This window comes from Paramormyrops kingsleyae, chromosome 15 (assembly GCF_048594095.1).
Source record: "Paramormyrops kingsleyae isolate MSU_618 chromosome 15, PKINGS_0.4, whole genome shotgun sequence".
NCBI lineage: Eukaryota > Metazoa > Chordata > Actinopteri > Osteoglossiformes > Mormyridae > Paramormyrops > Paramormyrops kingsleyae.
In genome coordinates this window covers 15,206,020-15,322,030 of record NC_132811.1, presented here as the reverse complement: position 1 = coordinate 15,322,030, position 116,011 = coordinate 15,206,020, and the positions used below count along the sequence as shown (strand labels likewise).

Genomic DNA, 116,011 nt, shown 5'->3' with positions numbered 1-116,011 from the left:
GTTCCGTAAAAGCATGCCGCATCTCACACTGCATCTCACACTGCATCTCACGCTCTACCTGATTCCAGTGGCCAGGATGTGCCTCACTTACTTTCACAGAATAACTGTCCCATTAAAAAACACAGACATACGCTGCTCAGCTCTGCCTTCTTCCTGCCCACCTGTTAGGCAGGGTTGCCAGGTTTGCAGGCTTTACCCCAAACTGGGCCAGTTTAGAAACAGGGTTGCAGATGAAAAAAAAGGTTACGGATGGAAGCTTTTTGGGACTAGTTCAAAATAGACCACGTTTACATTAGAAGATTGTGCTTTTAACCAGAACAATAAAAACAAAATGTGGTAATTTTCCATCTACATTACATAAGACATGTAAATAGGCCTGTGACGATGACTACTTCTGTTGGGTGATATATTGTCTCAGAAATAATTGCGGTAAACAATATTATTGGCATTTTAGGATCATTTTATGCCACTGATATAATGATAATAGCATAAGAATGCAAATACACCCTTTCAAACATCAATGGTGTTTTAATAAAGTCATGTGTGCCCTTGCCTGTGAACCCTGTCCAATCCTCGCGTGTTATTATATAAATTACCCACCATGTGTGTACCTTACCGTCTGGCATCCAACCTCTTTGTGTTTCCCTGTTCTGGTTTGATTCTGCAGTTGCTTGGTGCCTGTGTTAGTTTTTAGAAGGGCTTAACAAAAGGATGTTATTTCTCCGTGAAAGAAGCCTCCTGGTCTCTTGCCACCACGGTGATGTATTGGTCTGGCTGACATGATACTGGTGTCATGAATCAGATTCCTTGATGTGGCCCCCTGCCATTACTGGAGCAGGTCCTAATGGACCTGACTCTGATAGCCCGCTCCAGCTTGGCAGACCTGTGAGTGGCTGTACAGTGGCAGAGGGAAAGAATCAGAAGTGGCCGTTTTACATTAGACTCTGAAATAGGAAAGCCCTTTGCTGATGCTGCAGGGAAAGGGGTTACTGACCATGGTTTTGTCCCAGCAAGAGAAAAGACTTTGCTGGCTTTGGGGAACAGAAGAAATGTTACTAGTTTTTATTGTTACCCTTAATTTGCATATGTTCTAATGTTAAATTGTGCTTTTTGTTCTGCGCAAATATGCACTTACTACCCAAACAAATAATAAATAAATATTTTTCTAATGACTGCCTAAGACTTTTGTACAGTACTGTACGTTTGACTGCCTCGTGGTTGTCTTAACTGAAGAAAGATGAAAAACCACAAAAATGCCTAAATGTACCTCAGAGACTTTATTATATAATTAAAATGTTAGATTATGTTAACTAATCTAAAGATAGTGAGAAAACAGTTAGGACATACTCTTGTGGCACTCCTTCCAAATAACTTCCTGGTACCCTGATTTGTCAAAATACTGGCACACTTCAGAAGGCATTTTACAGCCAGTGTGCATTAACACTCAACGCTTTCAATGTACTCGTGTCTAAAACCAGGACTTGCTTTGGGATAACAGGCTGCTGCACTGAGCTCTTATTGCTGTTCCTTAACGATTTTGATAAATCAATAAGTCGTTCCAGACTTGTTCATCAGTGGAAGAAATTGCTCAGAGCTTGTTAAAATGCTGTGACAAATTAGTTCTTGAAAATAAATATACAGTAGGCCTATTATTCCTATTACACCTTTTTTGGAAGGTGGTTAAGCTAAAAATTATCCAGTACAAATAATTAGCACAAAAAAGCCAGTAGATTATTATCTTTATGAATATTTCTGTGATAACCCCGAGGCATGGTATTCTCTACATTCTGTAACTGCTTAGTTGTCTCAGGTGAGAACCCTAGAAACAGAAATTATTTGTGTTTTATTCAAGAATATAGATGCTATTAGTCATTTTAAAATTCTATAAACCATCACTGCACCTCTGAAAGGGTTTTTAGTAACGATTTGAATTATTACATTGTTGGGAGTTTGAGATCAAATGGTGTTTAAACAATCTCATGTGTTCATCACTGCTGAAGCGGTTACCACAGATGGTGCATCTTGCAGAAGTTCACACCTTTCTGCTTTGTGTATGAGGTAAAGGCTGGTACTGATTTCATTTCAGAGAAAACTGCCTGAGTGTTTCTTAAACAGTTTGATTAGGTTATTACAAAATTACAATGTAGACATCGATGTCAGAAGTCACATAGCTTAAGAAAATTGCAAAATATGTATTTTGCACTAAATGTAAAATACATTGCCTTTGCATGATTTAATAATAATTTAACAATTATTAATAACATTAATAATACTTGACGATAAGTAGATTTCAGTTAAAAACAAAATTGTACAGGAAGATGATTAATGTTAGCTTGACATCTTTTGCAGGGATGATCGATAGACTATTGGTTATACACAATTCGAGACTGCTCTGCAGAGGACATTTGTTATCAATAAACTCACTTGAAAAACATATTTAAAAATATCAGAATGCTGAAGTAAAATGTTTTGATCAAAAACATAAAGTGTGACCCATGTTAGCAGTGAAGTTACTCTCTACAGCCCAGAATGCATTTCCTCCACAGTGCAGCTTTCCACTGCGGCCTTCTTCAGTTAGGCAGCTGAGCCTCACCTTGCAGAAAGCGTGCAGCTCGCAGGCTTCCCATTGAGAACAGAGCAAAACCACATCCTGGCACCATTTCATTCTTCAGAAACACACTTTCATAGACAGTCATCCATTTGCTAACTTATGTAGCATTGGCCAGTAGCAGATATGCATTGGGGGGGGGCTCCCTCTGCTATTTACAAAGAAAAAACAATCAAAAATATGGATTCACCACATTATTTTCCTAGCTGATCCTACAATCAAATCAACATTCCTTCCAGTACCCGTTATGAACCTCGGCTCATAAGACAGCATTTGGTGTGACACTTTTTCCCCAAACTCTCCTGACATCAGTAAACACAATCTCACTGGTTTACTACAATAAACCTTTCATTGCCAGATGGAAGTCAGGGGTTGGCTATGGTGAACATAACAAATAAAAATCCATACTAACCCATACTAACTGAAAACAATAGTTCACTATCCTCTGCAGGCCTCGTGGTCACTGCATTTGCAGAATGTTTGCTCTAGTGAGGGGAGAGGCATCCCCATAATGCTCTTCGCTGTGTTCACTATCCTCTGCAGGCCTCGTGGTCACTGCATTTGCAGAATGTTTGCTCTAGTGAGGGGAGAGGCATCCCCATAATGCTCTTCGCTGTGTTCACTATCCTCTGCAGGCCTCGTGGTCACTGCATTTGCAGAATGTTTGCTCTAGTGAGGGGAGAGGCATCCCCATAATGCTCTTCGCTGTGTTCACTATCCTCTGCAGGCCATGTGGTCACTGCATTTGCAGAATGTTTGCTCTAGTGAGGGGAGAGGCACCCCCATAATGCTCTTCGCTGTGTTCACTATCCTCTGCAGGCCTCGTGGTCACTGCTTTTGCAGAATGTTTGCTCTAGTGAGGGGAGAGGCACCCCCATAATGCTCTTCGCTGTGTTCACTATCCTCTGCAGGCCTCGTGGTCACTGCTTTTGCAGAATGCTTGTTCTAATGAGGAGACAGTGGCCTTTCTTCATTAGGGAGGTGGTGTTGTTGGTCGGCATAAGGTCCTTGGTTATGTGCACACCAAGGAACTTGGTGCTCTTTACAATCTCCGCATATTTCAATGAGAAGATTTACTGTAAAGATCAGAAGAGTAACTGAAAAGTTATTTGCTGTTAAGAGATTAGTTGTGTGATGATTAAGCAAAAAAATGGCACAGAAAGTTTGCATTTGTATTTGTAATTTGTTTATGTATATGTGTCTTTTTGGAGTATTCTTAGTGAGCCTCTAGTTACTGGTAGCCTTAGCTCTCTTAGATGTATTCTTTTGTTAATTTAAGAAACATGATTGGACAAGCGGGTATAGAAAATGAATGGATAGATTGTATGACCTACTGCTTCCTACACAATGACAACATGCTCCACTAGATGTCAGTATTATACAACTGATTTTACAGAACAACAAATACATTTGTAGAAGCTCAATTTGTCTAATTTACATATAAATGCAATATTAATATCAATGATCTTATGTTGTCAATGCATTAAGTATTTTCTGGTAGGTGAAACTGAATAACAGTCAATAGGTTGAGTCAAACATTGATTTAAAAAGTGCAGTGATATTGTAAGCTTTTTATTACCTCTGCTGCTTTAATACTATATATTTTAATTTATCACCCTTCAGTTCGCTGCCCAGAAGAGGGTTATTGGGAACCACCCCTAGAGCCAGGCCTGGGGGTGGTGTTCCCAGTCAAGCACCTGCTGGCTAAGCCACCCACGAAACCTGGATGTTGAGCGACCTTGTGGGCTCACTACACACAAGATGAAAGATGGATGTCAGATGCAGTGTCACTTAGGTGGTAAGCATGAGCAGGAGGAACTCAATGGCAATGGACACTGACTGACATTTCTATTGGTGAAGTGAAGGACAGTGAGAGTACCAGCTACATATACAGTGGAACCTTGGACCTCGAACGCCTCTTAACTTGACCAACTTGGACATTGAACGGGTCTGTTCAATTTTTTTGGAGTTGTACCCTGACAGAAATATTGGAAATCTTGCTAAAGATTGTATGGGTCGAGACGCACTCATCTCTACCAGGTCGGTCGAGAAAAATCTAACCACAACTCGACTGAAAACTGGGAACAGAACAAAACAAAACAGGCCTGGTAAAACGTGTATGGATCAAGATGCATGTCTGATGGGCTGAAACAAAGGCAAACGTACCTACAGGGATGCTAATGCCTATGGAATCACTCTCAGTCTCACAGTACTGAGAGTGATTCACATTGCTGTGTTCGGTGTGAATTTGCTTTATCTACAGTACATTTAGTGATGCAGTAATCATGGCGCTTAAGAAAGTGAACAGTAGCAGCAGCAAACCAAAGACAAAAGTGTCACGGTGGGGGAAGGATGGAGGCGAAGGCAGATGTCGGGGAAAAGCAAATGGGCTTCAAACGAAACCAAAACACAAAGGGCAAAAGGAAATGGACCGAAAGGGGTCAAAACTAGGCAAGGAGAGCAGGAGAGAGAGACAGGGTAAACGAAGAGGTACATGAAGTCAGCAGCAGAACATAACAACGTACCACAACAATGACGGGACTGGGGAGCTCAGGACGAGGAGGCACTATATACACCACAGACGAGGAGCAGACGAGAGGCACCTGGGATCATCCACACATGGGCTGAAATGAGAGGCACCTGGGATCATCCACACGAGGGCTGAAATGTAAGGCAGGGTTAAACGAGGAACAGGTGTGGCTCGTTAGCACCACACCATGGGGAACACGGGGGGAAAAGGAATACGGGGTGTGACAGAAAGTAACGAGAGTTACTGTAGAACTTAAAAAGGAAATTATAATGAGTTGTGTCACCTGACTAGTGTTGGATACTGAAGTGATGAGAGGGGAAAAGGTTGTCCAGTGCCTGGTCAAATCCTGAGGTGTGCACCAGCAAATCATCCAGATAGATTCCTGCCAGCACCTAATTCATGAAACGCCCAAAGGTGACTAGGGCCCATAGCCCAAAAGGCATCACAATGAAGTGCCACAGCCCAAAGCCTGGGGTGAATGCAGTCTTCTGCTTCATGTTGGCTGGAAAAGCTACCTGCCAGTACATGCTGTGAAGCTCCAAAGAGCTAAACCAATGGCAACCTGTCAGTGCATCAAGGGCATCATCGATCTGAGGCAAGAGGAAGGACTCTGCCCAGATTATAGCATTTAGGAGGCACTTATCTAAACAGAACCACCAGCCAGAACTAGTGATGAATCAGAATGTGCCCCACGTGCACCCTCAAGTGCTTCCATCCCAGCATCTGGACCTCCTCCCCCATCACAAAGTTAAGGTAGGCTGTAGTTGGCGTCCAATCGGCTGGGTGACCATAGTCAGTCCCTGGCAGCAACCAAGGCCTGACAAAGGAGATGGTGGAGCTGGTGCCCTGTAGTGTTGGTTCTCATTTTTGTAGGGCAGGGGTGAACTCCTTAGATATCTAAGCTGAGCAACTGAGTGGACCTCAGTGAGCTGAGGGATAGCAGGGTGGCTGGGCAGTGCTCCCCTCACTGCACCACCCTGTTGTAATTTCCTTTCAACTCTGGAATGGCCCTTTTTTTGACACCTCCAGCAGGTCATGTGTCGCCACTGTTATGGACTGACAATCTTCCAGACAACTATTTGCTCATTTTCATGGCCCACAGCATCAATATCTCAGCAACTTGGAGGTTGGTGGGAGTCTCAAAGAGTGCAAGGAACACTTGAAGAGCTCTTTTCCAAAACGGCATAAATCCATTGTGATAGTTATCAGGAAAATGACATTTTTTACCTAGACCCACACATTTCATTAATGTAATTTATCCTGTTAAAATGGTTTGTTGGCTCAGTCTGAATATGTTGAACAATGATTGTTAAATCAAACAACAGTATTGTTGATTATAAATTCAATTTATTATTTTTTTTTCAAAACACTATAAATCCATCCATTCTTTTCCAAAACGCTATAAATCCATCCATTTATTTCCTAAAGGTTGATTGTTTATGTGCGTTATGTGTGAACATGCAACATATGACCATCAGGGACTCATACAATAAATGAATATAAATCAAAATAAGTGCAAATTCATTAAATAAATAAAATAAATAGTAACATAAACTAAATACTAAAATAAAATATTGGCAATTTCACGTTTCAATATCGACCACATAAAACAAATAATTTTAAAATAACACATATAAAAACCACTAATTAAATAAAAATACAACAATGTAAACAATACATTCAAATCATTTAGCAACACATTTAGGCTGATAGTCATTCAGTGCCGAACCAGTAGTAATAATAACAATAATAGGCAGGTTATTTAGTAATACATTCAAAGTCAAAGTGTCGAACCCGTAAAAATTAGGACCACAGGAATGTTAAATTTGTATTTGCATAATTTCAAACTTATGCTGGACTTTTATTTTTAATTGATTGCTCTTTTTTCTCCCACAGTGGTGAAATTGCATCATTTGTATTTTATAATTTAATTTGTTTCGCTCAATTAGAAAAGGGAGTTGTATTTCAAATAAAGTTTGAATCTGAACCTGTGTAGTTTGAATGGGGGGGGGGGGGGGCTCAATAATGTTCCTATCTAGAAAAGAGGGGCCCTGCAGAGAAAGTTTGGGAACCACTGCACTCTCTCTCCCTCACACATGCATACTCTCTCTCTCTCTCTCTCACACACACACACACACACACACACACACACACACACAGAGCTTCCCCCTGTTCTATAGCAATGAAGACACCAGAAGGCTAGAATTATCAGTACCTTCCATGTCACGTTAGTATGCTTGTTTACAGCAAAATATCTTTGTTGCAAGGGAGAAACAAACACAAAGGTATTAAACTAGCAAATTCTGAAACAAAAATTGTACTCACCAAGCACTTTAACGAAGGTCTCCTTGCAAACGGGCACGTTCTCAGGGTGTCTGTTGCACAAGAGACTGTACTTGACATACACGTTCCTCTTTTCGCTTGTTTACGTCCTGGACTTTCGGACGCTGCCTTTTCACTTGTGTTATGTCCAAGAGATAACGTAAGGTCCAGTCCTGCTCAACCTTGTTTGGTCTTTTCATAAAACTTGTTAAAGCTCATCTTCAGGTCGTCCGGTGACAGCTTCTCGGCTTGACAGAAACCGGTCGCAGCAGCCTTGTGTTGGCATCCCACAGTAGGTATTAACGCACCACCTGAGTGACAAAACTTCTTCTTTTGTTGTTTTTTGTGGTTGTCTTTGTCCAGTCGGCCTTTTCTGCCTCCAGCTTAGGTCTCACTGGCTCATCGATGCCATCAAAAGGGTTTAAACACTCATTTTGAGGAGGACACTAAACAAGATCGCAACAAAACTCCATCGCCTCAGAGCGCCGCCAAGTTCGATTAAGTCGCACGCTCACCGAATTCTGATTGGTCGAGAGTACATATCACGTTCTGACAAAAAATAGGTACGGCACTTATTGCGGTTTGGATAGAAACAGCATCTTGCAGTACATCTTAAACAAGGAAATATAGTGATTTGGCATGAAATATTGATGGAGCAGTGAACAGGTTCAGTGCACAGCAAAATGGCATGACAAACTCATTTTTAAAAAATTTGGCGTTTATCGCGTTTTGGAAAAGAGCTCTTCACTTCCACTCGCTCTGCTTCCACCAGTGCCAGCTCCAGAATGGAAGGTGACATGTGGTGGCGATGGCGCTGTACAGCCTCCAGGGAGATGTAGTGCCAGGCCATCCTGTACCCATCCTGTACCCATCCTGTCTGGATATGCCTGCCAAACCTGGGTCAGTAGCCTGGGCCCCAATAAGCTCCCATGGCACTAATCTCATATCATTACAAATCATACGGATAATAGCACTTTGGTTAATTGTTGCATTCGCTTTGTGGAGCATGCTGTGTTTGCTATTACATGCTAGGTGTAGACCCGAATGGAGAGCAAATGCATTTTAAATAGATTTTCAGAGAAGTTGTACATGCACAGTGGAACGCAGAGCCCAACATAAGTATGGACCTGGCTGTACCACCTTAGCAGAACATGTCATCCATTTGGAGGATTACATCCCAATACGACAAAGGCCATACTGGGTACCTGACTTACTGGTGGAACCACTAAAAATGGAGTTTCAGACCATTTCGGGTCTGGGAGTCGTAGAACCATGAGCAAGCGAGTGGTGTGGCCCTATTGTGATTATCCGTAAACCATATGGCTCATTAAGGGAATGCATTGACTTTAGGAAAATCAACTCTATATCAAAGTTTGATGCTTACCCCATGCCTCGAGTAGATGACCTGCTGGAGAAGATGGGACGGGCTAAAGTTCATCACCACCTTTGTAAGGGTTTACTGGCAGATTCCATTACAAATGGAATCCAGTGAGTACACTGCTTTTAGCACACCACCTGGGCTATTACGCTTTATAGTTATGCCTTTTGGCTTACATGGAGCTCCAGGCAGATTCCAGTGCTTAACGGACCTCATCTTGAAAGGGTGTGAGGAGTATTGTTTGTCTTATCTGAATGACGTGGTGACGAGGTCCTTCCTAGGTTTAATGGCTCTGTTGAACTTCTACTCATGGGAAACATTAAATGTACAACTCTCTCCAAACTGTAAAGGCAGTAAACACATCACGATGTGTGGCTGTGCACAGAGCGTAGGAACTGGAGCTGGAGAACCATGATGTAAGGCGATAGCAACAAAAAAAACAATATCACTGTTCACTCTCCTATAACTAAAAGAGCAGCCTGACTGCACACTGTTACAGCGACAGGGCATGAAACAGGACACAAAGGGGTTTATTAAAGCAACAGAGCACACTGGAGAAAACTACAAAACAAAAGGACCACAAGGGGTCAGAGGTAAACAGGGGTAAACACCACAAACAGAACCATAAAAAACCTACAAAGGGAACCAGGCAACAAAGGGAACAGAACTTTGCAAACAGGCAAAGTAACATTAGAACAATAGCATGAACACACAAGCATAATGACCGACTACAGAGCAAACCAGGGCAGGTAGTAATGTCAAACTGGAACTTGAGACTTGACACTGACTTTTTCGTCGAACATTTTTGTGACCCGTGAACATCTCTCAGATAAGATTTTTAAGTTTTAAGTCTGCGCACATATTTAGATGTATGTAACTGTTGTATTGCTTTGTAAATAATCTGTACGATTTGCAAACTACCCAAACACTTCTGATGTAGCTAATTTTAGGTTTATAATGGAATAATATGGATTTGCTGTGAAATTTCTTGTGTGAGTGTGGGAGTGTGAAAGCATGAGTGTCACAGCAGATGCGTGAGAGTTGGCAACCCTGCAGCAACGTCTGTAAAACAGCATAATATCACCTCCATAATATCCCCAAAGTCTGGGATATGCTGTCAACTGAGGAAAAACTAATACAAGCCGTTGTTTCAAGTAGGACAGATTACTGTAATGCACTCCTGTCTGGTCTACCTAAGGAATCTATTTCTAATGTACAGCAGGTCCAGAATGCCACTGCCAGAATGTTAACACACACCAGTCACAGGGATGATATCAGGAACTGATGTTACTCTGTTATTTCATTTTATGCAGATGAGGAACAGCTTTTTCCCGAGAGCAGTGGCCTCCGTCACACACCTACCCTCAACAGAACATTGACCATTGTCACTTCCACACCTCTGTATTGCTGCTAATATGCACTTGGACACTTTAAATCACATTGACTGTAAATACCTATAATCTGTAAATAATTTAGGATTTTTTTCAACCAGCACACTGTAGACTGGACTAGAGAATAGAGAATTTTTTATATTGTATTTTACCAATAGTTATATTAGGTTTATTTATATATATATACCATGTCTATAAGACTGTATTTTATATTAATGTGGTACATTAATGTATACCTGCTGCTGTTTATATATATATACCATGTCTATAAGACTGTATTTTATATTAATGTGGTACATTAATGTATACCTGCTGCTGTTATATATATATATATATATATATATATATATATATATATATATATATACCATGTCTATAAGACTGTATTTTATATTAATGTGGTACATTAATGTATACCTGCTGCTGTTTATATATAGGCTATATATATATATATATATATATATACCATGTCTATAAGACTATTTTATATTAATCTGGTACATTAATGTATACCTGCTGCTGAGCAGTGAGCTACCAAACACATTTCGTTATATTTCTGATACAATGGCAAAAAAGTCTCTTATATCTTATATCATATTTACTCAGTTATTTTATTCATTTACTTTTGAGAATATTGCGGGTCATTCTTTCAGGTTAAAGTTCTGCGGTTCTGGTGATATTTTTTTTGTGTGCGTAGTTTAATTTCTCTCCTTTTCTTCTCATGTGTTTATTTATAAACAGGTGTGGTGCTGTAGCTCCAGCCAGATGAAGTGCATGCAATCCCAAAGTGTCATAGTGTGACCCTCACAGTTTGCAGTGAGTCCTGAGAGTGAACCTTTGATTTTTTGCTATTTTTAGGCATATTATTAATGCTAGTAAACCAGTCTGAAAAGTGTGTGGTGTACAGTATAGCATGTGTAGCAGACTTTGTGTGTCTACAATTTACTTGTACTTTGCTTAGGGTTGCCCTTGATTATGATGTACATACTGGGTTCCTTCTGATGAGTACATGGAGTAGTCATCCTATTATTTCGGTAGGTGGCGCTATGCCCACCAAAGGAAACCTATATACATAACTACGTAAGTCCAAAAATGTATACTGTAATTTCGTCTTCAAAAGGACACTGGGTGTGATATCTGCTTCTCTTGGTCATGGCTAGTTTTCCTGGATTTGTACTTGTGTTGGCTTTTGTCCTCTTTGGAAAATGTAAGTCATTTTAAGTATATTGTCAAGGTGTAATGTTGACCTGTAATGTAACATAGAACTGTGTGTGAAATTCAAGGAATCCTAGTAATTATGGTTTTTGTCGCAGTGTTAATACAACTACTTTAAATATTGATATATATTTTAAAGATATATAAACAATAAAAGTAACAGAATAATTATTGCATTCTCAAATGCTATGTCTTCATTTTAATAACTAAGAATTATGATTTTACATGGTAATAAAGCCTTTATTATTATGTATTAGCTACTTTTTATTTAACCAGTAGTGCCCGGTTAAGCTTTGCTGATGTCTTTTGGTAAAGTGCACAGTCTTTGTAAAAGGTATTTGTAAAGCTAAATACATAGATACAGTTTTAACAAAGTAAATTTTTTCTACACATTAGTGTTTTTGTCAAACAGCGATTCTTATACAGAAATATGCAGCCATTCTTCTAGAAGTGAGAATTATGTGTATCTGCTACAGATTGCATTTATGGGGCATTTATGGAGTACAACTGTCAGAAACTGTCATTCCATTGCGATTTTAATCACTATTATAGACTGACATGCCAATCGTTGGTATGTAACTAATATTTCATGTTACATTTTTTTATTGTCTGAGATAGGTCTATATTTTTGTTTTCTGCAAAACCTTCAGTGTTCATTGTAATCTGTAAGGTGAATTAACAGTGTAGTGTTCAGTTTTTATGTTAACTGGAATTACAGGCCATTTATTCAATTGACAGATTCAAATGAACACTGAAATTTCAATGAAAACAAAAATATAGACCTATCTGTATTTTATATTTTATTATATCCAGTCATCTTTGAAGAAAAATTAGTGACTGCCTTTGTAAACATTTTTATCGTAACAACTTTTAAGGAGACAGAAAATTGTTAATGTCACGTTGCGGGAAGGACGGAAGCGATGGCAGGCGTAGGGAAAATCAAAACAACAGGCAAGACAAAAGAAAAGGGACCACAGGGGTCAAAACAGAGTATGAAGGATCAGAGCAGAACACAGGGCAAACTGAGGAGCACACGCAGGCGGCAATACCAATAACTGGACTGGGGAGCTCAAGACAGGGAGGCACTCTATACACCACTGATGAGGGAGCAGACGAGAGGCACCTGGAGTGATCCACACAAGGGCTGTAACGAGAGGAGAGATTAAACAAGTAATAGGTATGGCCAGAACAAGGGGAAAGGAATGCAGGGCTTGACAGTTAAACACTACATTGATCATTTTTCACTTTCTCTGTTATTCTCTTCTGGCCAATCAGCATAAAGAATGACTACTGCAGCATCTCAAAATAATAAACTATGATAGTTCATTATAATACCTCCTGCTGTCTGTTAGAAGGTACTATCATGTGCAAGTAGGAATTGTCAGGCTGCTCATTATAATTTGGAGGCAGATTTGCATTGCTTCATATATAATAGGCAGGTATATTTAATAATTAAAATAAATGAGCCTAACTGCTGACGTCTGGCTCCTAAGAACGTTGCTAAAGTACCAGGCCGTACCAAACTGAAAGTAAACATACTGCTAGCGTGCATAAGTACATGTGGTTAAAGTGATAGTTTAGCACTTGCAGCCCTCATGCTGTGCTAATGATTTTGAAATAATGAAATAATGGTTCCTTATTACAGAAGAACATTTAGTTATAGACTGTGACCTATATCTATTGCCTTATTAGTTCAGCTGATACCTGAGATATCTTGTTAGTATATTTGGTTACAGTTTATCTAGCCATATTCATGAGTAATTAATCACGGTTAACTAACATAAGTTTCATGAAATAGCATGTAAACTTTATTTAAGATCATAAATGTACTAAATGGATAATGACATTCAGTCAAATTTGCGCACAGGCAATATTACATTCCATCCATCCATTTTCTGCACCTGCTTGTCCTCTGTAGGGTCACTGGGCTTCAGAGCCTATGAAGGAGGCTATAGTGCAGGGAATCACCCAGAATAGGGGGCTAACCCATCACAGGGCACATATCCCATTCACATACATACAAGTTAGCAACTCCAGTTCACCTTTTTGAACTATGGGGGGGAAACTGGGGTACCTGGCAGAAATCCCACAATGACACGGGGAGAACATCACACCCACGGAGCAGAGACAGGGACTCAAACGCTGCTCTGGAGAGGTAGGAGGTGACTGTGCTGACCACTGTGCCCCCCCGATCATTCGTACTTCATTATACTTATATATTACAATATTTATATATTACATTAAAATGTATATATTACATTAAAAATCAAATCCAGGTATTTAATATCTAAACCATATAAGTCTTTTATTCTTTGTTCATTATTTTATTAACTGAATTATGTATGTGTAGTGATACTGTCTTTTCAGACTTTTACACTCGAGTACTGATCTTCTCAGTAGCAGCAACCATGAAGTCGGCCCACTTCCTGATTCCATTGTAAGACAAATTTCTTCCTTTTCTCTCATCAGCAATATCTTACTAAAATGGTAAATGAAAAAAGAGGAAGCTTTACAGTTAAAAAAAGTGTGAAAGGGTGTTGAAAGTAAATGTGTAGAAAATGAATGTTCATGATTAGTAAAAACTTAAAAAAGAAAAACACCTTAACAGAAACATGTCTTAATATATTTCTTATAAAACATAAATAGGACTTTAGTTTATGCAAACAACTAGTGAAAAAAAAGAAAAGAGAGGGAGAAAAGTCTGTAAATAAGGAGCAGCATGTAGATATAACAAAACCATGAGTGAAGAAAGCAGATCATCTGACAGTAAAAGTCACAGAAGCAGATTGGTAATGGATGAGCTATTTTTTATCAGTTGATCCATTTTCCACGATTGCTTGACTTTTGGAGGAACGCAGGGGTCTGGAGCCTGTTACAGATGCCTGGCAGGGAATAACATAGGATGGGCCTCAACCCATAGGCTCCAGACCTTCACAGCCCTGCATAGGACAATGACTATGGAAAATGGATGGATGGATTTTATTAGCTGTATGAATATCAGTGTGACAATCCCAGGACACCATGAGTTCTCTGTACTGTATAACCGCTTTGAAGCTGAAGTTTGGTCCCAGGGACATCAAGGTGTGTGTTACAGGTAGCTAAAGCATGACTAGAGAATACTACAACTTGACTGAAATAGTTTGGTTGTGCTTCATTCATAGTATAGATGGTATTAGTTGTTACAACACAGATGGAAATGCTAATTTCTTTCACAACCCACTGGGATCCAAGCGATATTGAAGACCTTTTTACTCCAATACATTTAACAAATCCATAAATATTAATTACCAAGCTAACTGGACTTTTGGCAATAGTTTGAATCATTCCTGTTGTTGTAGCTTGAGCTCTCACGATGTTAAATGACATCATGCATTTTTCACCACATATCACACTTTAGTTGTCAAGCTTTACACCGTTTCACTTTACGTATGAGGCAAAGGCTGGTGCTGATTCCTCGCAGAGGAAATTCCCTCTGATTGCTTTTCAAATGGCTGCATTATTAGCAGCTCATCTACATGTGGTCACTGAACTGATAAGGGTAGCGGCCAAAGATATTCTTACCGTCTCCTTCTCACTAGCAATGACAGGCAAATTTTCAGTCTAACTTTTAGTTAATGAGGTTTGATTGGGTTGTTACAAAAACAGTTTAGATCAAGAAACTGCAGATCTTACAGCAATGTATTATATGCATGATTGGATGAAAATGTATAAAATGCATTGTCTTGATTTGTGCTTGTAAACTAACATTGTAAGTAATATCAGTAGATCAGTGAATAACAAAAATTTGTGCAAGATTATGATTGTCAGTTTGCCATAAAAAACTCAGAAATGGTACATACTGAACATACTAAATGGTACATACTAAACTCTTAAGCATGTAACATATAACGCGTGTTAGTGGTAACGTCATTCTTTACAACCCCAAATACATTTCCTCATTCCCTCCCCCGTGTGGCCTGCCACTGCGGCCTTCTTCAGCTATGCAGCTGAGCCTCGCCTTGCAGAAAGTGTGCAGCTTCCCATTGAGAACAGTGCAAAACCACATCCTGGTACCATTTTTTTGTTTTTCAGAAACACATAGACTGTCGTCCATTTGCTAATTTGCTTAGCAATAGCAATGTGCTTGCATAGGGGGCGCTGTCTCCTCTTTTTAAACAAATGATCCAAAAATCCAGTAGTTTATTATTATTATTATTTGGGGACCTACTAATGAGAATCTTGCTGAAAATATTGCATTCAGAACCTGATAATCATTTTCATTTTGATATTTTGCTCAAAATTTTGAAAATTTCCTATTTTACTGTTTTTTATTTGGTCAATGCCTTGTCCTCAGCTGTTCCCTGCCTTGCACCTGTAGCATCCGGGATAGGCTCTGGATCCCCCACGAGCCTGAATAGGACAAATGGATGGATGGATAATACAGAGCACTAGCTTATAATGGCAGTAATTACAACAGGGGTTTACTCTGTATAAATGTAACTTTGTAGGGATTATATGTAGCAAACCTGCCTTCTAGATTTAATACTCAGCAAAGTATGTGGTTATATCATTTTAAGCATGAATTCTAGGTGTTGTTTAAAATAAGAAGAAAACTATATACTTTATCATAAATAAGCCATTAATTATTTTATCCATGTATATATTTTTCCTTCATAATTCAAGTTCATTATTCATTATCTACAACTGTAGATAATTTACTTTTAAATTATGGTTGAAAGACATAAATTTGTATGTTGAACAGCATTAAGGCACCTGTTACATCTGAGCACAGGGAACGACAATCCATATGGAACCTTTAAGAACCTGAAGGGGGAACTTTATTACAGTACAAAACACACACTTAATCAGGAACAAAGGGAAGGAGTGACAATCCATATGCAACCTTTAAGAACCTGAAGGGGGAACTTTATTACAGTACAAAACACACACTTAATCAGAAACAAAGGGAAGGAGTGACAATCCATACGCAACCTTTAAGAACCTGAAGGGGGGACTTTATTACAGTACAAAACATACACTTAATCAGAAACAAAGGGAAGGAGTGACAATCCATACGCAACCTTTAAGAACCTGAAGGGGGGACTTTATTACAGTACAAAACACACACTTAATCAGGAACAAAGGGAAGGAGTGACAATCCATACGCAACCTTTAAGAACCTGAAGGGGGGACTTTATTACAGTACAAAACACACACTTAATCAGGAACAAAGGGAAGGAGTGACAATCCATATGCAACCTTTAAGAACCTGAAGGGGGGACTTTATTACAGTACAAAACACACACTTAATCAGAAACAAAGGGAAGGAGTGATAATCCATACGCAACCTTTAAGAACCTGAAGGGGGGACTTTATTACAGTACAAAACACACACTTAATCAGAAACAAAGGGAAGGAGTGACAATCCATACGCAACCTTTAAGAACCTGAAGGGGGGACTTTATTACAGTACAAAACACACACTTAATCAGAAACAAAGGGAAGGAGTGATAATCCATATGCAACCTTTAAGAACCTGAAGGGGGAACTTTATTACAGTACAAAACACACACTTAATCAGGAACAAAGGGAAGGAGTGACAATCCATATGCAACCTTTAAGAACCTGAAGGGGGGACTTTATTACAGTACAAAACACACACTTAATCAGAAACAAAGGAAAGGAGTGATAATCCATATGCAACCTTTAAGAACCTGAAGGGGGAACTTTATTACAGTACAAAACACACACTTAATCAGGAACAAAGGGAAGGAGTGACAATCCATATGCAACCTTTAAGAACCTGAAGGGGGGACTTTATTACAGTACAAAACACACACTTAATCAGAAACAAAGGGAAGGAGTGACAATCCATATGCAACCTTTAAGAACCTGAAGGGGGGACTTTATTATAGTACAAAACACACACTTAATCAGAAACAAAGGGAAGGAGTGACAATCCATATGCAACCTTTAAGAACCTGAAGGGGGGACTTTATTACAGTACAAAACACACACTTAATCAGAAACAAAGGGAAGGAGTGACAATCCATATGCAACCTTTAAGAACCTGAAGGGGGGACTTTATTACAGTACAAAACACACACTTAATCAGAAACAAAGGAAAGGAGTGATAATCCATATGCAACCTTTAAGAACCTGAAGGGGGAACTTTATTACAGTACAAAACACACACTTAATCAGGAACAAAGGGAAGGAGTGACAATCCATATGCAACCTTTAAGAACCTGAAGGGGGGACTTTATTACAGTACAAAACACACACTTAATCAGAAACAAAGGGAAGGAGTGATAATCCATACGCAACCTTTAAGAACCTGAAGGGGGAACTTTATTACAGTACAAAACACACACTTAATCAGGAACAAAGGGAAGGAGTGACAATCCATATGCAACCTTTAAGAACCTGAAGGGGGGACTTTATTACAGTACAAAACACACACTTAATCAGGAACAAAGGGAAGGAGTGATAATCCATATGCAACCTTTAAGAACCTGAAGGGGGGACTTTATTACAGTACAAAACATACACTTAATCAGAAACAAAGAGAAGGAGTGACAATCCATATGCAACCTTTAAGAACCTGAAGGGGGGACTTTATTACAGTACAAAACACACACTTAATCAGAAACAAAGGGAAGGAGTGACAATCCATACGCAACCTTTAAGAACCTGAAGGGGGGACTTTATTACAGTACAAAACACACACTTAATCAGAAACAAAGGGAAGGAGTGACAATACATACGCAACGTTTAAGAACCTGAAGGGGGGACTTTATTACAGTACGAAACACACACTTAATCAGAAACAAAGGGAAGGAGTGACAATCCATATGCAACCTTTAAGAACCTGAAGGGGGGACTTTATTACAGTACAAAACACACACTTAATCAGGAACAAAGTGAAGGAGTGACAATCCATATGCAACCTTTAAGAACCTGAAGGGGGGACTTTATTACAGTACAAAACACACACTTAATCAGAAACAAAGGGAAGGAGTGACAATCCATACGCAACCTTTAAGAACCTGAAGGGGGGACTTTATTACAGTACAAAACATACACTTAATCAGGAACAAAGGGAAGGAACGACAATCCATATGGAACTTTTAAGAACCTGAAGGGGGGACTTTATTACAGTACAAAACACACACTTAATCAGAAACAAAAGGGTAAAAACAAGAGGGAGGGAGGAACAACCAGGAGTGACAAAGGCCTAAACACAGGGAGAAGGTCAGGGAAAACAGGAGCAAAGAACATTATCACCAGTAAACCGTCTCCTGGGAACAAACATGCAGCACTAACATTGACCGTCGGGGTAACAGGGGACAGTAATGAACCATAAATGGGAGAAAGTGTCAGTAACCGAAACACAAGTTTGGGAATGATTAGGAACATATGGGATGGCCAGCGACATCTGCTGGACAAATGGAAACATTACAGGACTGGCAGAGATAGATCCTGACACCACTTAAAAGGAAATTGATTGATACTTTATTGATCCCTGTGGGGAAATTGTCTTTATGCCTCCCCCAACTTGCTCTCTCCGAAGGGCAGCCACCTGTTGGGACGCCCAGGGAGCTGGGGGTTAAGGGCCTTGCTAAAGATTAAAAAAATTCAAAAAAGATTGCTCAACAAAATTCAAGAAACATTTTGAGATTTTCTCCAAAAGTTTTGAGATTAAAGTCAAAATAAACTTTCAAGAAAAAACTTTTCACTGGAATATCATACATACATTTGGGTGATCATGAATTCTAGATTATCATGAATCCTTAGTTACATCTTTAAAAAGCTCTTTTGCTAGAATATTTATTCCCGGCCGTTATAACCTCTGCAACCATCAAAACCATAACAGGAAGTCTGTAGTTTATATTTCCCCGCTCCTCTTCAATGCTCCACTGCTCTTTCATTGAATCACTTTGATTAGTGAATAACTGCACAACAGCATCCTCATCTGCACCAGTTTGATCTAATGGAAATCATGACAGACTCTGACAGATTATCAGAATACAGGTTGAGATTAAATGATTATGCAGCTGAAAGTCATCCTTTACATCAGATTGCAAGAAATGAATCCATTAATATTACTGTCACTGTTAGACACAGATCAGACATCCTCACTTCCACACACCTCTCCCTCTCCAGCCTCCAGTACCTTTCTCACTGCAGGTAAGTGATACCTGTTAAAACAACATACTTGTTTAGCATATACTGTACTATAGGACTTAACGTAAAAACCTTGCATCAGATTTGATGTATCTTCTTAATTTCCAGGAGGGAAAACCTCTGTCAAACCTTCAAGCCCCTCAAGCATAGGCACCTCTGACTTTGCACACTGCACTTCCACACCTGCACTCACTGCAGAAAGCAGCACCCTTGTGGTCACTTCTCAGACTATAGGTTGGGGTTCTCTCTGCAGAGGATGCCTCTCTCTCTAAGGGGATCCTATAGGTTGGGGTTCTCTCTGTAGAGGATGCCTCTCTCTCTAAGGGAGTCCTATAGGTTGGGGTTCTCTCTGCAGAGGATGCCTCTCTCTCTAAGGGGGTCCTATAGGTTGGGGTTCTCTCTGTAGAGGATGCCTCTCTCTCTAAGGGGGTCCTATAGGTTGGGGTTATCTCTGCAGAGGATGCCTCTCTCTCTAAGGGGGTCCTATAGGTTGGGGTTCTCTCTGCAGAGGATGCCTCTCTCTCTAAGGGGGTCCTATAGGTTGGGGTTCTCTTTGCAGAGGATGCCTCTCTCTCTAAGGGGGTCCTATAGGTTGGGCTTCTCTCTGTAGAGGATGCCTCTCTCTCTAAGGGGGTCCTATAGGTTGGGGTTCTCTCTGCAGAGGATGCCTCTCTCTCTAAGGGGGTCCTATAGGTTGGGGTTCTCTCTGCAGAGGATGCCTCTCTCTCTAAGGGGGTCCTTCTGCATTTCTGTGTAAATTTATTATTCTTCATTTTTTTGTTCCCAAATGACTTCTGATTGTGCTCTTTTCTCCACCAGGCTCTACACAGGAATCCTGTGGTGAGTTTCAGATGATATGTGACCAATTCAACGTGGTTTCTGAATGATAAATATGTTGCTCCTATTAAATTTCAAAAGATCTTTTCAAATAAAAGGAGGAAAATATCTTTCAAAAAGTTTGGTATTCACCAACATTTATCCTGTTTCTACATGCTTGCTGCTTCATATATTAGATTTTAGATTGTTATACATCATTATTGCTTGCTTTGATTTCTTTTATGACCAGGTTTGTATTTCCATTTGACATGAGTCTCTCAAACTTTTGAATTTTATTTCTGTAATACAGGAAACTTCTCAGTTAGTGAGACCCAATATGGCATCTCAGTTAAGGTAGACAATGGTCAGTCAAGTAATGTAACATTTGAAGATGAGGATGGTGAAAAGTACAGACTGGAATTCCAAAACGAATTGAAGATTTCACTGAAGCCCTGTACAACCTACAGTAACATAAATGTAACTCAAGGATCCTGCATCTCAAAATCAAATTCATCAAGATCCATCAAAACCAAAGATATTGGTAAGCCCAAGATTCAGTTCTGTATGCTATAAACATGTTCAAAGTTTAAAAGAACTTCTATAATTAAAACTGCCCTTTTCTGTTCCAGTATTCATCAGATTCTATTTGTTTCTTATAGCTCTAATCATGGTTATGATATTAATGTAATTTGAGGTAATTTAGGCTATTTTTCCAGCTAAGGATGACATAGTAATTTGCACTATACCCTCACAGCTCTAGTGATATGCATGTTGTTTGCATGCTTTCCTGGGTTTGCTTGGGTCTGACTGGTTTCCAGGCTGGTTATAATGGGTGAGATATATGGAAGATGAATGTTTGACATTGTTTTGTGTTCTAATTCTCTTAGCCGCAGGTGACATCAGCTTCAATTTGACAAATGATTTGCTGTGTTACTCAATGAAATGGAAAATGAGTAATGTGACTCTTAGAATTACCCAATTTAAAGATACTTGTCTTAAAATGAAGAAGGAAGATTCTTGCCAAAATTATAACTTCAGTGTCACAGCAAAACGATGTAACATCAAAAAAGAATATCATGTAGGACCAGGTACATTTATTTTAATTCTGTTGGTTTGTTATTTGAAATATTTTTTGTAATGCAAACAAATCTGTGAAGGCTACAGCATGGCAATGATAATCATAATTGTTATGTAAGACATTTCTTTTCAATTTATAACATAACAGTATTTCATCATAAACCGACTGCTATGATTAAAATTTCATTTAGTATTAGTCAGATTCCCTCTTAAAATGACCTTCGTTCTCAGAAACAGTGGAGACTGTCTACTTGTGATTCACTGATGTTATGAATGAAAGCTGAAGTAATCCATCTAGTTTCTGACATACAGTATTTAACTTTTTACATCTTTGTTTCTAGTTATAGAAACCAACTCACTGAAGTATAATGGAATCTGGCCACCAAAAATAGAATGGGCAAATCAACCAGGGAGTTGCAGTAACGTCACGCTTCATTACAGCTGCAGCAATAAAAACCAAGGTAAATAAATACTGCAAGTGGTTTCAAATTAGAATAAAAAATTAAAATCAACCGCAAATATTTACAAACTCTATCAAACATTTACATTTAAAGCGAATATAATTTAAATTTCTAAAATTATCTGAAATTCCAACCTAATATGAAAAGTAAATAATGTTGTTTGATAAGACACTATATAGATGACACCAGAATTGTTTTTTTATTATTATTTATTAGAGAGTTTCAACCTTGGTCAACTGATGCCACAGCACAATTACACCTGCACTGCGAATGTAAATTACAGACATGACACCTTCATTGTTAAGGATATAGCAGTTAACATCAACTGTGGTAAGTACAAACGGAACATGTTTAATTCTTTTTTAAATTTAACATACTTTTATATTGCTTTTGTATTGTTCCTAAGGGAAATACGTAAACATATTGTCTGATTTTCTTCCATAAAGAACATATCTTTTACTTATTTCTTTTACTTAAATGTTTTGAATGCTTTGTATCAGACTTTCTCAGCACACGGAATTATTAAAAGAGCTTTTAATATAAATTATGTAAAATATTTAAAGTTTTAAAATTGAAAATTACAAAATATGCTGAACTGCAAAAAGCACAATAAAATGACAATGATGACTGTCTCATATTTTCTTCCTAGATATAAACATAGACCTGTACAATAAGACAGGAAATACTTCTGTCCAGCTCATGTTGAACAGTACAAGCACACAGTGTCCTCAGCTCGTGCATAATCTTACTTTTAAAAGTTGTGAAAAAGGAAAAGGTAAGTTATAGTACTGTAGTACTGTGATAACAAACTGAGTACCTCCTCTTAATCACAATTTAATTTGGTTAAGTGTAATTAATTTAATGAGATGAATTACCAATACCATTCCTATTTAGTAAAACAGAGCTGAGGTTGAGTGATAAGCAGCGTTCCCTTAATGGCCATTTATTCACCCTCTGATTTAGACAATATAACATTATGATGAATAATGAAATAATACATAAGCTGCTTTAATGGGCTGCCTAGTGGTTAATTAAGGATACCACTGTGGCTTCATACCTCCAGGGCTGTGGGCTCTATTCCTCCCAGCTCTCTTGTGCAGTTAGGATGTTCTTCCCATGTCTGTGCTGATTTCCTTCTTGAAATGCAGTACCTTCATGTCGTTAGGCAAACTGGTGTCTCTAAATTGCCCATAGATGTGTGTGCCCTGCAATGGACTGGCATCCCATCCAGGGTGACCTCTGCTTTGTACTCTGGGCACCCTGGGATATGTTCAGGCTTACTGTGAGCCTGTACTAGACTTTATAGAGAATAGATACTGAATAGAGATTAGATACTGAATAGAGAATAGATACTGAACAGAGAATACAGTAGATACTGAATTGAGAATAGATACTGTATAACTCCTCTTCAGTTACTTACCATGTTCTTTATTCTATTCTTTTCCTGTTCACACAGACATTATAAACAGCTTTTTCTCCAGACATCCAGACTGCCTCATTTAAATACTTCTCATTACCTTCTGAAATTATGTACTTTAGAAGGATTTTAAAATCATCTACCTTTTTATGTCACTCTAGTTAAAACTACAAATGCAACAAATTCTGTTATGTGTTATTCTATAACTGATAGATTTCTTCAATGAAACAAACAAACAAACAAATTTATTTTTGTATAGCACATTATCACAACATTACATTGTCTCAAAGCGCTTTACAGTATCCCCACCCAAAGCCCCCAGTGAGAAAGCCATAGGTGACAGTGGCAAGGAAAAACTCCCTAGAAGGAAGAAACCTTGGGAGGGACCAGACTCAAAGGGGGAGCCCATCCTCCAGGGGCTGGCAGGGAGAGTCAAATACAGTAAAATTTTAGACACAAACGGGGAGCAGGTGGGAGATGACAAGCCGGTGCCAACGCTCCCCCCAATCGCCAGGCAACCAGAAGGCAGGGAGCAGGTCATACATGGAGGATGACACAGGCAGAACGGCGAGCTGGATGCATGGACGTCATTGGTAGTGGCGACATCACATGGTGCAGGGTGTGCAGGGCATCTTGATAGATTGAGGTCTCCAGGCAGCTCCCCCCAGGAGGAGTAGGGGAAATAAAATATACAGTTAGTCAAAGTAGGGGAAACTGTAGGCAGTGCTAACAGTTAGGTGAGTGCAATATGAAGTGCAATGTGCAAGCTCCGGCAGATATGGCTATGGCAGCAAAAGTACAGTAGGAGGGAGAGGCAGGTGGGAATGCATGCATGGGGAGTCCCTGACAAGCGATTCTTCGAGCGATTGTGAAGCTAGAGTGACAGCACTGTCAATTCAGTTTATCCAAAGCCAATGGCACCAATCCCCACCCAGCTCTACACCTCACACTATATGTCTAACTGGGAGTAAGCAGTTAGCTAGAGCTAGAACTAGTGTCCCTATAAGCTAAACTAAACAGGTGTGTTTTTAGTCTAGACTTGAATATTGAGAGTGAGCCTGAATTCCGCACATCCGGTGGAAGATCATTCCACAGCTGAGGAGCTCTATAGGAGAAAGCTCTGCAGCCTGCCGTAGCTCTTTCTACCCTTGGTACTAACAGATACCCTGTGCTTTGAGAACGAAGCAAGCGTGGAGGGTTGTATGAGGTCAGCAGATCACTAAGGTATTCTGGTGCAAGGCCATTAAGTGCTTTATACTGTAGATTAATAGCAGTATTTTATAGTCAATCTGAGACTTACTGTAACTGGTAACCAATGAAGGGAGGATAAGACTAGTGTAATGTGATCAAATTTTTTAGTGTTTGTGAGAACTCTGGCTGCTGCATTCTGTACCAGCTGAAGTTTATGTAAGGAACCAGACGGGCAACCAGACAGGAGGGCATTACAGTAGTCCAGTCTGGAAGTTACAAAGGCATGTACAGTATTTATTTTTCTGCATCACGAAGTGAGAGCATCTTACGAAGCTTGGCTATGTTCCATAGATGATAAAATGCAGTTCTAGTAATACTTCTTATGTGAGCATCAAAACATAGATCTGAATCAACTATTATGGTCCACAGTATCGAATGCTGCAGTTAAATCTAGTAATACCAAAAGAGATATACAGCCATGGTGAGAAGGCATACCTGTAGGTAAATCATTCATTACTTTGACTAGAGCAGTTTCTGTGCTATGGTTTGGTCTATAGCCAGACTGATATAATTCATTAGTATTATTTATTTGTAGGAAAGAAGACAACTGACAAAGTACAACCTTTTCCATGATCTTTGAAATGAAAGGAAGATTTGAGATAGGTCTATAATTTCCTAAAACACTAAGTTCAAGATTTGGTTTCTTTAGGACAGGTCTAATAACAGCCATTTTAAAAGGCTTTGGAACATATCCAAGCTTAAGAGATGAGTTTAACACATTTAACAGGGTAGTGCTAATCTGCGGTGCAATTTCCTTGAAGAATTTTGTAGGAATTGGGTCTATGAGGCTAGTAGAGGATTTACAGGAGGAAACTAAGCTCAAAAGTTCTGAGAGTTTTATAGGAATGAAAGATTCAAAGGTCTCATTATTGGTAGGCATAAGACTAGCCGGAGTCTGGCAGTCATAGGTAGCTAAGGACGTGCACTGGATGGTCTGTCTAATCTTAGTTATTTTACCATTAAAAAATGTATTAAAGTCATCACACTTAAGAGCTTGCTGGACTTGCAAGTTTAATGAAGAATTCTGTGTTAATCTAGCCACGGATTCAAATAGGAATTTTGGATTGGTTTTGTTCACGTCTATTAATCTGGAGAGATACATAGACCTAGCAGTCACTTGTGCTTGTCTGTATTTAGAGAGGCAAATTCCAGGTGCTTCCAGGCAGATTTGAAAACTTCTAGTCTAGTTGAGCGCCATTTGCGCTCTAGCTTGCGTGATGCCTGTTTGAGTTCACGTGCATGATCAGAGTACCAGGGGGCAGGTTTCTTATCTCTATGCCTTATCTTCTTAAGTGGAGCTACAAGATCTAGTGTGTTACAAAGGGATTTTTCCATGTTTGCAGTTGCCTGTTTAAGTTCATTTTTTGAATTCAAGTTCTTTCTCCATATGAATGTTAAAATCACCCACAATAACAGCTTTGTCAGTACTGACCACCAGGTTTGATAAAAATTCAACAAACTCCTTTAGAAAATTACGGTACGGCCCAGGTGGTCTATACACAATAACAATGGTGATTTGGGCTGAAGAGCTAGAAAGAGATGAGCCAGCAAGACTAAGAACAAGAGTTTCAAATGTGCTAAAACTCAAACCACATTTCTCAGATACTCCTAGGCTGGACTGAAAAATTACAGCAACAAACCTCAGGTTCTTTTAGTTGAATGATGAGGCAGGTTCCTTACGCTTAAGCAGTTTATTAAGACAGAATAAAGATGTTACAGAAAGATGTTTCAAACGACCAGTTCAGTGTCTGTCTGTGTCTGTCTCTGCCCACCCTGAGGGAAACAGCCCCTTTATCTATGGTCTTGGTACAGACTCCTGGAGCCGGGGGGTCAGACGGCCTTGGTGAGAGTAAGTTGTATGAGAGGCGAAGAACATGATGAGCGAGTAGCAAGGACAGAAAGAAATATAAAAATAAGAAATATGAAAGCTATAAATTAATGAACTAAATGAACATAATTAAATAACTACAAAATAACTAGGGAAATCCCTCAATAAGAAAGAGTAATTGCTACAATAATATCACTTTTGTAATAAATGAGAAAAACTACTTTTACTCTGTTGCTTTTTCTTTTTACAGAGGAGTGCCAGGCAAACCACCATAATTTCACAGCCCTAACTCCATACACAGATTATACATTCTTCGCAAAGGCCTTATATAATGGAACACCTGTATCAACAAGCAAGGATAAAACTATCCAGACCCTTCCTGGCAGTGAGTTTTCTGCTTTCTGTGTTTTACTTTTACTTTTATTACAGATTACTCAGTTTAAGGGTTTGGTACAGTGACATCCCATCTTCAGGACTGGGAATGTGATTCTCATCCCAGCTCCTTTAAGTGGAGTTTGCATGCTCTCTTTGTGTTCCCTGGATTACTTCTGGCTAATCTGGTTTCCCACAACAGTCCAAAGACATGCATTTAGGAAACTGGTGCCTGTACATTTCCCATAGTGTGTGAGTGTGTGTGCAGTCTGATAGGCTGGCATCCTGTCCAGTCTGTATCTCTGCCTTATTCTGCTTGGAATAGGCTCAGGGCTTCTCAGCAACCCTGACATGGATGGATGGATGGATGAGTGTGAATCTATAGCAGTTGCCCACAGCTGGATGCATAGGCTAAGTTCTTTTGTCAAAAAGACATGAAAAATTTGAATTGGACAATTTAATGCAAATTATATAATTCTGAAATTTGCATCAAAGATATTAAATAAAAACTGTGCATTACTCACACAATAGCATAACTATGTAACTAAAGATGTAGGAACAATTCTAGTAAAACAAAAACAATTGAACGTGCAACAAGTCATGTTTACTGTCTTTTTCCATTTAAAATAAAAAAACGATAAAAATATATAAATCCATCCATCTTTCAACCACGTATCCTAGTCAGGGTTGCCAAGGGACCTGGAGCTTATTCTAGGTTACAAGACAGGGGTACATCCACCCGGGATGGGGCCATTCCCGAATGCATTCATCAATTCCAGTGCAAATCAGGAAATGGAACTGGAATTGGGACTGGAGAAAAACTATGGGGAGCAGAATTGGAACTGAAGTCGAATTTCAGGGAGATTTAAATTCCAACTTCAGTTCCAATTCCTGACTTGGATTGGAATTGACAAATGCATTCTGGAATGACCCCAACCCTGACATCCACTCCATTGCAGGGTACATACAGTACCAGTCAAACTTTTGGACACACCCACCCATATAAAGGTTTCTTTGTATTACTCTCTACATTTTAGAATAATTATAAAGACATAAGATAAATTATAAGATTTAATACACTGTCCAAATCGTTGGCACACACCTCAGGCCTCTTGCACATTGCGCTTAAATTGTACAGCAAAATACCTCTTACTTATCACTTATGTATAGATTATGTACAGCTGAACATTTCATATATTTTTTGTTACCATGCACAGCTGCTCGGAGTGACCAGGGTTACATTCCACTACATGTTGTATGTGTACAACTGTGTACGTGACGAATAAACCTCTTTAATGTTGAATCTCATACATCATAGGCAGCTTAGCATTTAGCTGAACTGCATGTCTTTGGACTGCAGGAGGAAACCTGCACAGCACAGGAAAAGCATGTAAACTCCACACACACAGAATCATTCAAAGGCTCAGAATAATGGTGTGAGGCAACAGTGTGTCAATGTATAATTAAAAATAACTTATTATGTCATATAATTTAAGTGGCTTTTAAATCTAATTTTTACATTAAAAGTGCTTTTCCCTTTTTTACAGAACCAAAGGGGAAAGTGGATATTACCATCATAGAGACAAGTCACAATTCCTATAATGTTTCTTGCACATTTGATGAAAAAGATGTATATGGTCCTCAAACGAAGTACAATGCAACAATACAAAGGATTGGTTATGATACAGAATATTCAGAAGAATTTAAAAAATGCTACTTTTCCTTTACAAATCTTTATTATTTATCATCATACAAAGTGAAGGTATTGTTTTCTATCATATTTTTATCAATTGTATCATATTTCACAAAGTGTAACTTTATGTTTAAATACTGACTTGCAAATCTTATATGGGTAATTATACAAAAACATGCCATTTCCCACTCTTAATATTTGATTTTCAGATTTTTGTTTTAAAATACTTTAAACACCCCTTTGGATTCAGATATTTACCTTAAAGTGCCAAACCATCTCAGGCCATCTTATTTTTAAATGTACTTTTACAAATAATCAACATCCATGTCTCTTTCATCAACCCTGTTACATATCAATAACTGTTTAAAAAGGTTTTAAATACATGTTTAGAACAAACTTGTTGTACCATGAATTCTCTTTGATGCTCTCATCTATAATGCAGTATAGATACCTTCATAATGCAGTACCAAGCATCCTTAAGTCTTATACTGACAATTATAATGCATTATGAAGGCATTTATAGTTAATAACACTAACCTAAATATTGTAATAACGTATAATAAAAAATAATCAATACATTGTAGCATCCTATTAGTTAGGGAGGTAAATATCGTGTAAATATTAATAGGAATATAGCTTTATAGGGTAACAGGGTTGACGATAAGAGGCTTTATGAAAAATTCACTTGTCTTTTCACACCTTCAAAAAGGCAAAAGATGCAACTTCCTGGAAGTTATGCAAATTTTGAAACCGTCCGTTATCTCTTAAGAGGCATTTTCCTGAAAAGTAACAAGGTTAACGACAACCTGGGGGGTATTCCACGAAGCAGGATTAAGGGAAAGTCTGCCTTTCTTTAGCTACTTTTATGGAATAACCCCCAGGTAAATGAAATGAGAAAATACTTGATTGTTTATTGAAATTTACAGAGCATTTTTTTTCCTGAGGGACACAAAATGGCAAGTTTTTGTATAGCCACCCATGTCTTACAGCAAATTACAACAAAGACAAAGTAATAATTGATTCTTCTCACTATATGGTTTACATATAATTTGAGATTTTTATACATATACTATTTGAGGTTCTTCATTGACAATGGTGGGAACATTTCAGTGCCCCTGGTCTTGTAGAATAGTGTAAATTACAGTGGTACCTCAGTCCTCAAACTTAATCCGTTCCGGACTCTGGATCGAATCCTAAAAAGTTCGAGTTCTGATCGAATTTTTCCCATAAGAAATAATGGAAAACAAATTAATTGGTTCCCGGCCCCCCAAAATTACACCTAAATATGTTTTTTTTTTTTTAGCATTTAAACACAAAATGAACAGGATAAAACAAGAAGAGAATTTTTTTCTCAATGGGTTCCAAAACGATAAAGATCTTATCCCAACATTATCCCTGTCCTGCCCCGATCGTCCACTCCATCCGTGTGCCACGCCCCCTCGTTAACCTCGTGTGGGATCCCCATGTGATCAGCTGTTTGTGGTTGTTGTCATTAGTCCTCTGTATTAAGTCCGCGTTTCAGTTTGTTTCCCCAGTCCGGTCATTGGGTGCGTTGGACTTGCTTACAGCGCTGGCTTAAAGCAACGCATTCTGATCCTGACGCAATGCATTACGGTTAGATACATTGCGACCTCTCACCCGGCTGCACAAACTGGAGCCGCCTCCGTGACGACACACCTTTGCCCTTATTGGCTGAAGAGTTTAGTTACACGCATGACGTTTGTATCCCAGGCAGTTCCGATGCGTAATCTGCTATTTTTCCCGAATATCACGTAAAGCAGTGAGAACTGGTTTTCAGTTAATTTACCTGGTAAAATAAAGTTTAAATAAATAACATAAATGCTCTAATATTACACGTAAGTTAGTGGTTTATTTATTGTTAGTTACTGTAATGTTGCGCTGCTTTATTTGGTTAATCGTCCAGTCTGTGAAGAAGGCATTCAAGTAAGAATTGCATTGTAGTATGACTCATTTCCTGGCGCGTACAATTTATATTAGGTCAGCGTTCACAGTTCGACTTCTGATATTCAGATCAAGTTTTAGGTCAAACTGGTTTGTTCGACTTTCAAGAAATTCGAGTTCTAGTGAGTTCCAGAACCGAGGTACCACTGTACTTTCAGATACTAACCCACGTGTAGTACTTGTCAGTGCTGAGATCACTTTTCACATCCACATACGTGTACCTGATCACTGAAAATACTAGCAGTGGTAGGTCCTACACATAAAACATGATCGCACTGGGTACACTAATTTCTCATATGATTGTAATGGAATGTTTTTGGTAGATTTTATTGGACAAAACAATATAGCTCAAGCTGCAATCATGTGGTGCGTCACGTACAGTAAATCGACACTGGTTAAATGTAACATTTGAAGCTATCAATGTAACTAAACTATAATTCTCACTGGTAGCCTTAGATGAAATTTTGCACAAATGGTACCATACGTTATTAAAATAAACATGTCTTTAATTAAGAATACAAAAATTTTGAATATAGACCAGAAATTATCATCCCTTAAACATTTCAGATACTAAAGACAACTTGAAGAAATTTAAAAAAGGATCAATCTCTCGAAAGGAAGCTGTCATTCTACTTAAATGATCCACTTCCTTTTTGTGTAATCTTTAAGGTTCTGTAGGATGCTAAGTATATTTTAAGATCTAACAACATCAATTAAAAAAACTTCTCTGTTGTTAGAAGGAAATATTTTTTTTATTTCAACATATTACTCTGTTTCACGTCTGTATATTAAAATGCATTGCTTTATATAAAAATAATCATGTTTAATTTTTCAGGTTAAAGTGGGGAATGGCCATTTTTACAGTGATGATGCATCCAAGGAATTTGATACCAAGTGTAAGTTTTTAAGGTTTTATGTGTTACATGTGTATCATCACTGATGATGTGTCCAAGTAGCACCAAGAGGTGTATTCCAGAGCTAGTCACTGCTTTACATGATACAAACATAAATGTGTGTTTACAGACTGCTATGCTGGCCATGCTGAACTGGTATAATGGTTAGAATGTTGTCACAGTTTTCCTATTTAATCAAAATTTAAGTGTATTTTTACTGATCAATGCTACAAATACTGCTGTCTGATTGATGTGCAGGTGAAATGGAATGGTGACATTGTGTTGATTTTGTTTTGTTTTTCAGATAACGATAAAGCTGTAGCTGGATTTCGAATATTCTTCCTCGTTCTTGTGTCTCTGGCCCTCCTGTTTGTTTTGTATAAAATCTATGTTCTTCAGAAGAGAAGCTCATAGTAAGTTCTGACACACACATTGTGCACTGTATTAACATGTAAAATAATGTATAGTACGGGCAAAACACAACATATTAGTTTTCATATTTGCTGTTGTGCTTTTGTATTTCCTGCCATGTTTTCTTATTTGCTGTTGTGTTTTGTGTTTGCTGATGTGTTTTCATATTTGCTGATGTGTTTTGCCCTCCAGGGCTTCCATTGTATACTGCAAAATAAAAGCAACTTTATTATTTTAGCAACATTTTAAAGTTGCTTCTTTAATCTTAATTTCAGTGATACATGCAATGCGGAGTTGAAAGTACTGGACAAGGGTAAGACATTTTTGGGATTATGTGATCAGGGGTGGACTTTATGGAAAGCAGCAGATTTTATAAACAGTTTCCTCCTAAACTCCGTAGATGAAGATAAGAGCCTGCTGAATGTGGAGCCCATTAGAGCAGAGCTCCTACTCGATACCTTCAAGAAAAAGATTGCTAACGAAGGCTGCCTTTTCCTGGCTGAATTTCAGGTGAATCGTTGGGCTTTCTCACTCACCCCTTTATCTATGGATAAGGATACCTTACACACAACTAACACTGTGATTTTCTCATTTTATTAGAGCATTCCTGTAGTATATAGAAAGTTCCCCATGAAAGAAGCCAGGAAGTACTGCAATCAGACCAAAAACCGCTACGTTGATATCCTGCCATGTGAGTACATCAGTAGTATTTAACTTTCAACAGCCATAAAAGGGGCTAGAACTCTACACTGACTAAATGTGTAATTTGTTTACTGTCAGATGAGAAGAATCGTGTCCAGCTGTCCTCAAGTGCTCATGGGTCGGATTACATCAATGCCAGCTTCATAGATGTGAGACAAGTTCAATATCTATCTATCTATCTATCTATCTATCTATCTATCTATCTATCTATCTATCTATCGTCACACATATAAGTATAAGAACTTATTTTTGTTTGCAGGGATACAAGGAACCAAACAAGTACATTTCTGCACAAGGTAAAGATCTTGGAAAAATTAATATATATTTTTAATGATCAAGTAACAAGCAAAAACACCAAAACTAATCTCCAGGGCCAATGTCAGAAGAAGCAGCTGGCTTCAATGAACTACTAAATAAACTGGTACAGACTTAATCCCCATGATTCTGTACAGGATAAATTGTGGTGAGATGGATGAATGGGTGATGTAGGCTTCATGCATTTCATTTACCCATAATACACATGCATTGTAACTTTCAAGGGCCTACGAATGAGACTGTGGCTGATTTCTGGAGAATGGTGTGGGAGCAGCAGTCATCCATAATCGTCATGGTGACCCGCTGTGAAGAAGGAAAGAGGGTAAGCGGAGTAGATACTTAACGATCTAGGGTGAGTTTCCCGAAGCGTTCTTAACGCTACATCGTTCTTAAGTTCTGTGTTACAGTTTTTCTCAGTTGCTTTGGTGCATTTCTCACAACAGAATTGATCTCTGTGTAACCCAATGCGCTATTCAATAAAAAAAATATCGCTTGAGTATTAATTAAGGTAATAAGTACTGGTATGGGCCAGGCAGCAATGTACCACCTTCGAATCCAGAATCACAAATAATAGTAATAACATTAAAGTCAAATAAATTCTGGACCAGAGCGTACCTTTATCAAACTTATATATTGGTATTTAACTTCACCATGAACACACATTCAAAAGAATCAACATCACTGTGAACAGTTACTTAGACAAGTCCACTATATCAGTTCAGCAATAAAAAAAAATATTTGAGGCCTCAAAAGAAAATTCCAAAAAAAATTGTAACCTGTCGTCCTGCACTGTGGAAGTGAAAGGACTGGAAGAGTCTGAAGAATCACTCCAGCAGTTTTTTTTTTTTTTTTATGATCACGGCCACGTAGCACTTAGCCTTCCGTCGATAAGCTGATCCTGGTCCAGACGTCCAGGGAAGCTGCTCACTCAAACACCTATTGTAAAATAAATAAAATTAAGGAGGTGCGTAGCGATGAATTTGACCCAGCTTGTGCACGCACTTATGTAGGATTCCTCTCCATAACTGAGCTACACACAGTCTGAGCGCGCTCTCCCCTTGTGCCGTAAAGCGGCACTGTCTTTACAATACACATTCACACACGCGCCAAAAAAAAATTACAGACATCTAGATTTTTTTTCTTCTTTCTTTCTCAAGTTAACATTTCCCTTGCCTAAGACAAAAGATTGTCATTCCATATAACAATTATTCACCATGTACAGTAATCCAATATTAAACTGGATTTTCTTAGTAAAACAGTTATCTCCCACAAACACATAAGCAAAATTACGGTGTCTCAACCCCTTTTATAAACTGAGTAAGCTACATTCTAAACTAAATCTCCACAATTTGCGTAAAGATTTGTTAATTTATTAACATGCTAACCTTGCTTAAGCTAGCGTAACATCAGTTTAAGCAACCGTTTAATCATATATCGTGACATGACACTCAAGTAAAACTTCCAAAAACATACCTATTGTAAAATAAATAAAATTAAGGAGGTGGGTAGCGATGAATTTGACCCAGCTTGTGCACGCACTTATGTAGGATTCCTCTCCATAACTGAGCTACACACAGTCTGAGCGCGCTCTCCCCTTGTGCCGTAAAGCGGCACTGTCGCAATCATCCAGACGAGAATGCAACCCCTACAACGTACCGTCATAATTAAACAACTTAAAGAGACACACATATTGTAACTCCATTTATACCAAAGTGAAATTTGATGTGGGTTACATCCTCCCCTCCTTAAGAAACCAACGTCCTCGTTAGCTTTACCTGTCCCTGTTTAGCAAGATACCTGTAAGGCTCGAAATCTGTTCTTGCAATGACAATAAAATCTTTCCTACATCTACCTCTATCACCTGCCTAACTGCAGTTTGTTGCCTACAACTGGCTTTGTGTCCGGTTTCATAATCAGACAGATATGCTGGAGGTACTCTTCGTCTGCAAGGTCTTCTAAGAGTTGGAACTGAACTGCCTTCAGATTCAGTCTCCTCTGCTTCACTTAATGCTGAATGACCATTTATTCTGTATGGAGTATTGCTCTCCTCAGATATCTTCTCTGCATTTTGTGGAACAAATTCTGGTGAATCAGGATTGGGTGTCCACTTGGGCTGAAGCTGTGCAACTGGAAGCTCCATTGCTGACTCTTCCCCTAGGTTTGACTGATCACTTGCCCCAATAAACTCAGCGTCCAAACCACATTCCTTCGATTGGCTTTTAACACCTGTTCCTGGTCCCTCTTCCACTTCGGATTCTCTCTCATCATTTGATGTTAAAGGTAAAAAACCACATGGCAACAGCAGGTCTCGGTGCAAAATGCGTTCCCTTCCTTCACCAATCTCCTCTCTCACAACATACACCGGGATATTCTCATCTGGCTGTTTTACCACAATATAGACATTTGGTTCCCATCTGTCAGCAATCTTATGCTTTCTTCGCAGACCTACATTCCTGACCAACACTCTATCCCCTATATCAATGGCTGCAGCAGTTACCTTTGCATCCCATCGTCTTTTATTCATTAGCTGTCTCTTTTCGGCATTCGCAGAGGCTAACTGATATGCCCACTTCAGCCTTTTCTTCAGTTCTTTCACATAACTGGAATGCGTTTTGGGGTTACCTCCTTCAGGGCTAATGCCGAAGCATAAATCTATAGGAAGACGAGGCTGCCTGCCAAACATTAACATAAAGGGAGACTCCCCCGTTGCATCATTGCGAGTGCAATTATACGCATGCACGAGAGGCTTCACATACTTCCGCCAATGCTCCTTTCTTTTCTCACTCAGGGTTCCCAGTAGGTCTAGTAGAGTCCGATTGAATCTCTCAACTGGATTTCCCCTGGGATGGTAAGGAGTAGTTCTTGACTTGGTCCCTGACAGCTTGCACAATTCCGCCACGACCTCAGATTCGAAATTTGCTCCCTGATCACTGTGTAACCTACGAGGAAATCCATAATGACTGATGAAGTTTTCCCACAAAACTGAGGCTACCGTTTTAGCGGTTTGATCACGGGTGGGAAACGCTTGGGCATACTTAGTAAAATGATCCGTGATAACTAAAATGTTACGTATTTCCTTGGAATCCGGCTCTATTGTCAGAAAGTCCATGCACACAAGCTCGAGGGGACCATGTACTTTGATGTTTACTAGCTTAGCAGCCTTCTGCGCTTTTGCTTTCCTCCGTGTGCATCTTTCACAAGTCTTACACTTATCCTCAATGAATCTCGTCATTCTTGGCCAATAGAATCTAGCCCTAGCCAGTTCAATGGTCCTCTCAAAGCCCATATGACCTGTCTCATCATGAATTCCCTCAAACGCTCTATCTCTGTGGCTCTGAGGGATTAACAGCTGATGGAAGGACCTTCCAACTGAGGTAGTACTTTTCCTATACAGAACACCTTTTTGTAATAGGAGTCTAGATTGCTCTTTCAATAGCAAAACTACGTCTGGCAGTTCTTTCCGTTTGTCTACATTCAACCCTGTTTCAACAATTTCAATTACACGAGCTAAACTGGTATCTTTCCGCTGGAGAGAGTACCAATCCTCCAAAGTCATGCTAGGTAAGGTTGGCTGACCTGGCCATGGATCCGGCTCCTCTAGTTCAGAAGGAACTGCTCTTTCAGCACAAAGGATGGTCTCCACAGCAGGTATATCAGATCCCTCCTCAACGATGTCTTCTCCGGTTGACCTAATCGAGAGCTTAGCTCCATGACGCATGCACACAGCCTCCACTGTTTTCTTGTTGAGGACAGCAAAATCCTCTGGAGACTGACTAATTCTTTCCATCAATTTGGACACTCTTTGCTGTACTTTGTTAAAATCTTCATCTTCCTCCACAGTTTCTTGTGGTATCCTAGATAGCCCATCTGCATCTGCGTTTCTCTTTCCAGATTTATAATGAATGTCAAAATCATACATAGAAATAGCTGCCAACCATCTATGGCTTGTTGCGTCCAGCTTGGCACGTGTCAGCACATATGTTAATGGGTTGTTATCTGTGAGAACTTTGAAGCTAGACCCATATAAATAATCGTGGAACTTCTCACTGATTGCCCATTTTAGGGCAAGAAATTCAAGTTTGTGCGCAGGGTAATTCTTCTCACTCCTGGTGAGCCCCCTACTGGCATAAGCTATTACTCTGGTCTCACCATTTTGCACTTGATACAAAGCAGCACCCAACCCACTTGTACTGGCGTCTGTATGGAGTATGTATGGAAGCTTCCAGTCTGCAAAGCCCAGAACTGGTGCAGTTGTCAATTTGTCTACAATTGCTTCAAAAGCACTCTGACACTCCTGACCCCACTGCCCTTCTAAGGCCTGTGACCTGGACAACTTTCTATACCTGGGAGTTCTGGCCCTGGTTGAGAATTCACCCTTTAAAAGTTCATTCAGCGGTCTGGCCAGCCTTGAATAATCCTTCACGAACCTCCTATAGTACCCTGCAAAACCCAGAAAGGATCGCAACTCCTTCACATTCCTGGGTATGGGCCAGTCCTTAATGGCAGACACCTTTTTTGGATCCGGCTGGATTCCGTGTTCCGATATGATGTGACCCAGATATTTCACGGAGCTTTGAAAGAATTTGCATTTGCCAGGAGACAGCTTCAATCCATAATCGGAAAGTCTCGTCAATACTGTCATTAATCTCTGTTCGTGCTCTTCTAAAGTGCTGGAAAAAATGATCAAATCATCGAGAAATGCTATGACCTCTTGCAAGTTAATGCCGGTCATAATCTTTTCCATGGTGCGTTGGAAAGTTGCAGGGGAGTTGGTAAGTCCTTGAGGCATTCTGCGAAATTGCCAAGTCCCAAACGGAGTGGTGAAAGCAGTTTTAGTACGATCAGCAGGCTCTACCTCCAGCTGATAATAACCACTCTTCAGATCTAGTACTGTAAACCACTTCGAACCTGACAAAAGAGCAAAAGTCTCCTCAATACGTGGCAGAGGGTATGCATCTTTCTTGGTTAAGCTGTTCAATTTCCTATAGTCAACCACCATCCTTAGGTCACCATTTTTCTTGCGCACCAGGACAATTGGTGAAGCATAAGGACTGCTTGACTCTTCTATAACACCACATGCCAGTAGTTCCCGCAAGTGATTTTTAAGATCTTCAAAATCGGCAGGTGATACTCTTCTTGTACGTTCTTTGAAAGGAACATGAGGTTCCAGCTCAATATGATGGCTGACTCCTGACATTGTGCCCACATCAAGATCATGTTTGGCGAACACTTGTGGAACTTCTGTCAATATCCTTTTTAACACTCTTTGCCTATATTCTGGAGATATGGGACTATTTTCAAAGTCTAGCTCGAAATCAAAACTGTTTGTAGGGACTGGGCCCTCGGCTTGAGCAACCCGCATTGAGAATGTTGTTGAACTGGCTTTTGTTAGAGGAGTGGTAGATGTCAGTGGTATGGCCCAGTCAATTGGCACACACTCTGCTATAACAGCCTTTGGTGGCAAGGTCACAATTTTACAAGAAACATTTCTCACTGCCAGCTTGAATCGGTTACAAGATACTGGCTGTACATTCACAACCTGATCCAATATGAACAATCCGCCTGGCACAGAATTTTGCTGGGGCTCTTCAACTATGGCTCTAAAACCGCCTGCACTGGATCTTGAGTGACAGATGCCCCTGAGCATGCAGATTTCATCAGGCTTTACATGGACAGGAGACTTACTACTCAACTTCACACGCAATATCTGGCCTCTGGTATGCAACCGTACCTTTTTGCAGCAGTCTAGGTAAGCTGAAGCCCATTCTGCTTTAATTGGAAGGGAAGTAAGAAATTGTGATCCTCCTTTTTTCTTGCAATCCTGTATAAGGTGCCTTAGAATGTTTGTTCCAACTAAAAGTGGAACTTTCTCATTATAGGACTGATCAGGACTAACTAGTGCTAAAACAGTAAACTTCTTGCCAGTCCCACATACACTCTTGGGAAATTGGACTTCCACTTCAATGTAGCCTAAATAAGGCACAACTTGTCCGGCTGCCCCCTCTATGTGAAGCAGATCACCAACAGAGCACAATTCTCGGTGTGCCAAGCTATTGGCATAGAATGACTGAGAAATTATGGTTACTTGTGACCCTGTGTCAATGAGACAGCTGCAATGAACTCCATCAAGCCAAGCAATACCTTCACATGATTCTCCTACCAAACCATCAGGGATTCCCTCAACACCAGACACCTCCCTCTTTTGGAACTTAGACATACAATGCTGTGAATGCTTGGAACTGGAAAGATTTAAAGCTCCCACTTGTTCCACAGCAGGAGCTCTTAGGAGTTTAAAGGGAGTTTCGGAAGAGAAGCAGTTTGAGACACTTGATGTCTCTCACATAACTTTTTCTGTACCAGACTGGCATTCACTGGATTAGTGCAATTTTGCAACATGTGTGAGTCTTCACCGCAACGGTAGCAAAACTTCTTCCCTCTTGAATGCCTATCAGCGGGTTTGGAACTGGGTGCTACTGTGGAAGACTCGATGACCATCTGCTCTTTCTTGTTACATCGGACTGCCGTCTGGCGCTCACCCAAGCTATGAACACAAGGAGTGGTAGTGGTCCTTGCCATCTCTGTTTCCAGCTGTCTGACTCTTTCCTCCAGCTGTTTTCTATTGAGGTCAGAAAGTGAGTTGTCATTAACATCATCCTTCATAACATGCATTTTTGAATGTACTCTTGACGATTCATGCCCCATATAACGCCTCCTTCTAGTCTCTTTAAGGTAGGTTTCTTGTTCATAAGACCGGATCCTCATCAACAGCTCAGAGAACACAACACCTTTCTTAGATGACTCTATTACAGATTCTTTCAGATGCATTGCAGCTATTAAAGTATCATCCCAACAGCCTCGGATGAACTGTTTTAGCAATTGGGAGTCAACGGTCTCCTTAAGGACTCCTCTCCTCTCCACTACTTCCAATAGAAGTGTATACAGCCGTCGCAGATAATCTGAAGCTTTTTCTCCACGACTTTGATATGTTTCTAGGAACTGAATATATAATTCTTCACCTTCCGTCACACTTCCATACACATTCTCTAATTCTTTAACATATTGGTTTGGGGATGCATGTTCACCAACACCTAATGCGACAGTTAAAGCTGGTGGCAACAAGCTGTCTACAAGCATCTGACGCTGTTGGTTTTCAGAAATGCTGACATCCCTTACAACTTGTCTGGCTTGTAGACGCCAAAGGTTAAAATCTACTTCATTGTGGGGTTTATTGGGGTTACCAGAAAACACTCGCAATCTACGTTGTGCCAAAGTATGTGAGTCCGAATTATGCTTGACGATATGTTCGACAACCACTCGCTGCACGTTGTCAGGAATGGGAATTATTGGCAAGGTGTCAGGAGATTGTTCAGAGGTGGGACCTTGAGTAACTATGTTGCAATTAAAGCTATCATTTTCTTTGACCCTTGCAGCCTTCAAAGACCTTGCAGAAGTCTCATCAACTTTTGGAGTGGATGTCAAAGGCTGTCCTTTACGCCATGTAGGGCCACATAACCTGCCTACTACTTTCTGACTTAAAGTATTTGGATTGACATTATAACATGCAGCCAATTCATCCAATTGCTCCTTAAAATGAGAGGTCAGGTCTTCAATTACAGATGCTAAAGTCTTAGACTCACTTGCCTCTTGTGTTGGGGCAGGTGCATTCTTAGGAGTATATTCGTCTAATTGTATAACCTGCCAACAAGGACCAGGGCCCGCATGAGGTTGTGCAGGATCTAAGAGCATCGGGGTGACTGCAAATTCAAATTGACATAATAGCTCATTGTCTAAATGGCCATTTAGATGCTGGATTTTTACTACGTCATCCAGTAATGCAAATGTCTTTTGGACATATTCTAATGTGACATCTGAATCGACCCCCCGTAAAATAACTGTCCTTTCTGGGTCAAATCCATACACTTCACACAGATCCATACTTATGATATTTTAAGCAGTCTTGTATCCTGAAAGTATCTCCTATGCTAATATTCAAGCATGCTAATAAAGGTAAAAGTCAAAGTACGCTCTGGCCCCACGTTGGGCGCCAATTTTCTTCTCCTTATGTAACCCAATGCGCTATTCAATAAAAAAAATTTCGCTTGAGTATTAATTAAGGTAATAAGTACTGGTATGGGCCAGGCAGCAATGTACCACCTTCGAATCCAGAATCACAAATAATAGTAATAACATTAAAGTCAAATAAATTCTGGACCAGAGCGTACCTTTATCAAACTTATATATTGGTATTTAACTTCACCATGAACACACATTCAAAAGAATCAACATCACTGTGAACAGTTACTTAGACAAGTCCACTATATCAGTTCAGCGTCCATATACTGAAGACTGTTCAGTAATAAAAAAAAATATTTGAGGCCTCAAAAGAAAATTCCAAAAAAAATTGTAACCTGTCGTCCTGCACTGTGGAAGTGAAAGGACTGGAAGAGTCTGAAGAATCACTCCAGCAGTTTTTTTTTTTTTTATGATCACGGCCACGTAGCACTTAGCCTTCCGTCGATAAGCTGATCCTGGTCCAGACGTCCAGGGAAGCTGCTCACTCAAACACCTATTGTAAAATAAATAAAATTAAGGAGGTGCGTAGCGATGAATTTGACCCAGCTTGTGCACGCACTTATGTAGGATTCCTCTCCATAACTGAGCTACACACAGTCTGAGCGCGCTCTCCCCTTGTGCCGTAAAGCGGCACTGTCTTTACAATACACATTCACACACGCGCCAAAAAAAAATTACAGACATCTAGATTTTTTTTCTTCTTTCTTTCTCAAGTTAACATTTCCCTTGCCTAAGACAAAAGATTGTCATTCCATATAACAATTATTCACCATGTACAGTAATCCAATATTAAACTGGATTTTCTTAGTAAAACAGTTATCTCCCACAAACACATAAGCAAAATTACGGTGTCTCAACCCCTTTTATAAACTGAGTAAGCTACATTCTAAACTAAATCTCCACAATTTGCGTAAAGATTTGTTAATTTATTAACATGCTAACCTTGCTTAAGCTAGCGTAACATCAGTTTAAGCAACCGTTTAATCATATATCGTGACATGACACTCAAGTAAAACTTCCAAAAACATACCTATTGTAAAATAAATAAAATTAAGGAGGTGGGTAGCGATGAATTTGACCCAGCTTGTGCACGCACTTATGTAGGATTCCTCTCCATAACTGAGCTACACACAGTCTGAGCGCGCTCTCCCCTTGTGCCGTAAAGCGGCACTGTCGCAATCATCCAGACGAGAATGCAACCCCTACAACGTACCGTCATAATTAAACAACTTAAAGAGACACACATATTGTAACTCCATTTATACCAAAGTGAAATTTGATGTGGGTTACATCTGCACCACTACTAAGGCTCTTCTCAAAACAATTAGTGCAAACTGCAAAACATGGTGGATAACTTGCAAAAGTGAGTCACTTCATCAAAAAGAAAAGTCAGTTGTTCAAAAGCAAGTCAGTTGCTCAAAATAAGTAGTCAATGCTTCAAAAGCAAGTCCCTTAATCAAAACAGATAATATATTCATCAAAAGCAAGTACTTATATCAATCAAAGTGTCAGGGCTGTCACAATTACAAGTCATTACACCAGCACCTTTGGTCACAAAATCAGATGGTTTGAACATGTTCTCATTGTGACGGATTTCTTTGTAGGTGCTTCCCAATGACATGTCAAGTCTGGACTGCATGCATGGCATGTTGAAAACCATAAATCGTAAAGGAAAATCAAGGCACTTTATATGCACTCTTGATAATATTTAATTGAAACTGTTCACAGCATTGTGCAACTGGGGAAATACAGTAAAACAAACATTTTACAGCAAACATAAACTCACTTAGACAGTAAACCTTACTGCAGTAGTTATGAAACAAAAAAAACTGAAAAACAGACACTGCTGCATATCAATCATTGATATCTAGACGCTCCCGTCTGTCTGCCCACATATTTGCATCAACATCACAGCGAATGTCAGCTCTATCGATGCATCGGGGAAAGTATCTTCTGGAGTGTCGAATCCACCCTCTGCAGGACTCTCCTGTGATGTCATCACAAGCTGCATCCATAGCTGCTAGCAGGGTCATTTGGGTATGTGGATGCCTGTCATATACCTTCCACCTCCAGGAAGAGAAAAACTCCTCAATTGGATTTAGGAATGGAGTGTAAGGAGGAAGAAACTCCATAAGCATCCTGTCGTGTGCTGCAAACCACTGCCTGACTACAGCAGAGTGATGGAAGCTAACATTATCCCAAACCACTACATACATTGTCCGATTGTCACCAAATTGTTTGACAAGATGTTCAACAATTTTGAGTGCAATGACACAAGCAATGAAATGAAGACTATTAGTTGTAAGGACAATGACTATTCAGCCGGTACAAGTATAAATAATTGTGACATTCATGATAAAAGCAAGGAGATAGTGATGAATAGCAAGTCAAAAGTGACCATTCTTTAGATATTTGTACTTACTCAACTGCTTCATGTCCAAAGGCATTTGCCTTTGGACGAAATGAACATGAAACCGCCACTAGGTTGTGGCAAAACGACTACATGTTGTGGAGGTTGAACTAACTGTTGTGCAAAGTTTAATTCTGTTGTGAGAAATGCACCAAAGCAACTGAGAAAAACTGTAAACGATAGAACTAACGAATGACGTAGCATTAAGAAGGCTTCAGGAAACTCACCTCTAGTGTTCATCATGTGCTGGTAAGTGCAAAGACTGCGCCTGTGCACATGCTGCTGATGAGGAAGTAGGGCTGCAACGGTGCACAAAATTCATGGTTTGGTACAAACCTCAGCTTTGGGCTCATGGTTTGATACAGTTTCAGTACAGCAGGGAAAACAATTCAACTGTCAATGTATCTGCATAACAAAACCTTAGAGATGCTTATTTGCACATTGTATAAATAAACATGTAAAATAAAAACATCAAAAATATTAGATCATAACAATCATAAGGAACTAAATCCCATGTTGTCTCCTACCAAGTACGTAGTGATAAACACTCCATAGCCATAATTATTTTTTTAGCCAGGTCTGAATTTCATGATAAAAGTGCCTTAAAAGCCTCTGGGTGACCAACCGGCAGAGGCAGGTTCTGACCTGTTCTGGTTATACTCACACTTGGATGATGTCACCTCAAATGAGCTGGCATGTTGGATGTGTCTTCAGCAAACACTATATGGGCAAAAGTATTGGGAGACACCTTTTGGTCATTGAATTTCATACAGACCCATTGCCACAGGTGTATAAAATCAAGCACCCAGCCATGCAGTCAGGTTTACAAACATTTCTGAAAGAATGGGTCATTCTAAAGAGCTCAGTGAATTCAAGTGCAGTGCTGCCATAGGATGCCACCATTTCAATAAGTCAGCTTGTGAAATTCCTTCCCTGCTAGATATTCCACGGTCAACTGTAAGTGGTGTTATTGCAAAGTGGAAGCTTTTAAGAACAGGAGAAACTCGGCCGCAAAGTGGCAAACCACAAAAAATAAGAGAGCAGGACCGCCGAACGCTGAGGCGGATAGTGGGTAAGAGTCGGCAACACTTGACTTCAGAGTTTCAAACTGCCTCTGGCATTACGAAACAGGAACTCTGTGCCAGGGGCTTCATGGAATGGGCTTCCATGGCTGAGCAGCTGCATGCAAGCCTCACATCACCAAGCGCAGTGCCAGTTGTTGGATGCAGTGGTGTAAAGCACGGTGCCAATGTGGAAATGTGTTTTGTGGAGTGACGTATCACGCTTCTCTGTCTGGCAGTCTGATGGAGGAATCTGGGTTTGGCGGATGCCAGGAGAACTTTACCTGCCTGAATGCAATGGGCTAAAATTCCCACAAGCTCACCCCAAAATATTGTGGCTTACTATGCCTTCCCAGAAAAATGGCAGCTGGTATAAGGGTGACTAACTCCATATTGATTTCTATTGATTTAGACTGGAATATCATAAAAGTTCCTGTAGGTGTAATGGCCAGGTTTCCCAATATGTTTGTCCACATAGTGTATCAGGGTTCACTGTAACACAGCTGACAGACAGTCTTGGTCTTATCAACAACTCTTTGTAAATGTACCGATTCCATGAAAGGATTCCATGAATTTTGAAGCATTTAGTCATTGAATGCATTTTGTATGAAAGCAATGAGAAATGATTAATTTCTGCCCACATAAACTGATGTTATGGCAACTGTGTGAAGAGTTTTGAGAGTTTTCAGCTATTGGAAAAAAACGTGATTATTTTGGGTGCTGTGCTATATGCATGAACTGTTCTGAAAAATCCTTTTATAGTCCTGAAAATGTTAAGTATGTTTCTTGAAATGTGCCACAGCCATTGAGAAGAACTATAAGTAAACTGGGTTAGTGACCTTTAAATATTACATTTTGGTATCTTATATTCAAAAAACAAAAGTAAACTTAGAGTTACTAATATAAATGTAATTCTCTGCTTTCTAGATCCAGTGTGCTCAGTACTGGCCATCCCTATATAGAGAGACAGAGATTTTTGAAGACTTCATTGTGAAAATCAACGGAGAAGACCACTTTCCAAATTACTTGATTCGACACCTAAGTGTTACCAATGTAATCATTTACTATTCTGAACTATATCTAAAGTTATAATTGATGTATAGAAGTTACAACTTGTATAATGGACAAAAGTGAAAATTATGATGTTTGACATATTTACAGAAGAGGGAAGAATCCTCAGAGAGGGACGTGACCCACATCCAGTTCACCAGCTGGCCTGATCATGGGGTTCCTGGGGAACCTCACATTCTCCTCAAGCTGCGTCGACGTGTCAATTCTTTCCAAAATCCCTCCAAAGGACCCATCATTGTCCATTGCAGGTGAAAGGAAGTAATGGAACAGTAACATCAAGGAAAATAGACCAATGAAATAACAATTATAACGGCAACTTGGGCCAACTTTTCAACAGCTTTTTCAATCATAGCAATGCCCTTAACCCTTGTCTTACAATGAAAGCATGGCTTCGATGCTAGAGTGATGAGGAAGTTAAATGGTAAAACAGGCTTTTCGCAGAATATTACAGCTTTTCTCAGATGTTTTGGACAGATTCTCAAATGAAACCTGCACACGCTTAAGTCAGCTTCTCACAACAGAATGTCATTTCTCATTGTTTTCATTCATTCACAAATGATTTAGTTTTGGTTCTTATAGGATTAGGTATGTTCACTTTGAATTAGCCACTAAATCAGTTGTATTTAGTCATGTTGTCAAAACGAACTACACAGTTTTCGTTTGTTTACTTCTAGTCTGGAAAACATTTAAACGTGTGCATGGTGTAAATCATCACATGCAAAGATGTTAATGCAGATGTTAGAAAGGTCCCTTCTGTGGTGAAGTATAAGGGAAATAGCTCCAAAATAGAGGTCTTATTGGAAGAGAAATTTGTAAACTACTTGTCACCAGCCACACAACCATGATTCTTTATTCGCTGCATTGGATGCTGCCTGTGATGACATCCCAGCAGATTCCTGTAGAGGGTGGTTGAGGCACAAGAAGAACATGTTTCTATGCATTTCAAGGGAGAATCTCTAGTGTGATATATGTGAAAATATGTGGCCAGACCAGCAGGAGCGACAGGGCAACCCATGATGTAGAATTGACTTTCTTCTTTCCTAAAACACTGTGTACATTTTCACTGTAATATATAACGTTTTTCAAAGTTTTCAGATACAGAGAAATGAAGTAAATCGAGAAACAGCTGAACAATTTTAAATCTTAAAATACTTCCATAGTATATTTTCATGTTGGCAACATGACTAAACATTTTGACTGTTATGTCTCTAGGCAATGATACAGAGATTTCACATTTTGGTGGCATTGACCGAATGGCTAACAAGAAAACTGCATTTTGAAACATGAATGACAGGTTTTCAATGAATTTCGTCTTTGGCTAGTAATCCAAGTTATTGTGTTGCAGTGTACAATCTGTTCTGAGAAATGCACAAGCAGTTGAGCAACCAAGAAAAACTGTAAACACATTTCACCATGTTTAAAATTATTTAATAGAACTTTATGAAACTCTCCCTAAAACTTTGCACAATGCATTTTAGTTATGTTTGTTTCGACTTCTGTTTAGTGCTGGAGTGGGACGCACAGGGACCTATATTTGCATTGATGCCATGATGGCGCAACTGGAAGCAGAAGGAGAGATGGATATTTATGGATCTGTGGTCCAGCTCCGACGTCAGCGGTGCTATATGGTGCAAGTGGAGGTAATGGCAGTACGAAATTCCCAGTTGATTTAGGAAATAATACGTTTGCCGTTTCTAATAGTAGGTGGACTTTCCTTGTATCCTTGAACAGGGTACTTCTATGTAGTTAATGAAATATCAGTGCAAAGCAAATACAATACTGAGAATTATATGATATTACAACATTAAGCATATAAGGATAATGTACCCCCACCCAGATTAAGGAAACTGGGGCCTCTCGATGCAGCCATGCCCAGGGGGGTGGGGGGAGTTTGTAGGTGAGTGCCTCATAGCCATGGGGTCTGGCCGGGCACAGCCCAGAGCAATTACATGGATTTGCTTTTCCGTGGGGCCTCCACCTGCAGTAGGGGAGGGGGCATGGGGGTCGAGTGTAATGTAGATCGGGCAGGAGCCTTGGGGGACAGATCTTCGGCTACCAAATATAACCTCTATGTTGGAACAGGAGCCTCAGCTGGTGTGGGAGGTAGAGAGATACTGACTAGATATAGTTGGGCTCACCTCAGTGCACGGTTCCGGCTCTGGAACCAACCTCCTAAAGAGGGGATGAACTCTCTTGCACTTTGGTGAGAGGCACCTGGCAAGAGTGAGTCTACTCAAAGCCCCCTGTTATGGCACCAGTACATTGGAGTTCTTCCTGGTGAACAAGAGTGTTGCCTCCCTTCATCTTCGAGTCAGGGGATGGGCTGTAACTGTTGTCTATGCTTTTGCACTGAACACTAGTTCAGAGTATCAGAGGATTCTTGGAGACCTTGGTTGGGGTGCTGGAAGGTGCTCCCTCTGGGGACTCCATTGTTCTACTAGGGGACTTTAATGCAGGAATAGGCAGCGGCAGGTGAAACTTGGAAGGATGTGATTAGGAGGAATGGCCAGCCTGATATAAACCTAAGCAGGGCTTTGTCATTGGACTTCTGTGCTAAACACAGTTTGTCCATAACAAACACCATGTGCTGAACATAAGGGTGTTCTTAAGTGCAACTGGCACCAGAGCACCTTAGACTACAGTTCAATGATTGATTTTGTAATTGTATCGTTGGATCTGCAACCGCATGTTTTGGACACTTGGGTGGAGAGAGAAGCTGAGCTGTCAACTGATCCCCTGGTGGTGAGTTGCATCAGATGGCGGGGGAGATGCCAGATAGACCTGTTAGACCCAAATACATAGTGAGGGTGTGCTGGGAGAGTCTGGCAGAGGGCCATGTCCAGAAGATCTTCAACTCGCTCCTCTGGCAGAACAGGAGTTTACCCAACCAGTCTGCATGTATTTTGTGGACTTGGAAAAGGCATATGACTGTGTCCCTTGGGGGGTTCTTCAGGAGTATGGGGCATGGGGTCCATTGTTATGGGTAATTTGGTCCCTGTATAACCAGAGCGAGAGTTTGGTTCGCAATGCCAGCAGTAAGCCAGACTGCCAGTGGGTTTTAGACTCTGCAATGTTTGTCCTTTATCAGCGATTCTGTTCATAACTTTTTTGAACAGAATTTCTAGGTGTAGTCAAGGAGCAGAGGGGGTCCAGTTCGGTGGCCTTAGGATCATGTTGGTCCTGTTAGTCTCAGTGGGCTGTGACCTGCGGCATGCACTGGGACAGTTTGCAGCTCAGAGTGACTGATGCAGCAGTAATGCAGAGGCTGTACTATTCTACCATGGTTAAGAGAGAGCTGAGCCGGAAGGCAAAGTTTTTACTAGATGATTGACCTTCCTATCTTCCTATATCTATGGTCACATACTTTGGGTATTGACCAAAATAATGAGATTGCGGACACAAGCAGAAGAAATTAGTTTGCTTCACAGGATGTCTGGACCTTTGAAAAGGGATGAGGAGCTCGACCTGGAGATGGTGGAGATGGTGGCTGGGGAGAGGGAAGTCAGGGCATCCTTACTTAAACTGCTGCCCCCGTGACCTGGAACCGGATAAATGGTAGAAAATGAATGAATGAATGAAAATTATATAGAATTCTGACACTGTTGGTGGATGTTTCCTGTGGCAGGCCCAGTATATCTTGATCCACCAGGCTCTCCTTGAACAAACTCGGTTTGGTGACACTGAGATCCCTCTCTCTGAAATGCACTGTGCACTGAAGACATTGAGGCAAAGGGATTCGGATTCTGAAGCCACTCTTTTGGAAACTGAATTCCAGGTCAGTCAGCAACACAGCAGAAGGCCAGTATTAATGACTACAGCTACATTCTGAAGCTTGTGCTTGTATTATGGAGTGAAGCGATTGGCAAAAGGGAGATAAGCAGCCATTTTTATCCAACAATGATGTACAATTTTGCAAGGAAATATGTTTACCTTAAATAAGCATATCAAAAATATACCACTGTAATATGTGTTGTGAACTTTATAAATGAATGAGAATACCTAAAAATTACTGAGAAAATATTGTTTTATTTATTATTCTTTTGTAATCCTCTATCTTTATTTTACCTGTTATTTAGAGGCTGCCAAACTACACAAACTGGCGGACACAAAATACAGGAGTAAACGAGGACAACAAGAAGAAAAATCGTTACTCTGCTGTTGTTCCATGTGAGAGTGACTGATAATTTGCTGAGACTAATGTGCATAGATGATTTAACAGTGTGGATCTCGTTTTGGTTTGTTGTGGTGCTGGTTCTGAAACAAATGTTCTGCATAATAATCTTCTGTAGATGATTACAACCGAGTGCTTATAAAATCCGAGGAAGAGAGCAGCCATGAAAGTGAAGAAAATGAGGATGAGGATTATTTAACTGAAGAAGATGAAGAATCTGGCAGATACATCAATGCTTCCTATATATATGTATGTTCATAACATTTAGCATTAAGAGGACAAAACAATTTGAAAGTAAAGCGAATGGCATTGTGCTATACTATAAAGAACTGTGTATACACTAACAAAAACAATGCTTTTTGTCATTCTTTTTAGGGCTACTGGGGCCCAAAGTGTATTATTGCTACTCAGGGTCCTCTTCCAGACACCAGGGCAGACTTCTGGCTCATGATATTCCAACAGAAAGTCAAAACAATTTTCATGCTTACAGAGTGCATGGAGGGGGGCAAGGTATGTAAAAAGCAGAGAATTGGTAAAACAATGGGTGGTTGTATCATTGCTATTTTATTAGTTAAAATATTGAAACTATTATTTTTATATTATTAACTATTAAATATTGAAACTATTATTATTTTTTAGGAGTTTTGTTCACCATATTGGAATGATGAGAAGAAGGTCTTTGGAGAGATTGAGGTAGAAATAAAAGACTGTAACACCTGCCCAGCCTGCAAAATACGGTGTATTGAATTACGTCACGCAAAGGTATCTGTCAGTTTTGCCCCCTCTGTGTGACACTTGGCTGATCTTTGGCTCAACCTCTCCTTGCTTAAAAAGAGAATGTGTTTAAATCAGTTGTGTATTTGCAGAAGAAGGAGAACCGCAAGGTATATCAGTACCAATTCCAGCAGTGGACAGAAAAAAACATTCCGGAAAATCCACAGGACTTGTTGGAAATGATGCAAAGTGTCAAGCTTAAGACTGAGTATGACAAAGTCAGACCAGATAGGAACGTGCCTATTGTGGTCCACTGCAAGTGAGCGATTTTCTCATTATCTTCAAAAAGCTCTGTAACTCTACCTGGGTCAAGCATCACTAGTAATTACATTAGACCTGAATAATTTTACGGAATTTCATGCAAAAATTGCTGATTAATCAATATTAGTCTTTCCTGTCATTATTATTGTGCTGTCAGTTACCATGCCTTTGATGTAATGACCACAATCGGCTGTATAGTTACATGATACGATGTTAAATCCTACAATTTCTTTCTGCCATGTTAGTGATGGATCAACTCGGACAGGGCTTTTCTGCGCACTCTGGAACATCCTAGACAGCGCTGAAACAGAGAAGGTGGTTGACATATTCCAGCTGGTGAAAACGCTGCGGAAGGAGAGGCAGGGAGTGATACTGAGCTTGGTGAGTCAGTGATTTCAAAAAACATCCTATCATCTGGTATCTCATCACAAGAAGCCAAATGATTGAATTTCTTTAGGGAAGTTTGTTTACTATAGCATTATATACAATCATAGCATATATTGTATATCGTGTTAGATACACATTATAGCTACTGTAGCTAGTTTACACCGATATGTTAAAACAATATGAGTACCCCCAAGTGGAGCAAATAATATTGATGATACTGTACGAGTAAAATCAATGTCCGTCAAGGTCTGAGAAGTGTTAGATGATTTGCTAACATTTGGTAACCGTAATGTTGAGTATAGTACAAAAGGACACGGGTAAGGATCTGAGTAACTTTGACTCGGGTCAAATTATAATGGCTAGATGACTGGAGCAGATCATCTCTGAAGACGCAAAGCTTGTGGGGTATGTACAGTCAGTCATGGTCAGCACCTACTAAGAATAGTTCAGGGTCCGCTGATCGGGTGCTGGGCAGCCACAACTCATCGATGTGAACAAAGGCTATCCCGTGCGGTACAAACCAACACAAGGGTAACTGTGGCACAAATGTCAGATCACTTTAAAGATGTGGTCACAAATGGGGCTGTCAGAGTCCATGCTGACCCCTGTCCACCATAGAAAGCCCCTACAATGGGCACAAAAGCATCAGATCTGAACCTTGGAGCAATGGAAGAAAGTGGCCTGGCCTGATGAATTTCATTTTCTGTTGGATTATGTTGATGGCCGGGTTTGTGTCAAATATCTGTGGGATGCATTGGACATGATTAAGTCTGATCCACGGCTATGCAGCTCCATGCACAGCAGGGCAATGTGTGTTTGAAGCAACATATGAGTTCAGTATTACAGCTAACAGGCAGTCTTGGTCTTATCAACTACTCTATGTTGCTGGTGTAATTTATTTCCAAAATGTTCCCAAACTAGTGATTTAAGTGACATAGGAGGGTCTTTGATCTCCAGCTCTAACCACAATCAATTAGTATAATATATGCATGTTGAAGATCTGGCTGAACATCTAGTGATAGAACATCCCCACATGTCTTTATTAAATCCTGACAGTACTATTTTAATGGCAAAAGAGGGTTTGCACTGATGCCCTTAGTTTGTCAATTTTTAAACACTCTCCCAAATCTTCCCTCCTGCCAGGACCATTATCAGTTCCTCTATGACATGGCAGAGAGCGCCTTCCCTGCCCAGAACGGTGAAGTCAAGCAAAACCCAGCCAAAGGAGCGGACTTTGTGGACATAGTGGACGAAAGAGGTTATAGAGCCGAAGAGCAGTGCTACCAAAGCTGGCCAGCAGGGGGACACTGAAGAAGAGGCCCTGGTGCAGAATGAATCAGACAGCAAGGCGGAGGCTGAGAAACCTACAGAGGATGGTACCAAAGATCCCAGTGCTATCAAGAAGGAAGCCATGGAGAATGATATCAAAGATCCCAGTGCTGTGAAGGGGGAAGCCGTGGAGAATGATATCAAAGATCCCAGTGCTGTCAAGGGGGAAGCCGTGGAGGATGGTGTTACTAGTGTAGAGAATTAGGAGAAGCATATTTTTTTATCTTTACTTTAGCGTGTGGTACATTCTATACATAAAATATGTAGGGTAGTTTCTCTGTGTAGTAATTTTCCTAATGTGAAACTTTTTTTCTGTTTATGTTTTGTATTGCATTTTTGAAAATGAATATAATGTAAACTCAGAGTAAAGCCAGATATAAGCAGGAAGAAAAGTTCTGTTGAATACATAATTATAATACATTGTGATGTCGTTGGGTTGGTCAGTCATTAATTATGCTGTTAACGGCATGCCTGGTGTGGGGGAATTAGTATGGGTAAACCCTGCCGCTTAATGTGTCTGTGTGAGCACTTATGTTGGAAGTGTGTACTGTTGCCCTGTAAGTGTGTGTTTCATTGAAGTCTCACCCTGAGTGTGCCAGGTAAATAGTTGACTGACTTTGTCATTGGTCTGTCATATAAAGGCAGGCCTTCTGATGGAACGAGTGTGACGCGCCTCATTCAAACAACTATGACACAAGCTCTCCATAATATTATAAAATTGAGCCTTTTGGAATGATCAGCTTTTTTCTTTTACTGGAAATAGAAATGTCGAGTTTTGGCAAAAATAAACATAATTACAAATCACTTTTTCCGTTGGTGTATTTGGGAATATGTTTGTTTTATTTGTACAAGTGCTCCTCCTCTCACAATAGAGTTATGAATGGGTTTCAGACTGTCCAGGCAGACAGGAACCACCAGCAGCAAGAGGAAACAGACTGGGACGTACTGTGTAATGCACATGGGATGGATATAGATGGAATGACTGACTGAATTGCATATTATATAAACTTTTCCGTTGATAACATTGTACCCACCAGAACTGTACATTGTTATCCTAACAACAAACTCTGGGTTACCAGTGACCTGAAGGCTCTATTAAAGCAAAAAATGAGCTGGCGACAGGGAGCAAATGAAGCAGGTGCAGAGAGAACTGAAGGAGACAATCAAGGTAGCATCTGGGATGGGCACTGGACCCCCTGTGACCCTGAATAGGATAGGCGGTTTCAGAAAATGGATGGATGGATGAACTAGACAAGTAGGTATAGAAAATGGGTGGACAGATTATAGGACCCACTGCTTCCGATACAATAACAACATGCTCCACTGGATGTCAGTATTTTGCAACTGATTTTTTTAGAACAGCAAATACATTTGTAGAAGCTGAATTTACCTTATTTACATAAAAATGCAGTATTACTATAATCTTATGTTGCCTAAGCATTAAGTATTTTCTGGTAGGTGAAACTGAATAACACTCAATAGGTCAAACATTGATTTTAAAAGTGCAGTGATATTGTAAGCTTTTTATTACCTATTAAGTATTAGCTACATACTGTATAGCTGGCTTTACCTCCACACGCAGTGTGGGCTTTGGTCCAGATGTCTTGACTAGGGGTGGAGTCTGTCCTACTTTGCAGTTTCCAGTAGTGAAAGACCTCATGTGGGTGTGTGTTCAAGTCAAGTAGGTTTATTTGTCATTTCAGCCATATGCACAGCATATAGTGAAACGAAACGTTATTCCTCCAGGACCAAGCTACACAAAAAACAAAAGGAACGAAACAACACAGGACTACACAGTGCAATTACAGGACAAGACAATACAGTATATACAGTGTAGTCGGCAAAGTAGTAACCATGCTGGCTTGAATGGATATTTGAATAAATAGTATTATTACAGATACAGTATTATGACATATACTGTATTCTCGTAGCAAGACAGCAATAAATAGTAAAGGCAGGACAGAGTGTGTAGTATTTAATAAACGGTATATGAAATTCAGTTAGTGATTCAATTCTGGTTTAGAAGTCTGATGGCCTGAGGGAGTGAAGTGAAGGCCGGTACGCTATGGAAACTTTTGCCAGACGGACGGAGGGAGAGGAGGGTGTGGGATGGGTATGTGGGGTCATCAACAATGCTGGTGGCTTTGCGAATCCAGCATGACGTGTCTGCGCCAGAGGGGACAGAGACGTTGATGATGTTTTCTGCTGTCCTCACTATCCTCTGTAGGGTCGTGCGGTCCGAAGTGGAGTAATTCCCATACTAAGCTGTCATGCAGCTACACAGGATCCTCTCTATAGTCCCTCTGAGGAATGTAGTGAGGATTGGAGAGGGAGGTGCACTCTCCTCAGACTATGCAGGAAGTAGAGCCACTGCTGGAATTTCTTGGCGATGGAGCTGGTGTGAGGGTCCACGTGAGGTTCTCTGCAATGTGAACACCAAGGAACTTGGTGCTCTGGATGATCTCCACTGGGGATCCATTGATGTTTAGTGGAGAGCGGTCACAGCGTGTCCTCCTGAAGTCTTCAACCATCACCTTTGTCTTGTTGACATTCAGAGACAGGTTGTTGCTTACACATCAGTCCGTTAGTCGTTGCACCTCCTCTCTGTACACCACCTTGTCGTTCTCACAAATCAGACCCACCACTGTTGTATCATCAGTGAAGCTGGCAACACTTTTATTAGATTACTAATTGGAGGACTGATTGGCTGAAGAGTCCTCACACCTGGGTTTCAACAGCTGACCTAAAGGTTACCCCAAAATCTTGCATAGACACCGGCCCTTTGCGGATAAGATTGGCCATCCCTGCTATAAATAAAAGGTTGTGTCCTGTTTTGATTGCGATAGATCCTCACAATAACTAACAAATAACTAACAAAGTGTAGTTACATATGAAATTATGTGTGAAGTTTAACCTATTTGCATATCCCATGGTTATTTTGCTTAAAGCTCACGGTTCCTGGGAGAGTGACACACAAAAGTGGACAGGAGCTACAAAAGATCCCAGTCAAGATGGCCCAGGAACTAGGTTCCTGAACATCGGTGGTAAAGCTAATGTTAGCTAATATTATTTTCTAAATTATGGATTAACATGACCCCAGGAAGATATCAAACTTAGGCCTAAAATTGTGCTCGTGTTGGCAGTAAACTATTTGTCAGCTTTTTATGTAACCTTTTGAGTGTTTCTGCATCGTAATAATGACATGGTAGCAATGTTGGTTGTGAATATTTTGTATGCATGCGATTGTTCCCAGCTGTCTGGGTTAGAAGACATCGAGTGTTGGTTGGCTAAAAATGTCCTTATGCTAAATACAGAAAATACCCGAAGTGCTGCTAGTTGGTCTTAAGGCTGCTAGAAATAAGTTTGACAAGCTCAAGCTAACCGCTCGCTCCGAATTAGGGCTACAGTGGGAGGTGCAGAGCTGTTTGGGGGTCAGTGTCATTGTCTTTGGATGAACTGAACTGTCAGTGCTGTCACTCTAGCTTCATACCCCCTTGTGGAATTGGAGTGCTGACGTTTCAGGGACTCCCCATGCCTGCGTTCCCACCTGCCTCTCCCTCCTACTTATGCTGCCATAGCCATATCTGCTGGAGCTTCCATACTGCACTCACCTAACTGTTTGCACTGCCTCTAGTCTCCCCTACTTTGGCTAATGCACTTTTTATTTCCCCCACCCCTCCTAGGTTGTGCCCACCCTGCTGACTGCAGTGCCTCTACATGTGACGTCCTTCTGGCCAGCTCGCACTTCTGCCTGTGACGTCTCTCCTGTCTGCACTGCTGCTGCATCACTGTTCATCCTGCCATCAGAAGCAGCACCAGTATCTGTGTGCTGTCACCTTCCTCCTGCATCGAGACTCAAATCTTACATTTTGAACTGTGTAAATTACAATTTTGTTATCTTGTTCATTTGACTTCATCTGCTGGTCACTGGAAGATGATCTCCCTCTTTGAGTCTGGTTCCTCCCAAGGTTTCTTCCTACTAGGCAGTTTTTCCTTGCCACTGCCACCTCTGGCTTACTCACTGTTGTTGTTTAATAGTCTATGCAGTCACTGTGCGTGAAGCTGTTTTCATTGTCTCTACATCTGTTATGGGGTGTTTATTCAGATTCTGTAGTTACTGTAGTGTCTTGTTGTTGCAAATGAACAGATTGGTTTGATCTTTATGGCTTTTGAGGGATGCCAGAAACAGCAGGCCAATTCATCGCAGAACACTTCCGTGTTTGTAATGGACTATAAATGCTATTCAGGCATACTGGATTGTGTGGCCCACTGTCATGTAACGAGAGACAAAGAACTCGGGGGGTAGGCATTTTAGCAAAACAGAAGGGGGTTTATTGATAAAAGAACGGCGACTGGAAACAAACAAGATCATGAGAGATCAAAAGGAAGAGTGAGGCAAGGAAGGGTGCAGGCAACACAAGGGTTCAATTCCAAAGACTGGACTGGGGAACACAGGATTGGGAAGCATGTATATACGGAACAAACGAGGGAGGTAACAAGAGGCGGCCAGGAGTGATTAACTGAGGTAAGACAAACAAGTATCAGGCATGGCTTGTTAGGGTTGTGTGAGCGAGGAGTCTTGAAGGTCAGGTGGACATGACGGTCAGGATGTCACAAAACTTTCTGCAGCTGAACAAAGGAAAAGCAGAGAGTCAAGAGGACTACTTGTTATTGGGAATGAAATACAGAGGATGGAATATACTGGTGTAGTTGGAGTCTCTGAAATACTGGGAGTCTGTTTCAGTGGTGATCTTAGTGTAGTAGGAGGAGAAAACAACAAGGTGTGTGTTATTAAGTCCTGGGGGGTGAGTAGCCAATAGGAGAGGGCGCTCAGACTATAAGGGTTACCCCAGCACAGATGCTTTATGCTCCTTTTCGGCGGTCATTTTAATTGTTGGATTCCCGGTTCGTTCCGGGATTAGTGGTCGGGACATCTTGCACCGGTGTGTTCAGCCCCTGGGTGGTGTAAATGGTACAAGCTGCGACAGGACGCCTGACGCTGGGAATAATACGGCGGGGTTTCTCCTAAGGATCCCGTGTGCTGTGGTGCGGCGGTGACTGCTGCTCCATCTTACGTGGAACCACTGCTGCTCTGCCTACGGCGGCTCTGTGCTGCCTTACTGCTGCTGTTTAGTGACGTTTGCACCGTGTCGCGGTTTGGTTTGTTGTGTTCCGTCCAGCCTGTGGCCGGCCAATTCACCAGCGGGTGCTTAGCTGGGGAGCGGTTTGGCTGGGGGGGGGAGCCTGTTTACCTGCGTGCGATGGGGTGTTAGAGGGGCTGATTGGTCCCTCACTTTTCAAAGGTTTGTTTCTTTTTGTTTTAATTGTATTACGTTTATCTCTGTTTGATATATTGTGTGTCCTGTTTTGAATGGGTAAAAATATGTTTTTGTGTCATTAGTGTAAATCGTTTTGTTCGGTTATGTTGCTATGTATTTTATTTGTTTGGTTGATTTAGACTGCAGTGTTTTTTTCTTTGGGTGTTGTGTGATTATTGCTGTGGTTTGTAGTTTATATATATTTTTTTGCTCACTTGTATGATTGCATGCATCTTTCAGGTTCTCTTGTGCTCTCTTAGGTTTCAGCGCCCAGTCTTAGACCGGCAAGAAGTGGCTGCTGGTATCCAGGCTGTACTTTAGGCCTATGGTGTTGTGACTGATTAATTATCTTATGGTTTTAGTTTTAATAAAATTGAACAACGTCTCTCCGCTCTTACGGTAAACGGACCAGTGTGCCTTGGCCTGGGGGGTAGGGCGACCGAACTTTCTCCGGGGGTAGTACCTAAGGGCGTCTGCCAAATGCTGTAAATGTACCTGGGGTGGCGTAGTCGAGCTGACTTGTGGCTATACAGTAGGTACCATTGGTTGGTACCATTCGGCAGTATTCAATCTCCACTCGCTACATTGGCTATAACAGCTATGTCAGTAATGTCTGCACTACGACATGGGGAAAACCCAGGTCCCAGAGGTGTGAGGTGACAGTGCTAACCACTGCATGCCCACCCATTTAGACCTGAACCTTAAACAGATATGCTAAGCGAGGACATTACCTCCACTTCTCTGAAAATGGATCTACAGTGAAGGACCTCAAAAACAGTGGCAGGGTGCATGTTGTAACAGAAATTCTGAAGTGTATAGTGAGACAGCTGCGTCCACCTTTGATAACAATACAATAAAATAATTGATACTTTATTGATCCCAATGGGGAAGTTCTCTTATCACCTCCCCCTGCAGACACAGACGCTTAGCCCAGCGAGCCACACACTGCCCCACATAACCCAATAAGGTCCAGTAAAGTACAGTATCAGCACTTTGAATAATTAAACTCACTCGCAGGCGATCACTTTATTAAGCAACTCAGAAGATGAGAAGAAGAGGATCAGCTGGCAGGACGGCAACAGCTTGGCACAGGATGAGAAGCTTTGACTTTTTCTTACCCAGAGGCAAAGACGTAAGTCACACCAATACCTCCCACAACAAGAGCACACGCTGCTCTGCACCTCACCACACTGTAGATACAAATAAACCACCCTAAGAGGAAATAAAGAAAATGATTAGTGCAACAAACACAACCCATTTTCTGTCCTACTGTCTTCTGTCTCAGGGAAAACAAAGCGGGGAATCAAAATCTCTGTGTTCTGTCATTTATTAAGATGTAGCCTTTAGAAATAGCTAGCATGACACATTTATAATAAACTATAAAATGAATGAATTATTATAGAGTGACTCTCATGTGTTTATTTATAAACAGGTGTGGTGCTGTAGCTCCAGCCAGATGAAGTGCATGCAATCCCAAAGTGTCATAGTGTGACCCTCACTGATTGCAGTGAGTCCTGAGAGTGAAACTTTGACTTTTTTATTGTGTGTCTTCTTTGGGTTGCTATATTTAAGCACATTATTAATGCTAGTATACCAGTCTGAATAGTGTGTGTACAACTTTGCCCCATCTTCTTGTATTTTTGTACTTTGCTTAGGGTTGCTAGGCATGCCCTTGATTATACTGTATATAGTGGGTTCCGTCTGATGAGTATGAGGGGTAGTGATCCTACTACGTCAGTGGGTGGTGCTAGGCCCACCAGAGGAAATCTATATACATTACTACATAAGTCCAAAAAATCTGTGTAAATTCCTCTTCAAAAGGACACAGGGTGTGATATCTCCCTCTCTTGGACATGGCTAGTTTTCTTGGATTAGTAATTCTGTTGGCTTTTATCCTCTTGGGAAAATGTAAGTCATTTTAAGTATATTGTCAAGGTGTAATGTTGACCTGTAATGTAACATAGAATTGTGTGTGAAATTCAAGGAATCCTAGTAATTGTGGTTTTTGTTGTATCATTAATGTAACTGATATAAATATACAGTTAAATCCCATTATAGTGGACTCGCTTATAACGGAATATCATCTATAATGGATGAGGTCCGCTGGTCCCGGTCATGCGCCTTTAAGAACATGCAGAAAAAGCATTGAATATAGCGAACTGGCATATAACGGAATTTCGCTTATAACGGATAAAACAATTTGGTCCCCAAGGCCGCTTTAGCTGTAGTTCTGTTCGGCTTTAACGGACATGCAGTTCCGCCTACAAGGCGTGTGGCGTTCCGGTGATATCCAGTGCAGATATGTAGTCGGGATTATTAATAGTCACGCATCTGCTCAGGTAAAGTTGGATTACTACATGTACAATATAATAATCTATACCACAAGTGTGTCTGCTGGGGTGTGGCATGAGTAAATGGTGTCCTGTAGTTGTGTTCTGGGCATACAGCAACTCTGGATATAACGGACTGTTTTGCCAGGTCCCTTGAAGTCCGTTATATCTGGATTATACTATATATAAATATTTAAACAATATTTACATAATAAAATAAATAACATAATAAAACAGAATAATTATGACATTCTCAAATAACTAAAAATGATATAATACTTTTTAATTTAATCGGTAGTACCGGTTAAGCTTCACTGATGTCTTTTAGTAAAGTGTACAGTCTGAGTTTTCCTAGAAAGATATTTAGGTTTAGTGCATTTTAGGTTTAGGTTAAGGTCAATGTTTCCCAACCCGGTCCTGTGACTTCACAGACAGTCCGCGTTTCTGCTTCCTTTCAGCTCTCTGCCAGACAGTACACAGCTCCCTTCTCTATGTGGATTGTCTCTGGGTCCCTGAGGACTGGATTGGGAAACACTGACCTGAAACCAACTCAAATGCAGAAACAACTGATAAAGTCTAACTAGCAGCCCCCCAAAAATAGTATATGATATATGGCTAGAACCATAGCTTCTAAGATGCCCAAATATCAAACTGTATTTCATACGACCAGTGATTGGTATTGAACAAAAGCTTCCATGGATCAAATTGAATAACTAGCCTGTTATGTGTCATATCATCTGGATGAAGGATGCAGGGACAGGTGAGGTTGCAAAGCCAAAGGGGTTTCATTAAACTCAAAAGAACAACAACTAGAAACAAACTGGATCTCAGGGGATCAAAATGAGAGGGAGGCAACATGAGGCTACAACATCAATGACAGGACTGGGGAAGACAGGACTGGGAAGCACTTATACAGTATACAAGACTGATGAGAGAGCAAAGGAGAGGCAGCTGGAATAACACAAGGGTAGGAACGAGAGGATAAACAGGTGTTAGGGCCATGCTAGGGAGGAAATGGGAAAGTCAGATGAGCATGGTGTCACATTATACATTTTATAACCTGAGAACTACAATTTTGATTCACATGACAGATTCCAATGAACACTGAAATTTTACAGAAAACAAACCCATTTCAGACAGTCCATGTTTTAGGAAAGCATTTTTGCCGCTCAATGAGCTATATAATATTTATAAAGGATCATATCAAGTCATATCAAAAAAAATTGTGACTGCATATGTAAAAATGTTATTTAAAACAGCAACTTTTATGGAGACCACAAATTAAACAATACATCGATGATCTGTCACTTTTTTTTGTGTTATTCTCTTCTGGAAAATCAGTATAAAGAATGACTACTGCAGTTTGTCAAAATAATAACCTTTGATAGTTCATTATAATACTTCCTGCTGTCTGTTAGAAGGTACTATCATGTGCAAGTAGGAATTGTCAGGCTGCTCGTTATAATTTGGATTTGCATTGCCTCATATATAATAGGCAGGTATTATAATTAAAATAAATGAGCTGCTGACGTCTGGCTCCTAAGAACGTTGCTAAAGTACCAGGCCGTACTAAAATGAAAGTAAATATACTGCTAATACGTACATGTGCTTAAAGCGATAATTCAGCACTTGCAGCCATGCTGTGATAATGATTTTGAAATAATGAAATAATGGTTCCTTATTACAGAAGAACATTTAGTTATAGACTGTGACCTATAACTATTGCCTTATTAGGAAAGCTGATATCTGAGATATCTTGTTAGTATATTTGGTTACAGTTTATCTAGCCATATTCATGAGTAATTAATCACGATTAACTAACATAGGTTTCATGAAATAGCATGTAAACTTTATTTAAGATCATAAATTTACTAATGGATAATGACATTCAGTCAAATTTGCACACAGGCAATATTACATTCCATCCATCCATTTTCTGCACCTGCTTGTCCTCTGTAGGGTCACTGGGCTTCAGAGCCTATGAAGGAGGCTATAGTGCAGGGAATCACCCAGAATAGGGGGCCAACCCATCACAGGGCACATATCCCATTCAGATACATACAAGTTAGCAACTCCAGTTCACCTTTTTGAACTATGGGGGGAAACTGGGGTACCTGGCAGAAATCCCACAATGACACGGGGAGAACATCAGACCCACGGAGCAGAGACAGGGACTCAAACGCTGCTCTGGAGAGGTAGGAGGTGACTGTGCTGACCACTGTGCCCCCCCGATCATTCGTACTTCATTATACTTATATATTACAATATTTATATATTACATTAAAATTTATATATTACATTAAAAATCAAATCCAGGTATTTAATATCTAAACAATATGTCTTTTATTCTTTGTTCATTATTTTATTCTTTATTAACTGAATTATGTATGTGTAGTGATACTGTCTTTTCAGACTTTTAAACTCGAGTACTGATCTCAGTAGCTGCAACCCTGAAGTCGGCCCACTTCCTGATTCCATTTTAAGACAAACTTCTTCCTTTTCTCTCATCAGCAACAGCTTACTAAAATGGTAAACGAAGAAACAGGAAGCTTTACAGTTAAAAAAAAAAGGTGTCAAAGGCAGTTGAAAGTAAATGTGTAGAAAATGAAGCATGTGAACATCATTTGACTTCCTTATAATTGCTTATTCAACAAAATATTTAATTAGTTCATGATATTTAATTTAAAATAAAACACCTTAACACAAAAATGACAATATATTCCTTATAAAACATAAATAGGACTTTAGGTTATACAAATAACTAGTGAAAAAAAGAAAAGAGAGGGAGAAAAGTCTGTAAATAAGGAGCAGTATGTAGATATAACAAAACCATGAGTGAAGAAAGCAGATCATCTGACAGTAAAAGTCACAGAAGCAGATTGGTAATGGATGAGCTATTTTTTATCAGTTGATCCATTTTCCACGATTGCTTGACTTTTGGAGGAACGCAGGGGTCTGGAGCCTGTTACTGATGCCTGGCAGGGAATAACATAGGATGGGCCTCAACCCATAGGCTCCAGACCTTCCCAGCCCTGCATAGGACAATGACTATGGAAAATGGATGGATGGATTTTATTAGCTGTATGAATATCAGTGTGACAATCCCAGGACACCATGAGTTCTCTGTACTGTATAACTGCTTTGAAGCTGAAGTCCCAGGGACATCAAGGTGTGTGTTACAGGTAGCTAAAGCATGACTAGAGGATACTACAACTTGACTGAAATAGTTTGGTTGTGCTTCATTCATAGTATAGATGGTATTAGTTGTTACAACACAGATGGAAATGCTAATTTCTTTCACAACCCACTGGGATCCAAGCGATATTGAAGACCTATTTACTCCAATACATTTAACAAATCCATAAATATTAATTACCAAGCTAACTGGACTTTTGGCAATAGTTTGAATCATTCCTGTTGTTGTAGCTTGAGCTCTCACGACGTTAAATGACATCATGCATTTTTCACCACATATCACATTTTAGTTGTCAAGCTTTACACCTTTTCACTTTACGTATGAGGCAAAGGCTGGTGCTGATTCCTCGCAGAGGAAATTCCCTCTGATTGCTTTTCAAATGGCTGCATTATTAGCAGCTCATCTACATGTGGTCACTGAACTGATAAGGGTAGCGACCAAAGATATTCTTACCGTCTCCTTCTCACTAGCAATGACAGGCAAATTTTCAGTCTAACTTTTAGTTAATTAATGAGGTTTGATTGGGTTGTTACAAAAAACAGTTCAGATCAAGAAACTGCAGATCTTACAGCAATGTATTATATGCAGGATTGGATGAAAATGTATAAAATGCATTGTCTTGATTTATGCTTGTAAACTAACATTGTAAGTCATATCAGTAGATCAGTGAATGACAAATATTTGTGCAAGATGGTGATTAATGTTAGTTTGCTATTAAAGAAAACTCAAAAACGGTACATAGTAAATATACTAAATGACACATACTAAATCCTAAGGATATCACATGTCACCCATGTTAGTGGTAACGTCATTCTTTACAACCCCGAATACATTACCTCATTCCCTCCCCCATGCGGCTTTCCAATGCTGCTGAGCCTCGCCTTGCAGAAAGCGTGCAGCTCGCAGGCTTCCCCTTGAGAACAGACCAAAACCACATCCTGACACCATTTTTTTGTTCTTTAGAAAGACAGGACAGGCGTCCCATTTGCTAATTTGTTTAGCAATAGCAATACATATGCCTAGGGGGCGCTGTCTTCTTTTACACAAATCTTTCTTTTACAAAAAATCCACTAGTTTTCAATAATTATTTCCTGGGGACCTGCTGTCAAAACTCTAACTGAGAAGATTGATTACAGTACCTGATAATCGTTTTCATTTTGATATTTTGTTCAAATGTTTGAAATTATTATTATTCTTTTTTAAAGTAAAATAATACAGATCAAGTTGGAGCCTGTCCTGAGATATTCCCAGCCTTGCGCCCATACCTTCCGGGATGGGATCTGGATCCCCCACAACCCTCGATAGGACAAGCGGGTACAGAAAATGGCTGGATGAATGCATGGATTAATGACACTAATTACAACAATTAGACTGGAATTAAACTCGGTATAAATGTAACTTTGTAGGGATTATATATAGCAAACCTGCCTACTAGACTGAATAAACAGCAAAGTATGTGATTATATCATTTTAAAACACTTTGTGATAAATAAGCAATTAATTATTTTATATATGTATATACTTATCCTTCATAATTCAAGTTTATCATTATTATCTACAATTTTAGATAATTTACTTTTAAATTATAGTTTAAACACAAAAATTTGTATATGGAAGAGCATTAGGGCACCTGTTACATCTGAACACAGGGAAGGAGTGACAATCCATATGCAACCTTTAAGAACCTGAAGGGGGGACTTTATTACAGTACAAAACACACACTTAATCAGAAACAAAAGGGTCAAAACAAGAGGGAGGGAGGAACAACCAGGAGTGACAAAGACTTACCTAAACACAGGGAGAGGCTCAGGGAAAACAGTAACAAAGAAAATTATCACCAGAAAAGCACGAGTGGGAACGAACATGCAGCACTAACATTGACCGACGTTGTAACAGGGCACAGTATCCATCCATCCATCCATCCATCCATTATCTACCACTTGTCTGGGATTCAGGTCGCAGTGGTAGCAGCTTCAGGAGAGATACCCAGACCTCCCTCTCCCCAGCTACCTCTACGAGCTCCTCGGGGAGGACACCGAGGCGTTCCCAGGCTAGCCGAGAGATATAATCCCTCCAGCGAGTCCTGGGTCTGCCCCGGGGCCTCCCCCCTGTAGGACATGCACGGAAAACCTCTCTGGGTAGCCACCCAGGAGGTATCCGAACCAGTTGTTCAAACCACCTCAACTGGCTCCTTTCGACGTGGAGAAGCAGCGGTTCTACTCTGAGACCCCCCCGGATATCTGAACTTCTCACCCTATCCCTAAGGGAGAGCCCAGACACCCTGCGGAGAAATCTCATTTCGGCCGCCTGTATTCTCATTCTTTAGGTCATTACCCATAGCTCATGACCATAGGTGAGGGTAGGGACGAAGATGGACCAATAGATCGAGAGCTTTGCTTTTCGGCTCAGTTCTTTCTTAGCCACGACGAACCGTTTAGGCGCCTGCAAAACTGTAGACGTCGCTCCGATTCGTCTGTCCAGCTCCCGATCTCGCCTACCGTCACTTGTGAACAAGACCCCGAGATACTTGAACTCCTCCACTTGAGGCAGTACCTCTTCCCTGACCTGAAGAGGGCAATCCACCCATTTCCGGCTGAGAACCATGGTCTCAGACTTGAAGGTGCTAATCCTCATCCCCGATGCTTCGCACTCGGCTGCGAACCACCCCAGAGCACACTGGAGATCCCCAGCAGATAAAGCCAACAGGACGACATCATCCACAAAAAGCAGCGAGGCAATCCTGAGGCCACCAAACTTGACACCCTCAACACCCTGGCTGTGCTTAGAAATCCTGTCGATAAATATTATCAACAGAACCGATGACAAAGGGCAGCCCTGGCAGAGCCCAACCCGCACTGGGAACACGTCTGACTTATTACCAGCAATGCGGACCAAGCTTCTGCTCCATTCATACAGGGACCGAATCGCCCCCGGACCCCATACTCCCGAAGCAACCCTCACAGAGCACCTCGGGGAACCCGGTCGTAAGCCTTTTCCAAATCCACAAAACACATGTAGACTGGATAGGCAAACTCCCAGACCCCCTCCAGTACCCTTGAAGGGTATAAAGTTGGTCCAGTGTTCCACGGCCAGGACGAAAACCGCATTGTTCCTCCTGAATCCGAGATTCGACTATCGATCTCACCCTCCTCTCCAGTACCCTGGAATAGACTTTCCCAGGGAGGCTGAGAAGTGTGATCCCCCTGTAGTTGGGACACACCCTCCGGTCCCCATTCTTAAATAAGGGGACCACCACCCCGGTCTGCCAATCCAGTGGCACTGTCCCTGACCTCCACGCACTGTTGAGAAGGCGTGTCAGCCACGACAGCCCCACAACATCCAGAGCCTTTAGGTACTCCGGGTGGATCTCGCCTGGCCACCATGTAGCTCTTTAACCACCCTGACCACCTAAGCCCCAGTAAGGGGCAAGCCTCCCCCAGCACCCTCGGGCTCTGTGCCCTCAGATGTCTCAAAGGCAGTGTGCGTAGATGTATCTGAGGCAGGGTTGAGGAGGTCCTCAAAGTATTCCTTCCACCTCTGGGTGATGTCCCCAGGTGAGGTCAACAGCACCCTCTCCCCACTATAAATAGTAGGAACCAGGAGCTGTTCCCCCTCCTGATAATCCGGATGGTTTGCCAGAACCTTTCTGAGGCCGACCGAAAGTCACTTTCCATGGCCTCACCGAACTCCTCCCACGCCCGGGTTTTTGCTTCTGCGACCGCCCGAGCCGCATTCCGCCTGGCCTGCCGGTACCCGTCATCTGCCTCCAGAGACCCCAGGGGAAATAATTCCTGGTAAGCCTCCTTCTTCAGCTTGACAGCCCCCCTCACCTCTCATGTCCAGAGGGGGTTCGGTGCATTGTGGATCGGGTGGCGGCCAAGGGAGGCCCTGGCGGTCCGATCCCCGGCGGCTGCAGGGCACAATAATAAACCATAAATGGGAGAAAGTGTCAGTAACTGAAACACAAGGCTGAGAATGATTAAGAACAATGGGTTGGCCAGCGGCATCTGCTGGCCAAATGTAAACATTACAGGAGTGGCAGAAACAGATCCTGACACCAATTAAAAGGAAACAAAATTCAAAAAACAATTTGAGACTAAAGTCAAAGTCAAAAGTTTTGATATTAAAGTCAAAATAAACTTTCAAGAAAAAAAGTCAAAAACTTTGATATTAAAGTAGAACGTTTTGAACTTAAAGCTGAATTCTAGGAATAGCAGACATGAGCGAGCATTTCATTTCATGTTCATTCACCTCATATAGAAACTTCACAGTCACTTACAGGTTTCCACCATTTTACCCAGTACCTTTCTCACTACAGGTCAGTCATACCTGTTAAAGCAACATACTTGTTATGCTTTTGGACTTACTGTAAAGACCTTGCATCAGATATCATTTATCTCCTTAATTTCCAGGAGGGAAAACCTTTGTTAGACCTTCAAGCCCCTCAAGCACAGGAACCTCCACACCTGCAATCACTGCAGAAAGCAGCACCCTTGTGGTCACTTTTCAGACTATAGGTTGGGGTTCTCTCTGCAGAGGATGCCTCTCTCTCTAAGGGGGTCCTATAGGTTGGGGTTCTCTCTGCAGATGATGCCTCTCTCTCTAAGGGGGTCCTATAGGTTGGGGTTCTCTCTGCAGAGGATGCCTCTCTCTCTAAGGGGGTCCTATAGGTTGGGGTTCTCTCTGCAGAGGATGCCTCTCTCTCTAAGGGGGTCCTATAGGTTGGGGTTCTCTCCGCAGAGGATGCCTCTCTCTCTAAGGGGGTCCTATAGGTTGGGGTTCTCTCTGCAGAGGATGCCTCTCTCTCTAAGGGGGTCCTATAGGTTGGGGTTCTCTCTGCAGAGGATGCCTCTCTCTCTAAGGGGGTCCTATAGGTTGGGGTTCTCTCTGTAGAGGATGCCTCTTTCTCTAAGGGGGTCCTATAGGTTGGGGTTCTCTCTGTAGAGGATGCCTCTTTCTCTAAGGGGGTCCTATAGGTTGAGGTTATCTCTGCAGAGGATGCCTCTCTCTCTAAGGTGGTCCTATAGGTTGGGGTTCTCTCTGCAGAGGATGCCTCTCTCTCTAAGGGGGTCCTATGGGTTGGGGTTCACTCTGCAGAGGATGCCTCTCTCTCTAAGGGGGTCCTATAGGTTGGGGTTCTCTCCGCAGAGGATGCCTCTCTCTCTAAGGGGGTCCTATAGGTTGGGGTTCTCTCTGCAGAGGATGCCTCTCTCTCTAAGGGGGTTCTTGTGCATTTCTATGTAAATTATTATCCTTCATTCTTTTGTTCCCAAATGGCTTCTCATTGTGCTCTTTTCTCTAACAGGCTCTACACAGGAATCCTGTGGTGAGTTTCAGATGATATGTGACCAAAAATATGTTACTCATATTAAATTTCAAAAGAGCTTGTAAAATAAAAGGAGGAAAATGTCTTTCCAAAAAGATTCACATTTACTCCACCAACATACAGTAATTATTTTTCCATTTTCTACCAACTTTTCCTCATTTATTATACTTCACACGTTATACATCATTACTTGCTTTGATTTCTTCTTGACATTTACAGATCAGTCTCTCAAACTTCTGAATTTTATTTTTGTACTACAGGAAGCTACTCAATTAGTAAAACCCAATATGGCATTTTAGTTACGGTAGACAATGGTCAGTCAAGTACTGTAACATTTTATGATGATGATAATACAATATACAGTGTGGAATTCCCAAATGAAAGAGAAATTTCAGCAAAGCCCTGTACAACCTACAGAAACAGAAAAGCAACTCAAGGATCCTGTACTTTAAAACCACCAGAATCCATCAGAACCAATGATTTAGGTAAGCCTAAGATTAAAGATTTAATTAAAATGACCCCTTTTATGTTCCAGTATTCAGGTTACATTCATTTCTTATGGTTCTTTTGGGCCATCATGTGGCTCAGTCGGCTAAGCCTGTGTGCCTCTCATCAGAAGGTTGCCGGTTCAAACATCTGTGGCTCCTTGAGCAAGGCCCTTAACCCCCAGCTCCCTGGGCACTTTCACGGGTGGCTGCCCTTTGTGATAGCTTGCTTAGAAAGAGCAATTTGAGGGTGGCATAAAAACAATTTCCCCATGGGAATTAATTAAGTGATTATTATTATTTATTAATACTAATGTCACAATGTAATTTAGGTTACAGTATTTGTTCTGCTGTAAATGACATGGTGGCTTAGCAGTTAGCAGTTAGCACTATAGCAGCATTGTGCTTGAAGATTGCATGGGTCCTTTATGACTTTTCCAGTTTCAAATTTCAGGTGAATTTGTGTCTCTGTAAATTGCCCGTAGTGTGCAAGGTTCACTGTGACCTTAATGGGTGTGCAATATGGAAAATGAATTTATGACATTGTTTCGTGTTTTTTTGTCTCTCAGCTGAAAATGATATCAACTTAAGTTTCACAAAAGATTTGTTGTGTTACTCAATGAAATGGAGTATGAGAAATGTAATTCTTACCTATGAACTCAATAAACGAGGCACATTTAATGATACTTGTATTATAATGGAGGAGCAGGATTCTTGCCAAAACCATAAGTTCAGTGTCAAAGCAAAGCGGTGTAGCATCAGCAAAACATATGATGTTGGACCAGGTATGTTTATTTTAATTCTGCCTGTTTGTTATTTGAAATTCTTTCTTGTAATGCAAACAAATCTGAGAAGCCTATAATTTTGTAATGATAAATCATAATATAAGTAATTTTACCTGTTTACATTATAAGAATATTTCATCAATACATAATTGAAACTACAAGAATTTCACACAGTTTAAGTCAGTATTTCACAGAGAAACATCATCCTTCTCAGAAACATCACAAAATGTTTCTTTGATTTCATTCATGATGGACTAATGCTATAATTGCAATTTCTGAAACTTTTTAACGTGTTCAATAAACACAATTTACTTTTGCAGTTATAAAAACCAACTCACTAGAATATACTAGAACCTGGCCCCCAGAAATAAAATGGAAAAATCAACCAGCAACATGCACTGGCATTGAATTTAATTACAGCTGTAAAAATACAAACAAAGGTAACTAAACATAGCCTGTGGCTTTCAAGGTGTAAACATGCAATTATTTTCTGAAACAATACATTCACAAGTCATTCACTAACTTTGTGGAATAAGAATTTAAGATTAATTCTGATTATCAGACAAAAAAGATATTTTTCAGCCTAATCTGAGAGATAAAATCATTTATTTTGGTTGACAAGACACCATAAAGTTTACAGCAAAATTTATATATATATTTTAAATCAGAAGGGAGTTTCAGCCTTGACCAGCTGATACCACAGCATAAGTACACCTGCACTGCAAGAGTAACTTACAAGGAGTACATCATCACTGTTACAGATATAACAGTGGACACCTGGTGTGGTAAGTACTAGTTGCACTATTTGAACGGTAATTTTCTACGACCTGTTTCCAGTTACTTAAGTCGTATTTTAAGAGCAGAAGGAATGATCAGGGTTGGCTCAGTGGTTCACACTGCTGCCTCACTCCTCTGGGACTGTGGTCAAAGTCTCTGCTCAGGCTCCATGTGTGTAGAGTGTGCATGTTCTTCCCATGTTGTCATCAGGTTTTCTCTGCATACTCTGCTCTCCCGCTGCACACAGTCCAGAAACATACTGAGGTTAACTGGAGATACCAGTTTGCCCATAGGTGTGAATGTGTGTGTGAATGGTGTGTGTAAGTGTGCCCTGCAATGGGTTGGCACCCCATCCTGGGTTGTTCCCTGTCTTACGCCCATAGCTTCTGGGATAGGCTCTGGACCTCCACAACCCTCATTTGGACAAGTGGGTACAGAAAATGAATGGAATGATCAGAAACTGCATTAAATAGAAACAATGGAAATGTTTTATTTAAAGACTAAAATTTAAACTGAAATTGAAAAAAAATGCAGCACTTCAAAAAAGTTAAAAATAATAGTGATAAGTGTCTCAAATTTTCTTCCTAGATATAAACATAGACCTGGACAATAAGACAGGAAATACTTCTGTCCAGCTCATGTTGAACAGAACAAGCACACAGTGTCCTCTGCTCCTGGATAGTCTTACTTTTGAAAGTTGCATAAAAGAACAAGGTAACCAAACACAAGGTAAGTTTTAGTAATTCTGCTTACAAATTCTGCTTACTCAGTCATCACAGAAATAATACATAAGCTGCTTTAATGGGCTGCCCAGTGGGAACCACGGTGGCGACATTCCTCCGGGGTTTTGGGCTCTATCCCTCCCCTGCTGTCTGTGTGCAGGTAGTATGTCCCATGTTTGTGCTGATTTCTTTTTGAAATGCAATTTATTTAGGTATGTTTGTATCTATAAATTGCCCATAGATAGTGTGTGTGCCTCTGCCTCGTACCCTGGGCATCCTGGGATATGTTCAGGCTTACTGTGAGCCTGTACTAGATACTGTATAGAGAATAGATACTGAATAGAGAATAGATACTGTATAGAGAATAGATACTGAATAGAGAATAGATACTGCATGCGTAGACTCAGCTGGGCTTCTTCAAATATACAATCCAATCAGATTTTTTTTGCTGTTCACATTGATATTCAGTATTACTCTGCAGTTGTTATTAATTATAAAATTAATTATTTACTATGCAGGCTGTCATGACAAAAAATGAAATATACAAGGGCAGGCATCAGGACACCAAAATGGGACTTTACTGGACCAATACAGGAGCAGGGAAACAAACAGAACCACGAAGGGTTGTACTGGGAAGACTAGAACTTGGAAGGGCACAGGCAACAGAAGGACTGACGTTAATGACCAAACTGGGGAACACAGGACTGGGAAGCACTTATACACATGACTAACGAGGGGCTGACACAATGCAGATGGGGGCGGTTAGCACAATAGGACTGGGCATAACGAGCAAGACACACCTGGGGAGAATTAGAAGGGAGCCGGAGGGCCAGCAGCGACCCCTGCTGGTCATACCAGGAAATGGACTGGACAGGTCATGACCAAGCTTTTTAAATCTTTTTCTGTTATAAAATTAGTTAAAACACCAACTGCAACAAATTCTGTTACATGTAATTGTTACAATAATAACTCACATTGAGATATGATAAAAGAAAAAAAAAACAACCCGCTTTGCAGCTGAGGTATGAGGAATTATAAACCAAACTCAAAAACAGGACAGAAAACAAAAGGACCATCAGAGGACTAAAAAGGCAGGTGAAGAACATGGAGATTAACTAAGGTACAAATGGAAAGCAAAGGCACTCAACCAACCAACCAACCAACAAACACAAACAAACAAACAAACAAACAAACAAACAAACAAACAAACAAACAAACAAACAAAGTCAAGAACAAGGGACACAGCAAATACAAAAACCCCAAAGCAAACAAGGGAAGAGCAGGCACATACATACACTGGTGAATGAGAGCTAAATGAGGGACAGGTGTAGGCCATTACTAATTAATCAAACACTAAGGACTCAAACACTAGTAACGGACGTGGGAGGTGTGGTGGTGCAGTGGAGCACTAGGAGCGGGACGGCAGCGACACCTGGAAACAGGAGAACGGCAATCAGGACAGGACAGGGCAGGAACCGATCCTGAGAAATGACAATATGGAAAGAAGAATAAAATAGCAAAACTACTTTTACTTTGTTTATTTGTTTACTTGTTTTGTCACTCGTTGATTTTACAGAAAAGTGCCAGAAAAACCATGGAATACATCATTTCACAGGCCTAACTCCATACACATATTATACATTCTCTGTGACAGCCTTGTACTATGGAACACTTCTAAAACCAACTGCGGAAAAAACTATCCAGACCCTTCCTGGCAGTGAGTATTCTGCTTTCTGTGTTGTATTCTGTCTTTTATTTTTATTACAGATTACTCAGCTTAAGGGTTTGGTACAGTGACATCCCATCTTCAGGACTGGGAATGTGATTCTCATCCCAGCTCCTTTAAGTGGAGTTTGCATGCTCTCCTTGTGTTGCCTGGATTACCTCTGGCTAATCTGGTTTCCTACAACAGTCCGATAGTATGCAGTTAGGAAAACTGGTGCCTGTACATTTCCTATAGTGTGTGAGTGTGTGTGCAGTCTGATAGGCTGGTATCCTGTCCAGTCTGTATCCCTGCCTTGTGCTACTTGGGATAGGCTCAGGGCTCCTCAGCAACCCTGACATGGATGGATGGATGAGTCAGAATCTATAGCAATTGCATGTCAAAAGATGGAAAATGTGAATTGGACAATTTAATGCAGATTCCATAATTCTAAAATTTGCATCAAATATATTGAATAAAAATTAGTGGATGTTCCAGGAAATTCACCCCAAGGTCAGACTATGCAATGCTCAGAGAAACTTCAAAAAACCCAAGAGCTACATCTCAGGCTCTACAGGCCTCAGGTAGCATGTTACTTGTTATAGTTCATGACAGTACAATTACAACAATACTGACAAGTCTGTTGTTTAGAAGGGATTCCAGGTGAAAGCCTCTGCTCTCAAAATGGAACATAGCAACACAGCTTTAGGTTTGCATCTGAACCACCCTCAAGACTTCTGGAACAACGTCCTTTGGACAGATGAGACCAAAGTGGAAATGTTTGGCCATAATGCACATCATGTTTGGTGAAAACCAAGCATAGAATGTCAGCATAAACACCTCATACCAATTGTCAAGCACAGTGGTGGAGGGATGGGTTTGTTTTGCAGCCACAGGACCTGGGCACCTTGCAGTCATTGAGTCTGACCTTGAACCTAAGTACCGCTGAGTCAAATGTGAGGCCATCTGTCCAACAGCTAAAGCTTGACTGAAATTGAGTCATGCGACAGCACAGTGATCCCAAGCACACCCGCAAATCTATAACTGAATGGCTGAAAATGAAAAGAATCAAGGTGTTTCAATGGCTCAGTCAAAGTCCAGACCTCAGCCTGATTGAAATGCTGTGGCGGGACCTTCAGAGAGCTGTGCATAAAGAAGTGGCCACTCCGTGAATAACCCTGCTGAACTCTGGTTTTGATAAAAAATGAGAAACAGTGCTTCAGAACCTGGTGAAGATAGAATTCCTGCCCAGTACCTGTCATCACTAGGTTTAACCCCCTTCCCTTTGATTTGTTCATCATTGGGTTTCTCATTGGTTCTTGTTGAATTTTCCACACTTGGCTTCTCCATTTTGGTTTGGTTAAATAATGACATGGTGGAATCTACTGTGTGTTGTTTCACTGACATTAGATATAAATAATTTTAGGACCTGGTAAGGACCGGATGGTTTTTTTATTGTCCTGATATGTAAAACCATAGAACTGAACACACGACTAAATCCATCAATCTAAATCCACCACTAAATCCTAGTCAGTGTAGCCGAAGGACCTGGAGCTTATCCTATGCAGAATAGATAACAAGACAGGGGTACGTCCACGCTATTGCAGGAGATATACAGTATCAGTCAAAAATGTGGATGCACGTACCCATAGAAAGGTGCTCTATTCTCTACATCCTAAAATAATTATTAAAACATCAAAATTATCAAATAAAATATGGAAATATGGAATTTACTGACCAGAAAAGTATTAAACAAACAAAAAAATTTGTTGGGGGGCAGGGGACCAGATTTGTGGGTTGGACTCAGAAGGTTGCTGGTTCAAATCCCCAAGTCAACAGAGTGATACCACCATTGGGCCCTTGAGCAAGGCCCTTAACCTCAGTGTTCCATGGATGGGCTGGCCTTACTTTCCCCTCCACACCAGTTCCATGAGGTGGCCACCTGGGATGCTGTGTTTAGGTCAGGTGTGACACTATCACTGTCCTTTGTGGGCAACGTGGCATGTCCACATTTTTGACTGGTACTGTATTCGCATACATATTCATACTTTATAGGCAAATTAGCATTTAGCTGCAGGAGGAAACCTACGTAAACACAGAATCATTCAGTCGCCTGGGCTGGAGGTGTGAGGCGACAGTGATACTCAATGAGTCACTCTGCCACCCAAGTGTGTCAAAGGATAATTCAAAATAATTTTTTATGTGGTTGTTTTAATTTCGGCATTAAAAGTGTGTTTTCATTTTTTTACAGAACCGAAAGGGACCGTGGAAATTCACACTGTAGAAACAAGTCATAATTCCTTCAATGTTTCTTGTGAATTTAAAGGAAAAATGTATGGTCCTCAAGAGGAGTTCAAAGCAACAATACGAAGGATAGGTTATGATACAGAATTTCCCAAAACATTTGAAAGATGCCAGTTTTCCTTTACAAATCTTTATTATTTATCATCATACAATGTGACGGTATTGTTTTCTATCATAGTTCTATTATATTTTATGATGTTTCACTTTAATTTCTGACCTGAATATGTTATGTAATTCAGAGTAGAGCAAAATATCTTAACAAAGACAAAATAATAATTGATTGTACTCAGGGTATGATGTACATACAGTAATTTAAATGTATATATTATTTCAGGTATTTTATTGACAATGTTGGTAACCTTTTTGGTGTCTGGTCTCACAGAATAATGTGAAATACTCTCAGTTACTAACCCATATGAAATACTTTCCTGATAAAGGATATCCAATGTGTCTTTGCTAAAAAAAAATCATTCTTTAGATTCCAATAGCTAAACATGTCAAAAGCCCAATTCTTAAAACTTTTTTCCTCAAGTCCAAATTTTTTGTACTCTTCATGTCCATGTGACCTGACCACTGGAAACACTAACAGCGGTACTCCTACAGATAAATCATGACCAACAGTAAAAGATAACTTGACACAACAGTGTAGCTCATTAAAACATTCTAAAAACACCTAGCCAGTCAATGGTAGTTCTATGCATAACCACAATCCTTAAACAGCAACTGCTAGCACTATAGACAGCAAGTGCAAGCGACATGTTACAGGATAAGAATTTTAGCTGGATGTTTTAATTACTCATTGAAACAGTTGCACAGTTTCAAACTTGAGTTAGCATTATGTCATATATTTCAGTGTAAATAATAACCAGTTTGTGCAATTAAGTACAATGCAAAACTTAACTAGAAGTCTCACTGGCAGACTTACATGCAATATAACACATACAATCCTTTCTAAACTAGCTGTCATTCTACTTAAACGATTCTCTTCCATTTTTAACATTTAAGAATGTTTGTAGGATGCAAAGTTTAAATTAAGTTGATGACTGAAAAGTTCTCTATTATTAGAAGAAAATCTTTTTTATAAGAAAATATCAACCTGGCTTACTGTATATTAAAGTGCATTTATTGTTTTAAAATAATCATCTTATTTTTAGGTTGAAGTGTTCAATGGCCATTTTTACAGTGATGCTGAAACAATTCCCAACAGTTCCAAAGAATTTCGTACTAAATGTAAGTATTATACAACTTACACCTCGAACAGCAAGCATGCCCTCCATTCATTAAATACTGCTGTCTGATTAATGCGCAGGTGGAATGGAATGGTGACATTGTGTTGATTTTGTTTTGTTTTCCAGATAACGATAAAGCTGTAGCTGGATTCCTGATATTCTTCCTCGTTCTTTTGCCTCTGGCCCTCCTGTTTGTTATGTATAAGATTTATGCTCTTCATAAGAAGAACTCATAGTAAGTTCTGACACACACACCATGCACTGTATTAACATGTTAAAAAAAATGTGTACCACAACATAAAAACAATTTTATTATTTTAGCAACATTTTACAGTTGCTTCTTTAATCTCTTTCAGTGAAACATGCAATGAGGAGCTCGATGTCCTGGCCAAGGGTAAGACATTTTTGGGATTATGTGATCAGGGGTGGACTTTATGGAAAGCAGCAGATTTTATAAACAGTTTCCTCCTAAACTCCGTAGATGAAGATAAGAGCCTGCTGAATGTGGAGCCCATTAGAGCAGAGCTCCTACTCGATACCTTCAAGAAAAAGATTGCTAACGAAGGCTGCCTTTTCCTGGCTGAATTTCAGGTGAATCGTTGGGCTTTCTCACTCACCCCTTTATCTAGGGATAAGGATAGCTTATTTTTCCCTAAATTTGTCTTCTACAGAAATTCACTGACACCATTTTCAGTAAATAGAATAAAAAGGACTTTGGGGGTGGGGAGGGGGCGCCAGCATACATCTATAGACTGCATTTAGCATTCTGCCAGAGAAGTCTAATATTTTCTTGCACATGTCATATTCATTAAATATATTTTTATTATATTTACAAAACGGCTTGCCTGATACATTTTAAATACATTAACATTTAAATCCACCAATATGCATTGAAGCATCTGAATAAAACAACCCAGAAAGCTCTTTCTCTCACACATATACATACACAGACACACATGTAGTCCCAATAAGCTGCTTTATACCACAGCTTTAGCAAATACAGTGGTACCTCAGAACTCGAACTTAATCCGTTCAGAACTCCGGATCGAATCCTAAAAAGTGATCGAATTTTCCCCATAAGAAATAATGGAAAACCAAAAATTACACCTAAATCATTTTTTTTTTTTTTTGGCATTTAAACACAAAATGAACCGGATAAAACAAGAAGAGCATATACTGTACCAAACACATCTAAGGACATTTATCAAAACAGTAATTTGTAAAGTAAGAAAATAAATGTATCCAAACAATGTGTAAAGTTAAAAAAAAAAAAACGTGTCCTGCCCTGATCGTCCGCTCCTTCCGTGTGCCACGCCCCCTCGTTAACCCAGTGTGGAATCCCCGTGTGATCAGCTGTTACTTTTTGTTGTCATTAGTCCTCTGTATTTAGTCCGCGTTTCAGTTTGTTTCCCCAGTCTGGTCATTGTATTGTCCGTCTGCGTTTTGCCTGCCTTACCTGTAATTAAACCCATATTCCCCGATACCCTGACGTCTGTGCCTTTGTCTCCGTTCCGTCCCCACTCGGCACGACAATATTATTGTCATTAAATGTATTAATGGTTTATTATTAATCTTAAAAGAATTAATAAGAAATCTTTGTTTTAAAATGTATTTTATTATATTATAATAATTATTGTCACTGTCTATCATTGTCTAAATATATTTTTACTGTCTAAATATATGTAGGCCTATTCAGTTAGTGTAAACATGCACGGTGCTGTCACAGCGAATGTGAGGCTGAGACTGAAACATTACCCTTTGTTTCCGCTGAGAGATGTGCTGCGTGTCCCGCACGTACAAGTTATCTTAGGTCGGCGTTCACGGTTTGACTTCTGAGATTCAGATCGAGTACTAGGTAATTTTTTTCCAAACTTTTAAGAAATTCGAGTTCTAATGAGTTCGAGAACTGAGCTACCACTGTACAGTTTGCACACTAATTTCATTAGTGGTACAAAAATTTTGCTTAATTAAATATATTATTATAAAAAGCTATGTGACTTTGTAAATAAGCAGTCATTCTCATCAGTAGCCTGACCAGATGATCTATCCTTATAGGGACTATATTTTTAGTGGAGACAATACTCTCCACCACCCTACAACTAACACTGCGATTTTCTCATTTTATCAGAGCATTCCTGTAGTATATAGAAAGTTCCCCATGAAAGAAGCCAGGAAGCACTGCAATCAGACCAAAAACTGCTACATTGATATCCTGCCATGTGAGTACATCAGTCGTATTTAACTTTCAACAGCCATAAAAGGGGCTAGAACTCTACACTGACTAAATGTGTCATTTGTTTACTGTCAGATGACAAGAATCGTGTCCAGCTGTCCTCAAGTGCTCATGGGTCGGATTACATCAATGCCAGCTTCATAGATGTGAGACAAGTTCAATATCTGTCTGTCTATCTATCTGTCTGTCTATCTATCTACAGTATCTATCTATCTATAGATGTTGTCACACATATAAGTATAAGAACTTATTTTTGTTTGTAGGGATACAAGGAACCAAAGAAGTACATTTCTGCGCAAGGTACAGATATTTGAAGAACTATTATGTATTTCTGAGATTAAGACCTCTGTGCATTCCAATAGCTAATAAATGTCATTCATGCATCCATTCTTTCAGTCCTCTTACAAACGCTTAAATCGGACAGGATCATAAGAAGGACCTGGAGACTATTCCAGGAAGTGTAGGTTACCAGCTAGGCAAGGGACCACCCCAGATGAGATGCCAGTCCATTGCAGGGCATATGCACTCACTTCCATATATTTTTAATGATCAAGTAACAAGCAAAAACACCAAAACTAATCTCCAGGGCCAATGTCAGAAGAAGCAGCTGGCTTCAATTAACTACTAAATAAACTGGTACAGTTTAATCCCCATGATTCTGTACAGGATAAATTGTGGTGAGATGGATGAATGGGTGATGTAGGCTTCATGCACTTCAATTACCCATAATACACATGCATTGTAACTTTCAAGGGCCTACGAATGAGACTGTGGCTGATTTCTGGAGAATGGTGTGGGAGCAGCAGTCATCTATAATCGTCATGGTGAACCGCTGTGAAGAAGGAAAGAGGGTAAGCGGAGTAGATACATAATGATCTAGTGTTCTAATGTACTGGTAAATGCAAAACCCATATATGTGTATATGCTACTCTACTGTTCCATGCTGTCTTTATCATATCCTCTGTTGTTGATGTGTGATAATGGTGTTTGTGCTATATTCTCTATTGTGTAATTACTGTGACAAGTGTAAAATGTGATGGTAATTCATCTGGAATGTACAGTGTTGTAAAAAAATAATTTTCTCCATGGAGACAAAGTCTAAAGTCAATTGTCGACCTCCCTGCCTGTGATGCTGCTGGTTATCACTGGCAGTGAGCTGTTACAGTTGTTTTCTATTGCTTTGGCACATTTCTCATATGACAGCTAACATCTGCAAAGTAACAAGTGTGATCCCCTCACCATAATGTCACTTCTAGACAGCAGAACATCATTTCTCATTGCTTCACACAAATTTCCAAATGATTTAGTACATGTACAGTATGCAAACTGTTATTTGCAATTGTCATTATTTGGCACAGTTTTCAGTTGCCTTAGTCATGTTAATGAAAATAGATTATGTAGTTTCCCACTGTGAAAACTGTAAAACTATGTAATAAGTATATATGTATGTGATCGTTGTGTTAGCAACCACATGCAGAACAGCTGACCAAGCATTCAAAATGATTAAAAATTATATCCCATCAGCTACAGGGATACAGCATTGTTGTGTTTTTGGTTCTCACAGTACACTGTTTTGTTGCTATTTTGTTGTTCTTCTATTGCCATTTTGCTGTTTTATGTAATACAGAGCTGTGTGACTTTTTCTTTGTCCTTAACATGAATAAGTATCAATTTGCTAATGAAGAATGATCAATCAGTGACAATGAGAAAATAGGAGCTACTTTGGACTATCATTCAGAAGGAGCTCAAGAGCATATATACTTACACTGGCATTTTGACAATATATCTAAGCATTTTGACTTTCATGGTTAAAATGTTGCTGATTGACTTTTCATTTTGGGGGCGCTGACTAATTCATTGGTGGAATTATTTGCTTTTGAGACCAGACTTATACTTGTTTTGGGTAAGTTACAGGCTTTTGCAGCTAAACCATAGTGTTGTCCTATATGCATGAACTCATCTGAAAAAAGCTCTTATAGTCTTGAGAATGTTCAATTCAGTTCAGTTCAATGATTTTTTATTGTCATGTGTACAAGTACGAGTACCGTGTACAATGAAATGCTTGCTTGCATGTGCTCCTGCAGACTGAACATAGACAACAAGACAGATAGACAACAGGATGACAAGTGAATGAATGATAAAGTGAATTATAAATAAGTAAATAAATAAGACCAAAATCACAGGAATAAACAGAGACAGAGACAGAAATATATGTGTGGGTAGCAGTGGAGGTGACACAAGGTCACTGATTGTTCATGACTCTGATTGCAGTTGGGTAGAAACTGTTCCTGAACCTGGAGGTGCACGTCTGAATGGACTTTAGCCGCTTCCCAGATGGGAGGAGGGTGGAAAGTGACAGTGCAGGGTGGCTGGGGTCCCGCCTGATACAGTTCACTTTCCTGAGACAGCGTGTGGTGTGGATGTCATGGATCGCAGGGAGCTGTGTGCCCGTGATCTTCTGTGCTGAGTTCACCACACGCTGCAGAGCTCTGTTGTCCTGAACAGAGCAGCTGCTGTCAGGATGGATTCCACAGTACACCTGTAGAATCTGCACAGGGTTCTGGGGGACATCCGGGCTTTCCTCAGTCTCCTGAGGAAGTAGAGGCACTGTTGTGCTCTCTTAACTATTGCCACAGTGTGACTTGACCATTTGAGGTCATCAGTGAGGGTGACTCTGAGGAACCTAAAGCTGCTGACCTGCTCCACAGCCTCCAATGTAGATGGGACTGTGCTCTGTTGCCTGTTTGCAGAAATCCACAATAATCTCCTTAGTATTGTTGACGTTGAGGGAGAGGTTGTTGTCCTGACAACATTCTGCCAGGAGTCTGACCTCCTCCCTGTAGGCCGTCTCATCGTCTTCGCTGATCAGACCTATTACGGTGGTATCGTCAGCAAACTTAAGGATGGTGTTGGAGCTGTACTTAGCTACACAGTCATGGGTGTAGAGAGAGTAAAGCAGGGGGCTCAGCACACTGCCCTGCGGGGTGCCAGTGCTCATGGTGATGATGGGGCAGGTTTTTCCACCAATACGCACTGGCTGAGGTCTGTCGGTGAGGGAATCCAGTACCCAGTTGCACAGTGAAGAGCTAAGCCCCAGATCCAAGAGTTTAGTGATGAGCTGGGATGGAATGACGGTGTTAAATGCAGAGCTGTAGTTAAGTATGTTTAAGTTTAAGTATGTTTAATTAAATGTGTTGCTAAGAAGCATCAGCTAGTACTGTAGGTACTTTTTGAAAACTATCCATGCAGTGTGTTGAAAAATTGGCACAACACTTTGCTATATTCTTCACTTTCTAGGTCCAGTGTGCTCAGTACTGGCCATCCCTGTATAGAGAGACAGAGATTTTTGAAGACTTCATCGTGAAAATCAACGGAGAAGACCACTTTCCAGAATACATAATTCGACGCCTGAGTTTTACCAATGTAATTGCTTACTAATTTGAACTATAATTAAAGTATAGAAGTTACACATTGTATAAAGGACAAAAGTGAAGTTTTTGATTTTTGACATATTTACAGAAGAGGGAAGAATTCTCAGAGAGGGACGTGACCCACATCCAGTTCACCAGCTGGCCTGATCATGGGGTTCCTGGGGAACCTCACCTTCTTCTCAAGCTGCGTCGACGTGTCAATTCTTTCCAAAATCTCTCCAGTGGACCCATCATTGTTCATTGCAGGTGAAAGGTTATAACTAAAACGTAACACCTGTGAAAATAAATCAATGAAGTAACAATTACAATGGCAAATGGGTCCGATTTTTCAACAGCTCTGTCATTCAATCCAATGCCCTTAACCCTTGCATTTCAATGATAGCATGGCTTGGAAGCTTGAGTGAGAATTTATGAACAAATTTTTTTGCTAGTAATCCAAATTATTGTGCTGCAGTGTACAATCTGTTTTGAGAAATGCACAAGCAGTTGAGAGAACCTCAAGACTGTTAAGAGAAATTGTTCAAAGCAACCAAGAAAAACTGCAAACACATTCCACCATGTTTAAAATAATTTAATAGAACTTTACGGAACTCTCCCTAAAACTTTGCACAATGCATTTTAGTTATGTTTGTTTTGGCTTCTGTTTAGTGCTGGAGTGGGACGCACAGGGACCTATATTTGCATTGACGCCATGATGGCGCAACTGGAAGCAGAAGGAGAGATGGATATTTATGGATCTGTGGTCCAGCTCCGACGTCAGCGGTGCTATATGGTGCAAGTGGAGGTAATGGCAGTACAAAATTCCCAGTTGATTTAGGAAATAATACGTTTGCCGTTTCTAATAGTAGGTGGACTTTCCTTGTATCCTTGTACAGGGTACTTCTATGTAGTTAATGAAATATCAGTGCAAATAAATAAAAATACTGAGAATGATATTATATCGCAATATTAAGGATATACAATAAGGATAATGGTACTCTGCACGTGGATTGGGAAGAACAGGGCCGCTCCATGGAGCCAGGCACAGGGGGTGGGGACTGGCGGGGAGTTTGTAGGCAAGTGGCTGATGGCCAAGCAGGGGGTGGATGCTGGGGGGGGAGTTTGTAGGTGAGTGCCTGATGGCCAAGTCTCTGTCCATGGGGTCCAGCTAGGCATCTAGGCATAGCTTGAACCAATTACATGGGCCCACCCTCCCGCTGGGGTGGGGGGAGGTATGGGGGTCAGTTCAATGTTGATTGGGTAGCAGTCAAAGGCAGGGGCCTTGGGGGGGGGGCGATTTTCGGCTACCAAATATGGCTCTAGTGTTGGAATGTAACCTCTTTAGTGGAACAGGAGCCTGAGCTGGTGTGGGAGGTAGAGAGATACTGACTAGATGTAGTTGGGCTCACCTCAGTGCACTGTTCCAGATTTGGAATCAGCTTCCTAGAGAGGGGCTGGACTGTTTTCCACTCTGGAGTTGCCCATGGTGAGAGGCACCGGGCAAGTGTGGGTCTACTTATAGCCCCATATTTTGGCGCCAGTACATTGGAGTTCTTCTTGGTGAACAAAAGGGTCACCTCCCTTCAACTTCGGGTCAGGGGATGGGCTCTGGCTGTTGTCTGTGCTTCTGCACCAAACACCACTTTGGAGGATCCAGCCTTCTTGGAGACCTTCAAAAGAAGTTTTTTAAATTGGACTGTTCTGCCAAATTTTTATTCTTTTTTATCAATGGACACTTATGCTAATTAGCCATGTGTAAACATACCCAAACATTTGTAAATTATGTATATTTTGATATGGTTTGCTATATAGTACGGCTATTGAAAACATCAATGCTGTAATTGAATGTTATGCATCAATTAGGGGCTGGAGTGTTGTAGCTATTTTTTCCTCACAGGAGCTATGTAAGAAAGTAACTATGTAACAAAGTAACTATGGAACAAAGTAAGCATGTGAGTGCATATAATAATATGGTTACTAAATAATGAAGTTGTTTATGGGAGAGCTTAGTTATGTGCAATTTTTTATTGACCACTTCAACTTCAAGTTATATTGTTTTGAAATAATTTTAGTTTCGTTGAAACATAATAATGATTAGTTTCATTAATATACTTTTGGACCAATAAAGAAGCTTACAGTATATAAGTATGGTCTGGTGAAGTGCGTACAAAAATGACCATGATCTCAAGCTTTCCAAGGCTTTTGTTTGGATTAAAAGGCCGATACACCTTGGATGGGGTGCTAGGTCACAGTTTGACAAAACTGGTCACCCAACTTTCACTTTCTTTTTGTTTCACAAATCAAATAGGTGAATCTTACAGTATTGTGTGTGCTAAATTCAAATATGTAATCAGAATTTACCCATCATGCAATGATTTTAAGTGACACACAATTAAACCTTATACTGCATGTATATTTACAGTATATGTGCATGGTGGAAGTGACTCATCTTAGAGGTAGAAGTGTTTGATTTCCTGCTGTACTTGGCCTTAGGAACATGCCTCTTAAAAGTCCAGCAGAGGTCAGCCAGAATACTGAAATTGCACTTGACATTGTTTTTATTTATCAGAGAAAGGGTGCAGGACCATCTCAACATATCCAAACATGTTACAGCCCGCAAACTCTGGCAAAACAGACTTACAGTACATTGTGATCTCCTGTAAAGTCCTACAAATCTTCAGAAATAGAAATACAATTATTTTTCTTAAACTACTCTTAAATCTACATTCTTAATAAGTAATTATATAGTATCTATAGCCTAAAAATGACAACACTGAAATTCTATTGGTGAGAGCAAAATTCTGAGTGCATTTTTTAAATCAGCATTAAAAAGTTCATAAAAGACACCCTGTAGTTGCTGATTTTACAATCATTGTAACAGAATTGGCCGTTTCTCAAAACCCTTATGCGACTTCTATGATCAGAATCTCAAAATCTATCTGGCAGAACAACAATTATACAGGTAACAAAAACCTTATATCAGAATCAGAATCACGTTTATTGGCCAAGTGTGTGTGTGGCACACACAAGGAATTTGTTTCCGGCAGTTTGTACACCAGTGTGATCGATTTTGTAATGGTATTGTCAGACCTGCAACCGCATGTTTTGGTCACTTGGGTGAAGAGAGAAGCTGAGCTGTCAACTGATCCCCTGGTGATGAGTTGCATCAGATGGCGGGGGAGATGCCAGACAGACCTGTTAGACCCAAATACATAGTGAGGGTGTGCTGGGAGGGTCTGGCAGAGGGCCATGTCCAGAAGATCTTCAATTCGCTCCTCTGGCAGAACTTCTCTTGCATCCCGAGGGAGCCTGGAAAGATTGAGTCCAAATGCTGTGGAGCTGTGGCTGTAAGGATGTTAGTACTGTACCTGCCGTGGTGACAATTCTCAGACTCGGTGGTTGACATCAGCAGTAAGGGGAGCTATCAGGCTGAAGACGGAGGCCTTCCGAACTTGTTTAGCTTGCAGGACTCTGGAACCAGCTCATCAGCTCCCTGTATAACTGGAGCGAGAGTTTTTCAGCAGTAAGTCAGACTGCCAGTGGGTTTTTTAACTCAGGGCTGTCCTTTGTCACTGATTCTGTTCATTACTTTTATGGACAGAATTTCTAGGTGTAGTCAAGGGACGAAGGGGTTTCAATTTGGTGGCCTCAGGATCGTGCCTTTGCTTTTTGCAGATGATGTGATCCTGGTGGCTTTGTTGAGCTGTGACCTGTGATATGCACTGGGACAGTTTGCAGCTGAGTATGAAGCAGCCTTGATGAGGATCAGTACCTCCACATCGGAGGTCATGGTTCTCAACTGGAAAATGGTGGACTGCCCTATCCTGCTGGGGGATCGGTTACTACCTCAGTGGAGGAGTTTAAGTATTTCAGGGTCTCATTCACGAGTAAGAGAAGAAAGGAGAGGGAGACTGACGGGCAGATATGTGGAAAGTCAGCAGTAATGCTGAGGTGTTATTGCTATGTACTATTCTGTTGTGGTAAAGAGAGAGCTGAGCCAGAAGGCAAAGCTATCGACATTCCTATCCTCATCTATGGTCACGACCTTTCGGTAGTGACCAAAAGAATGAGAGTGAGACACTAGTGGAGGAAATAAGGCTCAGCCTTAGAGAAGGGATAAGGAGCTCAGACATTTGGGCATTTGTCAGGGATACCTGCTGGACGGCTCCCTGGGGAGGTATTTCGGATATGTCCAACCGGAGGGAGGCCCTGGGGCAGACTCAGGACACACTGGAGAAATTATATCTCTTGGCTGACCTGGGAACAACTTGGTATCTCCTGGAGGAGCTGGAGGAGGTGGCTGGACAGAGGGAGGTCTGGGCATCCCTACTTAAACTGCTGCCCCCACAGCCTGGCCCTGGATAAATGGTAGAGAATGAATGAATATGAATGAATGAGAATGATATAGAATTCTGACACTGTTGGTGGATGTTTCCTGTGGCAGGCCCAGTATATCTTGATCCACCAGGCTCTCCTTGAACATACTCAGTTTGGTGACACTGAGATCCCTCTCTCTGAAATGCACTGTACACTGAAGACATTGAGGCAAAGGGATTCGGATTCTGAACCCACTCTTTTGGAAACTGAATTCCAGGTCAGTCAGCCACACAGCAGAAGACCAGTATTAATGACTACAGCTTCATTCTGAAGCTTGTGTTTGTATTATGGAGTGAAGCGAATGGCAAGAGGGAGATAAGCAGCCATTTTTATCCAACAATGATGTACAATTTTACCTTAAATAAGTTTATAAAAAATATACCACTGTAAAATACAGCCCTGGAAAAAATTAAGAGACCATTGTATATTTTAAAATAAATTCACATTCTTAAATCCCAGTTTAATTATGGTTCTGCTGGCTGAAGACTACGCTGAGCATCAGGATGCTTCAAGGTTCAAAATTTCTAAGACAGCAGTACACAAGAGTAAGGTGAAGCAGGAGACACTGGGAACAACCAGAAACCAGCCAGGTAGAGGGCAGAAGCAACTTTCTAACGCCAGAGATGACCGTTAGCTTATCCAACAGGTTCTCATGAATCACAGGATGACATCAAGTGACCTTCAAAAGGAATGGGGAACATTAAGTGCAGGTGTGAAGTGCACTGCTAGGACAGTGTGTATCAGGCTCCTAGAAGCAGGACTGAAGTCCCATAAAGCAAGGAAGAAGCTCTTTACTGATGAGAAGCAGGGAAGAACCAGGCTGCAGTTTGCAAAACAAAAAAAAATTTAAAAGAACATTATTCACAGACACACACCCATAAATTGAGAAATGAGAGATTGTGCTGTGGTCTCTATTTTTTTCTGTAGCTGTATGTTGTCAACTTTTTAAATAAATGAGAATACCTAAAAAATTCTGAGAATATCCTTTTGTTTATTATTCTTTGTAATCTTCTATGTTTATTTTTCCTGATATTTAGAGGCTGCCAAACTACACAAATTGGCGGACACAAAATACAGGAATAAACGAGGAGAACAAGAAGAATAATCGTTACTCTGCTGTTGTTCCATGTGAGAGTGACTGATAATTTGCTGAGACTAATGTGCATAGATGATTTAACACTGTGGATCTCGTTTTTGGTTTGTTGTGGTGCTGGTTCTGAAACAAATGTTCTGCATAATAATCTTCTGTAGATGATTACAACCGAGTGCTTATAAAATCCGAGGAAGAGAGCAACCATGAAAGTGAAGAAGATGAGGATGAGGATTATTTAACCGAAGAAGATGAAGAATCTGGCAGATACATCAATGCTTCCTATATAGATGTATGTTCATAACATTTAGCATTAAGAGGACAAAACAATTTGAAAGTAAAGCGAATGGCATTGTGCTATACTATAAAGAACTGTGTATACACTAACAAAAACAATGCTTTTTGTTGTTCTTTTTAGGGATACTGGGGCCCAAGGTGTATTATTGCTACTCAGGGTCCTCTTCCAGACACCATAGCAGACTTCTGGCTCATGATATTCCAACAGAAAGTCAAAACAATTTTCATGCTTACAGAGTGCATAGAGGGGGGCAAGGTATGTAAAAAGCAGAGCATTGGTAAAACAATGGGTGGTTGTATCATTCCTATTTTATTAGTTAAAATATTGAAACTATTATTTCTCATGACTTTTTAGGAGTTCTGTTCACCATATTGGAATGATGAGAAGAAGGTCTTTGGAGAGATTGAGGTAGAAATAAAAGACTGTAACACCTGCCCAGCCTACAAAATACAGTGTATTGAATTACGTCACACAAAGGTATCTGTCGGTTTTGCCCCCTCTGTGTGACACTTGGCTGATCTTTGGCTCAACATCTCCTTGCTTAAAAAGAGGATGTGCTTAACTGACAATTGTGTATTTGCAGATGATGGAGACTCGCAAGGTATATCAGCACCAATTCCAGCAGTGGACAGAAAAAAACATTCCGGAAAATCCACAGGACTTGTTGGAAATGATGCAAAGTGTCAAGCTTAAGACTGAGTATGACAAAGTCAGACCAGATAGGAATGTGCCCATTGTGGTCCACTGCAAGTGAGCGATTTTCTCATTATCTTCAAAAAGCTCTGTAACTCTACCTGGGTCAAGCATCACTAGTAAATACATTAGACCTGAATAATTTTACGGAATTTCATGCAGAAATTGCTGATTAATCAATATTAGTCTTTCCTGTCATTATTATTGTGCTGTCAGTTACCATGCCTCTGATGTAATGACCACAATCGGCTGTATAGTTACATGATACGATGTTAAATCCTACAATTTCTTTCTGCCATGTTAGTGATGGATCAACTCGGACGGGGCTTTTCTGCGCACTCTGGAACATCCTAGACAGCGCTGAAACAGAGAAGGTGGTTGACATATTCCAGGTGGTGAAAACGCTGCGGAAGGAGAGGCAGGGAGTGATACTGAGCTTGGTGAGTCAGTGATTTCAAAAGAAAGACTATCATCTGGTATCTCATCACAAGAAGCTAAATTATTTCATTTTTGCTGGGAAGTAGAACAAATCAAAAGTGTGTTTAATGCCAAAAATGTATACTACCATTATAACATTTTACGGAATTAGAGAATTAGCATGCCTTGAAAGAAAGGTAGGCTATAAAATTATATAGCGTTTTTTTTTTATAGCAAGGTTTCACTGTAGCATAATGTACATGGAATTCCAAGTTGTGTGCTTCCTGCAGCCAGCAGTGTCAAACAAACACAACACAATAGGAACAACAGCCACCAATACAAAACAACGACAGCAGATGCACAGTACAGTGTGTTACCATGATGCGTAACTAAATATATGGTGTAACAGGTAGAGGCTCAGGAGACAATGGTGCAGGAATGGTGACCCTTGGAGGGCCAGTTTATTCAGAGAACACTGGGGAGAAAATACCAAACAAGGAGGGGGTCAGTCTGGGGACAGCAGACCCTTCAAAGCAGTAGCGCTTAAGTAATCACTAACTGAGAAAGCAAGTTTGCGTAGTTTCCCTTTCGTTTTTTGAAATGATTTCTTGCTGCTTTAAATACTCTTGTAAATATTCCTCCTATCAGGACCAGTACCAGTTCCTCTATGACACAATAGAGAGCACCTTCCCTGCCCAGAACAATGAAGTACAGCCAAGCCAAGGGAGCGGACTCTGTGGACATGGTGACACCTTGGGGGAAGGCAACAGCAGTGTTATCAAAGGTGGCCAGCAGGCGGACACATAACAGCATTTGATATAACCATTAAGGATGCTTGGTACTGCATTGTAATGGTATCTATAGTGCATTATAGATCTATGAAAGCTTCACAAGTCATAATACATAATAAACATATCTATATGTGTTGTGCCATGTTTGTAATGCTTTATGGATGCATTATAGTGCATTATGAATGTGTTTATAAATTACTAAAAACATGGCCTTAAGTAAAGTGTTTCCAACCTATTTTCTATATAATCTTACTTTTGTTTTAGTTTGTGGTACATTATACACATATGCTTCAGTAGTAATTCCCTCTTTTATTGTGAATGTTTTTGTCCTGCATATGTTTCTTACCTCATTTAAAAACATGAATGAAATCTAATTTATGCCTAAGGTCAAATTTCTTACTTATTCATGATAAATGATAAATAATTACAATTACAATATACAACAACAAAATCAAACACATGCTAAACATTGTACTAATTAACTATTTATGTTTAATTTCAGTTTAAGTGAATAACTTGATCAACATTGTTCATGAACTGGAATTGGAAATGTGGATTTTCTGCATGAATAAATATGCCACTGTTTCCCATAGATGTATATGGATGTTTGCTTTTGTATAATTTGTACCAAATATATTTAACATACCAGTCCACTTGCCAAGAACCACTTCTTCATTTTTGTAGGGGTTTACATGACTAGCGTGCTTCCATTCAGTCACTACATCTTATCAGTTTTATGGGTCCAAGCATCATAAATGAAACACCAGATAATGAAATTTTAAATATATATTGTTTATGAATGTGAATGTGTAAGACGTCTCCAACGCACAATTAACCACCTACCCACAAGTACCAGTCCTAACCAATGCTGCGCCCTACGTGAAGATCACTGCTGGCGCCCCCTGTCTGAGGCAAAGTGAATTTAGCTGGAAGTTGGTGCCCCCTCAGAAACTGTCACCCACTGTCACCCGTGGCTCACCAATGCCGCTGTTTTGTATAAATTTTTTGGAAGTACGGGCTTATCATTGATGTGGTAGATATCATTAATCTGAATTGCTCCCCTATTGATCCAGGCTTTTACTTCTGAGAGCGGCGCATGTTTTTGAGAATCACTTAATATATCTGTGTCAATCAGTAGGAGATCTGACATTTTCAATGTAGGTTGTTTCTGAGCTGCTACCTTTGCTGTTGCATCTGCGAAACTATTCCCTACTGTAGCTAAGGTGGTGTCAGTTTGGTGGGCTTTACATTTACATATTGCAATAGCAGATGGTAGCTGTACAGCGTCTAATAATCGTAATAACAGGTCTGTGTGTGTTAGAGAGGTGCCCTGCGATGTTTTAAATCCCCTGTTCTTCCATACTTTGGAGTGATGGTGAACCGCTCCGAACACATATTGACTGTCAGTGTATATTGTCAATGATCTGTCTTTGTGCAATTCACATGCTCTGATGACAGCATACAATTCTGCTGCTTGGGCTGAACATGTCGGGGGAAGTGCATTAGCTTCAAGTACTTTATCAGTTAAAACTACAGCATAGCCAACCTTATTTCTCCCTGTACTGTCTTTAGACGCCGAACCATCAACAAACACAGTTACTGAGTTGAATAGTGGCGTTTGAGAAATATCATGTCTTGGTTTTGTTTGTTCCTCTACTGTGGCTTTGCATGAGTGTGGTTCACCATCCATAGCTGATGGAAGAAGAGTACTTGGATTTAAAGGGCCGCATCTCTGCAATGTGATATTTGGTTGTGAAAGTAAAAGTGAAACTAGAGTGAGGTGTCTAGCATGTGTCAGGAAGGGGAGTGGTGTCTGTAACAGTATCAATGAAACTGAGTGTGGAACTTTCAAAGTGATTGGGTGGCATAACACTGATTCTGCTGACATTGTTACAGCTTCCGCTGCTGCTGCACAGGCCTGTAGGCATCGGGGGAAACCTGCTGCAACTGCATCTAAGCGTTTGGAGTAAAATGCCAGTGGTCTGTCTTTAGACCCGAAAGGCTGTGTCAATACGGCTTTCATGTAGCCTTGACTCGCGTCAACACACAGGGTGAAGGGCTGTTTGTAGTCTGGCAGAGCCAATGTGGTGTTAGTTTGCAGCATTAGTTTAAGGTTTGTGAATGCTGCTTCCCCTTCTCTGGTCCACTCAATTTTGTCCCTTAGGGCCATGTCTTTCCCGTATATTAGGGATTGTAAAGGTTGGACCAAGGCTGCATAATCTGGAAGCCATTCCCTGCAGTAGTTGCAGAGTCCTAAAAAGGACATCATTTGTTGCTTCGTGTATGGTTTGGGTGCTTCCTGGATTGCCTTTTTTCTGGATTCTAGCAGTGAACGACCATACTGGGAAAGTCTATGTCCTAGATACACTACTTCAGTCCGGCAGTATTGTAATTTCTGTTTTGATGCCTTATGTCCGGTTTCGTACAGATGCCTTAATACTGTTAGTGTAGCTTCTTTACAGTGTTGTTCTGTGTCTGAGGCTATCAGTATGTCGTCCACGTATAGTAACACTTGACTATGGGCTGGCGTGGGACATGTGCGAGTTTGAGTACCTGAGGGCCATGGTGTACACATGTGGACTTTCTGAGAACCCTTGTGGGAGTCTGGTATATGTATATTTTTGTCCTCTATAGGTAAAACCAAACAAATGTTGTGGATGTAGGGGTACTGAGAAGAACGCATTGCTCAGATCCACTACCGAAAAATATTTTTTGTCTGGTGTCAATGAAATGAGTAGGAGATGGGGGTTTGGGACATCTGGTGCTGCATGTTGCACGATGTCATTGATTGGTCTCAGATCCTGTACCATTCTCCATTTACCCGTATTCGCTTTTTGCACTGGGAAAATAGGGGTATTACACGTGGACTCTAGCGCCCCCCTCAGTATCCCCGATGCCAGCATATCTTGCACTACTGGGGCTATGCCTTGTTCAGCCTCAGGCTTTAATGGGTACTGACGTACCACTGGGCGGTGATCTGACCTCAGGGTCACTTTGTAAGGAGGGAACCCTTTAATCAATCCTACATCCGTAGGGGAGTTGGACCACAATCCCTCAGGGATGTGGCTCAGTTCTGGGTCCTCCGTTGCCTCAGCTGATAATAGATCTTGTCATTCAGGTTCGTCTAAATGTGTTACAGATGTGACTTTAATTCTCCATCCGAGGGGGAACCTCCAAACCCCTGTGCTTTTATCATGTTTCCAATCTGAATTTGGGTCTGGCTGATAAGATGCAGATCTGTGAGAGGCATCTTCCACAAAATACCTGAGATCTTGCCATCTACCCTGGAGTGGCTTTGATAGTGACACATGAGGCACCTTTTCCCTAAATAAATTTTGTTGTTTAGGATCCAATAACACTGAGGCTGCAGCGTAGCCAGTCGTGGGATTAACATACAGATACTGCAATGTGACCTGGGGTGGTCCCATAGCTTGAAACTGCCGATCATATCGGTAGTCGGGGCCAGGTGTGGGTTTGTACCACATGGTCACATGAAGGCCATCGTCGGGCATAAATTGGACCTTATCTACTCCCTGCTTTACTCTAGTTTTCCTTAGCAACTCCCGAGCTTGTGGTGTTTGGCCTAGGTCCAGAGACCAGTAATACTGCGGAACTGACGATCCATGGACCACTAGAGCTTGCCTGTCTATTATTGCTTTCATGCCTGTGGTCGTGGCAACAATGCTTATGCCCATCCGGACCATAAGGTCTCTTCCTAGTAAGTTTACTGGGCATGACGGGCTCACCAGAACTTGGACCTCACACTCTGTCCCTGTCTCTTCATCTTTTACCGTTATGGGATTAGTTAATTGATGGGTCTCAGATTGCCCTCCGGCCGTTCTCACATATACTGTTGAAGTAGAGAACGTTGCTTTTGGCGGAGTTGTAGTTAATACTGTTCTACAGGCTCCCGTGTCACATAAACAATCATATGTCTGTCCATTTACAGTATAATAAACCTCGACCTCAGAATACATAATAGACCTCGACCTCTACCTCCTCGGCCTCTGTAACTTCCCCTGCTCTGGGGGCCTGAATAGACTACTGCGATTGTATCGCCAGAGGCCGCGAAGGTCGCTTCTCCCTTTTGTTTTTGTGCTTTTTGTGCGTGCTGGGCGTACTCTATAGCTTGCTGCACTGAGCCTGTATTCTGATGGACCCAATGTTTATCTATATACCGTTTAAGTTCAGGGTTTAGGCCGGCAAGGAATGCCCTTTTTAATTGTTGTTGGTATACTCCGGCCTCATCACTATCTGGGGGAATGCCTGAATTACTTCTGAAAACTGGTCTCAATCTGTCTAGGAAGTCTTCTGGCTCTTCCCCTTCTTTCTGTCTGCATAGTGAGATTTTACCGTAATCTGCTCTCCTTGAAAATCTTTCTCTGACTCTTTCTTCTAGCTGCCTTAGGCTGTGTCTCAGGGCGGATGAATCATGCGGGAGGGGTGTTCCGTCGTACGCATGCCCTGTGAAATCTCCTGCAACTCTGACTCTTTCTTCCGTCTGTCCAACTTTCCGCTATTTTTAGTGCGCAACATTTCTAGTTTTACAGTTTTTCTCCATTGGTTTGGCTCATTTCTTGAAACCGAGAAGACATTCTCAAAACCATAAGGTCATTTGGCCAAACAGTCTTACAGTTCTGCTCAACATTATAGCTCACTAGCAAAATCAAATATCTTTCCCCAAACTCTTCATCCATGCTTCAAAAGCAGATTCCTTTCCCATATAAAAGGTCAGTACAGTCAAAATAGCACAGATCCTTCTCAATTGCCTTGGCACATGTGCATTCATTTAGTGCTTTTGTCAAAATAACCTGGATGGTTTAGCACAACACCATGGATCCCCTGCAAAAGCTCATATCTCTCCCAAAACAGTTTATCCATGTGTCAAAACTAAATATCCTTCTCATATAAATAGTCAATGCCCCCAAAATGCATTATACCTTTGGCATTGTTTAAGCACTGCAAGTCAAAATGCTTAGACGTTTTGTCACTGAGGCACAGGTCTAGCAACAGAATACAACTATGAATAAAACTAAAAGATTTTACAGTAAAAGCAGCCTCCAATAAACCACTCATACTCAAGGAAACTGTAAACATTTTTATTCGTACAAAGAAATGTTAACATTAGAGAACATACTGTGAAAAGAAAACGTATACAGGATTCTGTAAATGTGAACAGTTATAAACACAAACAAAAAACAAAAAAAACAAAAAAAACTCTAGCCTACCATACTGTAAATAAAGTTTCAGAACTATAGTACAGTAATATTTTCAGTGGTCGCCATTGTCACCCTCTCTTTCCTGGCCACCATCCTCATCCTCCTGGCCATCGACGCGCTGCTCTCTGTTAGGCCATAAATTCTCATTCACATCGCAACGGATATTTTCTCTTGCGATGCAGCGAGGGAAGAAACGGCGTGAATGTCTCAGCTATCCCCTACATTGATCCCCTGTGATGTCCTCACATGCAGCATCCATTGCATGCAGCAGGGCCCTCTGGTCTTGAGCCTGATGCTCAATTACAGTTTTTCTCCATTGGTTTGGCTCATTTCTTGAAACAGAAATTACATTCTCAAAACTCTAAGATCATTTGGCAAAACACTCTTACAGTTTAGCACAACACTATAGCTCACCTGCAAAAGCTCATATCTCTTCCAAAACTGTTCACTCAGGCTTCAATCTAAATCCCTTTCTCATTTAAACAGTCAGTGTCTCCAAAATGGCAAAGATCCTTCTCAATAGCTTTGGCTCATTTCTCGACACAGATCGGACATTCTCATCATTCTTGGTGCTTTTGTCAAAATAAACCTGGATGGTTGATCACAACAACATGGTTCACCTGCAAAAGCTCATAGCTCTCCTAAAACAGTTCACTCATGTGTCAAAACTACATTTCTTTCTAATCTGCTTAGTCAGTGCCCCCAAAATGCATCGTCCCTTTGGCATTGTGTGAGTACTGCCATACAAAATGTTTAGATGTTTTGTCACTATGGCAGAGGACCAACAATATACAACAGAAAAGAGTAGCCTCCAAGGTTTGACATCACAGATTGCACTCACACTACCAAGGAAATTATAACCATTTTTTATTCACATGCAAAGAAAGTTTCATACATATGTAAAAAGAAAATGTACATTACAGTAATAAATTGTATAAACACAAAATCAAAAAACAAGGACTTATTCAGTGGTCGCTGTACTCATTCTCCCGCTCTTGTCCACTGTCTTCACCCTCCTGATTATTTACACGCTGTTGTCCGTCTGGCCACAGATTCTCGTCCACATCACAGCGGATACTTTCTCTTGCAATGCAACGAGGGAAGAAACGGTGTGCATGCCGCAACCATCCCCTGCATTGATCTCCTGTAATGTCGTCACATGCTGCGTCCATAGCATGGAGCAGGGACGGCTGATCCTGAGCATGATGCTCATACACTCTCCACCTCCAAGCAGAGAAAAACTGTCTATCGGATTGAGGAAAGGAGAGTAAGGTGGTAGGAACTCCATGACCATCCTTGGATGCGTTGCAAACCAGCCCCTAATAAGTGGGCTATGGTGGAAATTGACATTGTCCCACACAATTACATAAATGGGTAGGTGAGGCCCTATGAGACCTCTCTCATTTTCTGGGATAACATCGGTATAAAGGCGATCCAAGAAGATGAGGAGCTTGTGTGTGTTGTATGGGCCAAGACTGGGGATGTGAGTGGCCACACCATTCTCAGATATGGCAGCACACATTGTTAAATTGCCCCCTCGCTGGCCTGGGACATCCACCGTGGCCCGCTGACCAATGATGTTACGGCCACGTCTGCGGCCCTTGGCCAGGTTGAAATCAAATTTTCCAAGAAATTCATATATGATGTTCATGGTATTATGTTCTTGACTAATTTTGACATTTGAACAGACTATTGTGCATGTGATGACTTACACGATGAAATCATGCTGACATGTTTTGGAGAGAACAACCATTAGACTGAAAATCAGCTAATCAGTTTAGATCAGCAAGATCTATTTATTTGGAAAATGTGCTAAATGTGGGCTCATTGTGCTAACTGTAGCTACTTGTACATAATCATTTGAAAAAAAGCACAGAGTCACTTGAGACATGTACTAAAGCATTTGCAATTTGATGAAACCAATGAGAAATGACATTCTGTTGTGAACAATTGCAAGGTGGTTTGGAGATTTGTCCATGTTATTTTGAGAATGTCATCTCGGTTTCAAGAAATGAGCCAAACCAATGGAGAAAAACTGTATTTCATGGTATTATATCCTTGACTAATTTTGACAGTTGAACAGACAATTGTGCATATGATGACTTACACAATGAAACCATGCTGATATGTTTTGGAGAGAGTAACCATTTCACTGAAAAATCAACTAATCAGTTTAGATCAGCAAGATCTATTTATTTGGAAAATGTGCTAAATGTGGGCTCATTGTGCTAACTGCAGCTACTTGTACATAATCATTTGAAAAAAAGCACAGAGTCACTTGAGACATGTACTAAAGCATTTGCAATTTGATAAAACCAATGAAAAATGACATTCTCTTGTGAACAATTGCAAGGTGGTTTGGAGATTTGTCCATGTTATTTTGAGAATGTCATCTCGGTTTCAAGAAATGAGCCAAACCAATGGAGAAAAACTGTAAATCGCTCTGTAACTTGAGAAGGTCTGTCGTATGGAGGCTTCCTCCAAACCCATGCTTTCTTCTCCACCTTTGATTACTTATAGTCCCTGCTCCTTCTACATATCCTTCCATAAACTTTTCATCTCCCTCTAAGGATGGCTGTTTACTTTGCCCCTTTCCCATCCTTTTACTTGTCTATTGTTATTACTACAAGGGTCCTGAGCAGAAATTCTCTGGCACGAGATTAGGGAGAGGACACTAACACGGCCTTCTACTGCACACTATCTGTGCAGCGGTGTCAGTTTTCAGGGATGGAACCCGTCCTTGATCTCCCAATCACCAGTACGTCTTTCTTCTCAGGCAAAGAAACAACAGGACTGGTAGAATCAGCCTAGGATTCTATAAATCACTTAGTCCTCCACATTCACACAAACATTCATACCCGGTTGATTACGGCCAACTCTAGCCTTTGTCAATTAACAGGTCAATTAAATTCTAATTCAACTATTTCCTTTCGGCGAAATATAACCAATTTAGATTATTTCCTTTCGGCGAAATATAACCAAATTTAGATTATTTCCTTTCGGCGAAATATAACCAAATTTAGACTATTTCCTTTCGGCGAAATATAACCAAATGTCTCACCTCTGGGGTCAGTCACGACGGTCGGGGTCCGTCAGGCATCACCAGGCGTCGAGCGCAGTCCTAACCACCGGCCTGGTCACGAATTCTCACGTTCCAGGACTTTCTCGACCCGTCTTAGACGAGCGGCTGTCGACAGACTTCGGTGTCGCTCCTCTCGGCGCCCCGGTGATGTCCTCAGGATTCCCCGATCCCCACGGATCACTGGTTTGTGATCCGGCTCGAAGGACCAAGTTTTTATGTCAGAGAGAGTGATCAGCCCCCCCCGGCTGCTGGCCCACAGTGTATGAGACACGCGCTGTTTTACTTGTACAAGGGGAGCCACACCTTCTACAGTGAGTTACAGTGATGGCTTCCAAGGTGTGGCCCCTGACAGAGTTTATTTATACTATAAGGTAAACATACTGATCAGGTTACATTGTGGGTGTGAACAACATTTGGAATGGGATAGGATGCAATGGGAAAGTGGGAGTGGGAACAGGAACAACAGAACGTACAGCAGAGGTGGGCTCATCTGCTGCACGTGATGGAAAATTACTGGTAAACACTTACACAGTGGTTTCATGAAACAAGTTATGCATTCTTCAGAATACACGTGAGTGATAATATATATACAATTTCAACCCAACACCACCTATTATTATTATTATTATTATTATTATTATTATTATTATTATTATTATTATTCCCCATTCAGTATTATATCATAGCTTACCAGTATACTACAGTGGTACCTCAGAACTCGAACTTAATCCGTTCAGAACTCCGGATCGAATCCTAAAAAGTTCGAGTTATGATCGAATTTTCCCCATAAAAAAAATGGAAAACCAATTAATTGGTTCCCGGCCCACAAAAATTACACCTAAATATGTTTTTTTAGAATTTAAACACTAAATGAATCGGATAAAACAAGAAGAGCATATACTGTACTAAACACATCTAAGCACATTTATCAAAACAGTAATTTGTAAAGTAAGAAAATAAATGTGTCCAAACAATGTGTAAAGTTAAAAAAAACACGGTTTGACTTCTGAGATTCAGATCGAGTTCTAGGTAGTTCTGGCTGGTTCGACTTTTAAGAAATTTGAGTTCTAATGAGTTCGAGAACTGAGGTACCACTGTATATCGAACTCCATAGTAGGCTAACAGCAAAGCTTAGTTTAGCCTTATAACAGAGAAGTTCCACCTGGCCAGAAACAAAATCCCGCAGAACAGTTTTGTAAATTCATTTTCCTGTTTTGACTCATTGACGTCACATCACAATCTACACAAAAATGGCGTTAGTTTACTGACATATGCCAGTTGCTCTCACAACACACACACACACATAATGTTGCTCCAACTACTCACATGACACACGGTGACCTACAGTGCAGCAGAGCAAATGCTCTTCTGGGTAGTGTTGTGGGCGCGATGCACTAGGGCTGTGTCCAAATTCAGGCTGCATTTGAAGAACAAATGTCTTAAAGCGGCATGATAAGGCCGTCCTATTTCGAAGGCCCCTTCAAATCATGCCTAGAAATGCATTATTCTTTTGCCTAGTTCCCAAGATTCAATGTACGAACTTTCAAAGGAAGCAGCCTACAAAAGCTACAGAGGCGGTGTCCTTTGAAGGATGAAGCCCCTGAATTCAGACACAGTCTCTCTTTCTACATGGCTCTATTACAGGCATGATCACGCAAACATGGTAGAACCAAAATAGTCATGTGACTTCCACTGTTGGAAGACAATGAAACAGATGTAATCTGTAATATTTACAAAATATACAGATTGCCTTTACTTTAAATAGGTTAATAATTTTGTGATTTACATGTGCTGTTTTGTAAGATTATGAAATGAAATATGAGTTTTGTGACATTTGTAACATAATGAGAGGATGCATCTGCAGAGATGGCAGCTGTTTGGGGATGGGGGGGGTTATTTGATGGCTCTGTGTAATGGAACCGTGACACAAGATCATGAATGATTGTAATGGTCTCGGTTTCAGAACCATTACACAATTACTATTTTTGCATCTGTAGTGCATCAGGCAGATCAAAATTTTCTCACTTTCAGAAAAGAGCACTTTTCCTTGTGAATACTTGTCTCTCTGTCTGTCTGGTTGCCTGATCTTGTCTGTCTTTCGACCCTGCGTTTTTCTTGCCATTCTGATTGCTGACGTACATTGTCTGATCTTCACACGTCCCCAGCTTCTACTTCTGCCTGCCCGTTTGGATCCTGTCTGTGCTCTGTCTGGTTTTTGACTTGGACTGTCAACACTGATTCTGTCTGCCATATTAAACTATTTTTTTTTGCTGGAGACCCATCCGCACTCCCATCTTCTGCTGCTGACCCCTGATATCTGATCCTTAAGTCATTAACACATGAGTTTTACCTGTTATGGTGACTTATCTGCAAAGAAATTATTCTGCATCTGTGGTAAAGATAATTACTTGTGTAATTGCTTTTTATTTTCTGATTGTTCAGTTCCCTTCTCATGGGGTAGTTCCTTTTGTTAATTGCTATCTTTATGTACATTCTTGGAGCATTATTAATACTAGTGATCCAGAGTGAATAGTGTGAGTTTTAGTGAATAGCAGAGTTTCAGTTTGTGTACAATCTAGCCCAGTCCCTCCATCATCTTGAACTTAGCACTTTGCATAAAGTTGCAAGGCATGCCTTGTATATATTATAAAATGGGTTGCTTCTTGTGGGTACGAGGAGTGGTCTCCTTATTAGGTTAGTGGGCGGAGTGAGGGGCCACCAAAGGCTATATACAGTATATATATACATATATACTGTATGCGTAACTATATATTACAAGTCAGAAAAATGTGTGTCATTCCCTAATTTTGTCATCATCGATACACAGGGTGTGAAATCTTCGTGTTGTAATCTCTTGGACATGGATAGTCCTCTTGGATTAGTAATCCTGCTGGCTTTTGTCGTCTTGGGAAAATGTAAGTTTTAAGCATATTTCCAAGTATAATATTGATCACTCATGTAACAGAATTTGTTTAAAGTTCTTGGAATGCTAATAATTGTTGTTATTAGTTTAATGAAATTGATTGAAATATTGATATATAAATTTGACTGGGGAAGATATATGCATAATAAATGTAACTGAAATGGGTAATTACTGCATTAATTTATTGTTTTAACTTTAATAACTAAGGGTTATGATTTTATGACAGTGATAAACTAATACATGATTATGTATTAGGTACATTGCGTACTTTTATTATTGATCCTGGATGTAATCAGCTGTAAATGCTATGTCTTGTGCTCTCATTGACTATAGCCCATTGCTGCACTCATTGCCAGTTGCAACAAAAGTCACACAAATATACAGGGATTGCTATGTATTTATTAATAATTATTAATAATAACAATCACAACAATAAAAATAATAATAATAATATCATTACAACTACTACAACAACAACAACAACAACAACAACAATTGACAGGGTTCATACACTTTTCAATGAACAAATTTCCATGACTTTTTCATGACTTCTCCATTACAAACACGTACTTTGTGTAAAGGAACCAGCTGTTACGATCTTGCATTCATACTTTCGATATGGATTTGCCTTCCATTGCATATAGTTTTAGACATGTTGCTTTTCTCTCTAGTTCAGACACACACTATTTAAAAAGTTGCATAGTTAATTTTCTTAATCTGGTCTAAAAATTGTGTGAGCTGAACGATTATTATGCACACCGGATTATCAGTTCTAGCTATCACCAGATAATCATTAATTCAGTCATTAATTTCTTAATTACATTTGCAATAACAAGAAACAATAATTAGCGAGTTGTAAAAGTTAGTGCTAAACAACAAATTAGTTATATGTGGCATAATAATTACCCTAACGTAACATAAGCACGATATATGCGTCACAAAAATAAGCATAAAATAGTTAACTTGAAGTGTACCCAACATGTTATAGAATGTGTAAAGTTGATATATGACACATTATAGAAAAAATTATAAAAGATACCACCATAAACAAAAAATGCCATGGTGCACTTTATATGTAAAAATGCAGGAAGGCCCTTGGGCGTGTGGCAACTGTTAGCATCTGTGTGGAACTATAAGCTACATATTACTTTATACCTTTTGTGAAAGTGTTTATTTTATATATTAAACATGTTCCTTCCAGTAACCATTTAAATGACACACTCTCTTCTCTTGCTGTCAGACACACGTCTATCTGTACACAATCTGATACTTGAAGTTGAACTTAACACATTCTGTATCTAAATTTCTCTGCTAGCAGAGCAATCTTTTTCACAAGGTAGCACATCATGTGTCTATATGTGAAATGTACAGTGGTGTCTCAAAACATCACAGACAATTGCACACACATCCATGCTCATGTCTTTTTGATCTGATATTTGGACTTCATATGGTCTTTATACATTCTACTCTTCAAATTAACAATATTTATTACATAAAAAATATTTTCTTGCTCACAAGATCACACAAAATGCATGACGTTGACAACATACGTGCACATCGTTATATATTTTTTTTAATAGCATCTAATATTTCAACTTTACCCCAGATAGCAGCGGACTGCGGGGCGGATCCGCCCTCAAGTCGGCAGATCCGCCTGACAGTCGCATTCAATTTTATTAACCTGCCAGAGTGAGGCCCCGCCCACAGAAAACACCCAGTCCAAATACGGACTCGTTACAGAGGCTGGGCGGATCAACACACCTAACGCGCGTTTTTCATTTTGAAGCTTCGCTGAAGATTCATCTGCAGGCACAAACGCAGTGAAGTAAATGCCGTTAAATATGCTTAAAGTTACTTAATTATTACTTAAATAACTTAACTAAACGTAACATCAACTTCATTAAAATACATTTTTAAAGCTCAAATTGGTAAACGGGCCGCTTCATTATCAGACAGGTACGTAAACGCTAACATAATTGGCTAAGGGGGGGTAGCTGAATCTCTGTGAGGAGGAATTGGGTATCGTGACCGCTCCGAAACTGCATGGGATCAGCCACAGATTGTGGCGGTAATAATTAAACAACTGAACGCGACTTTTTGCTTTAAAATTTGTTTAAAATGTAAGTTAATTTACGTACAGTGTGGTAAACTGGTCGTGATTTAGCACATTAGCCTGAAATATATCAAACGGTGCTGCCAGCATTCCTTGACGTACAACATGAACATGTCTTTTGTGTTGTATATTTCTTTTAGATAAAATGAATAGGAAGACTGTGCCTGTGCCTCAAAATGTCTGAGTGCCCAGTGATTGTTTTTGTTGTTAAAATAAAGCTATGTTATATAAGTTTAAATATGAAGTTCTGATTCTTAAATAAATTATGTTTGTACAATTTGAAGTCTCATTTTTTAAATGAATCAATATATTGCTATAATTTGCATTGCTATAATAGAATAATGTTCTATGAATGCATTATGAAGGTGCACTGAGTGTTCTATAAATGCATAATGAATGCATTAATATAAAACATTACCACATAAACTAAGGCTTGCATGTGCAGCTTTTTAGCGTTGTTTGCCCTTTTAATAATCTTCGCTCTGGCGGTTGTGAATTGAGCTCACTGTGGTGTCCGGTGTACATACTGGAGCATGTTCCTTGTGCTATTTGTGTATGTTATCAGTGTTTTACAAAGTTTGCACGCAGTTTTTGTCTTGTCTGTGCTTTTCTTGCCGTTTTCGTTTGTGATACCGGAAAGATATAATGCACAGCCGATTGAAGATGGGAGGGTGTGTCAATTTCAAATTCTATCGCCATCTTGCGGTCGGTCAAAACCAAAAACTCACGTACGACGTCGGCGTGAATACGCAGTGACATCTGACGTCGAACTGACGTCCTGAAATCTAATGTAATATTACACCAGTCTTTCTATTAAGTAAAGTACCATGAAGTACTCCTAAAGTAGCGATTCATTTTCCACATCAGCCGGTTTAAATCATCATACATTTACATCGATTTTTAACCGATTCGCAATTCATCGTTACATGCCTATTAAGAATACAACACGAGACATGATACAGCAACCAATAATACTGCATTACAGACTGAACTTTTTACCCTTGAATGAAAAAGTTTTAGTAGGCTACTTAGGGCTGAAAGACCTTTTACTAACACGTAAACGTATAATTGTACTGTGCTTAAATGTGTACACTACCAATCAAAAGTTTTTGCCCACACTGAGATATTCTACATTTGCATGTTACTCACTTAAAATTTACTAAAAGTACACTCAACATTGTTTGCTAACAAATAAATTTACAGCTCGTTCACCATCTGAGTACCCTTATTAGCAAGAAAATGCCATGTCTTTGATCCATCAAAGTAACCTCCTCTAGCAGTTACAGTATAACAGCAGAGAAAATTTGAGGCATTCTTTCTACAAGGGACATTAAATACTGCTCCGTTTCATGGGATGGAAGAATTAACTAGTGTATTTAAAGTTAAAAGGACAACCTAAAATATATGCAATCACCACATAACCATGCAGTTAATAGGTTGTCAGACATGCAGTTACATAGCCTACTCTTTCCATGTTATAAAGGAAACTTGTTTTATTTAACTTACACTTTTATTTATAGTTGTTCACTTACCTTTCTATTGCTCAAAAAGAATAAAAAATCTGCAATTTATGAAATTGCAGTGTTAAGTATAATCGAGATACTGCTTGAGACTGGATAATACTGCGAATGTTGATTTAAAATAAACGTAGTTCTCAAAAATCCCATGACTTTTCCAAAACATTCGATTTTTATTTTCCAGAACTTATGCTGGTCTGGAAAACATTTATTAATTCCATGATTTTTCTAGGATATACATGACCGTACGAACCCTGAATTAAGCACACGTTTCTTTTCCTTTGTCTGTCTAAACCAGAGCATGTGAGTGGAGCGGAGCGTGAGCGCGGAGCGGTTTTTTAATTAAGGCTGGAGTGGTCGCTCTGTCTCGCTCCAGCTTCGCTCCGACACCGCTCACACTAAGACTCTGAGGCGTGGCCAGATCTACCCAGAATTCATCTGTACAATTATCAAGACTGTTACACAAATTGGGCGAGATGGAATTCGCAAAGTATTTCACAAAGGAAACTGATAAATCATACAAGTGTACTATTCTTATCAAACGTATAGATAACAATAATGTACAGCAAGAACAACAATGTCTTGAAACTGTTTCAGTGAATAAAGATTCACTTTGGAATCACTTTTCTCAGAAACTTGAGTGTGCTACGCGAACAGGCGGAAGCCAGAGCAAAACGCGAGCAAGTTTTATATGGTTGTAGCATATCAAGTCTATAAAGTAAATTAAAGTATAAAAGCCTATAAAGTAAATATTGGTAATCAAATTCGTTTTGTCATTCAAAATAGGTCTAATAGGATTTTTCTTAATTTCACGTGACGCTGTCAGTGAAATTTTATTTTATAGAGACGCAGCAGCAGCAACAGAAATAAATTGAGGAATTTAAAATGTGCCTGTATATTCTTTAGGCTATTAAGCCCACTGATTCCTTTATTTTTAACCCTATTTTTGTGTGGAATGCCATTGCCAAACCCGTCCGTTGTTGCCTATAAGTTGCTTAAAAATAAATATTTTCTGTTCTGACTGGCAATGTTGCCGTTGCTCATATTTCTTTATGATATAAGGCTTCGGTTTAAGGTGACGTTTGTTAGGCATGCAGATTATTTGTCCCTCTTTTAAACTGGAGCGTGCGTGGAGCGATTTGACTGGAGCGGGAGGAAATTTTAGAGGAGCGAGGAGCGGTGTTTAGCGGAGCGGCTTAGTGCGAATAAGAGCGTAGGAGCGGGCGGAGTCAACAGCCTCGTGAACGAGGAGTGGAAATTCTCACCGCTCCACTCCGCTCAGATGCTCTGGTCTAATCTGAATATAAATGACATATATAAAGATATAAAATCAAACATTCTACTATTGATGGCCATTATCAGTGGTGCTGGATGGAGTTTGACATTTAGAGTAGATTAACTTGCCCTGGCAGGATGGACATAAGTGCAATAGATACGTTGTGAAAGGTGCAGATGCAGAAAGTATTGACTTTCCCGTGTTAACACATTAGAGAAGCCACACTGCCTGTTTGAGATGTGCATCTCAGGCACAGTACACTCCAGTGAGTCTGAGTGGTGCCTATTTTTCATGCATGCAGTAAGCGGTTCTTAGCAAAGATAGACAGCTAAAAGACCTGTTGATAGTCATACTGATATCACACCAGACACATTACATAACTTACACCTTTCCTATAATTTCAATGTCTAGGCTACATGTCATAGACATGAAAAAATACAAATATTAATTATTTGAACCATTTTCCCAATTGCCTGTTATTAAAAGAGAGAATGGAGGCTACATATGTACTATATAATCAGAGCAGAAAACTCAAAGTATAGGCTATAATTATATATATCGATAAGTTAACAGATCATCAGGTGACGCGCAGTAGTTTTCAGCAGTGGATAGCACCAGCTAAAGTGTAAGTTAGATCGTAAGGTTAGTTGCAAAGCCTACCTTAAATCATACATTGAAACTAGCTAGTTTTAAACTAGCATCACATTCTTTGTCAGTTGCACCACTGCTACTTAAGTTCCATCTTAGTTAGTATTTACTAAATAAAGATATTATGGCACAGAATGACATTTAACCATGGAGAACCAATCAGTAACACTGTCTGATATTACTGGAATCAACTCACTCTTCCACGTTTGTCAAATTTGGGTTATGTATAGCTGCTGATTTGTTTTCTCTGTACTTGTGAGAAGTATTTCAGCCACACCCGTAATGTGCCACAATCAGTGGTGTGATATGAGATGTGTGTTCGATAGGTAGCTTGTTGGGTTAGGTTTAGGGGCGCAAGGGATCGCAAATCTCACGGTTCAGCTCATATCACGGTACAGTATGTGATCGAGTAATCAGATTGGATAATTTTTCGGATCGCAAAGAAGATAAGAGAGACAAATATAACTTTTCGTTCCATTTATTACTTAAATACCTGAAAGAAAGCTCAAAGCAAGGAACTTTTAACATGCCCGTGTATGTGAACACACAGACTGTTTTGTCTGTATCTATTCACTGCAACTCTGCATTATATGGAGGTATGACCTCCACCTCTTTAAGGGGGTCCAGGGGGTTGTATTGGTTGGTTTTTATTATTGGAGGGGTTACAACCCCCCCATAATTTACACCCATGGAATAACTTATGATAAATATAAATATAGCCTGTGCAGGTGAAAACAACTTAAATATAAATTAAACATGGCAATTTAAAATAACTGTAAAGTCTCCCAATACAATCGTCAAGGCCCTTGACTATCGAGGTGAATACTCATTAATTATCTCTTTTTATCAAGCCAAATACGGTTATAATCATTATAACATATCCCCATCGAGCTAAATATACATTCATAATAAAACATGTCGGTTATAGGCTACTGTTAAAATAAATGTAAACGATTTTTAACAATAGTTAAGTTAAACAACCCTTTTAAAAGCATTCCAAACATAATTTATTGATGTAAACACATGCTGCAGTCGGGATTGCACCATCACGAGCCAAAAGGAAAGGCTGAAGTCACATCTACTTGGGCGGAGCAGGTAGCGCACACGCTGAAATGTGAACATAACCTTTTTACATTGTTTTCAAATTATAACAAACTACAAAGCTCTATATCCATTAAATATTTTAGAATTTTAAATAATTTTCCTTATCTAAATACCGTACAAGTAATTATGTTGTATGTTTCATAATGCTCCCTGGTGAAATGCGCCTTCCTGTTTATTTACATGTGTAGCAAAACACCCACCTCTCAAAACATGATGGCATCGGCGTTTGTACCTCCCTAAGGGTCCAGTGATCAAGATCCATTACCGTTCTTTATTCACAAAAGAGGCTAAATTGGCAAAATGTTGCAAAATCTACCACTAGATAACCTAATGCCCCATTCACATCTTGCAGCTTAGGGACACTGAGAGGTAGTCAGTATGAGCAAACTTCTAATGATTTTACTTTGTTAACTTTGACCTACTGCACTAGAAGCTCGTGGACGCCGGGGAGTCGGGGACGCTCTCTGACGTAGATGGAGCAGGCGGGGACAAGGTCATTCAGAATAGTTCCTGCGAAGTTATTAAAGGGGTGGCAAGGCAAACAGACGTGTAGCTTATCTTTGTGCCGACTGCCGTTAGGGTATAATTTGTCAAAGCACATGTAATTGTGCTGAACATGTAAAACGTGTTCAGCTCAATAGCAAACCTTTACTTTTTCGCAAATAAATTACCATAAAACATTCATTTAAAAGTATCTTTTTTAAAGCAGTACTATATACAAACATTTTACAAGCACATCTTAGGATATAGTTCACTGTGGCAATACAAGTACAACAGAAAAGGACCGTTAAAATGACGTACAATTGGAAGTTAACCTTCCTTTTAAGTGATAAATGTGAAATGGTTAAATCATGTATGTGGTAGTACAGCAATGGGTAACCAATGAATAATGCTATTATTTGTATAAAATACATTCTAAATTTGTGAAGCCCTAGCAATAACATGTAGGTTTTTATAGGGAGGGTCGACAGGCTATTTTTTATATATTATTTTAGAGAGTATATATTTGCTGTCAGTATTTGCTCACATGAAAAACACCACACAGATGTTATAAACAGATTCACACTAAGTTCTAAGCATGTTTTAGGAAAACATTTAGATAAAAAATATCTAAAGTGTAAACCATCTTAGCGGTAAACCCAAAATGCACTTCCTCATTTCTTCCAGAGTATACCTTTCCACTACTGCCATCTTCAGCTAGGCAGCTGAGCCTCACCTTGCAGAAAGCGTGCAGCTAGCAGGCTTCCCATTGAGAACAGAGCAAAACCACATCCTGGCACCAGTTACTGTTCCTTCAGAAACACACTTTCACAGACTATTGTCCATTTGCGAACTTATGCAGCACTGGCAGTATGTATATATGGGAGGTGGTTGTTTTCGAAACTTATAAAAATTATGATCAAAAATGTTAGTTGACTAGGATCCTTTCTGTGCTTTATAAGCATCGTCATTTAGTTTTTTTCTGAATAATGAATTTGAAAAATTACTATTTTGGTGCTTTTTAAAAAAATAAAAAATAAAAGAATAGAAGATGCCCATGACATCACAGTAGGCAGAAGTGTCTGTGGTTACACCCCCTAAGTGGCAAAAAGACTGAGTGGCAGGGTTCGCGTTCAGCTTGGGTGTTGCAAAAATATATCGAAAATAGGAAAAAGCTGTTGTGCGATTGGCTGTTGTGTCCTCATCACTATTCTCCAACAAATCCCGCCTTGAAGAATGACCAAGCATCAAGGCTTTTCAATGCCTTTGGACTTTGTGTATTTCCCATGCAGCAAAATCAGGTACATATAATTCAATTCAGTTTCAGTTTCAAATGATTTATTGTTATTCCTCTACAAGTCTACATCAACTGTGCAATGTAAAGGAACAAAATGTTTCCTCAGGTTCCAGTGCACAGTAGCCTATAAATAAATTAAGGGAGATATGGCAAGTAAGTAAAAGGAATGGAATTAAAAGTACTATAATAATAAAAATCAAAATAATCGAAAAATAAATAATAATAAACCTGATTAAAAATACAGTAAATGTAAAATATTAATAGAAAGTGGCAGGATAGTCAGTGTGCAATGGCATGCTAAATGAGGAGGCTGTACACAATGCCTGATAATTGGCCCAGGCCAGTGGGGCCAGTGCCCTGGCGCCTCAGACTGGAGGGGGCCACGGAGCATCAGAGGCCACAACATTTACAGTGCAATCTGAGTACAACGGCGTGCTAAATGAGGAGGCTGTACACAGCCTGAGAGGAATCAGGGATGTACGTGCAACATTCTCTCCCCACTATAGCACAAACACCATCTTTCTCAGCTAATAGGAGATCTAACGCCATACAGTTTTGCAGAGCTACCTGCTTAACTGCGGATAATTCACCCTTAACGGCCTTCACAGTATATCAAGTGTCTGATTAGCCACTTTCTGTACTGCAGTCTGTAGGGCAGCCACCTCTGTCTGAAGGTCTGCCACTCCAAGGGATGGAATAAACACTCCAAACCATTGCTCAGTTCGACCGTCTGCTGCGTGAATATACATGCACAGCCAAAGACATCTGCGCCTTGGGCACCACGCGTATAGGAGGGACAACGTAAAAAAAACTAGCTAGCAAATAATAAGCCCTATTATTTGAATTTTAGTGGTATTGATTCTGCATTCCACAATTTCATATTTATAGGCATTTTTAGAAGCTTCATCTGATAGCCCAGATACTGTTTTGTTAAATATGTTTAGATTTTATTCACAGACAGACTAGGAAAAGGAAAGATGGAGACATCAGACACTTTTTTGGTGGTAAAAGAAGAGTAAATAGGAAATATTAGTGTGAAGAGCTACAGAACATTACACTAAAAGTATACAGTAGGTGCAGTTTTGAAAACGTAATGTGTATGAAGGAAAGTGGTGATCAGCAGAAGGCAGGAGAGGCACAGGAGCAGGCAGCAGGAAGATGGCAGGATCAGGACAGTGTGCAGGCAGCAGGGAGATGGCAGGATCAGGACTGTGCAGGCAACAGGGAGATGGCAGGATCAGGACGGTGCAGGCAGCAGGAAGATGGCAGGATCAGGACTGTGCAGGCAACAGGGAGATGGCAGGATCAGGACGGTGCAGGCAGCAGGAAGATGGCAGGATCAGGACTGTGCAGGCAGCAGGAAGATGGCAGGATCAGGACAGTGTGCAGGCAGCAGGAAGATGGCAGGATCAGGACTGTGCAGGCAACAGGGAGATGGCAGGATCAGGACGGTGCAGGCAGCAGGAAGATGGCAGGATCAGGACTGTGCAGGCAACAGGGAGATGGCAGGATCAGGACGGTGCAGGCAGCAGGAAGATGGCAGGATCAGGACTGTGCAGGCAGCAGGAAGATGGCAGGATCAGGACTGTGCAGGCAGCAGGAAGATGGCAGGATCAGAAAAGTGTGCAGGCAGCAGGGAGATGGCAGGATGAGGACAGTGTGCAGGATAGTGAGCAGGCAGCAGGAAGATGGCAGGATGAGGACAGTGTGCAGGATAGTGAGCAGGCAGCAGGAAGATGGCAGGATGAGGACAGTGTGCAGGACAGTGAGCAGGCAACAGGGAGATGGCAGGATGAGGACAGTGTGCAGGATAGTGAGCAGGCAGCAGGAAGATGGCAGGATGAGGACAGTGTGCAGGACAGTGAGCAGGCAGCAGGAAGATGGCAGGATGAGGACAGTGTGCAGGATAGTGAGCAGGCAGCAGGAAGATGGCAGGATGAGGACAGTGTGCAGGACAGTGAGCAGGCAACAGGGAGATGGCAGGATCAGGACTGTGCAGGCAACAGGGAGATGGCAGGATCAGGACGGTGCAGGCAGCAGGAAGATGGCAGGATCAGGACTGTGCAGGCAACAGGGAGATGGCAGGATCAGGACTGTGCAGGCAGCAGGAAGATGGCAGGATCAGGAAAGTGTGCAGGCAGCAGGGAGATGGCAGGATGAGGACAGTGTGCAGGCAGCAGGAAGATGGCAGGATGAGGACAGTGAGCAGGCAGCAGGGAGATGGCAGGATGAGGACAGTGTGCAGGCAGCAGGGAGATGGCAGGATGAGGACAGTGTGCAGGCAGCAGGGAGATGGCAGGATGAGGACAGTGTGCAGGCAGCAGGGAGATGGCAGGATGAGGACAGTGAGCAGGCAGCAGGGAGATGGCAGGATGAGGACAGTGTGCAGGCAGCAGGGAGATGGCAGGATGAGGACAGTGAGCAGGCAGCAGGAAGATGGCAGGATGAGGACAGTGTGCAGGCAGCAGGGAGATGGCAGGATGAGCACAGTCAGCAGGCAGCAGGGAGATGGCAGGATGAGGACAGTGTGCAGGCAGCAGGGAGATGGCAGGATGAGGACAGTGAGCAGGCAGCAGGAAGATGGCAGGATGAGGACAGTGTGCAGGCAGCAGGAAGATGGCAGGATGAGGACAGTGTGCAGGCAGCAGGGAGATGGCAGGATGAGGACAGTGAGCAGGCAGCAGGAAGATGGCAGGATGAGGACAGTGTGCAGGCAGCAGGAAGATGGCAGGATGAGGACAGTGTGCAGGCAGCAGGGAGATGGCAGGATGAGGACAGTGTGCAGGCAGCAGGAAGATGGCAGGATGAGGACAGTGTGCAGGCAGCAGGGAGATGGCAGGATGAGGACAGTGTGCAGGCAGCAGGGAGATGGCAGGATGAGGACAGTGAGCAGGCAGCAGGAAGATGGCAGGATGAGGACAGTGTGCAGGCAGCAGGAAGATGGCAGGATGAGGACAGTGAGCAGGCAGCAGGGAGATGGCAGGATGAGGACAGTGAGCAGGGAGCAGGGAGATGGCAGGATGAGGACAGTGTGCAGGAAGATGGCAGGATGAGGACAGTGAGCAGGCAGCAGGGAGATGGCAGGATGAGGACAGTGTGCAGGCAGCAGGGAGATGGCAGGATGAGGACAGTGAGCAGGCAGCAGGGAGATGGCAGGATGAGGACAGTGTGCAGGAAGATGGCAGGATGAGGACAGTGAGCAGGCAGCAGGGAGATGGCAGGATGAGGACAGTGTGCAGGCAGCAGGGAGATGGCAGGATCAGGACTGTGCAGGCAGCAGGAAGATGGCAGGATCAGGAAAGTGTGCAGGCAGCAGGGAGATGGCAGGATGAGGACAGTGTGCAGGCAGCAGGCAGATGGCAGGATGAGGACAGTGTGCAGGCAGCAGGCAGATGGCAGGATGAGGACAGTGAGCAGGGAGATGGCAGGATGAGGACAATGAGCAGACAGCAGGGAGATGGCAGGATGAGGATAGTGAGCAGGCAGCAGGGAGATGGCAGGATCAGGACGGTGCAGGCAGCAGGAAGATGGCAGGATCAGGACTGTGCAGGCAGCAGGAAGATGGCAGGATCAGGAAAGTGTGCAGGCAGCAGGGAGATGGCAGGATGAGGACAGTGTGCAGGCAGCAGGAAGATGGCAGGATGAGGACAGTGAGCAGGCAGCAGGAAGATGGCAGGATGAGGACAGTGTGCAGGCAGCAGGAAGATGGCAGGATCAGGAAAGTGTGCAGGCAGCAGGGAGATGGCAGGATGAGGACAGTGAGCAGGCAGCAGGAAGATGGCAGGATGAGGACAGTGAGCAGGCAGCAGGGAGATGGCAGGATGAGGACAGTGTGCAGGCAGCAGGAAGATGGCAGGATGAGGACAGTGAGCAGGCAGCAGGGAGATGGCAGGATGAGGACAGTGTGCAGGCAGCAGGGAGATGGCAGGATCAGGACAGTGAGCAGGCAGCAGGGAGATGGCAGGATGAGGACAGTGTGCAGGCAGCAGGGAGATGGCAGGATGAGGACAGTGAGCAGGCAGCAGGGAGATGGCAGGATGAGGACAGTGTGCAGGCAGCAGGGAGATGGCAGGATGAGGACAGTGTGCAGGCAGCAGGGAGATGGCAGGATGAGGACAGTGTGCAGGCAGCAGGGAGATGGCAGGATCAGGACAGTGAGCAGGCAGCAGGGAGATGGCAGGATGAGGACAGTGAGCAGGCAGCAGGGAGATGGCAGGATGAGGACAGTGTGCAGGCAGCAGGGAGATGGCAGGATGAGGACAGTGTGCAAGATAGTGAGCAGGAAGCAGGAAGATGGCAGGATGAGGACAGTGTGCAAGATAGTGAGCAGGAAGCAGGAAGATGGCAGGATGAGGACAGTGTGCAGGCAGCAGGAAGATGGCAGGATGAGGACAGTGAGCAGGACCAAGAGGTGAGTTAGAAATTAGGCTGTACTTTAAGATCTACTGTATCATCAAGACAGATATTAGCCTGATAGGCAAATATTTATTTCTGATGGCTGTTGGAGCTGGGGGACTGAGAGGGCAGGAATAACACCAGGCTGCTGGACCAGACCAGGCTGTTTGTAACTGTATAGGCTTATTACTTTTACTAGTTCTTCTAGGATAATTCCTGGGAGTTATCAAAACCAAGTTCTTTTGTATAGGGATAAGGATAATGAGATCTTCTGTATTGATTCTCATTGTGTCGCATGTCCAGACCATGACCGTGTGTTGCATACATGTACATGTTAGAAAACACCCCTAGCGCATCTTGCACTCTTAACATTGATCCTGGTGGCGACTATTCGTATTGACGCGCTAGCGGACCATAATGGTCATAGAAGTGTAATGAAGGCAGTACCCCACAATTATGGAGGGGTAATTCGCACTCTGGTTTTCGCCACTTTTAGCTTTAGATCAATTACCACTCAGCTATCACCATACAGTCCTATGCAGGGTCACAGGTGTCTGTAGCCTATCCCAGAAACTACAGACACAAGGCAGGGAATAACCCAGGATGGGGCGTCAATCCATCACAGGGCTCACACACACACCATTCACACACACATTCACACTTACTATTTAGTACCTCCAATTCCTAATAATACTTAATTGAAATACTTTTTTATGTTTATAAAAAAATGAAAATTTAAACTTTTTTGCCTTTATGTCTTATTGTAAATAAAGTATGTGTTGAACATCTGAAATGATGTCATCATGTAGTATGATAGAATTATAATGTAACTAATAGGAAACTTACCAGAAAGGGGGGCAGGGAGAACAAATAATGACACTTATAGACAGTATGAATGGATGGACATTCTGCTGATACAGGTTCTGTCTGTGTGTCTCTCACTCTGACTTGTAAGACAGTATGAATGGATGGACATTCTGCTGTTACAGGTTCTTCTGTCTGTGTGTCTCTCACTCTGATTTGTAAGACAGTCAGTTTATTTTCCAGTTTCTGCATTTTACAATGATGATTTTGGGTACGTGGCAGATTTTGGCAGCCTGTATTCTGGGCAGATTAAAGAGGAAAACCCAAAGTGAAAAATAGACAGATGTTGCCAAAAGGTAATCATATTTTTCTATGCTGCCCCACTCTATCAGATCTACTCCATCTCATAATGTAGCTAAGTGTCTGTATAGTTTTATGTAGTGTTGATATTGTATAATATAATAAATACAAATTTATTTTAGAAATTACTTATTTGCAACCACCATTATAAAGATGCTGAATCTGTGGTAGATGGCTCTCTTTTACTACATTCATCTGCAATCATAAAGAGCTAAAATAACACATTGAGATTTGTTCTATTGGTTACTAGAATTTAACCAGTCTGAACTAGACAGAAAAATAAATGTTTTGGTTCCTACACACCACTGTTTGTCAGCTGACAAGACATCAGAACTATAAAATACACACATCAGGTAAAATAATTTCAAAAATAGAAACATATATAAGCAGGTAATTCCATTCCTTTCAAATTTTCTGTAGAAATTTTAAAATCACCTTTCTAAAAAAGAATATATTCATGAACAAGGCTGTTTTTATAACATCCAGTAAGACAGAGTGATGGTGAAATTAAGTGCCTGGGATCGGGGCCAGATTATTAAATGTGAATTTACATGCATTGTCTTACCATGCTTCCACAGCATCTCACTGCATTCATTGGTCTGTTTATCCACAGCCAACACAGAAGTAAAACCCACATCCGCCCCCAACGACCCAACCCAAAAACCATCTGATGATGCTCCCGGTAATGTATCACTGTGTTATTGAACAATATTGCTTAGGAGAAAAATACATACTATGATATTCAATTGTTTATTGTGTCTTCAGTTAAAGAATCTGAAACGTCAGCTCCATAGTACCTGCTTTTTAGCACTATCAACCATTACATGGAGATTGTGCCATAATTGATTATAATGTGATCATTCTTACACACCACCTGCTCGGTCTCAAACTGCACGCACTGGATTTGTCAGTAAGTGTCAGTAGTGTCCTTTCTCAAGGTAAATTTTCACTGTGTAATTGAATTA

The 116,011-nt window shown here is 40.7% G+C and overlaps 2 protein-coding genes and 2 long non-coding RNA genes across 5 annotated transcripts; 3 read left to right on the top strand and 1 right to left on the bottom strand.

Annotated features, from left to right (window-relative positions):
• The first annotated feature begins 11,222 nt into the window (after positions 1–11,222).
• On the top strand, positions 11,223–20,837 carry LOC140578476 (uncharacterized). Its single transcript, XR_011982658.1, has 3 exons — positions 11,223–11,436; positions 20,430–20,450; positions 20,737–20,837. It is a non-coding gene; the product is annotated as an uncharacterized lncRNA (long non-coding RNA).
• A 1,347-nt stretch (positions 20,838–22,184) lies between these two features.
• LOC111840398 (receptor-type tyrosine-protein phosphatase C-like) lies at positions 22,185–53,149 on the top strand. Its single transcript, XM_072699426.1, is given in 24 exon segments — positions 22,185–22,294; positions 22,614–22,739; positions 26,711–26,845; positions 28,380–28,594; positions 31,323–31,383; positions 31,685–31,793; positions 32,067–32,104; positions 32,192–32,301; positions 32,392–32,482; positions 32,572–32,642; positions 32,753–32,789; positions 33,033–33,130; positions 45,280–45,405; positions 45,514–45,671; positions 46,928–47,063; positions 49,049–49,198; positions 49,500–49,590; positions 49,713–49,843; positions 49,970–50,104; positions 50,234–50,356; positions 50,461–50,627; positions 50,875–51,010; positions 52,160–52,269; positions 52,271–53,149. Coding segments are annotated over 24 exon segments (2,925 nt in total). The 5' UTR covers positions 22,185–22,203; the 3' UTR covers positions 52,551–53,149.
• Positions 53,150–59,478: 6,329 nt separating this feature from the next.
• Positions 59,479–90,420, top strand: LOC111853372 (receptor-type tyrosine-protein phosphatase C-like). Of its 2 annotated transcripts, none has more exons than XM_072699424.1 (28): positions 59,479–59,571; positions 68,495–68,515; positions 68,776–69,000; positions 69,570–69,785; positions 70,106–70,225; positions 70,454–70,570; positions 71,151–71,291; positions 72,861–73,001; positions 75,238–75,449; positions 76,445–76,520; positions 76,646–76,754; positions 76,876–76,913; positions 77,001–77,110; positions 78,648–78,738; positions 78,828–78,898; positions 79,016–79,052; positions 79,506–79,603; positions 82,050–82,175; positions 82,272–82,429; positions 82,832–82,967; positions 86,607–86,756; positions 87,577–87,667; positions 87,791–87,921; positions 88,048–88,182; positions 88,282–88,404; positions 88,511–88,677; positions 88,925–89,060; positions 89,686–90,420. In XM_072699424.1, exons 1-28 carry the CDS (start codon positions 59,517–59,519, stop codon positions 89,842–89,844), a joined length of 3,390 nt encoding a protein of 1,129 aa, XP_072555525.1. In that variant the 5' UTR covers positions 59,479–59,516; the 3' UTR covers positions 89,845–90,420. The 2 variants fall into 2 exon arrangements, with proteins under 2 accessions (XP_072555525.1, XP_072555526.1); XM_072699425.1 differs by having other exon boundaries at positions 59,489–59,571; positions 68,495–68,637.
• On the bottom strand, positions 81,930–86,611 carry LOC140578454 (uncharacterized). The gene is made up of 4 exons (XR_011982626.1): positions 86,317–86,611; positions 85,531–85,663; positions 82,356–82,443; positions 81,930–82,076 (listed from the first exon to the last, which is right to left on the bottom strand). It is a non-coding gene; the product is annotated as an uncharacterized lncRNA (long non-coding RNA).
• Positions 90,421–116,011: the final 25,591 nt, after the last annotated feature.

Excerpts from the sequence above, each read along its gene's own strand:
- LOC111853372 (XM_072699424.1), top strand. The coding sequence starts at position 59,517 with ATGGCTAGTTTTCTTGGATTAGTAATTCTGTTGGCTTTTATCCTCTTG. Across the intron at positions 69,786-70,105 it reads AACATATGATGTTGGACCAG|TTATAAAAACCAACTCACTA; the intron begins GTATGTTTATTT and ends TTACTTTTGCAG. Across the intron at positions 82,430-82,831 it reads CCCATCATTGTTCATTGCAG|TGCTGGAGTGGGACGCACAG; the intron begins GTGAAAGGTTAT and ends GCTTCTGTTTAG.